The sequence below is a fragment of the Pholis gunnellus genome (assembly GCF_910591455.1).
Source record: "Pholis gunnellus genome assembly, chromosome: 19".
Classification (NCBI taxonomy): Eukaryota; Metazoa; Chordata; class Actinopteri; order Perciformes; family Pholidae; genus Pholis; species Pholis gunnellus.
The window spans coordinates 5,925,376-6,047,271 of record NC_136546.1 but is presented as its reverse complement, the minus strand read 5'-3'; the positions used below and the strand labels follow the sequence as shown (position 1 = coordinate 6,047,271).

Genomic DNA, 121,896 nt, shown 5'->3' with positions numbered 1-121,896 from the left:
TGCTATGCGCTGCCAATGGAACCAGAGTCCCTGTAATTATTCGTACACGGAGTGCAGAGGTGAATTTAGAAGAGGCTTTTTATGGATAAACATCAATTATTTTGACTGGATAAACATGGATTATATGTACTGTATGAGCCACTTACATGGTCCTGTATGATTCAATCGGTGGAGGGGACCCACTGTTATTGTTAATGGCTGATTCCCAACGGGGACCAGATGAACCCGGTCACGGTATTCCAACATGTTTTCACTAAAACAACTAAATCCACCGTCTCCATACAGAGGAATGCAGTTATAACTGTGTATTTCCATTTTGGCAGACATGTTGGTGTTATTCTATATTTTTCTTTTTGTCATCACGTCTTATGACGAAGACCAAAAGCAGCAACGTGTTAGTCTCTCAATACTCCCTGACTGACATTCAGTCAATTAACTGATTGTATGACGATGTTTGCTGTAACGATATGACTGCACTGTGGTGAAACGCGTCAATGCTGGTGTTGTTAATATAGACTTTTTTTCAAATGTATAGAAATCTGCATTTCATGAGGACTTCTATTTGCCCTGAAAATGTATCTAAAATTAGAACTCCCACTGAGGAACTCTGTCTCACACATCCATCCCCCTCTCAGCTTCTTTCCCACTTTTGTCGGAGCGTTTTCTCAAAACGATGAGGCGGAGACTCGGACCTGGAGGTGAAGTTATACTTTCATCATTGTTTGCTGAAAATCTTTGTATCAGTTAATAGAGGAAATAATAGACACATAAATCAATACTTATAACACAAAAACAGTTCCTTTTCTTTTCCATTGTTTCGCTCAATGACATGCGGACGGTAGGAACTGCATTGAACTATCCGAGTCAAATTGTCTGTAGTCTAAAGGGACCGGTGTGGTTTAACTTTTGAATCAATGTGTGTGTTTTTTATTGGTATGAATCATACTGAGAGTAGGTGGCTCTGTTTTTGAATATCTCCTTTTAGAAAGAAATTCCTCATTTGACACTTTCTCACTTGCCAAACCCAGAGGCCTCGGTGGAAAACAGAGACGCATAAAGAAAGAAGAAGAAGAATCCGGACTCTGCGAGGAGATGCTTGTTTCCATGGCGATGGGGGAGGGGGACCGTGTGCTCGCGTGTTTGATGACCTCACGCGTGCACGTTCTCCTCACCAGTCGTTTGTTCTGCCAGGATGCAGACGTTTCTGCCTCTGCATGGCACATGGTGCAGTCACATGCAAGGGTGTTATTTACATGGGTAAACACAGGGGACATGTCTCTCCCCACACACACGCACACACTTTTTCAGAAGGCATTATTGAACCCCTCGAATAATGGTTCAAACTCCCAGTCCCCTTCTGCCCCCTCCCCCTCCTGTGCTGTCATTGTAACTGAGTCAAACAGCCAGCCCAGCAGAAACGCTGCGTCAGCAATGTCCAAAGCCACCCCAAATGTTAGTTATGTTTTCAGTACAGTCAGTCCACCACTGAGCCTCTTCACTCAACACATTCTTTCATTTTCCTGCATAATCTCGTGTTCCACCCTCCAGTCCAGTTAGTCCAGTAATCCGACAGTAATCCATACAACATGCTATGGAAAAAGGACTCAATGCGTATAATGGTACAACTGGGTGTCTGATTTCCTGGTTTCAAGGACAATAGAAGTTAAAGTGGAATCCCACCCTGTCAGATTCCACAGGCAAATATTCAATAATATACTTTGATTATTGTTCCAGATTTGTTTTATTAAAGGTATTTATCTGGCATTTTGAGCGATAAGCTCCCGTCATTTCTAGAATGAATCTCAAATGCAGAAATGAGAAGCGATATCTCAAATGAACCTCAATCACACATCTTACTACATGTCTATTGCAACGTCTTCTTTCTTGCAAAATGTTCTAGTTTCGACATACGACTGACTTTCCAAAACTTTTTTCGACTTAATATACTAGGACATTTTTTTTTTACCTTTTTTGACATACTATGCTATGACTTTTTTCGACATACTATTAATTTTTTGAAACTTTTTTCGACATGCTGTAAGACATGACTTCTTATAAACTTTTGCAACATGATATACTATGACTTTTTTTGACACGCTATTCTGTGACTTTCTTCGACATGCTGTAGTATGACTTTTCTTTACTCCATGATTTACGGAAAACCGTTATGGAATTGTCAGCGCAAGATGTTTGCCATAAAAAAGCCTTGTCAACCGTTTATTGTCAGGATCCTTCAGGTCATGGTTGAACAGATGGATGCAATGAAGAAACAACCTCTTAAATATGACCAATGTTTGTTTACATGTCGGTCCACGATACAAAACACAAGAGTTGATAATAAACATTTCAATGCACATTTTTATCAACGCCTACTCCTAAGGGACACACGTTTAGCAGAAGTCAAACGGTATGGATGGAAGATCAGCAGATATGAGTCTTTAAACCACAAACGTGGGTTACACTGGGGCCTTCATCGGGGTCCATCACCCCCACAGGTGGGACGTGAGATGTAATACTGTTCTCCTCTCCAAGGCACATGTTTGAGTTCCTTTGAATGTCCTTCATGACCGCACCAACATGCTACCGTTAGCTCGTGAAGTTAGGAGGGGGTTCTGTTAAAAACACAATCCAACAACTGTCCTGTGTCAGCTCTGCCGCCTTTTTTTTTTTCATATTGAAGATGAACGATTCAATGACCTTTTTTAACACCGACTACAACATCCACACAAACATGATTTCAGGTCTATAGTACAAGGGGGACAGAGGTATTTACCGACTCTTCACTGAGGTGTTTCACAAGAAAGGGAATCACATTTTTGTTTCATCATTTCATTTCAGACGTGCAAGTTAAAGCAATCCTCGTTACATTATAAAAGAAACGGAGGATTCCCCTGATAAAGACAAAACAGCAAAGGTTGCTATCAAACTCTACTCAATTCTACAGTAAAGATAAGAAAATAAAGGCACATGTACAGCGGCAAATCCGTCTTTTTTTTTCTTTTGAGTCCTTTGTTGAGTTGTGGCTGAGAGGCTGGCAGCTGAGTGGCAATTGTGCAGTTGGTTGCTGCCCACTTCTCCCTTTCCCTGTTAAAAGATGGCTTCTCATTGGTCTACTGGTCGGCTGCGGTGACAAGTTCAAACCACTGTCGGAGCGCGTCGCTCAGGGTCTCCGGCAGGGCGTTGACGTCTCGCAGGATGACGTAGAAGGGGAAGGGGAACTCGTCCATGTAGGAGCGGATCTCTGGCAGCTCTCCCGGCCCTTTGAATATGGGCACCTTGATGTCCAGGATGGAGTCCTGCAGCACAGCACCATGGTTAAGTCACACTTAAGAAAATTAAATTTAAAAAAAAAAAGGTCAAATTCTTCCTTCACTTACCCGAGAGTTGGGGTTGTCGAGCACCACGAAAATGATGAACACGTTTGCGCTGCGTGCGGCCCGCACGGCCGCCGACACGCGCTCCTTCCCTTCCAGGAACAAGCCCCTGCCGTCGGATACGATGACCAGCAGCTGGGCCGTCTCTGTGGAGCGAGGTGACAGAGGAACAGCGGATGGTGACGTGACACAATGCGGCTAGTCATGCAGTTACAAAAGGTTCGTTCGCGTGAGCCAACTATTTCCCCAACACAGGTCGGGAAGAACACTTTACATGAGCGGACCCCTGATTAATGAAGTCCTATATTCACTCTTCTTTTGGTTCTGGTTTGGTCTCCACCGGCCCTTGACAAAAGAAGGTCTTGAACCACTAAATGTTCCACTTTCTTCACCAGCTGGTTGCTAACTTTCTTGTCTGTACAGTGCCGGACAGGTAGCGGACAGTTTTCTGTTGTTGTTGCTGGTGACATGGTTGATGGAGAGATGTATTTCAGGGCAAGAAAACCAAAACAACCAGCTTAAAGAGGCTAAAAGGCTGACGAAGTCAGAAGAATATTTCTCTGTGGCGTCCTCACTATATGCATCCCCTTTCACATTAAACATAATCATTTGATCCACACAAACATTGATAAGAGCAGCTTTAAAGCTGAACAAAGTCTACGTTATATCTATATCTATATCTATATATATATATATAAATAATCTAAGGTTCCATCTAAACCCGACTTCCTGTCTTTCACGGTGCAGAAAGTTTATATAAGTGTGTGTGCACTGTGTCTGGAGCTGCAGATCCAGAAATAACTATCAGCTCTTTGTCACAGCGGTGCACACTCAGGAGCAGCTCTGCATGGCAGAGACAGTCCTGTAGATCAGGCTCATTCTGTGTTTACACGCCTTGTGCTGGCTGAGCCGCTCCATGAAAACGACACGTCGGCTCCACTACGGGTACTGAAAGTACTAAAACCTTCATCAGTCCGCCAGATATATTTGCTACGGAACTCGTTCTCTTTGTAATTGGGCCGGGTTGTTGATCGTCGATGCTTTTATGAACGCTGAATGCTTTTGGTGGTTGAACTAAACCAACAGTCTGACGCACGACGTGTCATTAAATATGCAGGTCGAGTCCTTACCGGAGTTTAGAGATCCAGGAATCTGCTGTCGTGCCGCCAGAAACATTTTTGTCGAGGTGTCCAAAAACTACAGAGGAGAGGCATGAAGAGGTGACAGGAGGAGAGGCACACGAGTCAGTCGCATCATACGTTTGATGACAAGCATTAGAGCATCACATTCAAATCAAGACCAAGAGAAACAACTACATGTTTAATGAGAATATGAGAAAAAAAACATGTATCTATTTGCTCTAAACAATTCATCCCGACTATACGGAAGCACTAAGAGGCAAGTGTGAAAAACTAAATAATCAGGTGATCCATTTTCTAAATTGTCGGTGAAAAAAAGGTTTTCCCAGGATAACTTTTCTAATTTCCTTCGTTAGTTTTCTTTTTTAATCTGTGCAAACAAACGTTGACAACTTGTTTTGACAGCCGGAGAAAGAAAAGTAGAGGCAGGTGAATTTATGTTTGTGCTCGTGTTTGTTGTTGGAATACTCATTGTGTGCACGAGAGTGCACCACTATGTTCTCAATAAGACTAAAAGTATTCATGTTTCCTTGCAGGCGAGTTTGTGTTTTAGCAAGTTATGGAGTATAACTTGTCACGTCTTTCTTCTGGATAGAAGCGCTAAACCGCCTTTAGGGAAAACCTGAACGCTGGTTCACTTCACCCTCTTGTGGCAACAAACACAAACAAATGAATTTCACCTGAAAAACCTTGTTTTCCCATAACCTGTTCCACAGATGAAAAACATTAAAGGAACTTCATTTTTTTCTTTTTTAACCATAACCATAGAGGGAAAACCATTCAGATCAGACTTAGAAAATGAATCACCAGACTTCTTTTTCTTACTTGCCTCTCAGTGCTTCATTACTGTAAAAAACAAAAAAATCAAACACTATATATTTAATAATTCACAGTTGATGGAGGAGCAGTACAAAGGAAACGCCCACCTGTGCTATCCGGGTCTTCTTCTGCTGGAACTGACAGAGTCGGAGAATCCGAGCGCCCGAGTCATCGTTGAACTGCTGCTGGAAGGGGTGCAGCAGCTGCACCTGCTCGCCAAAACTGGACGCACGAGCAGCCGTTACAAAGGTTAGCTTCACATTAAAACGCATGATTTCTGTTCTGCAGGTCTGACTGTTTTGTTAACCTGGTTCCATAATATCATCCGCACAATATGTTGTTCCATTTCTAAACCCATTGTGTGTCACTATACATGCAGAACCTTACCTGCACACTGACACCTGTCCCACCTCCAGCAGAGTGAGAGCGTTGACGATCACTGAGAGGGATTCAAACGCCAGCTGCACCACACACACACACACACACACACACATATAAACACATTATTATTATTATTATTATTATTATTATAATAAGTACAATCATTATGGTCCAGGCAAAGCGATTACCACTGTAAGAAAGAGTCAAAGTCATCGTTATTTTGTTTAATTCAGCCACTTTCTGACTGTGCACATGTTGTTATTAGGAGGTTCTGTACAGGCAGCATGAGGGCCGTCTCTCACCTGTTTGGAGTGGTTGTCCACCATGCTGGAGGAGTCGTCCACAGCCAGACAGATCTGGTACTCCCTCTTGCTGGGCTTGGTCCTCCTCAGCCAGATCTTGTCCTTGCGGAACTGACTGGCGATGTAAGGGATGACCTTCCTCATGTTCAGACGCTTCCCCGTGCGGTAGTCGCCTCTGTGGAGCAGTGGAACAATGAACGTGTGAGTGCATCTCTTATTGGCGCTGGTAAACAACGAGGCCTTCGAAGTGTCATTACAGAAGGAAAAAATTATAATTCAGGGTGAAAACCAGTAAGTAAGACCAGCAACTTGGCGACCACAAGGTTCATGGGAACAACAAGCCTTTGAGCGCATCGTTGGAAACGCCCACTGTAACACGTGAGGTGGTGAGTGTGCGCTGCTCCTCACTTGAGTTTGGCGGCCTGCGTGGGCTCCAGGATGAGGCGGAGCTGCTCACACAGCTGCTGGGACAGAGCTGAGGTCAGAGTCTGGTACTGGTGCCACATGGAGGCTGCAGCGCTCTCCTGGGAACACAGACAAGAACACATTAGGGACCAGTTACAACCTGGGCCTCATACGATCACAATCATATAGTTCGTGGATAGGTCTCATTAGGAAGACACTTATGTGACATATTGTAGAGCGTTGATCTTTTGTTAAAATGTCCTTGTATTTAGACTAATGTAAAGATCTTTTTAAGAAGCATACTCAGACCTGGACCCTATTTCCTCATGTTTTTGTGTCCAAGTGACTATCGGGGAAAACTATTTCTCAGATTGTTAGAGATGTTTGACATTAGTCTAGTTCTGAAATCTTGCAAGGTGACGTGTTGCCGACAGACAACAGTGGACGGCGACAGCAGAAACAGCTGATCGATCGTGCGAGTTCAACGTTCGCTACGTCGGAATTTATTCAGAATTCAGATTTAGATTTCCAAAATCCATCTGACGCATCAACTCTTTTTCAATGAAGGCAAAAACCACCATCCAACCATCAAGCATCTGAGGAAGTTTCATCAAATTGCTGTTTCCTTTCAGTCTTTCCAATGTAATACTTCAAAATGCGCATAAATATATGTGAATGGAAACACAGCTCATGACAGTAGTGAGATGCCCCTGGATCCATGTTTGATATGTAGAATGTTTGACCGCTAAAAGAAGTAGGAGCAGGCAAGTCAAATATTTTTTTTTTACCGGTTGTTATTTTGCAGGCAAAGTTACGTTAGAACTTGTTACGCGTGTTTAATAACAGAAAGAGAGTCAAAAGAGTCATTTGGTCAGCCTCACCTCCTCCTGAGTTCCCCGAGCCTGTTTGTGCCAGGCCTCCAGCTGCAGCTCCATCTGCCTCCTGATCTCCTCTGGGTCGCTCTCTGCTTTCTGCAAACACACACACACACCATTCAATGCAACGTTGATTTGATTATTTTACTGTTACAACTCAGTCCTGTTTGTGTAAAAACAGAGAAGAAGAAAGAAAGAGTAGTTCTCTACCTGCGTGGTGTCCAGCAGCAGCTCAGGAACTGTGTGGATTGTGGATTCGCCGCGTCTGGCTGCTCGCTCTTCTCTGGTATTTTGTCGGTCCTTCCACCTCTCCTCTTCCTCTTCCTCCCCCTGCCTCTGCACCTCCATCTCCCCACTGTCTACACCTGCACGTGAAGAAGAGGAGGTAGTGGGTGATGTCAGGGGATGAGCACGTTTCACAAATAAACAAGTTCCTAGAATACTAAAGAATCAAAGTACAAATGTGTCACCTTTCTGGGAGGCCTTAGTGGAGTCCAGCTGCTCAGGCTTCAGCTCTTGGACCTCAGCGGCCTGGAGGTCCTCTTCCTGCTTCTCTGTCTCCATGGCGACATCCTCATCATTCTGATCGTCCTGGTCCTGGTGAGGTCCCGCTGCTTTCTGCTGGTCTGCGCTGGCAACATCTGGAAACGGCAAAACAACGACGTCAATTCACCCACTTAAAAACGTGATCTGATGGCCACTAATGTGAAATGTTGACCACCGACCGTATGTCTGGGCGTCGTAGGCCGTCTCTCCCTGTCTGATGTGTTCGTACAGGTCTGACTCCTGCTGGGCGTCGCTCTGCTTGCTGTCCTCGGCGCGATCCGTGCTTCTCTCCACTGTACGCAGGCGCTTGTTAACGCGCTCATTGTAGTCGCCCGTCGACCGCTCGTTGTCCGCTTGGCCAGGTTTTCTCTTGAAGCTCTGGAACGGCACAGTGAATCAACCGTAAATGAACGCCGTAAACGGACGGACTGAAACACAAAAGGGCTGTAGAAGTGGAGGTTCCTCTCTCGTACCTGAGTCTGGCTCTGCGTCTGCGTCTGAGAAGCCATCCTCGCCGTCAGCTTCGACTGGTGGCCCTCTGATTGGCTGGCATCGGCGGCTCCGCTCCCGTGCTCCTAACAGACCAGAAAAAAACCCCCGGAAATCCCAGATTAACTTTGCAGGATTAGACGACGAGCCAACAGCGTGCAGAACACCAGAAAGTCACGCTGGGACATATATACATATACACATAAGCACATATACAGTATATAATTACTGTACATATTGTTTATAAGGTAAAGGTGAGATACTTTATACAGCGCATTCGATTGACAATGGTCTGTGTGATGGCTTTCGTTGGTCGCAGCCAATATATTTTAGAGACAAATTCATCCATAGCCATGAATGTATACAGACAAAAAGAACTTCTGCTCCAAATACTTATGTCTAAATATACATAGTCTATCTATATAATATATTATCTCTTTAACCATCTCTAGCTGATAACAGTTTTCTAATGTGTCACAAATTGTCATAATATTTTCTTCTAGAGGAACTCTTGCCAGGACCTTGAATTGGCCGGACTTTACCAGAATAAGGCCACAAATCTTCCCGGCTGATTCTCTCTCTCTCTCGCTCTCTCACATCCTTTTCGTTAAGACATTTTGGAAAATGTCTCCATCCTCCTTGTTTGATTTCTTTACCACATTCTATATATTTCCATGGTTATACTGTATATGTGAAGTTACAGTGCAGGGTGCTGTCACGCTGCTCTGTAATGGCGAAAACCACATATCGAGACCAGAGGGCTCAAACATGCCCCCCCCCCCCCCCTTGTGAGTTGCCTTTTCGTGATTCTCGAGGTGAAACCTCTGCAGGCCTGAGGCCCCGTCCCGAGGTGGAGCGTACCTCTTTGGCTTGGTCTCTCTCCGACGCCTCTCCTGCCAGCTCCACAGCTGTGTCGCTCTGAACGCTCTGCTCTCCGGTCTGACCGTCTGTGTTGTGCTCCTTCCTCTCGGCTGCCTCGGGCTGCTCCTCGTCCTCGCCTGCGCCTTCCTCCTCCTCCTCCTGTAAGCATTAGAAAGTCCCAACAGTGACACACAGAACGAAACCGTGTGTGTGGGCAGCTTCCGTGTTCATCAAAAGGGTACAGCAGTTCATTGACACACACACACACACACACACACACACACACACACACACACACACACACACACACACACACACACACACACACACACACCTTTGGGTTGGGTCCTTTGTCATTTGGAATAGTCAGATTTTCGTCTTTTCCTGCCTCCTGTCCTCTCTCCTCCTCTTCGTCTTTCTCAGCACACTCCTCGTCTCCCTCTGCTTTCTCTCCGCCTCCCTCCCCCTCCTCCTCCTCCTTTTCCTTCTCTCCCTCTTCAGTCTTGGGCTCCTGGTCGTTCTCCTCTCCTGGATGGTCCGCCTGGTCCTCCTCCATCTTCTCTCCTCCCTCCTCCGCCTCCTCGCCTCCGTCTTTCAGTCCGTCCTCCTTCTCGTCCTGGGCCATGGCTTTCTCGTCAATGTCGAACGGATTCTCCTCTGAAGAAAGGGGGGGGGAGACAACAAGAGGGTTCTGACACCAGCGGTGGAAGAAGTAGGCAACCAAGGCCTTTAACATTAGTAAAAGTACTCCTATCACAAGATAAAACTGTTAGAAGTAAAAGACAGAACTGTGGTCGTATGCGCTTTATACAGTGCAGAGCGGTGCTACTGTTTCACCCGGCCTTGTGTGCGGCTCTCACCGTCGCCCTCGCCCTCGTCTCCAGCCTCATCCTCCTGGTCCAGGTTGAGATCCTCGGGCAGATCCATGGCCTCGGGCTCCGGCCTCTTGTCCTGCTGACCGTGGTAGGGGTCCACTTCGTTCTCATCAAAGTCCCGCTGGGAAACAGCAAGAGCACGGATCAGAAAGCAGCAAAGCCGTGAAATAAGAGATGCGTGTTGGAAATAGTTCAGCGATTGGGTGAATTTCTTCACTTCTTAATAAAAACGTTACCTCATCGCCTTGTTCATTGATCTTCTCCTTCTCCTCCACGTCCATCTGTTCGTCTTTGTCCTGGTGTTTCTTGTCTTTGCTGGGGTCTGCAGCGTCCAAGTTGTCGTCTTTAGCAACCAGCTCAGATTCACCCTAACGATCCAGTGTTGACAGTAAGATTAGAGCACATTGACAAAGAAAGACATCTATCTGGCTTCAATACAGATTCACTTCAAATCAGCAGGTTTTTTTTCAACCTTTTCAAACAGCTGCTCTATAAATTCAAATGTTTCAAACTGTGTGTCGTGTACCTCGTCCATGCCCTGGCCGGACTCTTCCTCCTTGTCACTTCCTTCCTCCCCGTCATCGTCCTCATCATCATCCCCCCACATTCTCTCATCCAGAGTGTCCGTCTGTCCTTCACCCAAGTCACCCATCTTTTTATCCAGCTCCTCCTCCTCCTCTTTAGCCGAGTCATCATCTTCACCTGCGCACCATTCAAAAAGAAGTAAAATACACTCAGTGGCGATTCTGGGAGACGTTTCCACGTTCATTTACAAATAATCTTAGGTTTTCACAGTCTTGTTTGTGAAACAAACCCAAAAATGAGGGAGGAGCCCCATAAGGTCAGTGGATAAGTTACCTGCTTCATTCTCATCCCCATCTTGCACTTTGCCTTCAAAGTCCTCTGACATCTCGATGGCGTTGTCCTCCGCCTTGATCTTCCCTTTATCCTCCTCCTCTTCCTTTTCCTGACCCTCCTGTAAAGTGTCCTCCACCTGCAAGAAGAAGAAGAACGCGTGGACAGCTTTATGAGAAATGTTGTTCAAATGATCCAGACATTTGATAGGCTGCTCATACATTCAGCATTTTCTCAGCTAATTACTAGCTTCCCCCAGCGCTTTAAACCACATCTCACAGCCTTCAGCAGCTGATGGAGATCGCTCTTTCTTCATTACAAACCCAGCTAATGAAGCTCATAAGATGCAGTTGAAAGCTGAAAAAACAACAACCAGTAAGCAGACCTTGAGCTGATCAGTTATGTGAAGTAAAATTACCTGATCTTCATTCTCAATCTTGTCACTGACGTCTTTGTTGCCCTCGCCCTCTCCTATACCTCCGCCCTCATAGTCGTGGAACTCAGTGGCACCTTCTCCGTCTCCACCGGCCATCAGGTCCTGAGGCAGGCAGAACCCCTGTGGAGGGGGCCACAACAAACATTTAGTCACTGCTTTCAGTTGAACTTCATAACAGATATAAAACAACGCCCGTACGGAAGCCCTGAGAGGCAACTGAGGGGAAAAAAGGAATCGGAGATGCATTTTGTCTGATTTAAATTGTTTTTAAATTAAGATTTCTGCCTTTAATAGACACCACCTTCCAGCTACTGCAGCAGACATTTTTAGCTTCCAAATTGTATAAATATTCTATTTTCTTCATTTGTGACACTTTTTGTGGGCTGCTGTCTCACAGCAACAGCAGAAACTTCACCATGCTGCTTTTAAAAGGTGCTGTGTGTCAGTTCTCTTACAACATCTTACAACATTTAAACATCATCAAATCCCTTTGGGGGAAGACTGGCAGGAAGAACTGGGTACTGAAGCTATAGATCAAGGGTGGGAAACCTGTATTGAAAATATTCACAGCAGTTGATAGATTGCACTTCTCTCCCACTAGATTACATCACGCTTCTGTGTGAAATGTTCAAAAAACCCGGGAACCCTGTGATTCTTACCAGATTGCAGACTTTTTGGGTTCATTTGTTTGATTTTCTTGCTGAGCCTTTTAATAAAGAGTTCTTTAAAAAATAAAGTGTATTTTTTTTAGTTTGATTGGCTGTATTTCTATACCACTTTTCAAAATCAATGCAAATTCAAGATTATTCTGGCGAAACCTTTTTTCCATCTGTTCTTAAGTCATAAACACAGGAGATCTCTTAGGGTATATACCCATTTATATATATCTGAAATACTTCCTCTTTCTTTTTTTCGGATGAGAACGAGTAACGTTTGTCGTGTCCGTACCTTCTGGGCGAGCTCAGTGAAGATGCTGGCCAGCACAGACAGCAGTTTGCCTGTGCTCCTGTGTGCTGCCAGTGACACGGCCACGTAGTAACGCACCACGTCAGTGTAGATCCCCAGCAGAGGCTCCAGATGCACCAGCATCCTGCACGCTCTGTTCACCTCCTGAACACACACACACACAAACACAAACAGACGTTGATGGCACCGCATGATGGCACTCAGCTAAGACGCCCCATACTGAATCAAAAATGGAAATGAGTTTAATGCCCAAACATGACAAAACTGTAAAGTGAAATCAAATCGCTGCACTCGGACGGATTTATTCACATCGAAATCATTTGGCTGTTATCAATGGTACTAATGGCAGCACTGGTCGTTTAACATTTCAATGTAAAATGTAAACGATGTACTTGCATCGCAGGTTTGAATTCTATACAGTCTGATTAGAATAATACATTTAGATAAATTTGACTTTTTATAAATTATGGGTGATTTTATCCCGACTCGCGTTGCTTTTATTTCAAAATAAGGGCGCACTGTTATTCAAGACTTCGAGGATTACCAAATGAATTCTGTAGGTGTGTCTGGAGAAGCAAGTTAGAACTAACTGGATCACTTTACCTGGCTCACATCATATGAGCTTTAATTAGCTAAATCCCTTTAAAAATACCATAGCTGTGTGCATTAGTTAAGATAAGAATGAATATAAAGAATGGGCTCCCTGAATCACACCATAGTCACTGGCTCATCAAAGGCAAGTCCACTTTAAATGCGGCTGGACAGTAAAGTATTCTAGACGTCACGTGAGCAGCTGTTCTTGGTACCTGGAGCTGTGGTGGCTGACACGAGTCTCTGTGTGTCCTCAGGCGGCTCAGCAGCCTCTCCAGCCCGCCGCTAACATCTCCCACACACAGAGCCTCCACCTCGGCTGCCAGCTCCTCCTCCAGGAGTCGAGTCAGGTGGCCGGGCTTCAGCAGGTCCTCCACGGGCTCTTCTTCCTCCTCCTCCCCCTCCTTCTCAGCACCCTCTGAAACATCAAAAACATCACAATCTAATATACATATTAAGAACATTTGTATTCACAATGAGTCATCAACAATGTTGGGTAAGCTAGTTGGAAAGTGCAGTGAGCTAAGCTTCCAGTTACTTAAATGAAGCTTTACATTGAACCAACCATATACACTTTTATATAAATGTATATAAGCCTAATATAAATCATATAATAAATGAATGATAATATTATTCATAATATAGAGATTGCGTAGGCATCAGTCCAGGGATTGGTACGTGGTCTCACCATTGCACAGAAATGCTTCTGTCGGCCACACATATCCGTCTATTGTCAAGCCAATGTTCAGACAGCCTCATTTTTTTTGGAAAGCTAAAATTGATACATTTATCAAGACTTTATGCTAAGTGGGCTACAGATGTAACAGCCAATGACCATGTCTCTAGTAAACACAGAAGCATCAAAACGGTTCCTTTCCCATCATGCTGACTGAAAGGTCAGAATTCGGTGCAAGAAAAAGTCCATGCAGCCATCCTGTCCTGGTGTCAACAGTACAGGTCAAACCTCTGGCAGTAAGATGATGTGGGGAACGTTTGGCTGGCACACATCCCTGACAGATGAACTTCTAAAACAGCCTGCGATAACTGTTGCTCCCAGACTGCATCATTCTCACCTCTCTCCCCACGCTGCGCTCTCTGTCTTTGCTGCTCATTCTCCCTCCTCTTCACAAGCGTCTGGACCGCACACAGCACCGTGTTGATGTTCGTCTCCAGCTCAGCAGAGAACTCGGTACAGAAGGCAGGCTGCTGATCTGTTAGGAGAGGTAGATAAGCAGAGGGACAGTGGATTCATGGTGCTAAATGTAGTTTTTTGTCTTACTGTACAGTCCAATTTTGTCATGTCTGTGAGCAAGACGTCGGGTTATTAATAACCAAAGGAATGATAGCATATGGCTCGTCCCATTCACCTGAGTACTGGTGTCCCAGGGAGAGCAGCTGGGTCTTCCAGGTGGTGAACTCGGTGATGCTAGCCTCCACCTGTCCTCTGACATACTGCAGGCTCTGGGTGATGCCCGGCTGGTTGTCTGCGCCGCCGACGCACACGGCCGGGGTGAAAAGCTGCTCCATGCCGGGCATCTGAGCCGCTGCAGCTGCCAGCTGGTCGAAGGCCGAACAGCACGTGACAAAATGGTTCCTGTGGAAACAGACTGTGTCATTGGGGACGCTTTTTTTTTTTTGTCTTACCGCTGCGCCAGATTTCAGATAAACCCTTGGTGTTTTACCATGTGTGGAGTGCTCTCTCGGAGCTCTCCTGCGCCACATTGTCCAGCTCCGCCTTCAGGCTCTGAGTCTGCTTCAACATTGCATTCATGCGCTGGTTTAGCTGGCACCAGGCGGCGTCTCCCCTCCGCATGAGGCAGCCGGGGGGTTGGCGCTGCGCCGCCAGCGGGGACGGACACCTCAGGGTGTGCTGCCTGCAGCTGCTGGTCTCCTCCTTCTGCTGGAGGTCCTCCGGGCAGCACTGCAGCAGCCAGGCCAGCTGCTGCAGGAGGGTGGTGCACTGGGCAGCCAGCGCCTGGCCTCTGCTGACCCAAGCCTGGAGAGAGGCCTGGGGCGGGAGGGCGCAGCCCGCATCCTCACTGGGGCTCTGGAGGTTGGCCTTGATGCCCTTGACGCTGTCTGTTAGCCTCCTAAGAGCGGTAAGACGAGAGGTCAGGCTCCGGGATTTAACGACACAGCAACACATTGTGGATCATTTTCATTTACAGTCAATATTTTTTCTAAAAAGATGCTGATTAAGGGTATGACCGAAAAGGACATCGCTCCTTGTAGAAAAAAAAAATGGTCACACAATCGTAATACAGCCACTTCTGAAACCAAACCTACACCCTTGCTCCATACGGTGTCTTGTAAACATAGTCGTGTGGCGGCAGACTGACCTGAGATGGACCCACTGCTCAGTGAGCTTGGCCAGTCGTTGCCTCTGCTTGAGGAGCAGCCTGAAAAGGTGAGAGGAGAATCCTCTGCAGCGCTCTATGTTCCCCAGACCCAGCTCCTACAACCAAACAGTAACACACACACACACAATTCAAACTACAGAGACGACATACGCGGATGCACAAACATAGACTGAGGAACTGCAGCAGAAGTGAACTACGGAAGGCCCGAGAGACGAGTGAGAAAAAAATAGATCTGTTGATTAATTTTCGAAGTCTGATCTAAATAGCTTTCTCTCCTGTGTTTATGACTTAAAGGGTGCTTTGTATGAGATTGGGAACATTTCGATTGCCACTCAACGGCTCTCAACATGGCGACGGATGAGCAGGTGGCTCGCGGTGTTAACACAGTGCAGACTATGGCAAAAGGGTTGATAGCGCTAACAGTGTTTACCTGAAGAGGAACCGAAGGGTGTGTACCATGCCTCTTGTGGCCAAAATGAGTATTACGACAACGAACACTTCGAAAAATGACCCTCTCAAAAAAGAAACTTATTGGGGCAAAAACAATTCTCCTGTTCTGAAGTCATTAACACGGGAGAGAAAAAATTTAGATCAGACTTAGAAAAGCTGATTTTTTTTTCCTTCTCACTTCAACGTCATAACTTTCAGACCGAGAGCGGTAAGAGCGGTGAATGCAACTAAAGTAGTTATGTTGTGGACCACCAGACCATCAGTATCTGACCTTGGCAGCCTGCTGAAGAGATGTCTGCAGGACGTTTCTCCTCGCCCATGAACGGTAGAAGTACTTCTGACATCCGTCCCATGCTGTCAGCAACTCTGTGAACAACCTGCAACACCAAGAAAGCAGAGAAAATGTCTTTCAGAGAGCACAGAATACACAATCGAGAGTTGTGCACTACTTACATAAGCATGGTTTGTCAGTAATATTGAGGATTAAAAAATTCAATACAGTCTCCCATAGACTCAGGTTTTTCACTTTAGCTTACATTAACAACCATAATGGCCATAATAGACCAAGGCTGTAGTACCGAAACCCTTGAGTGTATATAATATTTGGGAATGGCACAAGTAGAAAAGTGTCATGAGGTCATTAAGCTAAGTCTGTATTATCAGCTTAAGTTTGCTAACTGTAGCTTAAACCAAAATAACCAGCTGTTAGTGCATCTATGAACACGTTGTATTTACATGCTCTCGGCCTGCTCCTGGTTCCTGACCGCAGAAAGAGCGGTGCTCATCTCCAGCGGCTGCATACAGAGGGTTTGCTCTGGGTCGACTGTCCTGTTCCACGTCAGGCCTTTACGGTACGACAGACCTAAATGGGACCATGATACAAATAGATGTTTGAATTTTCTGAGTCTTAAATTACTATGCAACACTTTTGAATCAGTGGAGGGAAACCTCACCTATTTCTGTGAGCATCTTGAACAGATCGGACAGAGCTCTCTGCTTCTGCTGCAGGATGTGCTTGACCTCAGATTTCTGCTTATCTTTCTCTGCTGACGCGTCAATGGTGAGGTTCTGCAGGTCCCGCAGGTTGCTGATGACCTCGCCTGGAAAGGAGGGGAGAAAAGAGCACTGCGTTAACACCGAGGGCTTTGCAGCAAATTGAGCAGCTTTGTGATGTAATGAAAAATGCCTGATGTCCTTCGGTGGTAAAAAACACACACACAAATAAACAACAAACAAATATCTTCCTCGCATCATCCTAAAAGGTATAATAGAGAGAAAAGTATGTATTGACTTGATATATTACCTCAGTAAACATGAGTTTAGAGTCTCAATCTCTCGTTTCAAGTCTTCAATACAGCATGATGTTCATTTAGTAAATTATGGTCCCATTTAGAGTCAAATAGATGATAAAGTCCGTTAGACTTTGGTATTTATTGTTTACAAGTGGGATTCTTACCAGTGAAGCAGTCCAGGTCTTCGGCCAGCTCGGGCACTGGGTTTTTCTTCAGCAGCTGGACGCACAGTTTCTTCATCTTCCTGGAGAGAACGGGCAGACGCCCCTGTAGAGATGAAGCATCGACTCCTTCTTCTGGGCCCTCCAGCTGAAATGACCAGTTCAGCTTCGGTTATTCACTCATTACCCATCACCATAAACAACACGACAATAGCTTGAGCATGTGATGATGGCTTACTAAAAGGAAAAATGATTTCACAATAATGAATAACAACGAAAACACTTGTACCTGCAGATCTCTGCCCTTCCCAGGCAGGCTGCTCTTCAGCGCCTTATGAACCCGATGGATGGGCGTGTCCTCCGGGTTGGCGTCCACGCTGTCCAAGCTGGCGCTGCTTCCCTGTTCCACCATAGAGGGAACGCTCGGACCATTCAGGGCCGCCTCCAACTTCCTGACAAACTTGAAGAGAGTCCTGGGAGAAAGGGAGTACAGGCAGAACAACGTCGGTGGGCAGGGCGGCCATCTGTCCCGCCAAAGCAAGTCCTAACAAAACAAACACGCGGCATCGCACAAACCAATCGTGGTGATAATAACTTACCGATGCGTCCTATCCACCGACTGTCTGATGGACCAGAAACTGACGTCGTTCCACTTGGAGATCTTGACGAAGTCCTGAAGGCAACAATTGATATCACGGTTGAAACTGTGCTGCTCTAAAATGTATGGACACAAGGTTTCAGAGTATGGATATGTAAACGGACGCCGATACGAACCTTGAGCTCCTTCTCGATGGGCTGTCTGAGCTTCCCGATCTTGGTCTGGATGCAGTCGGAGAACTGGCTGTAGTATTTGTGCAGGTTCCACAACAGGCTGGACAATGACTCTGTAAGGCAAGGAAAGAGTTAACAGGTCATCTCCCCCCCACGGCAATAGTGCAGCCTCTCTCACAGCCGAAAAGCAACAAATACGAGACTGTGTTTTGACCTTTATCTATAGGGTTAATTTGGCTGTACATAGGTCAAATACATTTTTGAAATGACTAAAGCTGGTAATTTCCATCGCGCTGTTGAGTTTAGTCGAACTCCAATCAGCGAGGCGCTGTCGGGTCAACGGATCGATACAATTGTCAATATCCGCGCGACCAAGCAGGATATGATTAGTTGACAAATTGCTGTTCTTTCATACAAGCAAATGTCCGACACTGTGGAGGCCTGTTTGTATACGATGTTTGCATTATGAGGCGCTTCACCACTGACCCTCACCGTTGCATCCTTTTGCCGGCTGCTTGTCATGTAGGCGAAACACAGGTTGTAGGTTGCCTATTATTACTTCACGGCCAGTATGGAGAACAGTGAAGGATAACTCTTTCACTCAGAGAGTATGTGAGTATTGAATCAAGATAGACTTGTATAGAGTGGGGGAGGCTGACCTTGTCCTGGCTGGTTGGGGATCAGCAGGAGGTGGCAGTGGAAGCTCATCAGCATGCCTAGGCGGGTGTGGAACTCCCCCAGGCTGGAGCCCTCCATGTAGGCCTGGAGGGTGGAGGACACCGAGGACAGGGAGAGGCGCTCCACCTCCTCACCTGGAGAGGACGGTAACGGGGAGACAAAACATTGCAATGGTGGAATCATTTTTCGGGGTTATACACTCGTTTGACTGTGGAAGGGAGTTTATATTTGTCCCTGTTTTTGCTAATTTTGTGTCTGTAGAAACATGCTGTTTGTTATAGCCGTGAGCTATTTATATTCTATTAGTTTCCACTTACAGAGGTATAGAGATTGTCCAGCAGGTAAAAAGCACAGAGCTTCTTTTTCGCTTCAAATAAATAACAAACATCAACACCAACCCAGAGCCATTGTGCACGTACCTGCAATAGCATCCGTCCTATCTTCTTCCAGATACCTCTCTACTAGCTGGTAGATGGAGAACCAGTGTTTGGTTGATTTCTCGGTGTTCCGCTTCATCACGTTGTCCAGACTGCTCGACCAGCAACTAACACACGAGAGAGACAAGGAGAGGGCACATTCACATACTTGTCACGGTCTTGTATCGAGGACTCCAGTTCCAGTTTTACTCTCTCTCTCATCTAGTATCTAAAAGCAAACGTAACAGAGGATGCTGGCTGCATTCAAGCCCTTTGTGTCCTTACTTGAGCTCCAGTTTGCGCCACTGGATAATGAGCTGGGTGACGGGTTCCAGCTCCTTCCGCAGAGAGACTGAGCGGCTGGCGTTATTCTCCCAGTCCTGACAGGAACAGCGGAGAACGGACGAGCAAAAACAGTCACCGATTTATTTTCTTGTTAATTAAACGTGTCAACACTAGGGGGGAGAGCTCACTAATGCAATCCATGCTAACGAAGCTCACCTGTGCTTTATTGAGCAGGATCTCCAGCCCATTGAGGAACTTGGCCAGCGGGCTGGCCAGACTGAAAGCCATGATCCTCTCCACGACCGCAGTCAGCTGGAAAACAACACACAGAGACGGAGAACACATTATAGCAAGACAGATCGTCCACTTCTACAGCAGGACATCACCTACGTTGACCACAGGACCAGACCGGTCACATGGAACGCTGTGCACTGACTTTTTAATCTGTGTAGAGATCATGTGGATTTGCACTTCTAGATGGACATTGTGGGTTATGGTTACTGATTTGAGCTTGTCATCAATAATCTCTAACACAACAAAGTAAATTAATTTAGTCATTAAAAGATGTAAGATACCACAGTTGTTTTTAATCAATATCCAAGAACCATCTGTCCTGCTTTATGTGGATATCTAAAATGTAAAAACATTACATTTCTTGCATTAAGATATTGAATCCTTATGTGCTAACGTACCGCGAGCCTTGATGTAAAAAAAGGGTTACTGACCTGTACGAGAGCTGGGTGCTCTGGCCAGTCGTCTAGTCTCTGCTTCACGGCCACACTCAGCTGCTCCAGGACAGGAAGACAGAAGCGGGCCTCGCTCATGTTGGGCTGCTGGTAGAAGTCATACGGTCCTTCTGAGGCGACAGACAGACCATCGGGGCCCCCCGAGCCCTGCACGGTGTTCTGCAGGAGGGCGGAGAGCAGCAGTTCACTGCCTGTGAGCTGCTGGTCCAGTTCAGCGTCTGAGGGGGAAACGCACGGGTCATGGGCCAGTTATACTCCGTTCACAAGAGTACATTTCTGCTTTGCCGGTGAAAAATGATGAAAACTTGTTCCTGCTGAATAATGACAAGACAGCAAACACTGACCAATGAGATGATAGAAGCGCGACATCACAGGGGAAGCAATCTGATAGGAGGAGACCAGAGCTTTGATGTGTTCTCTGCTGTGATTGTCTGGTATTGTGCTCTGGTACCACAGCGATTGGGCGTATCCCAGGCAGAGGCGCTGATGAACCTGGACCACTGTGTTCATGGCAAACGGAGACAGGAAGCTGCCCTCATTGGACTCCTCCTGGAATTTGTCCTCCTCCTCCTTAAGACCCAAGTCCGCCGGGCCCTCTAGACTTGGCTCGGCCACGATGTCTGCGAAGTCCTAATGACGTATGAACAGAGACCCATCAATGACCGCACATCTATAAATATCAGCCTAAATTGTAAAAAAAACATGCAGATTTCTACAATTGGGGAAATAGAATTAAACGTTCTATTTAAATAATTTAAAAAGCATGTAGGCTAAGACCGTGTCTGTCTGTCTGTCTATTTCCTACTCACAGTTCAGGGAAACAAGAGGTCACAATGCCTCTCACCATCTAATGATAAAACCTGACATACAGTTTTCATTCATCCTCAAAATGTGTTGTTTCTGAGTATTAAACATTTCGGATAAATGTTAAGATTGATTTTCGCACTGCAACTACGTCTGTTGAAGCTTCAGCAAGATCTGAGCAGAGAGTCTATGCGAATACCTGGTTGAACTGAGGGAACTGGCGTCTGAAGTCCCTCTCCTCCTGCTCGTCCTCAGTCAGTCCTGAGCCGTGCTGTCGACTGCGGTTGCGGTACAGACTGGCCTCCATCTGCTCTCGCTCTCTCTTTCGTCTCTCCTGCTCGTCCCACTCGTTCACCAGAGCCTGAGGATTCAGCAACAGCAAGCATTTCATTTGGAAAGTCGGACAAAAGTTGAAATCCCTCAAACGTTAACCCAGAAATCAATCTCTATTGGGTGTGAACTGAAGCTCCGACCTGACAGATGTGTCGGAAGAGGCTGCGTGACTCGAGGCTGAACTCTCCTGCGGACAGGGTGTGACACTGCACGTACAGCAGAGAGTTCAGGAGCAGCGTGGAGGACTGGGGGACCACGTGCTCGGGGTCCTGCTGCTGGGGCAGGAGCTTCGCCAGGCAGCGCAGAATGTCCATGCAAGCTCTGGAGCAGAGGAAGTCTGCTCGGGCCAGGTAGGACGGCAGGCTGGGGGTCAGGGAGGGGAAGGCCAGCAGGCAGGACACCAGCTTGGGCAGACCGGGTACAGGCGTGAGCGAGGCGGCCACCTGGGAGGCCACCAGCCGCATCCCGTGCCGGAGCTGGAGGATGCCGGTCCGCACCGGCCCAACCACGTCGGGGTACAGTGGGTAGTCCTCCAGCAGCCTCTGGCAGAAGCGCTGCTGGGAGTTCTGCCACACAGCCTCCTCCTTCAGCAGGCTCTGGACGGCTGACCTAGACTTGGAGGAGGAGGAGCCCTGCAGGGCCTTCAGCAGGTGGGACAACAGGTCTTCCACAACTGATGCCTGGCCGATGCTGCACAGGTAGTGCTGCAGCTCCTGGAAGAGGCGGCCGTACTGGGGTTCATGAGGGCGGCAGGCCTGCTTCCTGGAGAGCTCAGCTATCTGATCCTTCACCTGCTGCATACGGATCCACAGGTACCTGCAACAACAAGTCGGAAAAAACATGTGGTTAAAGGATTTTTCACAAGTCACTCTTAGTGCATCACTTCCATGCCAAATTAATATTAATAGTAATATTAATTATCCGTACTTTACTGAAGCAAATAAACTCTACAATAGCCAAATGATTTTGTCAGCAAGCTAATAATGCTTACAGAGTTAGCTATGACGAAAGCTAGCTAATGAGAGTTAGCTGCTGCTAGCTAAAAAGGCTGGTGTTCAGTGTTTAGCTACCAGTGTTTTCAGCTAAGCTAGCCACACGGTCCTCTTGTTTTGTTCACCACCGATATTAACCCCCCCCCTTTATTTTTCTTTGGCACTGCACGTTGTAAGAGTTTCGACTTATCGAATAAACCTTCCCTGCCTTTTGTAGGTTTCAAGACTCCACAGTGTCCAGTCAGATGTCATTCTGTAGTTTTTAGACATCAATACGATTAATTTGGCGTGTTGAAGATAAATGGTTCTCATGAATAGTTTCATTTGGAATAAATTAATAATTTTCATCCCCAGTCGTGAATGTGCATGAGCAAGTCTGACCTTCCCTGGTCACACAGAGACTTGGATTATGGTAATGTTTTAGTTGTATTCTGCAAAAAGTCCTTATTATAATATCACACGGTGAGAACTTGGTGCTGGTTCTGACCTGATTCGAGGATGCTGGAAGCCGTCAGTGGTGCTGCTCTCCTCCAGCTCTGCTCCGGTCACCAGCTGAGACGACAGGCTGCGTCCTCTCCACTCCTCCTGCAGCAGAGCCAGCTGTAATACAGACACAGAGGGACATGCCCGTCCCATCATCAGGCCAGAGTATTTCGGCGCTTCAACCACCTTCTAGTGAACACGTCCTCAAAAAAAATCCCAAAGAAATATTTAATGCTAGAGTTCACAGTTTCTAAAGACAGAATTGGACATTGTTTTTGACTTTCGACAGTCACAGTTTAACTTCTAAATCCAAGACAGATCAGGTAAGAAAAATATGATCAAATCAAACAAGCAAGTACACCCTGATGGGTACACAGTAAAAAAGAATGTGTTAGAATACAGGTGCATCTCAATGAATGTCATCGAAAAGTTAATTTATTTTAGTAATTCAATTCAAAAAGTGAAACTCTTATATCATATAGATTCATTACACACAGGGTGATATATTTCAAGCGTTTATTTCTTTTAATTTTGATGACTATGGCTTACAGCTAATGAAAACCCAAAATTCAGTATCTCAGAAGATGCACCTGTGTGTGACAAAATGAGGTGAAAACTGACCTCCTGCTGTAAGTAGTTGAGTTTGTAGGCCCTCTTCACAGCTGGATCAAAGATCGTCTGTGGCGTCCACACTTTGATCTGCAGCAGGCCCATGTTGACCCAGAACACTCCGGATCGGGCCAGTGGGTTGGAGCCCTGGACTTTGCTTTGGACGTACTGCTGCAGGCAGGTGACGCAGGCCTCAACCAGGCCGTTAGGGAGCAGATTGGGTGGCATGAAGTCCCTGAAGACGGTCTGGATCTCCTGGGAAGCTATAAGAGGGTCAGAGTCCTCCACCAGGCTCTCACAGCTCTCCATGTAGCCCTCCTGCAGACTGGGAGGCAGCAGGTCAGCCATGCTCTGAAGCTGGCGACGCAGGACTGCGCCCTGGAGCCTAAAGTCTGTGCCCCTGGGGAGGTATGGCGGTGATTAGTAAACCCCAAAAAATGATGCTTGTGAGGAACATTATATATATTTTTCATGTTTTAATTTACCGGAACTCAGCCAGCGCAGGGAGGGCCATATTATCCCACAACACAGCAGACACATCCTGCAGCTGCTGGATCCTCTCCTTCCACTCCCCCAGGGTGACATGGGAGAGGGAGAGGAGGGCCACCCCCGACGGTTCCCATCGACCTCCGGTCTCACTGCTGCAGAGCACTCCCAGCATGCAACACGACCACACTGCTTTACTCAGCAAGGCGGGGCCCTAAATACAACATGGACATGTATTAAACCGGCAGGAAATCCCTTCGATGAAAACAGTGACATCAAACAAGAGGCGTTAAAAGGTCGGTACCACGTTGTTTGCTCCTTGGTGCAGCTTTGGAGACGGCTGGGTCTTGGCACTCAGTGGGTCCCATTTCAGCCACAGGTTGGGATCTGAGGTCACACTGCTGGTCCACAGGGCGGCCAGAGCCTCTGATAGCAGCTCACACCACACAAACTGCAGCTCCTCAGCCGGCTAAAGAAAAAGAGTCATGGGGAATCATGAGCAACATTCTTTACGTTTGAAGCATTTGATCTGATAGTTCACAGTGGAGAGCTGGGAGGAAACAAAGACAATTACATAGTTAGCATCTTAGACTCAGACTTAATCTCTTGGGTCCACCAGGACACTCTTGAATAATTGGTTTGATGTGTTTTTTTAACAAATAATTACATAATTAAAAAGGGTTCCACATCACACTTGTGCAAGTTACATAGTGGACCACAAACTCTACACATACATCACTCTGCACAGTGAAGGTCAGTGAAGTAACAACAAGAAAAAAAACATATTAAAGTACAGGGAATTATTAAATTGTAACTGAAACCTTAACTACTGACCCTGTCACTGCTGAGCAGGAACCACAGCGGCTGCAGCTGACTGACGTTCATCGGTGTGGACTGGAGGCAGTAGCGCAGGTGTCTGGAGAGTTCTCGGCGCATGCTGTCCTCGGCCTCCTGGTCGCTGCAAGTCAACGGGAAGAATTCACTACACAGCCCATCACATGTTTCAACCTCAGTCCGCATGAATATTTGTGCCGTGCAGAGGAAGACATTGGACTTTTACCCCGGAGAGAGAGCCAGGTGCAGCAGGTCAGTGCTGAGTCGCAGCTGGTTGAGCACGGCCAGTTCCTCCATCAGAGGCCAGAGCTGAGCCCTGCGGCTGAGCTGCTGCAGCTCCTCTCTGGCCAGGTGGACTCCTTCCCCCGGCTCCTCGCCCTCGGGCAGGGAGCACATCTCCAGCAGCCCTCTGGAGGTCATCTGACGCTGCTGCTGCTCCACGCTCGACACCAGCCTCTCCAACACTCCTGATGGTATAACATTCACACGGAGACCCTTTCATTTCACACTGGAGTTTTCTCTTAGAGATGGAACAGGACAAAACGTTCAACGCCCCGTTAGTGTCCCATGCAATGTTTAGGACACCCCCACAATATGAACGTGCTGGTCGACAAATTACATAATGATGATTTAGGTATTTTTAGAACCTGAACAGCAGATGTAAAGATATGTAAGAGGGTTTATCCTGATGGGAGCATGAAAGGCACATTTCATTCAGCTATCACATAAAAGCAGTGGGAATGGGCCTCATGCAGGAACCACTTGTGATTTGTTTTAAAAGGGCCAGTGTGCAGGATTTAGTGACATCTCTGCTCACCCGTACACAAGAAATCTAACAATCCCTATAAGGCCACAGTGTGTGGCGAAATACCAGCAACTGTTGAGGATATCTTGTACTGTAACCAACCCACTGACCAACATCGCCATTCAAACAGAGCAACAGCTCACCAGACTTCTGTGGATCCAGCTGGTTGTTTGCCAGCAGAACGAGGCCCCAGGCCTCGAGCAGACTCTCTTTGATGTCCAGCCCGAGCCCGGCGCCCTGAAGTCGGACCAGCTCCTGCCTCCAAGGACCCGTGGTGCCGTCCAGCCTTAGGTCGCTGACATCCAGGGCTTTGCTCAAGAGGCGCAGCCGAGACGCACACTCGGCCACCGACTCCAACTGGAGAAGAAGATGGAAATGGTTTAGTTTGTAAAAAAGGAATTCAGATGCAGAGATTACACTAAAGTGGCTGTTAAGTACTTAAAAAGCACAGGAAAAACAACTACTGATGATGAGTAAATATCTGCAAATCAGTTAAGTAGTAACTGTAGTAAAAGTAGAGCTGATGAAGGGTCTCCTGACCTTGAATGGCAGAGCTTTGCCGAGGGTTTTCTGCATGCCCTTCAGGGCTGTGGCCACAGACACCGGGGTGGACAGAACAGTCTGGATGGCTGCTGAGACCGCCTGCAGCTCCTGGTGACCTCTGGAGCACAGCACAGTCATAAGTGTTAGTCAGTCAAATACATTAACTGTAGACATTGGAAAAAAAAGATCTCGTAACACAATTGTAGCATATTAGTAATATATAAAATACAAATACATGTAAGATAGAAAGTCCTATTGCAATCTTATAGGCATACTCTCTCCGTAATGTTGGAGCAAATGTAAATAAATAAAGCAAGTACTAATAGACCGACTTCAATTTCAAGTTATAATAGGCAGTGTAGAGAAAAAGAGCTTACTCAGATGTGGTGTCGGTGTCTCCCAGCAGCAGCTGGGGCAGGCGGAGGATGAGGTGCTTCTGCACCCACTGCCAGTGCAGAGACAGCACAGAGATGCCCTGCGAGTCAGCCGGCAGTGTGCTGCACACATCCCAGAATCGATCAAGCCACTGCAGCAGCTGCAGGATCTAAAAACACACACACGACAGGTAAGAGGTGCCATGAGTGAGGTCGACCGAGGGCGTTGAAATTTCATGAGAATTGGAAGACTTCTGATTTAATTTATGCTTTTGCCCAGGAGGCGGAGTTATGTATTATCTTATTATCTAAAAAATACAAGCTGTAGAAATGCTTTTAAATACTGTTGGAGTAGAAGTAAAGGAGGTAGTATGGAACAGGTAGCAACTGAAGAAGTAGAGGTATAGATACTATTAGTTTTGCTGTTTTAGTAGTAGTGTAAGTAGTAGCAGTAACGATATTATGGAAAGCCTTTGGACAAACAAGCGAACAGTGTTCTGTAAAGTGACGGAGTTTCAGGAATCTGAGGAATTGAGCATGTCGTCCACAGCAGGGCTTTACAGGCTCATTGACTGCAATTCATTTTTAATAATAGTAGCAGTTGTTGTAGCAGTAAAAGTAGCATTTGTAGTAGCAGCAGATATAGTTGTACACACAACCCAGGAAAAGAGGTTACTGGAAGAACTGCAAGTGAAGATTTTCCAACAAAGATGGACTCCACTTATGTTGTACAGCACTAAATGTACTTAAGTCTAAATGTAAAGTGACACAGTAATAAAGCTAGTGGGTGCTGACCTCAAACATGATGTGGTCGGAGATGTAGGGCTGTCCGCTCTGCACGGCCTGCAGGGTGAACGAGTCCCACAGGTCAAAGAAGGTCCGCAGGTGCATCAGCACTGGGTGGGGCAGGTGACCAATATCCACAGTCCCTGTGTGGGGAGGAACACACGTATTGCACAAACTGAGTTACATATTATGCTGCATGTGGTGGAGTTAAGACATTTTGAAACTGTAACTCAGTTGTACAAGCGGGTGTCAGGTACTGAGAATGTTGCTTCTATCAGTTCATATAATCCAAAGGGTGCTGAAGGCTGTGCGTACCTTTGCTGAAGGCCGTGGCTATTCTCAGGGCACAGTTCTGAGCAGACAGGTTGATGGCACAGGTGCAGATGACAGACCTCTCCTCTCTGTCCGTCATCAGAACGATCCTAACGAACACACAAACAAAAGTCAACATTATTTTATACATTTCGAGACTTTTTAGAACAAAACTCTGCATCGCACTTCTAATTCTTAGCGCCGTTTTGTGTGTCGCACTCGATTCGTTATCCTTCCATTTACAAATGTATATATGCTGACTTTGCTACTGTAGCGATCTTTAAAGACTTGTGTGAGCAAGCCAAAATTCAAACGGGATAAAGTTGACAGGAAAACCTCCCAGCGTACCTGTTTGCAACTGCGTTCAGGGCCTCCAGAAACTCCATGTATCTTTCCTCGTCCTCAAAGTTGCACTTGTTAGCCAAAATATCCAAGTACTGTTTGTTCCATCGCATGTCCACCAGAATCCTGTATTCATCTGGCAAAGTAACAGAGAGTGGTTAATACTCCATGAAGATGGCAGCAGTATGTGGACTCATACATGGATGGATTACTTAACGGGCCGACGGGGCAGGCCAAAGTGTCAAGGCCCCCCGTGGCCTTCACCTACAAAATGTAACTTAAAGGGTCACATACCAACCAAGAAGAGACTCAAAGTAACTACAAAGAAACATAAAGTGACTACAAAGAGACACAGAAGGACTACAAAGAGACCTAAACAACAACAAAGAGATGCAAAACAGCAGCAAAGAGACATAAAAGACACCAAAAAGACTCACATTGACTACGAAAAACAACCACAGAGACATAAATGGCAACAAAGGAACACAAAGCCACTACAAAGAGACACTAAACAATGAGTTAATGGCAGCTGACAGAGAGCCCAGCCACTCATCCACCCAACCAGTCTTCCATTTCAGTTCATTAGGCCTTATTGGCATGACATTTCACTTGATTTGCCAATGCACAATCACCATGGTGAAAGGGAATTAATTAAATGTATTTAAATAAATAAATAGATAAATAGATACATGAATAAAACATTTTTAAAAAGAGGCTTAGCAACTATAAAGTCTGTGAATTGCTCCTATGTAGGTGAGGGCATGTCTGTGCCTCGGGGCCTATTGTCTCATATTCCTGTCATGGTAACTTAAGTCAAATGCCTGATAGAAAGGCAAATCGTTTACAGCAGTGAAGTCTGCTTTACTGTGAATTGTGGAATAAAAAACTGGACAGAAAACACTTGGTATTCTCAACTATTTTGTTAATGTCTTAAATTGCATTTCATTTATTTTTTTGATCTATCACAGTGAATCCATTAACTCCATATTGTGAACTAAATCATATGAACATAACAGCTAATTCACTGAATACCTGCACTTGCAATGAGCAACCCTAAAACTAGCATAGTTATGAACAATGCTTTACCTTGATGACCTGTACTACCGTAGAATTCTAAATTTACATAAAACATATTTATATTTGCAGGTTGTGCATTCAATGTTCTGGTCAGGTATTGCAGACGCTGTGTGTGTGTGTGTGTGCGTGTGTGTGTGTTTTTTTGTTTTAACAGAAGAACAAGACAACCAAAGCGTTTACCTATGCTGTGAGGCTGGAGCAACTCTGCCAGGGACTTGCCCTTGGCAGCAAGTTTGCCACCAAACACAGCCTTCAGAGCTCTGTTTCCTGCCTCCACCTGGACCAGAGCCGGATCTGGAAGAGTCCAAAGAACCACACTGTTTCAGGATCCAAGGTGCTGGATTGTACTGGACACTCATAAATAAATAAAACATCACATACTATGCACTAAACACTCAATATGTTTTGTTCAACATACTTTTGTGTGAATAAACAGGAGTATATAACCCTCAGGTATAATGTTGAGAACCAAACATTTTCTTCTATGGGGACAAGCTAATGAAACCTATATGGTTCTAGTTAGCGCCTATATTTCTAAAATTATAGAACACAAGGACAGATAACTCTGTACAGACAATATTTATAATTTCACAAAATCATGTACCTTGAATCTAGGTAGGAAATCTATCATTGCACACCAATATCATATTTTGGAAGAGAATGAAATCGCTGCACTTCTCAGTGTAAAGTGTCGGGGTGCTGGGTGTGTCTGTGCGTGCCGAGTCACAAACCTGGGGCATATTTGTAGCTCTTCCCCAGGTGTGAGAGCCAGCTGCTGCGGAGGATCCAGTCTCCGTGAGAGGCTCTCTCTGTGAGCAGCCGGACTGCCGTGGGGATCAGCCTCAGAGTGTCTCCGTCCGCCAGATCCACCACTCCTCCGGTGAACATCAGCCCTTCGTGGACGCCGCTGCTCTGCAGCGCCCTCTGCAGGTCACTCAGACTCAGCGGACGATTGCTGTGGACGACACCATCAGTCATTTTTTTTCCTTAAGCGTCAAACTTTACAGCTGGCACGTCAACTGTTCCGTTCCTTCACTTTAACTGCTTTCAACACTTGCACATAAACTGACACTAAAACTATTACTTTTATCTTTTTAATTTAGAGTGCATGTGCTTTGAGTAATTACACTTAAACGGACACGTCAACTCCTTTCGATGTTCACAGTTAAACTGACAAAGTCTCAAGTCTCATCTCCTGTTTTCATGCACTTACACTTCAGCTGATATTACAAGGAAAGTTATCCCCGACACTTCAACTCCTTTCAGTGTTTGCATTTTAACTCCTTTTAGTGCTTTGACTGAATATTCAGCTTTTTCACATGGACTGATAATTCATCAACTTCCCTCAGCACTTTTCTTTTTGAAACAGTAATTGGGTTTCAACTGCCACTTTAGGTGCTTTCACTATATCAAATTCAGGCACATCTTTCTTTGAATACCTTGTTCTATAATGTGTCGGCCCTTCCAGGGTACATTCACACAGGTAGGCCTGTATTGCACTTTTCCGTTACAGGCGCATGCGATTGTGTTGCCACTATTCTCACCGTTTGCCCTGCAGGCTGAGGGTGTTCAGGCAAAAGGAGAGGACCTGTCCGTCTCTGAGGACAGCGGAGAAGCAGGAATCCTCCGTGGAGAGGAGGGCAGACGGGAAGCCGTCAGGCCAAACTCCAGCACACAGCAGCCCGCTGCCCCAGTCCTCTGTGTCCAGGATGGCCAAGTGCTGCTCGATCACCTGTTGTGCTTGCTGGAGGGGAAACAGGACACTAATGTTTATTCATCCCCTGGGGAGCATGATTGTGCTAATTGGATGTCTTTGAGCTGGAGGAAAGCTGAAAAGCATTTAGATTTATGATTTGACAGACAGGGTGTGAGCTATTCATTCAGGTTTTATGAGCAGTTCCAGTCAGGAAGCTCGTATTACAAAGCAGGATAAAGAGACAAATTCTGAATTTCTAAAGTGAATAAAAGATACGTTTGGGGGTCCTCCCTCAAGTTTCAAAATATGCAATTTTACATCATTTTGGACCATTATTATCACTATAGATAACTGCCAATAAGCTGAAAGACATAAATTGCTAGATTTAAATGCCAGAACAAACAATCCCAGCATTGTTTGCCCTGTAAAATCATATTCTGAAGCAGATTCACAAAACTTTTAAATAATGTTTCATTAATTCTATTTGTTCACAAATTTAAAAAGTCATGACGAACAGTTGACTAATAATTTCGCAAAAAAAGACATGAGCTCTGCACCAATAAATTACAGCACCCTCACTCTCACTCTCATGGTACGCCAAATACCCAACCCTCGCTGAGCCGGGAGGGGAGGGGCCAACTTTGAATGTTGTGTTTACAATCCGGAACTGACAAATCCTACTCATAGTGGTGAGACAGTGGAAATATTACAGTTGGGGAAGCATCGATAAGGGCGTGTTGATACCTTCTGGCTGGCGGTGGTGCGTTGGCAGAGCGAGTAGGCCTCTCCACAGGCGTGCTGCAGGGCGCTGGGTAAGTCGACGCCTCGCTGCAGCTGGCAGGACAGCAGGGTGGCGGCATGGAGCAGGGAGGCCACTGACGAGGCCGGGGAATCTGAGAGATAGAGGCCAGTCGTTGTTTTTCTTCTAAATTCTGCAGATTGACTAGTTAGCACATGTATTTCTTATCGTCATTCAGCTGCTTACCCCAAATGGCAGATTTGATGCTCTTATGTATTTCAATCAGCAGATCACACACACAGTCCCCGGTCACCCCGGCAGTGTGAAGCAGGGTCTTCAGGTCCAGTGTGTCCCAGCAGGACCCCTCATGTTCCCCCGGGATGTACACCTCCACCCCTCTGTTCCTCATGGCTCGGGAGAGCTCCCCATGCGCCGGGTCCATGGTCAGGAACAACCTGCACAGCCACACACGCACAGCTGAGCACACACTTCTTCAAAAGGCTCCAACAAGAAGTGAACAGGCTCTAATATTGCGTACTACCTGAAGTTGGGATGCGGGGTGATTTTGGGGGTCTTCCCGTCTATGACGCCGCGTTCGTTGATGGTGAGTGACCCACCAGGCTCCAGCAGAGCGTTGAGGCGATCCAGGACAGAGGCGCTAAGAAAATAATACTTGATCAGTGACATTTGCATCAATATTTTTGACCTCCAAAAGTGTGACGATTAAGACGATTACAGCTCTCATAATTTCTCTTTTCAAAATGCCATCTCAAACAGTTTCGAAACTATGATTTCTTAACTTTTCAGACGTGCATTCGTTCTGTAAATATCTGTATAACCAAGCTTAAATTCCAAAAAGTGGTCTTATTTCACATAAGATATTTCACATTTCCCTGCAAATGATTTCTGAATGGTTTCAATAGATCTCTGCATAGCGTTCTGGCCCTGAGTTCTTATGATGCGTGTGATCTTTGATGCCTTTCGAACAATGATTAAAACCCCAGCCGTGATTTCTCACCTGCAGAAGTTGACATTGTCCATGAGCAGCCAGTCCCCGGCCTGCAGGGCCTGGACCAGCATACCGTCCAGCCACTCGAAGCCTCCGTTTGTCCAGCCGTCCTCCAGCTGAGCCAGACGCTCCTTCAGCAGCGTGAAGTCCATCTGCAGTTTGGACATGTCTGGAGGACGCGAACGCAAGCGAGTTACAGCACCGGCAACACATTCTTATACTTACAAGACAACCAAACTTTTCAGACGCTACTTGTCCGTTACCAGTGAACACTTTGAGCTTGGTGTTGAGCTTCTGCAGGAGGAGGATGATGACCTCCAGCTTGTTCAGCGCCTCGGAGTTGATGGTCCCCCCGGTTCTCTGCAGTCCTTCCTCCTTCAGCCAGTGGCAGAACAGACCCCACGTCTGCAGCAGGAACTCCGTGTCCTGGATGCCGAGATCCAGCGACATCAGGCCACGCCTTATTACCATGGCGACTATGTAGTCCACGCTCTCCAGCACTAGTTGCCACGGCCGCATGATATCCACCTGGAAAGAGGAAAATAGTGGGGAGTGATGCAATCGGACGCTTCGAGACAATGGAAGAGGCTACGCAAGCTAGACACGCGAGGTCCCGGTTACCTGTTCGAAGCCTCCCAGCAGCTCGGTGGTGTCCATGGCGCTGTTCATGGCCATGACCCTGAGGCGGTGTCCGGTCAGCAGAGAGAGCAGTCTCGCCAGGCTGGTCTTTGCGCTGGCCGTGGGGCCGACCAGTATGGTCATCCAGCCCATCTCCACGCACTTCATCAGGGACTCCAGGGGCCGCAGCGCCTGGTGTGTGATGGACAGCGGGGGGTCGAGGGTGACGGGGGCTCCGCCGCTGCGCTGCAGGACGGAGAACCCCACCTACAGGAGGGCAATCCACGAGAGAAGAAATACGTTTTGTCTGTACAATACAAAAAACTTGCTTCAAAACAAACAGGAAGAGGTTTTGTTTGTTTTGACAAACCTGCAGGTTGAGTGGAGTGATGTGGAACTGCCTGGAGCCGCTGTAAGGCTCAAAGTCCTCGCCGAACACCTTCCTGAACACGGACAGAACCTGTGTGGAAGAAGAGGAGCTTCACAGACTGAACAGTGGAGAAACAGACTATCCATGCGGGTCAGTCACAACACAAAGAAAGGTGAGGGTGGTCACTGGATGCAGAAAAGTGAGGGAATTTATTATGCTCAAATACCAGAAAAAGGCTTTTTCCCTTTTTCCTTTTTGTGTGAATCCACCAATGACAGTTTGCATAAAAAAGCAATTACATAATATTACACTGTATTTATTCATTTATAAATGTACCTGTTGATCCAAACGATAGAAGTCAATCCTTTGAATAGGATTTCTTGAAAACCAACTTAAACCAGTGATATACTGATAAGGCGTCTTGTACCTGAGCCTTGTCAGCCTCCGCTCTCATCCTGTCGGCGTACACCAAGGCTACGTGCTGGCCTGGGTTGAAGAATCCCGGGGACTGGTCGGCCTGCATCAGCTGACACCAGCGGAACATGTCCCGCAGGTTGAACTCCCAGGGACTTCCTTTCTGACCCCACTGCCGCTCCACACACACCTCCTGGACAAGCTGTTGGGAGGCAGGAAAAAAAGAAAGAAAGAAGCTCTTAAGCGTTTTAAACATGCTCGACTAGCAGGTTGTATCTCAGCTGGCACAGCAGAGTCAAGTCTCTAATTCAGCGGTCATACAAGAAACGCTTACCTTTTTATTGAACTCCACCATTTTAGCGATGATTTCCTTGTCAATGCTGGTGAAAATGGCGTCTCCAATGAACTCCATGTCTTTGCTCGTGAGTTGGTCCACGAACACCTGAGAACACAGGGGTAAGTCAGATTTCCCTTTGAGTGGTACGATTCTGGCTTTTTGTCTTTTGAGTTCTCTTTTCAAGGAGTCCAGGAGGTCGACAGCAGCCACGGTACATGTGGAAAAAAACACTCGGGAAACGATATTCAGAAATACTTTTTACACATAAAAAAATGTCAGAATTTGAATTTCAACAGTCGAACGCTGCGTAGCATGTCTATTCATTGTATATACATGAATAACAAACTTTAAAAGTGGCGAAGTATATAAAAAGTTTGTGCAATCCTCTCGACTGTTCCTTACCTGAGTGAATCTGTTGAGGAAGGATTTGGGCAGTCCTTTACGCCCACCGCCTTGAGTGAAGGGGTTCTGGCAGCCAAAGATCTTGGTCTTCTCCTGCTGGACCTGGAAGCTCATCCCCAGCTCAGGGATGTAGATCTCTGCCCGGTGATCAAAGCAGGCGTTCAGACCCTCCAACACCGACTGAGAGGCCAGGTTCAGCTGTCAAGCGCGAGGAACGAGTCAAGTGAGTTTAACATCGCAGGTTTCATCAACATCGTCTGATTACAATTTGTCTTCTCCGGGCTCCAAGCAGTCAAAATTAGTGCACAAAACTGTAAAAAAAACTAAAACTGAACGGCGGTCCTTACCTCGTCCAGGACAACCCAGTGTCCTGCCTTCAGAGCAGCTAGAAGGGGGCCATCGCGCCACGCAAACTCTCCTCCCTTTCCTCCCTCCACAGGGAGGTCAGTTCCAAACAAATCGGTGACATCCTGCCAGAGAGCACACGTCATCAGCATCAGTTCATCCAGGAGCACAATGGGGGACCTTTTGAGCATCATTCATATGAAAAAGCTTTACCGTTTGCTCCGACAGGTTGATTCTGACCAGATGGTTCCCAGAAGCCTTTGCCAGCGCTGTCACCAGACTGGTTTTCCCCACGCCGGGGGAGCCCTCCAGCAGAACGGGCCTCTGCAGCTTCAGCGCCCGCAGGAGCCTCTGGGCGTTCACGGCGGTCGTGCCCGCTGCGATGGCGTAGTCCGACAGGTCGCGGCTCTCAGTCCGAGGCCCTGGGTGGACATTTAAGTAACAGTTTGTAAACATTACGAAAGAAGTATTTAGTAACCAAGGCTTTACCAAATTTGACGTAATTTCGAGGAGATAAAGCTGCAATACTTTCAATAAATATTCCAAAATGTGTGACAATGCCAACAAATTTGGGGATATTTGAACAATGTAATCCTGAGATAACAGGTGGAAAAAAGAGTTGGAAATTTGGCACGCTAGATCTGGATCCCATCAAGGGTTAGTGAACCATATTTGGTGAAATGTGGGGAATTAATACCATAAAAAAGTACATAAATTCAATAATAAAAATCTGTAACTGATTTTCAACAACCAGGTCCCACAGAATGTTTTGACAACAATCTAGTCTCTCGGAGACCAAAAAACAACAAAAAAGGGTTGCAACACTGCGATTAGCATTTGTCGTAACATTACGTAAACAACTTATGAGCCGAGGTAGGCGGGGCATAATTATGACACCCGTAGATGCAGCGTATTCTTAGTACCTAAAGCAATGTAGAAGGGGTCAATGCCGAAGAAGTCTTCGCCCCACTGGGGTTCCCGCGGCAGGCTGCTGTCGTAGACTCTCAGGGCGTCCAGCATCTCCTGATCCAGCTTAGTCATCTTGCTCAGCCGCTGCTGCAGGTAGCCCAGGCACAGCCGGCGCGCCAGGAGGGCGCTGTCTGCACAGGACGCTGTGGTCCCTGCAAGAAGAGGGAGTCTCAGAACACATTTCTTAAAACGCTTTCTTTGGGAGACAGATTCCCAGTGGAACTAAAAAACTAAAAACAAGCCGTCGGCTCACCGGAGCCAATGCCGTCGACATAGACCAGACACGCGGCGTGGATGAAGGCGGTGACGGTGTCCAGCCTGAGGTCCCACTCTGCCTCCTCGTCGTCCTCCAGGGCCCCCATGGTCATGAAGCCGTCCTCGTCCCGTTCGCACACGACGTTCAGGAAGTAGACCCACGACAGGATGTCTCGGACGCTCAGGATGCAGCGGCGGCCGAAGTCCTGCTGGGTCAGCCACTCGATGAAGTCCAGCATCAGCTCCGCGATGTCGCCGCCTGCGTTTGAGACCAAAGGGAAACGCATCAGTAACACGATGTGGTTAACAAGACTAAAGCCCTCTCGTCTAAACCGTCCATCATGATACATATATTTAGAGAGACGGCAAAGACTTTGAACTTTACGGCAGTGCTGCCTCGCTTGTTGCGCATTGCTCAGATTTTGTGCCTTGCTATTGTGCTTGAAATTCAATCAATATCAACTTTGACCTTGTTGGGTAGCTTAATGTGAAATCAATGAGACGATCACTGTCAGTGTTCGGTATACTATCACCGTACGAAGTTGTTATGGTGGAGGTGTAAGCAAACAGTTGTCTATTAACACATCGAGGAGACACAGAGAAACATTGGAATCCACTTGATGAATCAATATTTACTCTGATTTTTAACTCGGGTTCCCAACTCTTGGGAAAAATATCCTCCACTTTAGCTCCTAAATGCTCCTCTGTGCTCATCATCTGCTAATCTCTGTCTGCTGTTAGCTGCGGAGCAGGATTCTATTTTTGGATCATAAAGCTTTCCTGGTAGTTATGTAAACCTCGGCGGAGCCATGCCGCTAGCTTAAATAAAAAAAATGTTTTTGAAAAAGAACAGATCAAAGTGTCTTTTTATCTTTACTACAAAAGCAATGAAGACCAACTAGGTGTCCCTGCATTAGTGCAAGAGGTGTGACTGTTGCCTCTGACTGGTTAACAACGTAACTAGCAGACATATTCAACTGACAACTGACTTAGTATTTAAAATCTAAAACCATTTTGTTTATTATGAGGAATTACTGTTCAGTCTCATGTCGCTTACCTACCATTATTTTTGCATGAACTAATTCAGACCCTACAATATCTATAATTATGATGCAACGATGATGTAATAATGGTTGTGTTTGTGGACTGCTTAAGTTGCAATCAGGAGATGCAAGTGAATGACTGGATCTATTTCTCTGAGTTAGTTTACCATCGAGTGAGAGGCCTGAGCGCAGGTTGTGCTGGATGATCTGAACCAGGTCGCTGCGGCCGTTGCTCTGCGGACACCAGATCTCTGTGAAACGGTTCCTGAGGGCAGGAGAGAGCTGTGGGGAAACAGACAAGCAAGTTGGTTACTCTTAAAGCACACGCATTTTAAAAAAAAAGCATGTTAAACCATAAAGGACAAACATTCTACCTTCAGCAGTTCTGCAGCTATTGTTTTTTTTTTATTATTTTGTATCTACCTCCTTCTTGCCAAAGTCTCCTCCGGGATTCATGGTGGCAACCAGACGGAAACTTGCGGCCGCACCGATCAGCTCCACGTCGTCGTTGTCCCCGCTGCCCTTCTCTGCCAGCACGAGGGACTTCTCCGTCTCCAGAACACTGAGAGGAAACACGACAACACGGTCTGTCATTCACCTGCATGTGGCCGTAAACGGGCCATGACACGGCCGGTCCTGTTGGATTCTGTGGCTCAAAATGCTAAATATGCCATATGAAATGTCACACCAGGTGTAACAAAAGTACAATATGTGGCACGAAAATGTGCACTCTGTTGCATATACGTCTTCATAGCTATCATTAAGGGGTTTACTAAAAGCTTGAAAGGGGTCAGAAAAGGGTAGAGTCTGGCAAGTGATACCAACTAAGTACCAACTACAGAGCAGCTTCTTTCTTCAGGCTGTAAGACTCCACCTCCCTTTTATTGACAAAGCGGGTACCACAAGGTTCCGGGCTTATAATAGAAAAAAACTATTACTCCAATACAGACTCGTAAAATCCACCTCTATGCCGATGATGTGATGGAAATCTCTGAGCTGGTGAACGGATGTGATGACAGGAGACGACTAAGATGCTCAGATGTCTTAAGCAGAAATATTTATTGCGTATATATTTACCGTTACTGGTGTTTGTTGCTTGTGAGTAGCTGTGTATATTGTGTTGTGTGTGTGTGCGTCTACCTGTTGAGTCTCTCAAGCACCGAGTCGTCTGCCAGGGAGATCTCATCCATGAGAAAGACTCCTCCCTCCTTCATGGCCAGCACCAAGGGGCCGTCATGCCACTGAAAAAGCCTGCAGTCCTCACCATCCGTCTACACAAACACAGAGAGAGAGAAGAGTCAATTTTATAGAGCATCCGATGAGACAAAGATGCAATATGGAATGAAACTGGAATGTGAATTAGGTTTAAACTTGAGTTATTCTATACGATCAATGATACTGTGTTTCTACTGACATGAAAATAAGTTTCAGGAATAACAACATGTCATCTATGATTGTGTCCTGTATCTTGGCTCACTCACAGCCTTTTACATTTCTATTTCTACCCACTGCCGACTCGTCCGTACCTGATGCGTGTGCCTGACGGGTCGCAGGCCTCCCAGGAAGTCAGACGTCTCCATGTGTTGGTGACAGTTGACTGCGAAAAACTTCTGTCCAGCCAGAGCAGCAAACAGCTGGCAGATTGTAGTCTTTCCACATCTGGTGAAGGAGCAGGGAAAAAAAAGTTATCCGGTAACAGGCGGCGCTAGAGGAAAGGTCAGTCGATGACAAAAGAACTCATATTTTTTTCAGTCTGGACCAAAGTGGCGGAACCAACCATTACTGCCGTCCCTGGAGCCACGGGCTAAAAGTCGCAGTGTCCATTTTACTCTAATCCTCTCAAAGACCGAACGTATTGGGCCTGGCGGATTTCAATCTTACCCAGTGTCTCCTACAAGCAGGATAGACTCGCCGAATCGAAGCGCCCGTCCTACCAGCACAGCTAGTCGTCTCATGCTGTGCGTCCACACCACGTGGCGAAACTCCTCTGGGACTCCGGCGATGCTGTCGATGAAGGGACCTGCCAATCAGAGCGACGAGCCAACATCATACTGAGTTCATCGGACAAGCTAGATGGTTAGATGGCTAGTTGAATAGTTTACTGTAAGTCTATAGTGTCCATATTTGAAAAAGTTTAAAAGCAACTTAAAGAAATATGGAGTTTGTAATAAAAGCACTAGCAACAGCAGTAGCACGAGTAGCAAAGAGTCATACAATCAGTGAACTGACTCAGTAATGTCCGCTACACAGCTACACAAAACAATCTATTTAAAGTTTGCCAACATTAGCAACCTTAAGCTACTTGTCATACCACATCATATAAGTCGGCAGCAGCAAAACCCAAACATGTATTGCTCTGAGAAAGGGTGCTTTTTATTTCTTATGAATTTAACAGTTTTCTTTTACAAAGTTAGGGAAAGAAATGTTGAAGTCAAGCCTGATGTTGCCTGACACATAAAAGATAGTATAACTCAGTACAAGCCGATACACAAAGCCCGGGTATTGTTATTAGTCACATCTGTGCATCCCTAGTGAAGTGTTCTTATGTTCCACTTACTGAACTGGCTGGTGACCTGTTTCTGAGAGAACAGGGTCTCGGGGTTCACCGTCCTCTTGAAGTGCTTCTCCAGGATGGACAGGATGATGGCCTCTTCCTCCGGCTTCCTCACGCGCCCCGCCAGCAGCATGTACCCTGATGAAGACAACGCCGACAACAACTTTATCAAAGGTTTCCGACCGGGACACTGGTGTCGGTCGGCATTTTTAGACGCACGTCTGTCAAGCCTCACCGTCATCGGCCAAATGCTGCAGCCAGTCCTGACAGGCGTCCGTCTGCTCCTCTAGCCTGTAGCGATCTGCCCAGCGGAACAGATCTCTGAGGGTGATGAAGCCATGTTTCCCCGCAAACACAGAAGATCCCCTGCGTAAGGACTGATGGGGGAGGAAGACACATTTCATACGCGAGGTTAGGATCACCAGGTACAGAAACGGGATAAGTAACAGGTACGTAATACGAATCGATACAACTAACAACATACAAGAGTGCACAGTTACCTGAAGGTCTTGCATGACCTTGACCAGCTTGGTGCAGTAGGATGGAGGCAGGCTGCACCTCTGGTGGAGGATGGTCTCCAGCTCTCCACTGGGCAGCTCATCAAAGTGCAGCTCCACGAAGCGGTTCCTGAAAGCCCTGGAGAGCACCTGGAGATCAGACGGTAAAAGATTACCCAATGGAAGTGGACTGAGTTCATTAGATAGGACGCAATCCCTCTCAGACTGAACGAATGGTATACCTTTCTGCCACCGTAGAGACCAGGTGGATTCTGGGTAGAAAACAGCAGGAATCTGGGGTGAGCCTTGATGACTTCCTGTGTCTCGGCCACAAAGAGCTCCCGGTTGTCGTCGAGTAGCCTGTTGAGAGCCTCCAGGACGTCAGTGGGGGCGAGGTTCAGCTCATCCAGGATGATCCAGTAGCCTTTCCTCATGGCGTCGATCAGAACACCTGGAGCAGATAGACAAGCAATTGACATAAGTCTGCGGGGAACGCCATGGGAGACAGATTCTCTATGTTATGGTAAAAACTAGAGATAAAACAAACACGTTTTAAAATCACATCTCTCCTAGACATAGAAGTCTCAGATACTGTACAATGTCCTAACAAAGGTGAACCTTGCTCTTTTCCCAAGACAGGTTAGCGTGAGTATTCGTACCTTCTTTGAACACCAGCTTGCCCTTGTCGTCGGATGAGTAGCAGCCTATGTACTCCTGGATGTCGGTGTGCTCGTGGTTGTTGATTCTCACGCACTGGTTCCCCGTGGCTGCAGCCAGCCAGCGGATCAGGCTGGTCTTCCCCACTGAGGTCTCTCCCTGGATCAGCACCGGGTGAGTCCTGCGAGGTCCAAACATGAAGAGAGAGAGAGAGAGAGAGAGCGAGAGAGAGGCTCGTCAATGGGCACAACGTAGAGGGATGTTGTGGAGCAAATGTAGACCTAAAGGGCTATTGAGTGGTGAGGAGGGACCGCTGAGTCACACAGCAGCCATTGCTCGCAATAATAAAAACACACGTCGCCTATCATCTTCATACATGACGGACGACGGGTGTTTTCACATTCCATATTTCTCCTACATCTTGTTTATGACAAGAGAATTACATATAATGATTAAATAATTCATGGCTTAAAGCTGCGCTACCAATGTTGTATTATTAACACCTCATATTAACAACAAAATCAAGTAATGCAGCTTTGACTGAAGAGAATACTGTTTTGAAGGATATTTGTTCAGTTATTTTTGTGTTTAGTCATTATGAATACTGCAATCCAAAACCTCTCCACTTTCCTCAAATTAAATGTAGTTATTTTGTATGTCACATTGTGAACTTAATTGCACTCTATGGCAAAAAGTATATCAACATATTTGTGTGTACATTTGGTCTCAGATTGGTTTGCATGATAAAGTAATGGTTCTCCTAGTTTGCCCTGACGTCCGCCCCCCCCCCCCCCCACCACACCTCTGGGATGAACTGGAACCCTGACTGTGAGCGCAACGTCAATGTTGACCCTCACTAATGCTTCATCTGAGAACTCTATACCAATATTTAGTTCTGGAGATTGGCTGTCTTTAACACAAGCCATACAAGAGGCATAAAAAGCTTATGGCTTCCTGCCCGGCCGATCACCGACCACAGGTTTGTCCTGATGCATCTTTTCCTAAAGGGCCAGAATTAGCTGTGAGAAAATGAACATCTGGATATTTATAGATGAACCAATTGATTTGGGGGAAATCATGGGCTAAAGGTAATGCTGGCTAACAGTTTTCCTACCCTGCAGATACCACTCTGGCGAGGTCGCGGAGGTTGAGTTTGACTGAGGCGGTGAGGATGTAACCGGGGTCCAAGGCCGGCTCCATCTCCCCCTGGGACACCCAGTAGCCCTCCACATCCACGCAGGGCCGGCCTGAGGGCGACGGGATGGGCTGCAGGAAACCAAACAAAATCGGTTTACATAAAAGGTGACATTTAAAAACAACTATTTAGTTGTACTGAAATGCCATATTAGACAAACCCTAAATAGCAACATCCTAAACCCTTTAGTCAAGTACATTGGTTATATAATATAGTACATTGGTCTTATAGTTATCATCTAAACCTTGATTTGGAAAAGGAAAAAGTCCACTAAAAATGCTATTACCAAAAAAAGCATGTATACATAAATAGACATACATTTTAAAGAGCACACAACAGAAAACCTGCTGTTCATCCCACTTTGAGTACAGACACAACACTCAGAGAAACATTTGTCACCCTCCAGTGTCGCTGAAACGTCCATCGATTAACTTCTATTTTCTTTTAAATAGAAGGTTGATATTTCCAAAGCTCAAATGGCACAAATACAACATCTACCATAAAACAAATCTCAGAAGTCCTTACATGTTTGAGACACTTGGTGTTCCCCATCAGGATGTGCTGACACACCAGCTTCTGGACCACAGGGTGGGAACTTCTGTCCAGCTGAGTCAGGAAGCTCAGGCAGAAACCCTGCCAACATGAATCAGGGAGACCGTCAACTTGGAATACATGCAGGTGATGGAAACAACTAGCTCCATCATATTGAAATGACCTCAACCTCCTTTAGCAATGTCTCAATATCACTCGCAGTAAATGAGAGAATGTCTTCCTAGCCTCCTACCTCGTAGAGCGAGCGCTGCACACTGTTGCAGGGGTTCGCTGCCACAAACTTCAGCGCCCTGCACAGAGTACGCAGGCTGTAGTGGGGCCTGTGGCCCGTCCCGTCCACCAGATGCGAGTTGGCCTCCTTTCGTACTGACAGGTAGAAACTGCACACAAACACAAATGAGGAGTTAATCAGTTTGAGCCTACTGCGGGATTCTGACCAAAAAAAAAAAAAAGAAGCAACAAAGTAGACATAAGAGTAAGGAAGGAGTGAGGTTTAGGTTTGACCTGGAGTTTGTTACGATGAGGCCTGGAATGTGCTTTTTTGACTAACTGTCCTCACAAACCTAAACCCTCGGCTGTGGATAGTACAATAACAAAGAAAACAGAGAAGCTGCGCAAAAATAAATTGCTAATAATGTTAAGTTACCTTAAAAGAAGCCTGATATCTTATGACAGATAATGCATTTACATCTTTATTACAAAGATGGAAATGCATTTACTTCTGTGTCTTGATTTTCACGTCAACTCAATGATTCAATTCTATTAAAATAAAATATGAATAGAAATTCATAAAGCCATGGAGCCAAAACAAGCTGTACAAATAGGGTTTTTAGAATATCAGTCGAGGCTAAATGAAATGTTCTCCTAACAAGCTGCCTTATAAATACTTTTGGTCTCAAACAGCGGTTACTTGATTGATGCTGTGACAGTACGTAAAGGCTAACCTTATGATGCCACTGGTGACACTCCTGTGTGGGTTCAAGCACTTGAGGTAGTCGGAGACCAGAATCCGCAGGTCTCCCTCGTTCTCCAGCTCCTCCACATACAGCTCAGTAAACCTGGGAGAGAGACACACACACACACATGAAACATATATACGAGTCATATCACCGTTAGATAGCCTGTGACAGCAACACCTATGGCAATCACTGCTCTAATGATCCTTAATAAGTACATTTTAGGATTTGTACAGCGAGTGTCAGGTTCGGGGACCTCAGAATTGCTTCTCTGCTCTTTTTGCCACGGTCCTCAGCCAGAAAACGGTGGATTAAACCCTCCGGTTTGGGACCGAGTCGCTTTCCCAAGCGAGGGAGGTCAAGTATATCGGGTCTTGTTCACGAGTGAGGGTAAAATGGAGCATGAGACAGCCAGTCCGTCCCCCTCAGGGAGAGCTGTAAAAAGCTGCTGGGGAGACTGACGCCTGGATAACCCTGCTAAGCTTTATGTTCTACAAACTAAAACAAAATAATACTTCAGTCTAGCGTGGAGCTAATGAGACAGAGACATTCACTTTGCCGTCACCTCTTCACACTCTCACCTGTTCCTGAGGCCCAGAGGCAGGTTTCTCTTCCCCACATCAGTCGCTGGGTTCATGCAGGCAAAGAGCCGGAAGTCTGGGTGGCGGACCAGAGGCTCTGTGATAGAAAATAATAAATACAACAATATTAGCAACAATCCCAGGAATATGATGTACTTATGACTTCTGGTGACTAGTAGTTCTCCTGAATACCTGTGTTGAATACACTTATTGTAAGTCGCTTTGGATAAAAGCGTCTGCTAAATGACTGTAATGTAATGTAATGAATATGAGAAAAATAGTGTGATCAGTGTGATCTTTTGAATGTCACATGTGGGAACGTCAACATCAAGTGTCAAGTCCAAAAAGTTAGCCACGTTAGAAGTTTAGCAGACCTATTGGATGATTGATTAATGAATAACGTAGTGCTTAAAGGCTGTTATGTGTTTTCATGCACTGATCAATTTTGAGATTTTTGACTGTTTTGCTTTCATAACATGTCTTCTTTCAGACTAGAGGAGAGAAAACATCCAAAACATACATCGAGTTGTGTATTTTACTACTTTGTCCATTTGCATCGGTATATTTCACCTAAATTCACCAAAAGTTGGGATGAGATAATGCCTCATTTGCATATAAAAAATAAATAAATCAGAAATCTTGTAATACAAAAAAGAATTGTAGTAATCAACTGGGGATGATACTGGCTACACTCAGCAATAAAAACCTTCCTGGTTTCCTCTCTTCCATGTATGTTTGGGAAATGCAGTGTCCATACATTCTTTTGGTATGATTAAAAACATAATTGCACATGTAATTAGCATGTTGGCATGAGCTCGCAGCTCTTCATTTTACAGCTGCCGCCGACTTTTGCTTCCACTGAGTTAACAACGAACGTTGAAAGATGAATCTAAATGTATTCAATCAGGGATTTGGATTTGATGAACAGATTTGAAACTGGGTTCAGATATGACAGCAGTCCTCACCGGTGTCTCCACGGTCCAGCAGCACCAGAGACCCGGCGCTGCCCTCCAGCAGTCCGCTCAAACACTCCAGGGTCTCGGCTGCTGCCAGGTTGATCTCATCCAGCAGGATCCAGTTGCCCTTCTTTACCGCAATAGCTAAAGTCCCCTACGGAAGAACACAAAGAGGTCAGAGCTGCTCCGCCGAGGCTCTACACCCCTGTACATCAAGTGTCGACCGTCATCTACTGTTAGCTCACACGCTGACTATAGATAAGCACCTCATACAAACCCAGTTAAAAAGATACAAGCTATCTCTTTAACAAATATCTTGGAACACCAGAACTACCCCTTTAAGGTCTTTACCTCCACAAAGGCGAAGACCATGGCCGCCTCGCAGGCTCGGATCTGCTGCTGGGTCTGGTTCAGCTTGGCAGCCAATGCCTCCCAATGCTCCTGCAGCAAGGCAGCTGCACAAAAACACACAGGGAACATCAGTCTCTCGCTGCGCTACAGAAGCCAATATGCTCGCTGTTATCACTGTGTGTCCTTTTGAGCGCGCTACCGTTTGATTTGTCCTGCAGCTCCTTGGTGAGAGCCGACTTGCAGACGTGGTCCATGAGTTTGAGCAGATCCTGCCAGCGCTTCCCCCTGAAGCAGGTCTGCACGTGACCCAGGAAGGTCAGGTTCTGCTTCCTCGAGTAGGTCTGGGAGAACAGGTCCTCGAAGGCCTCCCGCAGAGGGAGCAGAATCTGCTTGTGGTCTACTGGCTTGTACCTGCATCGGACAGAAAATAACATAAAATGCCACCTGGAGTTTTGCTCCAAAGCAAAATGACACAGAACTAGTAGTCTGTAATTCAGAGGATGCTCCGAGTGAGAATGTTTCGAGTTGGGAGATCCATTTATGCATCTATTGAATCGGACGCCTGTTTGTTAGATTTTGCCCTTTTGTAAAAAGGTAAGAACTGTTATTATCCATCAAAATGACAAGACTTTTCATTTTTATTTCACCAAGACATGAAATCTCTGTGATGGAAAATGTTATCTTCGTGATATTAAAGTAAGATCTGTGTGCCACTCACCCTCCGAGCAGGTCGGCAGTGTCGCTCTGCTGGTTCATGTTCACAACCCGCAGCCTGTGTCCTGCATTGAACACACAACGGGGAATATTTGAATCGGGGGGGGGGGGTGTCGAACCACGTGAAGTCATTGACGGGCCGCTGCTTTTTCAAAAACAACAGATGTTTATACATAGAGACCTGTGACTCTGGCCAGGTGCTGTACAGTCGAGGTCTTGCCAGTTCCCGTCTCTCCCACCAGGAGAACGGGCTCCGCTTTGGCGACGCACACAGCCAGCTGTTCCAGCAGCACAGCAGAGGGCCGTGTGGCAGCAAACGTCTGGTAGTCCCTGTTCATGGCAATAAAGAACACGCATTCAGTGGTGAGCTTTTGTATGCAGATACTGGTGTCACAGTCAAGCCCCCCTCACTCATAAAATACAGACTACTTGAACAGGCTTGAAGGGAAAAATACCTTTTTAAAAATCCTCAAACATTACATCTCCAGCGTCAAACTAACAATTAACTGAAAGTAGATAAATATCTAGAGAATATATATATATATATATATATATATATATATATTAGTGATTATTGTGCTATCAATTGTAATGCGTTTCCTTTGGATCATTTTGTAAAGATTTCTATGGAAGCCGAGGGAGGCCAGTGTTTCTATTATTGTCTTAATCCTTTCATCTCAAGATCACAGGTTACATATTGACTATTAAATAATGAATGAATTAAGTTGTTGGCATGACATTGATGTCAAAAATTATATCAAAAAAACTATCAAAACACCTGACTATGAAGAGGTTAATACTTGAAAGAAATAGAATAAATAGGGAAGAGAAATAGAATTTGGATAAGGAATCACATCTGACATTTGTTTTTAAGAGTTGCAACCACGATATGTCCTGAGCAGAACATTAACATTTGGAAAATGTTGTCAGCGTTCTGGGATGGATGTGCTATAGAGGAACCGTTTATAAATTACCTTATACATACAGGATAATTCGTCATTTCTTGCTAATTATTGACAGACATATTTGTCAGTAGCATTATACCTGCGAGAAACTAATTAAACTATTAACAACTATTGGTCAGAATGTGCAATTTGTCAACGTACGTGAAATAGTTTTGGTGTGGAGGTAGACCTGTCAGACAAAGAGGAGCAAAACTGTCCTCGTGGCTTAATACCACTAAAGGTATATGTGTTGCTGGTGATGTGGGAGAACAGACAGCGTTGACTATAGTTTAAAGTGGAAGTTATCGGAGACTGGTAAATGCTTAAACACACTGGAGCACAAGTAGAGTAGAGCAGTATTTACCAAAAGCGAGCTAAAAAATAGCTAGCATTAGCCACCATACAGTGCATGGCAAAAGTATTTTTTTTTTTTAAACTATTTTTTCTGCATAACAACCTACAAAAATAAGGCAACTTGTTTTCAAAAACTCTAAAACATTAAAAGTGGTGTGTGCATGTGTATTCACCTCTTTTATGAAGGTTCCTTTTACTGCGACAGGAAACAAACCAGCGCACAGTTGCAATGTTTGCGTTTACAACGGTGAAATGGTCTCTAAAGTCACACGCTGTTTGTTTTCAGCCGGAGCCCATTCATATTAGCTTTATGGAAAAGTCAATGCGAATATCTGGGCACGATCTGATGCTATTAGATGGATCTGTTTACCATAATCAATTCCATGTTTATTCAATTTGCCAGCAGGGGGTCTGTTTGGTTCTATAAGTAGGTGAAGGCTGGCACAGTGACCAGCTGCTGCGCTGTAAACAAGGGTCAAAGGGGGCGCCGGGCAGGATGTCCCACTTACACGCTCAGCTGCACCGCTTCGGTCTGCTTTCGACCCAGGGTCACCCGGCCCACCGAGGCCTCCAGCTCAGTCACGGAGATGCCGGGCTGGTACATCTGGCAGAAGTGCTGGGCCTGGAATTACAATGTAGGTAGTAAAACAAAGAAGGGACACAGCAAGGTACTGGATTTTTCTTTTTCCTTCAGCTATGGGAAATGGCCCCCCCCCCCCAAAATCAGTTTTCTGTCAAAGTAGGCCGGTCACCTTCTCTTTGGAGATGTTGAGCTTGCTTCCGATGATCTCGGCCATTCGCAGTCGACTTTCAGGCCGAGACAGCATGGCTGTGAAGCAGTCAAGAGCCTGGCAAAGAGGGGCACCAACCAACAAGGCATCCGTCAGTGAAGACAATACATCCTGAATCACCCACCACTGAATTAAAAACAACTAAAATGCTGTTCTCTGGCAGCTGTGCGGGAAAGTTATTTGTCTCTTTATGTGCTTACATTGTCAAGAGATCGAACCCACTAACCTCTTGGAAGACGTGTTGTGCCGTGGCCGATGAGGTGCCGTCAAAGTTGACGCTGATCCGCTCGCACCATTTCAGCAGGTCCCTGTGGAATCACAACGAAGAAAAATAAAAGCGTCGCTGTGGCCCGAGCTATGCGGCTAATTACATTGATCCTTGAAAAGCATACATGTGCTATTGAAGTGCAGAGCATGGAAACTGCAGACACATTGATTTCATGTGTGATGTCTCTGATGCCGAGTTCCCCTCAAGGCAGCGGCCACATCAAACCGGGGTCACGCCGTTCGTCAACGCGACAGAAACACAGGCGGGTTTTGCGCAGGATGTCCTGTGAGGACTTGTTTACAAACCGGTTACCGGCATGAGAATGCCCCGGTTTGACCTGTAGAATCTGGGATTCCAGCTCGTCGTACGGAGGACGGTCCAATCGATAATCCATCGAGCACAGCAGCCGCTCGTGGAAAGCTAATTAAAGACTGCTGCTGCGGACCGCCTGGTAGTCGGGATAAAGCGCTGCTATTTGGGTGTTATAGTGCAGAGAGGCCAGACACTCTGTAACATGGGGTTGTGTACGGCACGTGGTCCTTTATGTCCTGTGTGTGTGTGTATATATATATAAAGATTTTAGGAAAGCCTATAGAAAAGCACGGATGAGCTGCATTATGAGAAATTAAGGATCAAGTGTACGAAGGACTTAAATTAGATTTTTACCATGTTTTTTAATATCTGTGTCCGACAAGAGCGCCAGCTTTATGAAAGTGCAATGCTAAATGGCTGGAGAACACCTTTAAAGGGGAGGCACACAATTGTGGCAGCTGTACAGGTTGTTGTGAGGCGTTTTACAGAAATAATACATTTGCATATTTCTTCGACTGTTGAGAAAAACATCACAGTGAACTGCTCCGATCGGATACCCGAAGAAACCGACGACAGGATGGATAGGTCACTCGCTACCGATTGGTTAGTGCGAGATAACAAACAAATAACTCTCCTCTCCGAAACAAGGCTCAATGAATAAAGTCAACTGAAATGTCCGATAACTAGGTTTCTGTTTATCGTTACAAAGTTATTTGGGTAGTTTGCGTCTCAGAATAATATATGATTCAGCAAAGACCAGCAGAGTGTGGCGTGTTCGGCGTGACGTCTCTTCCTGAAATCACTATCTCAGGATAAGACGTCACGTTATTTCACCCGAAACAGCCGACGAAGGAGAGCAAAGGGCGAGCAGAGCGAGTGGTGAGCGTGGGGGCCTCACCTCAGCGACAGGGCTCTGCCCTCCAGAGCCGTGCTTTTGTCCTGTTGCTGCTGGCCGTCGTCGGGGGTTTGGAGGCTGCTCGCGTCCGGGTCAGAGTGTCTCTCCCCGGTCAGCTGGCAGTAGATATCCAGGAGACGGTCCGCCACCACCGTCAGCCTCGCATACCTGCTGATGAGCACCTAAACACAGAGAGAGAGGGAGGGAGGGGGGGTAAGGTTGTCTCCTCGCTCCTCAATCCGTAACTGATAAATACACAGATATAAATGTATTGAATTGTTTTTCATGATTATGAATCGTACGCCAGCCAATAAAAAATATTTTCAAAATTAACAGGAATTACAATTCAAGCATAAATCTTTTTAATGCAGCAACAAATTGGTCCAAACTTAAAACAGGAATTACATTTCCAGTATATAATGTATATATAAACAGAGAATAGGATACCCAATCCAGCTATTTGAGTCCGTATCGGTCCGATATGAAATACTGGTGCATTCCTAATACTTTACGGATGTCTTTTTGGCCCCCGCGACGAATAAAAGAAGCGTGGCGCACAGCCGGAATGATCTCAAAATCATGCCGGGACTCTACAAATAAAACTGTTCCTTCTGTTTTCGCAACTTGTGGTTATTTAAGATGATCAACCTTTAACGCTAACAGCTGTACCAAAAAAGAAGACTTTGTGTGCCAAAGTGCAAAACCACCCGCTTGAAGACACCGTAAAGCCGCTGAACTCCGATAAATCTTATAAAATAAAACACACAAGTCCTTTAATCTGCCGTTTTGTCAATGTCAAACGCCTCTTACTGTTACTGTAGCGTTTCTATTTAAAGCAACAGACAGTAGCACTGTGCCTGAGACAGACTTCCCCCTCTGGGACAATACGGTTGATCCAACGCTCACCTTCTTCAGCTCCTCTCGCGTCATGTTGCCCATTTGCAGCTTGGTCCAGTACTTGTCCAGCAGCGCCGCGTGAGAGTTCTGTGGTTTGTGCCAACCGCCACCGCTGAGGTACATCCTGCAACACGCGAGCATACTCACGTCACATCACGCCCGCTTCATGCGGCGATTGGCCACCGGATCGTTACAATGGAGGCGTCAAAAGTCAGCTGGGTTTGAACTTTACCAAATCGTCTCTCTCTAACTTATTTTAGACACCTAAAAAAGATCACTATCAGTTAAAGTGTACGCAGAATTTAAACAAGTCGTTGTACGACCTACATTGTTTGAAGCTTACTGAGACGTTAACAATGCAAACAGATCAGAGAGGCCGACTGGAGGAAATCCTAGAGAAGGATTTTTGTTTTCATAGGAAATTGACGTGTTCAGACAGTGAGACACATCCAAAAAGTGAAAGATAATCAGGTTACCAGCAAAGAATCATATCACTGCAAGCTGCTGTTCCATAAGCACATTTGAAATGTAATGACATTCTTACCTCCTTGTTGCAAAGAACTGAAATCCAGGAGCAACATCGATGCAGTCCTCCCGCCCTGGAATCATCAGCTTTTTATTCTCCATCAAAGGCAGGAGCACCGATATCTAAAAAAAAGATTTCCGTCCAGTTGTGGGTTGTTGCAATGATGTATCCACAACATATTAGTCTCACATTAAGCTGTTTATTAAGGATCTACTCAGAGGATGTGTTGGTGGAAGCCCATTCTCAACTCACCACATCCAGAGGTGCGTGGTCAATGTCTTCCAATAGGATCCACTGGCCTTTGGATACGGCCTGTGTCAATGTTCCTGGCTGCCACACAAACTTCCCTGGTATATCGGTACAACGGTACATCCCGAGCAGCATCTGTGAATCCAACAAAACATTCACAAAAGCTCAGCACTGGATCCTACAATTCCCATAATGCAACTCCATACTAGGGCTGGGTATTGTTTAAAACATTACGATACCAGTATCAATGCCAGTACCCTTAAAGTGACACTGGCACTGTTGCCGTCGCTAGCCCTGTTCGCACTGTTAGCACCGTTAGCTTCTAGCCGCCAGGCTCAAACATCACCGTGTACAGAGACGGCTGTATGGGTTGTAGCTACTGCGGTAGTGGACCAATCACACGTCGCATTAAATCGAAGAGATCAGGGTACAAAAAGGATTGATTGCAGGTATCGTTTGACTGGCGAGGTTTCAATAATAAGTAGTATTATACTACTTAGTACTGGGCTATCTTGGCCCTTCAAAACTCCACATTTCCAGGTTGTATTGCAGGCTTTCTGTTAAAATTGTTCAGCCAAAGTAAACTGAATTCTATGTGTAAAATTGGCAGAGTCAGACTGATTCCATTCACTCTCACCTTGCTGTCAGTTTGATCGCCAAGCTGGACCTTCAGGATGTCTGTAGTTTTTGTATGTCCCGTGACAGCAGCCATAAACTCAACCAGGGCGGTTTTGCCACATCCAATAGGGCCCTCAAGCAGCACTGGCTTCTGGGAAGCCACAGCCAATGCCAGTCTTCTCAGATTACGGCAGGTCGAGTCCACCAGCACCAGATCTTTTGGGTTCCTCTGCAAGAATAAAATCAACATGAGGACCAAAAAAGGTCGACAGCAGACTATTTTATCTGAGAAATCAAAGGGCGCGTACCTGTTCAGTCTGTCTCGGAACTATCCTGGGTAGCACAACACCACAGACTGCCACAACATTCTGGGACAGGTCCTCTGATACCACCTGGCCCCTGGTGAACTTATTAGCCTTCTCCTGGCGCCACATCACAGAGCCCTGATTGGCTAACACCAGGGCTTTTTCTACCTCCAGCTGCTGAGTCTCTTCCAAAGCTCTAATGGAGGATAAAATGAGTACTTTTACTTAAGTTATGGAATCAGATCACTTCTTCCACAAGCTGATTGAAACTTTTCCATATTCTGCCCGACATGCGACAAGAGATAAAAACAAGGAAAAGCAAAAAGGTACGTACTTCATTTTCATGTGCAGGATTTCATCGCTCGACAGCACCTTTCTCAGAAAGATGGTTTTCTGATTATCAGTCATGTGAGAGACCATCGCCAAACAATGGGCAGTGTACCTGTTGGAGACAATGAGAAAATACCGGATGTTTAATGTGTTGGGCAAACAAGTGAAATAATGCAAAAATAGTGTGCCTTATACTTGCATTCTCTCTAATGGCATTTAGGGGACGCTAAAAGAAGTCCGATTGTATAGAAGACTAAATGACTCTACTTCTCACTTGCTTTATTACCGCAGTAAACATTGTAAACATGAGTTTATGGTCTCAATCTCTAGCTTCAAGTCTTCTTTAATACAGCATGATGTTTGTTTCGTAAATGATGGTCCCATTTAGAGTGTATAACAGCTTGTACCAATCAATTTGTTACATTGCACGGCCCACGAAGCCTCTCTGGGTCTAAAGAGGAAGCGGCTACATACCCTCGAACCATGACATCGCTGGTGAGCAGCTGGGATACGCAGGGACTCCAGTCCCAGAGCATTCGAAACTTGGCACAGTCACTCTGGAGGAAACGCAGGGTGGCCCCCATGAGGTCCCGCATCTTCATCCTCCTGGGGCCGTACTGAACGGCTGATGACTCTTCACTGGTGAAGAAGAGCCGCTGAAAGACCGGGGGGGCATCGTTGAAGTACCTCGCAGCAAACCTTGCGGAGGGGAAGTATAAGAGTTGGTCAGAGTGGATGCAGCCTGCAGAAATGCTAGCTAAGCTTCACGTATCAGTGTGTGTGTGTGTGTGTGTGTGTGTGTGTGTGTGTGTGAGAGTGCCAGAGAGCCCAGCTTTCCACTTACGCCTGCGCATCCGGACTGATGCCGAGGAGTTTGCTGAGGGCCACGCACAGGCGCTCGTGGAGGTCATGGTTGATCCTGCCACCAGCTTTGACCCTCTCTGCATTGCGCTCCAACAGGTCCAACACCAGCGGCCGCAGGTGTCGAGCAATCAGCGAAGTGTAATCCTTCTCCAACAGCAGCTGGGCCACACACTCCAGAATGCACTGCCTGTCCTGCTGGCTCCATATCTGAGGAGAGATCATATGGGACGGGTCCCAATTGAAATACTGATTGGCTAACATAAAAAAAAAAATACACACAGAAATCAATATTTCTTGGAAAATATTTACACCCTAGGGATTAAAAAGGCAGCAGAATGGACTCCAAGTGTGTTATTAGAGGAGTGACTACTGACATGTGAAGGGAAGGTAACAGCATGCTGCCCGCAGGACACGTTTTGAGTCAGCGCGAAAAGAAAACACTATATACATTATTTTATTCCGTACAAGCCAGGAATGAAAATGTCTTACCTGCTTTGACAGATATTGGCTCAGTTCGTTGTGACTTTTGGCAACATGTCGGGATATGGTGCCCAGTGATGAAAGGCTCAATTCTAAATTTTCCATCGTATCATTGGTCGCTTCTGGAGCTGGCAATCTAGAGCGAAAACAAGCTCGCGCGTTCAATGAACAGGTATCCCGATTTACTGATTATTAAACCAAACTGCGAGGTTCATCACGCGCTTGTCTGTCTGGGCTTGTATCACAACACACATGCATGTTCGCGTCTCTGGCGTTAAGATCCTGTCCACATGTGAGCGAAGCGCAAATCCTTCCGGGTCAGGGTCGGGGTTGGATTCCACTTGCCGCGTCGCGCTGTGATGACGTGCCGGATAGCGACGCGAGCACAGCGCAACTCCGCGGGCGGAACAACTTTCGCTCGAGCGAACTGCCAAATCTGCTGCTTTTTTAAATGCTTTCGTCTATGTCAGCTGGCTGTAGGGAGATGTGAACCCCTGGAGAAGACCGCGAGACGCCGTACAACTGGTCTCCTTGAGGGTTTCACTCCCTGTTTTAGGAATATTTTCTGTAACCGAAGAGCTGTGAGAACACACCCACGGCAGTGACATACCGCGGGAAATGTCGCTACTTCCTGTGCAATGAAGTCTTGGCGCGACATTACAGTTGTAAACAACAGGAGGACACGTAACAATACGCAAAACGAGTAAGTCAACCAATTCATAGCTAGCTAACTGTAATATGATTTGTATTAGTGTCTGGCCGGTACATATGTTTCACATCAGCGTCCCAAACTTACTCACCGAGCACTTTCTCCGGTTGTACCTTCAGTTCCTAACCCATTGGTAGCACGGGGATTGAATAAAGCAAGCAGTGGTCTAACTGACCCAAGCCTGTTTATTAATAAGGATAACATAAACAGTAACGTAAAAAAACGCCCTCCATTCTGTCTTATGTATCGTCCGATTCAGGTGTAACATTTCAGGAGAACTTTAAGTCGTGTGTGGTTAAAGAGTTGAGAACGGGACTATGGTAACGTTAGCTATAGTCCTGTTAATGTTAGCTTTAGCCTGAGCGCAGCGTATCACATTAAGGCCAGGGGCAGAAAGTAAAAAAAAAGTGAAGCGATATTCACACATAAGATGCAACTCAGCAGTATACTTCCTCTGCTTTTCTCTCTGCTTTGCTCTGTTGTTGGGAGGCTTTGTCCTTGCTGTGGTCTTTGTTAAGGCAGAGTTAGAAATGAACAAAAGAGCTCGAGCGTTAGCTAACACAGTGACAGGCCTTAGTTTGCCCACCACAGAGAGCAGCATGTTTACGTCATGTCGCACGTTTTGTGGGTAAATCTATTAGGAAGTTGCTTCGTGATAGAACAACCGAACTGCCATTTACATTTGTGGCAAATCAAATACAAAATCAAGGTACTAGTTTTTGTAGAATCCAAATAAAATGGCCATAAAGTAGTTCTGCTCATTGTTTTACAACATTGCCTACATTTACCTAATTCACCTAATTCAACTAGAGGTAATAAAGAGATGACTACCAGGGTATAAACACTATGCGATATTAACAAATGTATATATTTAGTATATCTTGTCATATTGCCCAACCCTAATCATCTGTAACCAGGTGATTTAGTATTTTACTTTCATTGAGTTGGGTGACAAACAAGACAGATTACCATAACTCTGGTATGTAGCCCAAGCCATGTGTTCAAAATGTATTGTAGCTTAGTAACAGCTGAGATTACTCATATGACATCATCCGGGTCACTTTCAAAGCTTCTCCAGAGCCACTGAAGAAATTCCAGGCTGAGTTGAACAGCTAGTACACGGACATTTATACGTAAGATTGGTGGAGTGCCCCTTTAAGATTGGTATATCAACACTATAATCAACGGTGGGTTGATTAAATGTGGTCTTGTTTAATTGTGGTCTTGTCTCTGCTTTCTGTTCTATGCTTTATTCGTAGACTGGTAATAACTATTGGTTTTCCTTTGGCATCGCTGTCAGGAGCTCCTTAAGAATCTGAGCCACAGAGACGCTGGGAAGAATGGACGACATCGACACAGACGATACCTCTGGGCGTAAGTAAAAAAAAACACATTTACATTTGTTTTATTTAGTGGTATTTGTGTATTATAAGGAATTTTGGCCTATAATAAGGCTATTTTAGCATATAATATATAGGCATAGTGCCACAGGAGTGGTTTCACTCCAATTCAGTGTCATAAGATTATTGCATATATAAAATTCAAATTGTAAAATCTTCGAAGGTGCGTGCCCAAAATATACGGTGTACATTTTTCCCACAGAAAAAAAAAATCATTCAATGTTTTTAATATAGGGAGTAGAGATGTAAATGTAGATACATATGTTGCACCCAAAATAAATACTAATTCCCACAGTTTTTTTGTGTATTAATTCTAATAAAATGAATGCCCTATATAGTGCCTTTTTAAACAGGGAATGAAAAATGTAGCATTGGGGGATTCATGTTGCGAGTGATTGTGGACGGGACACAGCCATCGTTTTGGGTTAAGTCTTATAATGGAGGAAAAGGGATCGATTGTAGCTGTACATAACCGACGACACACATTAATAACACGTGTATATTACATTTCACAGTCTTTGTACCTGATGCCAATGAGGATTCTGTGGATATCTATGATGGCATGGATATCCCTTTTAGCAGCAATGCAGGTAAAAGTCCTTTCTGAACGTTTCGCAGCTGTGGCACAATGTTATCACTCCAAATAATATTCTAACGCCGGGCAAACAGTCCAGCACAGATTCCTTCGTCCAGCATTTGATTTGTCTTATTGTGGTGTGTCACAGAGAAGTCACCCCCGAAGGCGTCTCAGCTGAAAGACTCGATGGATCTTTATGAAGAGATTGTCACAGAGGAACAGCAGAGCAGAGAGACGTCATACTCTGAGGTGATTTGTGCTCCGTGCTTCCTTTCTCTCCGTTGACCTGATTTTATCAATGAACATGTGTGTTGCTGAAGTCGCAGCATTGTTTGGTTCAGAAGGGATGTGTGAGGACTTGGGTCTGGAGTGGAAAAGCAGCGACAACAGATTCCCTTCTGGCCAACAGCCTGGTGTTAATTGTCAAGTACGGCGTTAACCCTTTGTTCATTATCCGGCGTCATACACAACAAATGTTAAAGGGAGTATAACAACGCTCTGATGCTCGGAGAGTACTGCTGTCAGCTGGCCAACTGTCTCACAATCCTTTTGTTGTTGCTTTGTGTGCAGTTGAAGTCCAGATATCTAGCCGCTCAAAACCAAATCAATGAGTTGCGCCGGAGAGTGGAGCAGATGCAGATCCAGGTTTGTCTTATTTTCCTTCACCTTCAAATGGGTGCATCATTGCTGAAATGTGATTTTAAGTTTCAGGTGGAAGTCGGAAAAATGTAAAAGCAGATGATTACATATTTTTTGATTTTCATTTCCGACATTTGTTTTGAATGTATTTCATGAAGAATCGTAATCCTCAGCTGTATAAAGGTTTTTGCAGATATCTTGACCAACCACGACCCTCCAAAACAGTTTTGTAATTTCAAAACATATCAAATGCTGAAATGGAAGATGAGTAACCAGGTCCTAAAAGAGCATATTTTCCTTAATTTTATTTAGCAGATGTAATATATGCCCTGCCATTCACCGTAATACAGCGATAGCTATGCAAACACATAACTTAGACTGATTTATCAACACATATCTGGAGCTTCACCGCTTCAGTCATCAGCCCCTTTCACACAAAGACTGCCGTAAAGAAGAACCGCCGTTACGCAGGCTTTGCTTTTTTCACACTGAACGAAACAGCATCGGCTTAATGCCGCCGCTGAGTGTTATTTCAGGTTGCACGCCGGCATTATGGAAGGTGTTAAAGAGGTGTTATGGTTAACTCGACAGCAGCGTCGTCTAATGTGACACAGAACACATTGTTTTGCTCGGAGAGCTCACAGATCTCTTTGTCTCCCCCAACTCACTGCCGTTCTTAGTTGCTGTAGTTTAGCTGCCGACAGGGCAAAGGTCAAATTTTGGTAGTTGTTCATAATTGATAGTGTTCAATTTTAATCTTCTAAAATTTAGTTTTTTTTGCGAGAAAAAATAGTTATTTAAAAATGTTTTCACAGCAATATCAAATAGATATCAGAGAGGGAGTTATGAGGGAACCTGGGTATTCCAGTGAAAATGGTTGTCAAAACCCACCTGCTCTAAAGATTCTGCAGCGCTAACGTGTTTTGTTTCGGCCTCTTTCTCTTTTGAAACAGAATACAGGGTTGAACACTGAGAACTGCTGTCTCAAAAAGAACATCTCTGCACTTTTACAAACGGCCCGACAGGAGGTGATACGAAAAGATGCTGAGATTCAGAGGCTGAACCAACAGTAAGTGTTTGTTTTGAATCAACTGGTCGACTCACGAGTCGGCCTCTAAAACGTCTCGCTCAACGGGAGACGTAAGACAGTCTCACTGATTTAGTTGCTAAAAATGTGGGGAAACAATTATTGAGTTAAAAAAAAAAACCCCTGCATAGAGCTAGATGACGTCAACCAATAACCACACGCTATTCCCATGTCAATGTAATGTATGAAATACTCCATAATAAGATAATGTAATTCCATGTAGGATTTGTAAAAGAATTTGTTGGCAGGTAAATTAGGACAAATAGCGTATTATTCTCTATGAGCTGTCTCTACTGATTGTATTTACGTTAAGTGATTAATCCATTTTAAAACTTTGTTTTCTTTAGGTCAGACGAATGTTACCATCATCCCCGATCTCACATTAATCATCTGCGGGATCAAAAATCGTCCAGTCAGCGCTCCATGATAAGGCCGCCTTCTCCTCCGCCAGCCTCCTCTCGTCTGCCGGCCTCCTCTCGTCCGCCAGCCTCTCGTCCGCCAACCTCTCGTCCGCCAACCTCCTCTCGTCCGCCAGCCTCTCCTCCGCCAGCCTCCTCTCGTCTGCCGGCCTCCTCTCGTCTGCCGGCCTCCTCTCGTCCGCCAGCCTCCTCTCGTCCGCCACCTTCCTGTCCTCCGCCACCCTCCTGTCCTCCGCCACCCTCCTGTCCTCCTCCTCCACCGCCGCCGCCTCCTCCTCCTCCTCCTCCATCGTGTCCTCTTCCACCTCTAGCAGCTTTACCTCCTAGTGAGGGTCGTCCTCCAAGCGATCCCCCTCAACGCCCCAGGAAAGAAAGTGATCCGCCCAGCAGGAAATCCAGCAGCAGCAGCTCATCAACCCGACACAGTGAATCAGAGAAGCGCAAGTCCAAGCACCGAGAGGAAAAATGTCAAAAACGATCTGAGTCGACGGATAGGAGACACGGAAGTGGTTCAGATCCCAACAAGGACAGTTCTGCCACCGCCAGAAAGAGGTCTCACAAAGCAGACAAAGACTCGGGACGACATTATGACTCCAGATCATGTAGAAGCAGGAACCGATCAGACCGGTCTAAAAGCCCTCCACCAGAGAGTGCCGTTTCTTCTGACGACAAGAAAGGGAGCCGAAGTCGGGAACGGAGGCGAGATGCAGCCAAAATGTCCCCATCAGACTCCGAACACAGTGCAGCTCACAGCTCTAAAGAGGGCCACGGCCGAGATCATCGGAAAATCAAGATCAGTGACGGACATGTCAGAAGTTCAGACTCGAAGGACCGTAAAAAGTCCTCTTCAAATCAACACGCTGAGCGCGGCGGCGGTGAGTTCACCAAAGAAAGGGGAGGGGACAGACCGCCAAAGGAGTATGAAAGGAAGGAGGACAGACGACATGAAGATAAAGTCAGCAGAAAGCATAAGAGAAGCACAAGCAGGGAACGCGAGAAAGCGAGATCAAAAGAAGGCGACCAGGGCAAAGTGGACGTCGGTAGTAAGGAAAGACGGGAAAAGACACACAAGGCCATAAAAAGATCATCCGAAGAACCGAGTATCACCGAGAAGAGCTCTGTGGAGGAAAATAGTCCCAACAGGAAGTTGTGTTTCATGGAAACATTGAACCTCACCCTTTCACCGATTAAGAAGCCACTGTTGCCCTTCGATGCCAGCCAGGGCGACCTCGCACCAGCGGACAAGCTAGTTGGAGACGAACCAGACGATGAGGGCTTACAGCCGAACATCGAGGACATGTGTGTCATCGATGAAGTGAACAGCAGTGAATTAGAAGCGGGGTTGGGAGATTCGGCAGAAGAGTCCTCGCGCACTCCGAAGAGTTCCAAAAAGACGCACGAGAGACGCGAGGATGCGAAAGCTGTCCAGGAGAAGGACAAAAGCCAGAGCGACGCTCTTGCTGCTGACGAGCAACTTAAAGACGGTTCAGCCCAAGCTACCTCAGCTCGTAGCCGACACCAAGATGCTCCAGCGAAACGGAGGACATCGCATCTCGCACCAACGTCAACGCAGATTAGCTCTCTGAAAGCATCGGGTATCTCAAGAAACCATGAGGGCAAGCTGGCCTCAGACAACCAGGTAAAGGATTGTGGACCTCTGGAGGCTGCCGGTGGTGACAGGGACACATCTGGAAGCACTTATGAACAACACAAGGGCAATTCTTCACAAAAAGTAAATGCTGGAAATGTTACGGATCAATCTGTCGCCGTTAAAGACCCCGTCGTGTTTGATCCAAGTGTTGAACTGAAGTGCAGTACTCCTAAAGCCGCAGGACAGAAGAGCCGCTCTGTGGATTCAGTGAACGTAGATTCAGCCTTACGGGAAAATCCTGCAGCTGAAGACGCTCCTGACAAGGCCAACCGCAAAAGCAAGCAAGTTTCTCCCACTCTTCTACCTCAGGACTGTCGGCAAGGGCCGCGTCCTCCTGCTTCCGTCTCCACTCGCAAGAAAGAAGCCGGTCGCGTGCAAGATGGCCCTAAGGATGCAGACGCCGTGTCCAGCACAATAAGCCTCGACTCCCTTCCACAAGAAGGGCTGAGTCTGCCCGAGGCCATTTACGTTTTGACACGGACAAACGAAGACAGCAACGACGGCGGCGGCGGCGGCGCAGCCGAGCCGAGCTCTTCTGCCGGCTGCATCGGCGTGTCCAAAGTGAGCAGTACGACGGGGGAGACGGCGCCGAAGCACGCCGGCCTCGTTTTCACGCCGAAAAAGAGCTTCGCTCCGAGAAAGGGTCGCGAGGACAACATCGCGCCTTCCAGCTCTGTGCCGCTGCTTCACGACGAGGACTCCATGATGAGCACACTGAGCAGTCTGAGGAGCATCCCCGATGTCATCAGCCCTCTGAGGAGCCCGACACGGATAACCAAGAGAATTCAGCTCCAGCTTCACGGCAAGCCAAGTCATGTCAAGAGCCTTCAGAAAGGTAACGTATCAAAAAAATAAATGTTTGATTCTGATTATGAGATGCTGAATGTCTCTATGAACGTCTTTGCTTTCTCTCTTCTGTGCAGATTTCTCCGGTACTCCTGTCGATGCCAACTCAAAGAAGTTGGACGTAAACAAAGAAAACAAGTATCCGGGTTCTCCTGCAAACCATGACGCCCAAAACCCGGTGGACAAGGTGTCCGACCCGCCTTCAAGTGTCTCCGACACCGACCTGGAGGAAGGGGAAGTTTTAAGCGGAAGCGACGAGGCGGCCGCGGGTTCTCCTGTTCCCGCAACCAAGAGGGCGAAGTTGGCGCAACCGGCCGGAAACAAGCCAAGTCCTAAGACTCTGTTGAAGAGGAAATCTGAAGCAAAGTGTGTTGCGATGAAAGAAACAGCCGGTGTATCAACACGAAGCCCGAAGAGCCGCTTTAAAACGGTTTGTCCGGCAGCAAGCAAAGCCTCTTTTTCCACCATGGAGGAGGTAATGGAGACATTCAAGGCTGTCCGTGCCGAGATCCGAAAAAAGTACATGAAGCTCCACAAAACCTTTCCCAAGAAGAGCTTCTACGGTGTGATGGATAATTTCCAGGAGTCTTTTTTAGAGTTTGTTGATGGCGCTCATTTCGGTCAAATATGCAGTCAGGCAGAGGAGCTGAAATCCAGCCTGAAGAAACTGATCGCGTCCGTGTTCGGCAAATTATCAAATAACGGTATCGTGAAGCGCATCTTTGAACAGCAGGCGGTCGACCTGAAGCAAAGGTTGTGGGACTTCGTCGACGTCCAAGTCGACTACTTGTTTAAGGACATTCACACGAGCCTGAAGAGCCTTTGCAAACCAGCCAGGGCTCACGCTGAGGACAGCCGGCCCAGAGGAAAGGAGAAGGCGTCTAGAGGGCCTCCTGCGAAGAAGCCGCAGCGTCAACAAATGGAGGCACACTCGGCTCCGACCAGCCTGCATCGAATCAGGCCGTGTGCTGTCGCGCCGTACAAAACCGGCCTTGGAAGCCGAGGAAAAGATATCAGGATCACGCACGCGGAAAGAAACGAAAACGCTGACCCACGTCCCTCAAATAACCCAAATATACAAACTGTGGCCGTCTTCCACCCATCGCAACATAATCCTTCAACTCCAGAGAAAAAGAGCAGCGCATCGTCTTTGGTCGTCACTCAAACGGGCTCTGTGCTCGACAAAACCGACTTCGAGCTTCTCACGGAGCAGCAAGCCTCCAGTTTAACGTTCAACCTGGTGAGGGACACTCAAATGGGAGAAATCTTCAAGTGTCTCCTGCAAGGATCCGACCTGCTAGAGGCCGGCGGAGGCGGCGACAGCACGGCCTGGCCCCTCGGTACGCCGAGGAAGGACGGCGAGAGGCTCATCACCATCACCACGCCGACTAGATTTGACTCTCCGTCCAAGCTGCTGTCCCCGATGAAATTCGACACGCCCTCCAAACTCATCGCGTCGTGGTCCAGCATCTCCCCCCGCAAGCTGGCGTCCCCGCGGTCCAGAGGTCCGATCCACCTGAATCCGGCTCTGTTCGACGAAAGCTGCATGCTGGAAGTGCCGTCGGCCTCGCACAGGACGTATTCCATACTCGCCGAAGACCTGGCGGTCTCGCTCACCATTCCGTCGCCGCTCAAGTCCGACAGCCACCTCAGCTTCCTGCAGCCGTCGAGCACGCGCCTCATGTCCACCCCGGACAGCGTCCTCAGCGCTCACATAAGCGAGGACGCTCTGCTGGACGGGGAGGACGCGTCGGAGCAGGACATCCACCTGGCCCTCGACACCGACAACTCCAGCTGCTGCTCCAGCAGCAGCAGCAGGTGCAGCAGCAGCGACGAGGTGCTCGCCACACCTTTCGTGTTCAAGCCCGACCTGCCCATGCAGGCGCTGGTGATGGAGAAGTCCAACGATCACTTCATCGTGAAGATCCGTCAGGCGGCCACCGGCGTCGATACCACGCTCACCGCTGACGACAGCTTAAGTCGAACACTAATAGAAGAAGACGAGCGACGCGGAGGAGACCACGCGGAAACCAAAGACGGTCACGCAAGAGAGGTTTTGTGGGACGAATCAGAGAACAGTTTGTCTGCCACCTCTCAAGATGAGGGCTCGACACAAGCGAAGGATTCAACTCAACAAAAAACCTCAGAAGTTTGTTTTTCTGGGGATTCACAGAAGCGGAAAAGTCTGCTCAAAACTACTTCAGACAACAATTTACACAACGGAGTCCAAATCACGGTCGCTGCCGATGAGAACGCGAGTCACGGAGAAGAAGTGTCGACTCAACAAAGTCCCTCAAAAGCTCTTTTGAAGTGTTGGGAGAGGATCGTCCGCTCCAAAAATGCGTCAGATTACAGTCCGCGTCGACCAGCTGGAAGCTTTGAAACAAATCGAGCGGTCCAGATGTCGGCGTCGCATGCCTCAGACTCCGAGAGAGACGAAGCGACGGTGAGGGAGAGAGGCGTCGCCGTTGCATGGGACACGAGCGGCACACCGGAGAAGGACCGCGGGGATCGCAACAAAGGTAGAAAGCGGGCGAAGCGCCAAAAGAGCCCAAAAGCCAAGCGGTTCAGGGAGGAGGAAGAGGAGGAGAGCGCCGAGGGGGGACGCGAGTCCGACTGCAAGAGAGATGACGACGACGACGGATCCAAATCCTCCCCGGCACCGCTGTCCCCCAACAGTCTCTCTGCCAAGAACGTCGTCAGGAAGAAGGGCGAGGTGGTGATGGCGTGGACCAGGTCAGTAGCCGGTTGTTCCTCATTCCTCAGGAATTTGTGGATAAGAGATTCAGTTTACATTTAACGGACACTTTGCGATGGCAATCCTCGCAATATTTCAGAAAATAAATTGTCATGTTTGGAAATTATAGAAAAGTACATGGATTGAAGTACTGTAAGTGCAATTGTATTTCCATTTAAATGTTTACTTTCAGAGGGATATGTTGTGCCTTTGATGGAAACTCTGAAATGGGACATTTTGCATAACAAGTACATTTACTTTTGTTGATAAAATTCAAAATACGAGAATGTCGGTGAACGCGGCACGCTCTCCTAAATCACTCGCACTCGCACACTTAAGAACGACTCTGTTCGTACCAGTGGTTCTTTTGTGAGGCCCAGTGTCCCTAAAAAGGATTAACGCTCATCACCCGTATTCTGCTCCCCCCCCCCCTCCAGAGATGAAGACCGATCCATTCTCATCGAGCTGAAGAAAAAAGGTGCCTCGCGTGAAACTTTCTCTGGCTTGTCGGAGAAACTCAATAAGCCTTCGGAGCAGGTGAGTTCGTCTCTTTATTCATTTTGTCGTAGTTATGCGACGCGTATGACCGCACACAGCCTGTGATGAAGGCGCATGCAATAACTTTTCTTTCTTTCTTTCCACCAGATCGCTCACAGATTCAACCAGCTCATGAAGCTTTTTAAGAAACAGGAGAAGATGGAACCTTGATCCCTTTTGACCTGCGTCATCGCAACAGTCCTCGTATCGCAGCGTTCGCACCGACGCGGGCACGTTGGCTGCTGTTCATGTGACGCGGCGCTGGAAGAAGTGAACGTGTCAGGGGGAGGGGGGGGGCTCTGAGTCGTCACAGGATCGATCCCCACGTAGGCCACTCCTGTCCAGATCTAGAGCCCTGCATCGTCCCACCAGTACAAACACGAGCAGACGATTTAGCCCAGCTTTTGTTTTTCAAACAAAAGTCGCAAATCTGACACAAAAAAAAGGATTCAACAATACGGACCGTTACTCAGCACAACTGACAAGATAGGTTGATGTGAACGGTCATCAGTATTACTGTTTTTCATGCACTTTGGGGTTTTTTAGGAATCTACACTGCTGTCACTACAAAAGTATCGGGTCCGGATATGATGTCACTTTGTCCTCAGTGGGCGCAGCATCTTAAAGACGCCGACCGTGCGGATGCGATGCATCGCAACAACGGGAGTCTCAACAAGTCCTACACTCGTGTTCTTCTCAGTACAGTTGGGGAAAAACTGCCTTCGGACTACGATACCTCCAGGTTCAAGTATGCTCAAATGTTCCTAAAATCAAGTGACACTCTTTTTTTTTTTTTTTTTTTCCTAAAAGTAGTGGACGCTCACCGGAAACCACTCGAAGCGTCGCCCATCAGTAGAGCTCGAGCTGTGGGACTGACATAGAATGATTGACAGAATTCTGCTTTGTATCTTATTTTACTGGATCTATTTGTATACGGGGGGGGGGGTTGAATTATTTGAAGGTTGTTAAAGTGTTTACATGTCCAATTCATATACAGGACGGTACCTTTAATCTGTTAATACAAATGAAACCTTTTATCTGTGGGCCCCGAGTGGCTTTTTGTTTGATTCACCGTATTGCTTGTGAACTGAATGGAATGCAATATTGTGAATATTGTGTGTTGTTCTTGGCTGAAAATAAAGTTTTATTTATTTAATGCCGCTGTCAGTTTTTGTATTCATTGGAATTGAATTAACAACACTTTGTGTGACATCATCTTTATAAATTGGTGGAGTAAAAAAAAATCTCTCCGCCAGTGGAGGGAGCAGCGTATACTGTAACGCCGTGACACAAATATTCATGAAGTGGGCCACGAAGTGTGGAAAATCGAGGCCAGTGCTTCGGGGGGGTTATGTCACTGGCAGACCAGCCAGTGACATGAATTTGAGGACTGCAGCGAACAGAGATGGCTGCTGGATTTTATTGCGCCAGATTTCGGGCAGATGTCTCCTGTTTCACTTCCACACTAAAACACACGGTCTAAAACACACGCGAAGCTGTCGGTGTTATTGATTACACAAATAAAATCCAAGCCAATCTCAACAGCAACATATGAATATGGGACCTTTTCATCGGCGGTAAATGAAGTTCAAGTTCTTCCACACCAAACCGGGGAAAACCGGTTCTCTATGGAACTACTTTGCGCGGGTTGAAAACGGGGACAAAACCCTGTTGACCCGAGGGTCGAGAGCATACTGTTGTGCCTCACAAAGCATGAGCGTAGAACACATTGCACATGGCTGTGTATTGACATCTCATTTGGTGCTATTTTCAGTGTTCTGTCCTGTTAAAAGTGTCAGGGTGAAACTGCCCTCGGGGGATTAACTGGGCCATGTACCGGATCGATTGGTTTATACTGGAGCCCTAGATCGTAACGGGATTGAAAGAGAGTCAGCTACATTTGCACAGTGGGGTCTCTCCCAGTGAGCCCGTGATGTGTCCACAGATGAGTCCGCGGCTCCACGCTGAGACGAGGACCCGAGAAAACGTGTAAGTAAAAGCAGGTTTATTGAATTATTTTTTGCTTTCCGTTGGATGAAAAGCCTACAAAACCGTTTCTTTATCCACTGACAGATAATAAGAACAATTATGTGACAGAAGATGGGGGATTGGAACTTATTAGGGAGTATTTTAGAAGAGGTCCACATCCACTCCACCATCGTGGGGAAGATCTGGCTCACCATCCTCTTCATTTTCCGCATGCTCGTGCTCGGCGTGGCGGCCGAGGACGTGTGGGACGACGAGCAGAGCGAGTTCGTCTGCAACACGGAGCAGCCCGGCTGCAAGAACGTCTGCTACGACCAGGCTTTCCCCATCTCCCTCATCCGCTACTGGGTGCTGCAGGTCATCTTCGTGTCCTCCCCGTCCCTGGTCTACATGGGGCACGCGTTGTACCGGCTGAGGACCCTCGAGAAGGAGAGGCACAGGAAGAAAGCCTCCCTGAAAGCCGAGCTGGAGGGGACCAACCCCGTCCAGGAGGACCACAAGAGGATCGAGCGGGAGCTCAGGAAGCTGGACGAGCAGAAGAAAGTGAGGAAGGCCCCCCTCAGGGGCTCCTTGCTGCGCACGTACGTGTTCCATATCTTAACCAGGTCAGTGGTGGAGGTGGGTTTCATCATAGGCCAGTGCGCCCTGTACGGCATTGGACTGTCTCCTCTGTACAAATGCGAGAGGCTGCCCTGCCCCAACAGCGTGGATTGTTTTGTGTCGCGGCCAACCGAGAAGAACATCTTCATGGTTTTCATGCTGGTCATTGCCGGAGTCTCTTTGTTCCTCAACCTCCTGGAGATCTTCCACCTGGGGGTGAAGAAGATCAAGCAGAGCTTGTACGGATACGGATACAAATACGGAGACGACGACAGCGTGTACAGGTCAAAGAAGAACTCCATGGCGCAGCAGGTCTCCATGCTCACCAACTCCTCGCCGCAGAGGTTGATGCAGCTCACGCAGATGACCTACCCCTTAGCGTCTGACGCTCACAGGGAGCCTTTGGATCTGGCCCGCGCGGCCCCCCAGAACAAGGAGGCCTCGTGCAGCAGCGACGAGTCGAACGGACCTCACGCCCCGGGCCGGCCGCAGTACGCGGGGCCCCGGCCCACGCTGATGGGCGGCCACATGGAGATCCCGGCCACCCTGAGGATCCCGCAGAGGAAGCAGAGCAGGGTGAGCGTTTGCAAGGAGCTCAGCGACATGAGCGATTCGCCGGAGAGCGACTACCACCCGACGGCCAGGAAGTGCAGCTTCATGTCCCGGGGGCTGTCGGAGAGCAAGCTGGACTCCACGTCCGACAGCAGAGGCTCTCAGAGCGGAACGGACGTCGAGGCCCAGCACTCCCAGGGGGAGAGTCCAGCGGTGACCCCGCCGCCTCCATCAAGCGGGAGGAGGATGTCCATGGTGAGAGCCCAAAATGGTCATCCAGTCATGTTCTGTCTGGTGGCCCTAAAGCAGGGATACTCAACTTGTTTTTAACGGGGGCCAATTTGCTTAATGATGGTAGGCCAGGGGCCAGCTAATATATGTATGTTATTTATCAGAAATCTTAAAAATTATTATTATAATTTTTTTAATGACTTATTATTACTAACCCTCCCTTGGCACTTTTTTTCGAAAACTTTTATAAGCTCTATAAGTCTGTTTTGGTGCTTTTTTAGTGCACTTTGGTACCTTACGTTTTTTATGCACTGATACATTTTGAGATTTTGGACTTTAATTCTTCTTCTATTACATCTCTTCTTTCAGACCAGTGGAAAGAAAACATAAAAAATACACATTTGGGTGTTTATTTTAATGCTCTTTGTCTATTTGCGTCCACATTATATAATGGCTCATCTGCATTGTAATACAAAACGTAATTGTCAGTACAGCACATATCGTTAAAAGCCGTTTTCTCAAAATGAGCCAGAGCTCCACTTCAGCAGCACTCACACACACCAAACTGTCCAGTTTCATTCCTATCTATATCTTCCAAAGGTTTTTACACAGGGGTTTGTTCATGTTTCATTCCTAGCCTGATTTATAGAATATTTTAAACCTAAAAACATGGCAAAATTAGATTTGTCGTGGCTGTCGACAGTGTTTTCTGATTCATGTTGTGATACAAAGAGATATCCAAAATTCCCTCTGTAAAAACTTTGACTCTAATATGTCGGCAAAATGAAACAAGAATTTTGTACCTGGCTTTATCCAATGTTAATATTTCTCTTCTTGAAATTAATGCAAATTAGCATATATTTAATAAAACAAGGCCTCATTTGCATATTGATCATATAATTTCAGAAAAATGTTCACGCTAAAAATAATTGTCTTAATGTTAGTTATCAACTTTGGAATTTTATGGTGACATCTATTAGTTTGGTATATAAGTACAAAAAAATTCCATTGTGAATAAATGTATTTTCATTGTGAATTAGGAAATGTTCAGTTCAGTTCTTACTGCCCTAGAGCAACAACTGTCTGATAGTATAGTATAGTAACTTAACACCAGGCTGAAATGCAATGTCTCACTTATGGAAGGTTCAAAAGGCCTAAATAAAAACAAATTAAACAAAGAACGTTCCATTTTATGTATGTCTGCCATCAGCTCATAATAAGGGAACGAAGCAGTGTCAGTCGATTGTTTTCATGATATGGGCGTCTCCATTTCAAACAGAGATAAATCTCCCTTGTAAAAACTAAGGACAGTGCTTTGCATTTAGTGGTGGCAGGTCTTCGTTTCCCTCTGCTGGGCCCCACTGATTACTGCATTCAGTGGTTGAAGACAGAGGCCCCTGTAACATGTTTTTCATTTCATTACAACACAGTAAAGTCATACAACAAAAAAGCAAATATACTTTATTGTACTTTAGTTTCTTTGATGTATCTTTATTTAGACGTAGAAAAGCGTTTTCTCTGTATGAATGCTGTGGTCTTGTAACCTGTAGACTCCCCAACAGGTCCAGATATTTAGCCTGCGTGGAACCCCGCCTCCGTCAAAGAAGTGAGATGAGCTCAGATGAAACAAAAATACTAAAATCTACCACGCGAAATCTCCAAAACTGCTGTACTTTCGAGTTCATGTCAAACCCCAAAATTTGATTGTGTTTTTGTCTTTTCTATCTTGTTGAAATGTTTCGCCACCCCTCCGATTAACCCCCTGAACCCTTATTAGCTTGAAGATGTGGAAGTGTAAGGAATATGGGAAATATCTTAAATGTCAGTTCAGGTCCAGACATTGTTCCCTTTCACACATGTCCTTAAATCCTTGGCGTCTTTTTTTTGTAAATTACTCTTCTTCTTTGGTAGAAGACGGGTAGCAACACACCTCTGGTGTGGTCAGAAGTGTGCCCTGTTGCACCTGTAACCACACCCACCAGTGATGTCACAAGGTCCTGACACACCCAGGAGTACACGTCCACATCACCGTAGCGAGGCGAAAACGTTTCTCCACTGGGGGTCAGAGAGAAGACAAGTTTTTTCTGCGGCTGCCGCAGAAATGCGTTCGTGTCTGCGATTTCAATACTAACCGTGTGTTGTCCACACATCTTTCTTTCTTTCAGAGCATGATTCTGGAGCTGTCCTCCATCATGAAGAAATAAATTGACCAAGTTTTGGGACCAAGCGAGAGGAAAACGGGAGTTCAAAAGGGACCGACGGACCCGGATCGCAAAGGGAGCCTCATCCTGTCTCTCAACTGTAACTCTGTGTTTTCACAGCACGTGCCTACAGTTGGGATGAGAGCGCGTTTGTGAACACAGTTCATATGTATTGTGCCTGAACAAGAGCTTCAGTAACATGTAAACTAGCACATTCCTGCAGAGAGAAGAAGAAAAAAAAAAAAGACGCTTAATACTTTTTTTCATGTTCTAATACAAATGATATCTCCAGCACCTGATTACTTTTGTATTGGTAGTTTGCAAGCCACTTGCTGAATGAAATCAAGATTATTATATTTGGCTCAAAGCATTATGTGACTGCTCATATAATGAGACCAAAGGCCTGCTGCAAAGATATTTGACTTGAGGATTGAAATGAAAGATTGTGGAATTGGCAACCACAAAAAAAAGATGAGGGAACTTTCTTATGGTTTATCATACAGGATGAACTGGAGGAAAAAGAGCTCTTCAAATTCAGCACTTTGAGAGTAGCCTGATATTGTTCATGAATACATCTCATAAATGTAATCTTTTATTGGGGAACATTTCTGTTGTCCCGTTTTTTCTTCTTCTATTAAACATGTTTCCCCTCTTCAGCAGGACCACACTGTTTTGTCTGACTGCTGTGTGGTTTAGTCTATAAATGACTCTAATGAAGCATACAGTGGGCTCTTTACTAAGCTATTGCTGCGGCAGGATGTGGTGATGTCAGCCAATCGGTCGCCCTCCGGCCAAAACTTTGTCCAAAAGATGTCTCTCTCCGAGCACAAGAGGAAAATTGCGGTTCTCTGCAGACAATTAATGAGTAAAATAAACAACTTCCGGTACACAAAACACTGGCTTGCCTCCATTTTTCCTAGAGTGGAAAAACTCAGACAGACCTTCTGGTTGGTCCTTTCGTACCCTGTCAGCTGCTGTCTGCGGCCAATCAGGGAGGAGCTCTGGAATCAGTGCCCCTTTAACCAGGTGCTGTCAATCTCCCATCATTTGGAGCCAATTGATAGCGATAAACTTTGATAGTAAACTAGTGTATCCTTTCAAGTTAGTTAGTGTAGTAGAGAAACGAGTAAACATTCCCCTCTTTGGAGCTGACTTACAGCAGGAAAAACTACACACATAGACATTTTAAAGGGAATTAAAGTCTCCCTATAGAAAACCTGTGTGAGCAGAAAGACTGTACACAAGTGAACAAGCATTTCTCAAATGTCACAAGTTCACCGCTCATATAAAAAGAAGGCGGAGCGTTCGGCAGCTAAAGAGACGGACGTCTCGCTCAACATTTTGTCGCGTCTTTGCAAAAACAGCCACAAAACACAGGAGGTGATATGCATGTTTCTTTATTTCATAAAGAGAAATGGTGTCTAGACAAAAGAGTCATTTATATAACACTAGCAATTGAAATGAATGAAAATGGGGTTTGCACAATACCGTATTTACAATGGTTATTAAGTCATTTTAATTAATTAGGGTCATGTAGCATTTCAAAATGATAAAAGGTAAGAACTCTTAGTAGAGAATAAGCAAATAACAGCTATTTCAAATTGACAATATTAACACAAAACAGTCATCTAGAAAAGTGAAAGAAAAAAAAACGACAACTTGAACTACGAGCTTTTAAGAGCTATTACATTAAAAATTGATGCACCAAAATCTACTAATACAATAATCCATATAATCTGTGTAAAAAGCATGTAGAAAAAACACCTGATGCAGTTTGCTGATACAGTCATTGACCAGTTATGAGAGGTATGAAGGATTTCACAGGTAGATAAGTGTGAGAAAGTCCGCACTGGTGACTCAGGGATGGGGGCCCGGGCCCCTGCATACACTCACTTCACTTGAATGTGAACTATGGCCTCTGCAAGTTCTAAGGCAAATATCGGAGGTGCACTTGTATCCATGTAATGCTGACCCATCCCCAAGAGCTTGTCTGTCTCTTTACACAAAAACCGAGAACCAGTCCAATTAAACCGAGCGATTTTTACATGGCAAAAAAAAAAATGTATCAAACATGACATGACACCTATTTGTAAACAGTTTCCTTTTTTTTTTTTTTTTTTTTATAGTTTAATGATCTCAGGCTGCGCATTCGACCAGGATACCAGATTTTTTTCTTTTCTTTTTTTCAATACAGTTGAGCAATCTGTGAGAAAGGCATGTTTTTGTTCATATTCTTTTATAGAACAACCTTTGGAGTTGAAAAGCCAGTGTTTGTTTCAGAGAAGCAGCAGCAACAAAAAAGAAAATAGTTTAACCAAACAAGACAAATACACGGCAACAAAAAAGAAAGAAAGAAGGTACGAGCGTTCAATTACAGCAGCCGCAATCTGCTGTAACGGCCATAACCAAAAATAAAGGAACCTTGAGGATCAAATTTGAGGTGTTCATGATTATTATGACTGGTACATCATTTTAAAGCTGCACTAATCAATATCTGTATATGAATGGACGTGTAATGTGAAAAGGGTTGCCCGTAGCTACGAACCAGCAGAACTTTTCAGCCTCTTTTAGCTCCATTTTTCTTCCAACCGGCATCGACATTTTTTTCAGGAGTTGGTGGAGACCAAAACAGAGCTGAAAGAAGAGCGAATACTGGCCTTACATTCATCAGGTGGACACCAACACAACATCAGATGAATGATAATGTTGCTCTGGTGTCTGCCCCATGTGAAAGTAGGCAACCCTTTGCTAAGTTTTTAGCCGTTAAAGCTTAATAAGGTGATAATATGTCAATGTGGTGTTTACAGCTTGTTCTGCTGCCCCCAAGTGGCCAAACAAAATAAAAATAAAGTAATGCATCATTTTTTTTTAAGGGATGTTTAGCTTGACTCAAACAAAGCAAGTCCAAAATAAATCAGCTCAAGAGTGACACCAAACGGTCGGCTCACCCGAAATACTTCACTTTGACCAAACAGTCGGTGTTGGAGCATGCAAGCAAGACTCGGGGAGCTTAGAGGTCTAGACGAAAAGCTTTTCTGACTAAAGAGAGCGCTTCAAGAGCCTCCGTTTATACATCATCATAGCTCTACAGGGATCGGAGGGGTTTGTTAAGGTGAATTATCAACATTCCACAGGTATCAAAGAAAATTCTGCTATATGGAAAAACAAGAACGTGGTCTTGGTGGTGTTGTTAGGACATCTGAGGAGACACCCGGAGGCAATAGTTTTGCTACAACACACATTCTTTTTCTCCTGACAGAAAGAGGGCTTCCTCAATTTCAAGATCAATGAAAAATCTTGCGCATAGAAAATGAGTTGCATAACGTTTGCAGAAAAGAAGCTTCTGTGATGTAGATGGTGCCACGAAAAAAAACACACCGGTCGATGAAGAACAACTACTGCTCCGCGCTATGTACTGTGTGCGTGTGTGTTGTATGAATACCTGCGCATGTGTGTGTGTGTGTGTGTGTGTGTGTGTGTCTGTGCATATATGGGTCTCTGTACCAGTCCTTTAAGAATTTAAAGACAGGTTTATAAAATACACTTACTCTGATCGGCTGCATAACAGAAACAGTCTCACACGAGACATCAAATTTTTAAACTTTTAAAATTTACATCAGTTAAAGTCAGGGGGAAAACATTTCCAAACATTTCATCGACACTTTAAAGCCCCAATCCCAGATTTATTTGGCCGATTAAAATACATTTTTGTTTTAGGAATTAGCTTTAGAATAATCTTTAAGAGTAATACACACCGGGGGCATTTTTTTTTCTTCTACTTCTTGCGGTTAATTTGCACGTCAATATATTTTTTTAAACGTTTGTTGTTGTTACTTGCACACATTATCTGCCGGCATACGTTTTTTTCCCGATCTTTCTTAGCTTTCGCACCGCGAATGAAGGCTTCAACCAATCAGGTTGCGCGGAACGGATATACTCTAAACGTCCATTCCGGTGTACAACAACATGGCGGCTCCGTAGTCCGAATCAAGACGGCAACCTTTGTCACTCCTTTCAATCTTGACAAAGGTAGCGGCAGACCAGATCCACTCCTTCTGTTCTTACCTTTCACAATAAAAGCCCTAGACATATACTCAAATTAGCATTTTGCTAAAAGAAAACTTAATAAAACAGCTTACAGTAGCTTCGGCTAATCATCAATTTAGTTTAGACGCTCCATTCGAACCTTTTATTAAAATGGTATGAAAAGTTTTGATGCGTAACTTTCACAGGCGAGTATAATTCCGTGCCATATATTCGTCACGCCCCCGGTGTGTATCGTAAAGTAAAGCATAGCGAAGATACTAAACTTCAGGATCACGTCTCTCTTTTTCCAGAAAGAGAGCAGAGAAAGAAAGAGATGACGCCGATGTACAGAAGCTAGGGGAACAGCGGCTAGCCAACAGGTTAGCCACATTAGCTTCAGTTCTCAATTGAGCGAACGGGGCGGTCGCCATTTTGGATTGGGGCTTTAAAAAAAAAAAAAGAGCGATGAATAAAGCTTCACATTCCAATTGAATCCAACCACATTGTGCTAGAGCACGGCCCCTGCTAGAAGCCTGGTTGAGATATTTCAGCTCGTCTTGCCTGTTTATACATAGAAATTCAACAAAATAAAATATCATTTTTAAAAGCTCCGGAGGGAACTTACGAACATAAGCTAGACAAACTAACTAGGCCTACGGCTATAGGCGGCATGCATGCACATCACAAAGGAGGATGCTCAAACGAATGCACAGTTTAGGGCAAAAACGTGTTACTATCTTAATATGATTGTTACTCAATCACTCGGACGACACGTACACTGCTTTCACGTCAAAATGAAATCCGAGTTAGCTTATTCAATTCCTTATACTGAAACATTAGCTTCTTTTGACGTTTAGGGTTTCTTCATAGAGATACTTTTTGAATTGTGTAATTATTTAATCACATCAAGGAGATGTTTTCATCTTGAAGTGCCAATCTAAGTGCTCCAGTCTGAGACTTTTTAAAAGGGGTCCGACACAAAGACGAAGACCCCCCCTTCGTTGAAGTGCTAAATGGCTCTGAGCGCTCGGGGGCCGGAAACAAAGTGCCTGATTTAAGTCAATATTTTGTGTTCTTTTTTTTCCAGACAGTACCCGTCACTTCTATGTTGGCTGCGCTTTTTGCATTTTTAACACCGCAGCACGTCTGTCGAGAGTGTAAACACGAATAGCGTCTTCAAATACTGACAAGAAATGAGATTTCCTCCGAACGACACAAGGCAGAACTCTGTTTTTTTTTGTTTTTTTTCACATTTAAAGAGGAGTTTTGAATGTCTAACTTTTAAACATGCATGGGGGCTCCAGAATTTCACACGTGTGTTGACGCGTGTGTCTGTGTGTGCTGCACGTGTGTGTCTGCATGTGTATCGAGCCGATTTCCTGAGTATAAGAACGCTCACCTTGAAGGGTGGGGGTGGGGCGTTCGTTAGGCAGGACAGGAAACAGCAAAAAAGCAAAGAGTTTCCCTCAGCAAAAAAAAAAAAAGAAAAGAAAAAGGTGCTTGATATAACCCCGTGTGACAAAAAGAAAGAAAAAAAGGAACATCTAAGCCTCTACCTGTACAAAACCACTGTTACAGTCATCATGCTCCATACTATGTACATTTCTGCCAAACAAGCACTTGAAAGTCACCGGTACAACATCTAAATACAATGGTATTGCTGATGAGTGGGAAATAAAAAATAGCCATTTAACCGCCTGCAAAAAAAAATAAAAAATAACGTTTTCCTTTCAATTCAGTGCTGAGGAAGGCAAAGGAGGAATGTTTTCAGGTTACAGCCTGGACAAAGTTCTCCCGCACGGAAGTACAAACGCCAGACGCGTGGAGACATTTTTTATTTTTTTTTGTTTGTTTCTTTTTTTTTTTTGCATATGAACATTTTACCGTCTGGCTGCGTCCCGACTTCCACCGTGTGTGCAGAAGCTGTGTTCTCATTTTTCATGAATTAGGTTGAACATTCAGAGGATTTCTTTCATTTTTTTTTTTTTTGTTGTTGTTGTTTTTCCTGAGTTTGAATTGCTGTGACGAAAAGGGCCACTGAGATATAGTGATAGTAGAACCGAGAGAGAGAGAGAGAGAGAGAGAGAAAAAAAGAGAGAGAGAGAGAGAGAGAGAGAGAGAGGTAGAGAAGATCGATAGAGAGAGAGAAAGAGTGGGTGAAAAAAAAGAGCTGAAAGAGAAAAGGCAGGAACAGAGATACTGTCGGTACACAAGAGAAAGACAAAGAGAGCTGCTGTTTAGGTCCGATGAGGTTTAACTTTGAGTTGTGACTCGAGGAGAACAGAGTCTCCTCCGCAGAGGTTGCTGTCGGGGCGAGTATAGCACCATTGTACGTGTTTTGGTGAGAAGTTCCCACTCTGTCATGGTAAGAGGAGAATACCTGGAGAACAGTATTGCTGCTGTTAAGACAACTTTAGTGTCGACCGTTCAAAAAAAAAAAAAAAAAGACAGCACAAAAAGACATAAATACAAACAAAGCTTGTTTTTCAGTGAACACTGGCAGAGGCTGACCGTCTCAGCGACCCCCGAGAGAGAGGGAGGTTTGTCAGAAGAGTAAAATTAAATAAAAAGTACGACAGAGAACCGCCCGCTACTTAGTCCGTCCTTGGCTGCTCGTCAGTCGTACATTTGTCAGTCATTTCCTGGCAAAAATCCACCGTCACCGCCTGGTTGGACTTTTCCACGGACAGCCCCGACTTTGTGTACAAGCCGGCGTCCTGGCCGTCCATGTCCCCGTCCTCCGCCCCGTTCCTGACGGCCGAGTCGGGCTCGCTCTCCGAGGGGCCGCCGGGCGACCCCTGGAGGCTGGGCTCCGGCGTGGCCGAGGCCGAGCGGCCAGTGAGGTCGATGCTGGTGGTGTCGGTGTTATTGTTGGCGGTGGCGGGCTTGGGCTCGGGCTCGTGGGGGTCGTTCGCGGGCCGCAGCACCGGGCAGTAGTGGTGCAGAGACTGGACCTGCTCGGGGCTCAGCTGGACGTCCCGGCACACCTCCTGCGACAGGCAGGAGAAGTTCTCCCACAGCTCGCCCATGCACGCCTTCAGCTGGTTCCTCTCCGTCAGCAGCTTCTCCTTCTCGCACACCTGCGCACACACACAGAAGATGACTTAGGCCTACTATGCAGTCCAGGTGAAGCGGACGTTAGAGGTGCCTTTAGCTTCTGTCGCGGTTTCAAATGATTTACAGAAGAAAACAATCATCCAATCAAATGAGACTTTGGGCGACTAGCTCGCCACACCGGACACATCCTAGTAGCTAACAGTGAAGAGAGAAACAGGAAGTGGTGTGTTTGGACATAAATCGGCAAAAACGTAGTTTTTATTTTTCAAAACAATGAGGTCTGATTCATTCAAGGCAACGCCCGCTCTGCGGTGGCACGTGGCCGGTTGAAAATCTGCAAAGCTTCCCTTCCGTCTCTCCCTCGTCCTCCTCCCACTCTAACAACAGGTGAGAAATGTGTGTGTGTGTGTCGGTGTGTGTGTGTGTGCATGTGTATGTGTGGAGACAACAGTCCTCTTTAGCTCCATATTGCGCTAAACTCTAAGCCCGCCCACTTTTTCTCTCTTAAATCACCCCTAGTATTAGCCATTAACTTAAGTTTGTAGGTCTTCTCTACCTTTAGTTTACTTTTATGAACTTTGTGATATAATTTTCACAATATCCTGTAAACGATACGGATATTCTGTGAACTAATCGGGTTCCTCTGCCTCCTTTTAGTGCGCCTAATGGCCTTTGCAAGATTAGCCCAAAGACTAACAACCAATCAGAGCCGAGGAGGAGAACGCAGTTCTGCTTCAGGGGGTAAAGGGCATTGTTCGTGGGGCCAAAAAAATGCAAATGAAAGCAATATTATGATCGTTTTGTCACTGGTCTGTGAGGCTGTTGTAAATAGACGGGACTGGAGGACAAATGGGATGTTGTTGCAGTTCCTACTTCATGCCAGCAGAGGTAGACAAAGCCCATGTTCTTATAGACATCCATGTTTGCACAGAACAAAGACTGTGTTTTATCCCCCATCATTGACATTGGGATTATTTAAAGGGCAACATTGGTATTTTACAACCATATTTTTTTGTCTAAGTGACTAATGGCAGATACAATTTTTTGAAATTGGTCAAAGTAGCCTATTGAGGGAGAACACCGCAGACGGCAGCCGCTTAACGGACTGCAACGTAACCGCTCTGGGTAATTCCTCGCCGTCAATGTGCGTCCGCTAAAACCGCTTGTTTTTGTGCCACTGAAATGCTCAGATTGTTATTAAGTGTCTGGCATTGTGTAAAGGACATAGAAAAAAGGTTTTTATTTCTCTACAGGGTCCTTTCCATGATGTCGTCAGACACTTATAGGAGCAAGTATCACTGCTTTGTTTCCTTTGCTTTGCTCAAGGTGGCAGTTGAGGTAAATGCTGTTTCCCGGCATGTTTGGTGAATGAGAGGAGAGGCCCAGCGAACAGGTGGGCGACAGCTAGCGCTCGGGACAGAAGCGGTCGACTCACCAGTTTCCTGATCTCGCACTCCAGGTTCATGATGCAGTCGAGCTTCCTCTTGCGGCAGCGCTGCGCCGCGATGCGGTTCTTGCTCCGCCGCCGCACGTCGTGGATGAACTCGAGCTGCTCCGAGGTCAGTTTGTGCATTTTCACCAACATTTGGAAGTCGTTCCGTGGAAGATTGGTGATTTGATCGACGGGGAAAGGCAGCTTCACCTGTGAAAGAAAGAGAGAAAAGAGACCAGACGACAACATTTCATCAGATTTGAGGGTTCTCGGATACACAGAGTTTGTTGAGTCCGCTTATACGGAATTATTTCACCAAAAACTGTACTTTGTCATCATCTGGTGAAAAACAACAACATTTTCGCCCATGTAAATGTCAAAGCAGGAAACACTTGAATTGTGAGATAGAGCCGGACACACGATTACATGAAAAACGGAAAAAGACAACGGAAAACCAGTTTGGCTTTTTTTTGGCTTTTTTTTTTTTTTTATATTTCCGAAACGTTTTCGGTTATTCTGGCTGATTAGATCTCTGCTCAGGTCGAAATAAGAACTATAGGGTGATGAGGGGTGTAAGTTGCTGCTCCGAAACGGGTGCAACAAAGCCAACGAGAGAGTGGAGGTGATGTCAGTCAAACGTCTGTCTGTCCACGCTGAATAAGTGTAATCTGTGTGGGTTTGCATTTGATCTTTTATTGTTACTTATAAAACTCACAGTTTGAAGAGAAACTTAACACACCATCTGCCGCTGAGCCGCCCCTTCACATCACCCAGGTTGTTTACTTGGTTGCGTTTTTTGGGACTGTTTCAGGCTTAATGCACAGACAGCGCACGACGGATTGTGATATTTTCTGAGACCCAGTATTTTTAAATTTGCCTAAAATACAGAACATTTCGTTACAGGGTTATGTAACTGGAAGTGTGGAGAGGATTTTACGAACTGCAGCTTTTGGCACCGGTTTTTCTCTTTTTCAAAGAATGTTGCCTGCTGTTACGTTAACACTACAGATTTGGAACAAAATCATTTTTATGGTATAATAAAGTGACTGTGCATACGATTAACAATGTCAAAAGAGTGGATTTAGTCTCAAGATGCTCTTTAATTAATCTGTTTAGACTTTTTTAATTCAATTTATCAATTGATTTTTATTACATACTTTTGGAGCCGCAGTCACTTTTACATGATTCGCAACTCAAAACAAACAAACTAATAGATCTCACTATGATATAATGTAATATATATTTTCTGATTATAATTTATTAAGTATATTTTTCGTAAATCCAGGTTCAAAACTCATTTTGTTGACATATTGGACCCAAAGGGAATTTTTTATATCTCTTGTTATCACTCACTTTTTGCTAAATGTAGGGATAACATGTTTTGTGTGCCCACATTTCAACTAATAGATATCCTCATGAAACGTCCCCCAGTTTATTACTTACATTGATAATCATTTTTTTGTATTACAAGTTTTCTAAAATGTTATGTTTAATTAATTATGCAAATGAGGCATTTTCTAACGCTAACTTCAGGTGAATTTAGGAGAAATCCACAGATACAAATACAAAACACCTAAATGTGCATTTCTGGTGTTTTCTTCCCTCTAGTCTGAAAGATGATACGGAAGTAAATCTCAATTGACCAGTGCATGAAAGGCAATGTATTTTGCCCTGGCGGCGTCTCGCCTCAATAAACCTCTCCTGTGTAGATTAGGCTAATGAAGGGTTACGGCTAAAGTCAGCAGGTGCGTAGAGGAGAACGTCCAAGGTGAGTCGAGGCATCACCGTGCACCGCTTACTGCGAGGGCAGCCCCTCCGCCCGGCCACAAGGTGGCAAGAGAGCGCCGCTTCGCACGCCTCCCTGAGCGGGACTTGGTGAGCCTCGGCTCCCTCCGCCTTACATTTCACATGTAGCGCATTCCCAAGCAGAGGGGAAAAGGTGATCCAAGAAAAGAGTCCCTCTCCATCTGTCCCTAAAGCAGCTGGAAAGGTGCCAGTGTGACAGATTGAGAGGGGCGGAGTGACTCGTCAACCTGATTGAAATCGGTGTCAGGTGATTTCTGGGGGCATGAATATCTACACCGGCATCCTTCTGCGGAACAAAAGAATTAGCGGGAATGAACGCAGCAGAGATTTGGAGACCCTAAATAAAAACGAAAAGCCGCGTGGTTCCCTTTCACTGATATGACACCACATCAAGTGTTTATTACACCGTTTTGGAGAGCGACAATGAGCCGGGCCTCCCTCCCTCAGGTGATGGCAAACCTTGTGATAAGCACATCACAGGCAGATCCACCACCAGCGGTATCTGCGTGCACCAGGGACCCTGCAGCTTTAGGCGCAGAGCGAAAGCGGTGGAGGCACAACAAAGGGCCAGAGGAAGACAGCCGGCGAGAGCTTGGCAGAGATGAGAGGAGCCGCGGCTCCCTTTTCCCCTTCCCCCCCTCCCCTCCCCTCCCCTCCTCCACCCCTTCCCCGTGGCTGCCTCTGAGGAGCGCAGGAAGTCAAACAAAGGAGAAAGAGGAGCGCGACTCCACGCTCCCGCTTGTACCTGGCTGCTCAAGGCCAGGGGGGGGGGGGCAGATGCTCCCCCGTAGATCCTCAAACCGCTCAGATGACCGCAGGCGGCGGCAGCTCGGTTTCATTTTTATTTTTCCCGCCAAGCGGTACACAGCGGTGGCCGTGGCGTAACCTGGTGTAAGCGGCGCTCTCGGTGGAAGGGCGGGTGGGGGGGAGGGGGGGTGAAGCAAGGTGCCTACTCATGACAGAATGCAAATGACTCCTCAGTGAGGAGCAAATCTAGATGTCAACCCCCCCCCCCCCCCCCGAGCGGGTAAAACGGCTCGAGTTTCCTCATTAGAAGTGCAGCCCCGCGAGCCGCCAGGAGCCCCCGTTTCTCATCTCAGCTCGACATCTGCATGCAGACGCATGAATAAATAACGACCCGAGCTTTCAAGGCCACGCTCGGCTCCGCGCCGCTCTGCCAGGGCATGACAGCTCCAGCCTCAAACAGAGGAGGCGAGGGGGGGGGGGGAGGGTCAGAAAGCTGTAAAACATCAGCACGGGCTGCCAGCTTCATCTAAAGCAGAGGGGGGGGGGGGGGATGACTCTGTTTGTGATCAGGTAGCCTACATGGGTCTGATGGGATCTTTAGCCAAAGCCCCGGGGCTGGGAAAAGAAACAAGGGGGAAGGGGACGCTGCGACCTTGTGATGGTTTCTCCCCCCCCCCCCCCTCATCATCTCATCATCCACCAGCCGACGGTACACAGGGGACGGCTATATTTAACCGCTTCACCGAGACCCAGTTCAGCAGCGAGGCTGGGGGATGACAGAGTGTGCCTCAGCGGCGGTCGCAAATTCACGGCCAAATTCACAGATTTGCATTTCTTTCTCGGCTCTCCTCTTTCTCTGGGTCATCATGGAAATGTAAAGTAGGGCTCATCCGACATCAGGACCAGCGCTGTGCTGGACCTCAGCCCCCCCCGACACTGTGCGCTGTTAGAAAATGTAGGGTGGAAAACACTATTTCTGTGGGTCAAGTGGAAGATTCAGTCGAAGGGGTGAGATGATATTGACTCTACTTCTATACACGTTCTGGTTCATTACAACGTTATAATATCTTAGGAGTAAAAACGCAAAGTTATCTTTAATAAAATGGAGCAGCCGGATGTTTTGAACGTGGTTTTTTTGTGTGTGCATCCAGTACAGAGTCGTGTACGGCTCCGCTACCAGAGCCGTACGTCTCTACTTCACAAAATATCGTAACTTCTGTTCATTGGTTGCGGAAAAAACATGGCGATGGCGCAATTGCCGAACTCGAGGCTTCAAAAACGGCAGTCCACAAACCAATGGGGGAAGTCCCGATGACTCCGATCACTACTTCTATACAGTCTGTGGTTTACACTAGCTTGCTACGCAAACATGTTGACCTCTTCCTTTTTAGGAAAAGGTGGGTCAACTGCTTTCTTTCCGAGAGATATCAACTCAACATCGTCTCTTGTCTGCGCCAATACAGAGTTGGACGTGGTGAGCCTAGCTTGGCGTGAAGGCTGGAAGGAGAGTGAAACGGCTAGATTTTTTTGCTGAATGCTAGTAAAACGATCTAATCCAACCCTGTCAGATTTGCTCACTTTTAAACATTGTTTAAGCTTTTTTATTGTAACTGAAGGTATTTTACTAAAACGATCGCTGCTTAGCTTAAAATAAAATAAGATGAGATCTCATCGTGCGTTTCATGCCATCTCTGTAATTCACCCTGTTGCACCTCACATGCTTGTTAATGGGATTATAAAGAAGCATCGCCGCTGTTATCCGGAGTCAGGTCTTAATGAAGATAATGTGGGGAGGAGGTTCAGCAGCAACTGTGTATGTCCGGGGGGGGTTAAAGCAATAATCTGCAGCACGATCAGTTAAATAAATGACTGTTTGGCTGCTCTCTTCAGAAGGAATCATTAATAACCTGTACTACGTTCCTAAGTAGCAGCACTCAGCGTCGTGGACAAAGCATCTGACGCTTGTTACTTCACTGGCAGCAGCAGCAGCTGCAGTTTGTTTGGACTAAACGCGAGAAGAAATGAGTAATTTATTTAGAAAAGAAAAGGTGCCAAAAAACAAACAAAACACAACACCAAACTTGCAGCAGTGGACTCTCTGTTTGAGTGCCAATTTATTTCTTCGAGTGCAAAAAAAAACGAAACACCACAGCACTGGCCGCCAAGCTGCAACAACGTGGCCAAAATCAACACAAGACTTGCCGCTGTAAAGTATAGCTTGAAGCTAATTGGACTTCTCGGTTCTTCCAGGACTACCGGCTGGAGTTGTCGCTCTGCCCCAGCCGGCCCTGAGGGCCCACGTACTGTACAGTACGTTGCAACTCAGCATCCCGGGGATCTCCACTCCATCCCGATCGCACACTACACACACACACACACACACACACACCATCCTCTCCTCCGCACACGAGACAAATCAGAAGCATGAAAAAACATCTCCTCCGTTTGGTGTCTATATTTGTCCCTCACCGCCGAGCGCTCCAGAGCGGCGCGGCGGAGCGGGACAAATATATAGTACGCTCCGGGGCCGATTTGGGGGGTAATGAAGAGGCACTGTGTCTCCTTTCTTTGAAACTAGTTTTCTTTTTTTTTTCGGTAAATGCATCAAGCTAGATAAATATAGATTTCAAAGTAAAACGCTTGGGTAAACAGCACTCCTCTTGCTCAAGAAGAACAAGCCTCCCTCTGCGTACACCGCAGGACAAAGTCAGGCGTCCTGTACTACAAGAGGTACATTTTCAATATGCAACGCCCTTGTGGATGAAATGGATTGAATTTATCAAATAACCGCAGTGCAAAAGTCACCAGTTATCTTATGCATATTATTAGCACTATTGCAGCCCCACAGCTAACGTTATGAGCGGCAAATTGGACCACAGCCACAACATATCTAGAGTACAGCAAAGGTTCTCTGGCGTTGTGCACGGGTAGCAGAACTGATATTGAGGCCCGTGCACTTCCTGTCACGCGTTCATTCTTTTGCCTGATACGAAAAAAACAAAAAAAAAGAAGACAATGTGCTGATGTATCAGGACTACTTCCTCATTCCTTCCTCCCACTCGCTCTGAGATCAATATTTTCACCGCTGTGGTCAGACGATACGCTAGAATGAGCTCAACGCCTACACTGCAACCGGGGAGCTGGAGCTCTGAGAGACACAGAGAGAGAGACAGAGAGAGAGAGAGACAGAGAGAGAGAGAGACACACAGAGAGAGAGAGAGAGAGAGAGACAGAGAGAGAGAGGGAGACAGAGAGAGAGAGAGAGACACAGAGAGAGAGAGAGAGACACAGAGAGACAGAGGGAGGCAGACTGAAGTGCAAAGTGAGCTGTGTAGAGATGCAGAACACTGGTTGCAGTGGCCACTTTCAGATGTGTGCGCTAAGCACTTGAAAAGTGTGAAAGCGACATAGTGAGAGTAATGAAGTCAGTGAACTGACTCAGTGATGTCAGTGACGCAACAATATTTACTCAATGCTTGCTCGGATTTCCCACCTGGTAGGAGCTCGAATATTTCCAAAACATTTCTGTATCTCCGTCACGCTATGCATGACTTTCTTTGACTACAATAACAGTAAATTCCATCATTGCTGTTGCAGCAGTATACATTACCGCTGTCAGAGCAAGTAAGACCATATCCAGTCACATCTAAACCACAAGTGGGACGATGCATCCATCAAACCCCCCCGAGGAGCCACACTGGGGTCAAACTTTTCATTTGTAACAGAGGAACGTGGTAATCCTCTTTCAACAGCGGCTCGCCTCTCTTTTTAAGGTCTGAGTCTGTGCTGCAGTCTATGCTGCAGTCTGCTGCGTGAAGCTGCTGATAGTTCTCAGATGTGGCTCATATAGATGCAACTGCCCGTAAACCACAGAGCAGGAGCTGCCCAGAGACCTCAAGTGACTCTGGCTACCTTGAATGACTAGGCTTCGGTCAGACCGCCCCGGCACTTTTAACAACTTCCTTCCTCGTCGGGATCCACTGTGTCCAGTCCGCAGTCCGGGGGCTGCAGCTATTTTTACCGAAGCTGCTGCCATTTGCCCTATAAACACGGCGAGGCCCCAGCCTCCCCGCCCCCCCCCCCCCGTGTTTGTTTGTACGGCCAAATTACAGAGAGGGGCGGTAGGAAAACGGCTGGCCCGGGAAGCATGAGGTAGCACTTCTTCACCACATAAAGGCCAAGGGAGAGCAACCTAACACCGGGCTTCACTTTGTCGGTACCTCTCCGTTACCTCCGCTTTGAAAGCCGGCGCAACAAGCCGTAGTGCAGGCGGATCTGGGGAACGTTCATTCATGAAGGAGCTTATCAACGGCCCGCGATAGCGAGTGGAAAGCTGGCAGACAACCCCGCGTGAGTCAATAGAGATTTGACAAGAGGATATTGTGTGGAGTAATGGAGCGCCGTCAATGGCTGACACATACATAAACACAGTCATACCCACACAAAGAAATGACAAAGGGGACTGAAATGTCTCCTCGTCATTTTTTTTTGGGGCTGCTCTCCCGGGTTAATAGCTCAGCGCCGTGAATCAATCCAACATAATTTACAGTAGCGCACTCAGCAGGCCCTTGGAAAGCCCATAAATCTAATGGCGGAGGGTGTTGTGCGCCACGCTCTGAGGGTAATAATTACACATTACTGCTGAGCCTCTTTATCTCGCAGCTCTGTTTGAGCAGTGGAACTGAATTCTTTCCAACGGGAAAGCAAAATCCTGTCATGTAGCTCCAAACCCTTGCAACACACCGACTTGCACTTTGAATCTGATCACCATGGCAACGCACCACTTTCTCTCTCTCTCTCTCTCGCCCTCCCTTTCTGCCCCCCCCGCCTCCCCCACTGAACACTTAGATCAGTCCTCTCCACAAAGCTCATCGACCGTTATCCTGCGTGCACCTCGAACACACGTCGCTCTATGTGATGTCACGAGAGTTAAGGTGGCCTCGCGGTAACTCGGGAGCCAAAAGGTCGGAAGTTCAAGCTCTGCGACAGCCGACATGCGACGTCGCAGTCTAGAGAGAGACATATGACAATGCCAGTGTCGTGTGTGAAAAGCTGAGTGGAGTGATGTATAATTTATTGTAAAAGCATTTGAAATTCCAAACGGGGAAACTTCCTTTTTCCAAGCTCCTAATAGCATTTGAGAGACATTTTGGAGATACCAGGTTTTCACCCGTCACCGACGGCACGTGTCAGTGAAAGGCCTGAGCCGCGGATGGAAAGTTTAATCATTGACGCGGGTAAACAGCAGCGCTACGAGGAAGCAAAGCAATTCAGTGTAAATTGATTCTAATGCCTTTCACCGTCCCTCAGGTGGGAGATCTGCTCATTTTGATAATATTACACCGGCGCTGCGCTCCTTCTGTGAATTAGAGGGTCCCTCACTGATATTTACCTGGTAAACAACAACAACAGTCGTCTAGTCTGCAGCTTGGAGGACGTCTGCCCAGGTGGATTAGGGGGAGGCTGATTAGAGGATTGGCTATTCATCCTTGTCAGCACTGTCGAGCTACGCTACAGTACCGCCGCGAGACCGAGCTCAACCTCTCGCCCACTGACTGCAGCCTGCCGGCCATTAAAAAGTAATGGCCGTAGTACACCGCCGCTGTAATGTATCGGTTCTAATCGCTTTGCGACGCAACCGCACACCTTCACTGCGGCTGGGTGTCACCGCTAATTGCCGATATAGATCAGAAATGTCAGAAGTCGGCTATAGGCTTCATTGAGATGTAGCATATGCATATTTATAGGGGCGGATTATAGATGCCGGTGTTTCTGCTGGGATAAGATGAGCTAGTTAGGGTAGTTGGCACTGGCAGGGAGACGGATAGAGCCAGAGGGAATCACTTCAGAGGGCAGTTCTACCCGGGGAGGATCCTGAGCCTTCAATGGCCTGCAGTGCACGCTGATCTCAGCTACGGTGATGAACCAATCACGGTCTTAAAAGACAGCGCCACAGCCTCCTGCATTTAGGCTTGTCCTGGTGCATTTGGGCTCACATATTCAAACTCATTACACAGATCTCCAGCAGTGCATAAAGCAGATTAATAATATCAAAGCACATCTGTGCCCTTTGGTGATGCTGTAAATCTTGTACTGAACACTCCCGCTTCAATTACATGATGATTTAATGACTGCTAATGCAGACCTGGAGAGCAGGGCACTGAGATATAATTAGCCTGGGTGGAATTAAAGTGGAATGGCTACGTTGTGCAGCTACATGTGAGAGACAGTGTTTTACACTCACCTCTGGCCCTCGATCCTGTACGTGGCAGGACTCGCTGTCTCCCTCTGAGAAGGAGCCCGACTCGTCGCTGGAGTTGGTGCCGTAGGACTGCTCACATTTGATCTTGGGCCGCACCTGGTTAAAAAGGGCATCCCCGCCCACGCTTTGCTCCTGCTGGTCCACATTGAGGCAGCGTGCCACGTTGGAGCACGGCGAGGAGGAGAACTCGAACTGGGGCAGGCTGCAGGGGGAGCCTCCGCTGCCGTCCTCCGCGTAGGAGTACGAAGAGCAGGAGCTGGAAGTCCTGGTGCGTGTCTCACAAGGTGGCGAGCGCGGGCACACTTTGATTGGCACTGGGCAGCTGGTGTTGGGTCGTGGGCGGCACAGGAGTGGGGGCTCGGTGGAGGTGGCGTTGGGAGAATAGGACTGGGAGGTGGGGAGGGACTGGCTGGCTCCCGCCCACAGGCTCTTTGGCATGTGCTCAGAAAGCTCCATCTCCAAAGAGTTCCCACCAGGGTAGGAATGTGCTGGGGTTCCCAGGCGGTTGCAGGCCCCTGAGGAAAATATGACACTACGGCGATCTAGCTCAGCTTCCTGTTTGCAGACCCCATCGCAGGAGGCGGACTTGAGGGACAACCCTGCAGGGAAACCGTCCACATCCTTTGGGGATGTAACAGACAGACACAGCTCCCCAGTGAAAGGCCTGAAGTCTTTTTTATGATCTCCCTGAGAGTTTCCTTTGTCCTGGGGGCAGGCAAGTCTGTTGGCGAATAGCTGCTGTGATGTGTCGGGCAGACTGGGGAGGTCCACCCCTTTCTTGAAGAAGGCTCGGAGGCAGGGAGGGGACTTGGTTCTCTTGGTTCTTTCCACCGATATGGGGGTGTCCATCTCCATGGCTGTCTCGCTGTCCTTATCCCTGACTTCCTGCTCGTCCCCTGACAGGCACAATGAGACGGCCTCTTCCTCTGCCTGCGGTTCAACTTTGATCTCTGCCAAAGGCAGCCTACCCTGACCCGGAGCTGCCCCGCTAACACTGCTCTCCTTTAATGTGCTTGGAAAACCTGAGGTACTGGTGTGTGAGGAGGTGTCATTATTGTGCTTGTTGCAAGCCCACTGGTATTTCCTGTACTTTGGGCATCGCGGCAGGTCTGACGCTCCGTGCCGATCAAAGTCCAGCCGGCCATCTGCGAAGTTACTGGGAATGGCAATTGCTAGCCGATCGTCGTCAGTGTGTCCGAAGGAGGCGAGGGCGTCGGCACACCTTCGCGCCTTGGGGGAGGCGGGCTTTTCCACCTCCGACTGCATGCTCTCATCCTTCGAGTTGTTAACCTCCGCCGCCACCTTGTGGCAGAGCAGCAAGCCATCCTCCTCGCTGCGCAGCTGAGCTTCCAGGAAGCGAAAGCAGGAGTCCTCGAGGTTGTGCATGCGCAGGAATTCGGCACAGCGGATGACCTCCTGGATGTTTTCTCTGCTGAGTAACAGCTTAGCAGTGTAGGCAAACTGCAACAATGGAGCGAATCCCCTGGCAGTGACCTGCGAAAAAATAGGGAAATTGCCAGCATTAGCATCAGCACAGCCATTGTTCAGAGCACTTGGAGTGTGGTGAGACAACCCGACAGCTCCAACGACCATAAACAAACACTATAAAGTACCGGTTAATCTTTTCATCAGGTCAGCACTGAACTCCCGATACAGCAGTAAATAAGATCTGGTGTTCTGCGAGTGCTGGCAGGTTGTGTGTCCAGCCTCATGGTCATAACAACAACTTGTGGGACATTCCAGTAGTCTACCACTGTCTGCTCCGTGGTCATATCATTGGTTTCGCCTACACCCACTCCCGTCACTGCTTTGCATTTGCAAAACCCTCACTTACTTGAGGTAAGATGTCTAGGCACAAGTGCTGCTTTATATTCATGCACTTACATGTATTCACTGTAGAGGAATCTATGTAGAAAATGTGGTCTTAACTGAAGGGCCATGTGATGGTTATTCTTCTAAAAGAATCGGCAAAGATCTTTATTACTTGTTGACTGAATTATACCAAGGCCGAGTTTTGAGTTCTAGCTCGAGGTTTTGTGTCCGTTCCGAGAGTCTGACGCCCACACAAAGCTAATACTTTTTCAATACTTGATTTATTAATGCTTACTTGATATGAGAAACCTTTTAATTTAACAAAGGAAGCCAAAGTTCTTTTTTTTCTTTTTTTTTAATAAACTGATTTAATTCAGGGACTATTTAATCAAAATGATGAACCTGACCACACATTCGATGTCAGCTTTTGGAACTTGAGAGTAAACCGCTGGAGGTATAAATAAAATATTGAGGTTTGACACTATTATACGTGGCACCTTTATTTAATACCGCTTTGCTTAACCTTTGGAGATCTGCCACTGATTTGAGTGTGACCAGCAGTGCACTGTACTGTAAGTGCCCCGATGAGAGCACGGCCCCACAGCCTCACTTTCTGTGCGAGTGCCCTGCGTCGTCAGGTCAAGTGCCTGTAAAGCCTAATGGTTTGTAAGACTAGAGCTTATCCCCGTCGCGGCCATGTGGCGTGGGATGACAGAGGGAAGCCTTCCATTTAGACTTAATGCCACATAATTAGGTAAACTCCTGAGCCTGCAGAAGTCCAGGCCGCCCTCTGCTGCTGTTGTCGCTGAGCACACAGACCGGAGAAAGGAGCCAGAGGAGCCGGCTTTAATACGAGTCTTGTCTGCAGTTTGGAGATCAGCGTGAGGTTCACACTAGGTTGCATTCACCACTTTACTCGGGCTCTAGCAACCAATCCCCGCAGCTTTATCCCGGCTCACTCTCTGGTGACAAACACATTAGTGTTAGGCGCTCGGGGGGATGCAATCATCCCGCATGCAGGGGAAAAAGGTGCGCTCGCAAACACTATTGCAGCAGGTTCACTTTGAATCTGAGACGGGCATTGTTTGCTTTACAAGGCACCTTTTCAGAGGCTGAGCGAAGTTTTCCTTACAAGACTTAACGGAGGCCTCGCAGATGTAGGGGATGCGCAGCACAATGTGGTTTTAATGAGCCCACTGTTTACTGATTGTTTTGTTGTCCTTTAGGTGGGGGGGGGGGGGGGGGGGGGCAAGAAGACAAATTACCCTAGGTGTAATGGTATACACTGTTCCAGCGGCCTCCAACAGACACACTGGTAAAACAGGATTTTCCCTCTTTAGTAAAAGAGCTTCAAAAACCACAGAATCTGTGCTGTGGATTTTTCCGCCTGGAAAAACAACTTAGCAGTATGCATGAGGAAGCACAAATATGTCAGTAAAAAATAGCTTGAGGTCATCGGAGTGGGTCTTAGAATGTGTTTAATCATCTGGCTTGGTGGATTTTCAGGAAGATGAATACAAATGTGCAATAGGTTGCTGCTTCTGTTTTTTTTTGTTAAATGTTTAAACCATATTTCATCGACTGCTTTTACTTGTTCACTTCCAGACGTTGCGTGTGAAATCAGAGGTAATACATGCTCGAGGCTCAGAACTTAACAACCAAATGGAGGATCTGCCTGTGCCAATTCGAATGGAACATGACCCCGAAAAAATACAGACGGGGATTATGTGATTAAAGCGCAGATATGAGAATTAGAGATTTGAATTGTAAAACACACAACTTGACTTTCGGCTAAACTCCATGATCTGCGAGGTAATGTGTCAGAACAACTGTACTGAACTGCCTCTGGCTGTCAACTGTGGCCGTACGATACTGCCTACGATTGTACTGAGCACACGCTGACAGTCACGCTGCACTTGTTTATAATGGACTTTATGCAGCGTACACGTTGTCAGAAGTCAGCATCTAAGAAACACTGAGGTCAACGACCTTCTATACAATCTTTACAACCGTTAGAAAGAATGCAAGTTCAAAGCACTTCCGCGTTGGCGTCACTTTTCAGAACCGGAGGTCGCCGCCTGGTCTGTAACTTCCACCGTTTTTTTATTGTGTTGCGCCCCCCCCTCCCCCATTACACATCCCTCTTTTCCACGAACCACTGTTGCTTATTAGCAGACTGCCTCTTGAAAAGCTATAAATAGATGTGTTTCTTATTACAGTCTACTGTGAAGTGAGGCGCTTCTTCTTGACGGCAGCAGCTGTCAAATCTTTCAGTGTGCGTCTTTCAACCAGCCCGCGACAGCTTGGAGTATTTCCCAGATGGGTTTAGAAGTCGCTGCTTGTGACCTTATCGTCTACATTGCCAATGTAGCGGTGACCACATTTAATCAAACATGCTGCAAAGAGAAAGGTAAATTCACAATAGAACAATTAGATCTAAATCTTAATTCTCATGTTCATTTTGAGTTTCGCATCCACTGAATTGCTTTGTTGCCGTGACGTGGGAACAGACAAATGGTTAACAAATCGTAAAACATCATACCAGCACCGGCCTTAACAGATGGGTGATACATTAAATACACATACAGTGTGTAATGTGTGACGGGGACCACTGTGAACGCTTAAAATAAGATATTTCTGCATTTTTGGTTCTGCCTCCTTCTTGCGTTAACCCAGTGCATCCACAGGCTGCCGCCTCCCAGCATGCCCCTGGTCTAAAGACAACGGTGCGGTGAGCTCCGGCTAACAGACAGTCCAACAGCACCAGCCACATCAGTCATTGTTAAGAGGAAGATGCTGACTCCATATCTGTGAGGGGGGGGGGGGGTGTGGGGGTGTGGGTGGGTGGGTGGGTGGGGGGGGGGGGGGGGGGGGGGGATTGGTGTGTACGTGCGTATGCTAGGGTAAGTGAGTGTGTGTGTGTGTCTGACTGTGAGGGATTGGGGGAGGGGGGAGGGAAGAGGCTTTGAGTGGACTATCCGCTCTGCTGATGAGCGCAGCACATCCACTGCACTATCACTGCAGCACTGCTCAGGAACACACACACACACACACACGTAGACTCACATTTCTGAATCCATTGAATCTGAATAGCGTGCTCTTTTTCACTGTAAATGATATGACTATAAAATGTATGTGCCCTTTAGTATTACACATTCTTTTCTCAGACTTGACAAAGTCTCCTCCAGAAGCCACAGAAGACATTACTCTGGGCATTCCACTCTGAACGTTCTAAAAAACAAAAGGTGGAAGCCGAAATATGCAAATTTGCTCCAGGTGGTGCACCTCAGAGTGTGGTCTGAGCGATCGGATCTCAATGCATCCTCGTGGCATCTTATGTGCATTCACTCATGTACTTAGAGCTGTCCACTTGTGATGGGATCACCCAAGACTTACGTCAATGCCGGGTGTAAACAGGGGCCATAGACACGCTTGATGAGCAGACTGCACAAACAGTCCAGCAGCAAGTTGGAGCAAATAACAGGAGGTGAAAATTTGCATGTCTGAACACTCCTTCATAGTGCAATAAAAAAAATTATTGAAAAAAAGGACTCTTAATTGAGTGAAAACCTATTGCCTTGCTTTATTGCTGTAGGAGCCATAAAAGAAACAGACATCTTTGTAAATAATACAAAATAATACAAATTTTGTAATATTTACTAATGAATACTAAATATTCTATATGCAGCAACCGTTTCAGAGCAACAGGTGTTTCAGTTTAACGAGTGACCGCGTTAACTGTGACTTTCAGCCAAATGCATCCGTGGCGTGGAAAATAAACCCTGATGAGTGTGTATTCAAAATTGATTGACACCTACATATTCTGTCAGTGCTGTTTAACAGCTGTCGTCACGACGAGCAACTTCGACCACGTTCGGCCGAGAGTCACCGGTTAACACGACCATAATTGCTCATGGTTGCAGCGTCCATTTTTAAAACTGTGAGCCAGATGTCCTGGTATTTGACGTTCTGTACATCACCAAAGATGATGTTTTCATATTACGTGATTTGTGCGTTGGGGATTGACATACAAATTAAGATCTCTTCTATTCACATATACAGCACACACACACAAAGAACTACACACAATCCTTCTGGCAGCCTGTCGAAGTCCACGCTCTTCTCTGTACACGCACGCGCACAGTTAGTTGCTTTAGATCTGGCCACGCCAACTGTCACGGCGAGGCAGCCGTGGCTTAAATGAGGCTGGCCGGCTGCATCCATCCAGGGCTGCTGATAAACAGCAAAGCTGCAGGAGGAAAAGTGCTGAGCGTACCAGGGATCTATTTTCAGCCAGTATCAGCAGCTGCTGCCTGCGGGAGCGCATCTTTATGTGTGCCCTGCACCATATGTGATTACTCCACTGTTACAACCGGCACAGCGGCCTAATGAAGGAAAGCGTAAAGTGAGCGACAAAGGATGGGTAAATGTGAGGGAGGATGGACGGAGCACGGAGTGAAATGAGAGGGGTTAGGGGAGACAAAATCACAGCGTAGGAAGCTGTCGAAGGAGGAAGAGGACGATACACACGGCGTTTCTTGGTCATTAGCCATGGCCGCCATGACGTTTGAAGCATTTCAGCTGTTAGCGGCACTTCACGTACGAGTTAAGACAAAGAGACAAATTCATCAACGGGACAGATTGGGGCCGTTTTAGGCCCCTGCTGTGCGTCTGGAGTGGACAGACGATACCATTACAGGGCAGGAAATTATAGGCAGCGGCCAATCGTAGACCCCGGACTGTTCGCAGGACTTTTCTCAGGAAGCCTGCCAACGACCCTTTCATAAACAAGCTGAGCAATACTACACCACCCTCCCCTGTCCTCCCCAAGTCACTCTCCCTCCTCCCCTCACCCAGCCGGTGCTCCTCTCTCTCTTACATCGGCCTTTTCGCCTCCGCGGAGGAGAGGGCTAATTTATGCAAATGTGCTCCAGCGAATTCCTGCATGTCATGCATGCTAATGAGGACATAGCATGGCACGACAATGGAGCGCGAGGGACAAAACACTCCATCTTCATTGGAAGGAGCGGCCGACGCTTCGACATCAGATCTGCTGAGTAACCTGACATCGACCTCTGTGTTTGCAGACAAAACAGTAAGGGGCCCGCGTCACGGGCCCTGGTGGAGACGAAACAGGCGCTGTACTGTACGCTGTCATGATGCCATTGTGGGTTAAGCTGTCGTGCTGCAGGAGATGACAGGAAATGTGTGGGGACAAAGGGCCTGCTGCAGAACAGAAAAGCACGCGGGCCGGAGGAAAGTCTTTTGTAAAGACAGCTGGCAGCAGACATACAGTAACCTTTCTAACCTATCAGACAGCTTCTAGCCATCCTACAGCTTGCATTATAAATTATACTGAGAAATACATACGGTTAAAAAAAAAAACAGTCAGGTGTAATCTGATGTGACGAGCTACCTGCATTGGAAATGTACTGCAGGTAGTAAGAATAGTGTCTTTTTATACAAAAAAAAAGTTGGCAATTAACGTTTCCGAAAGATACTTTGAATGTCGTCGTTTGTGAATTAAAAATACGCGGAGTAAATACGTTTCACATCAGCCTCGTATCACGCTTGTAGAAATGCACAATGCCACCTGGGCTTGGTTAGGTTTCGGCAACGAAACTTCATGGCTCAATAAATAAATATAAGACGAACATGTTTTTGACACAAACACTACGTAAAATGTCTTGCCCCTCAGTACAGCTGAATTATTACATTTACTATATAAAAATGAATTTTCAACAGTCTCAACTCCAATTGTAACTTCTCAACCTGATACTAATATACTGAATAGAAAAAGTCAAAATACATTACATGCAGCCTATCAACACGGTATAATTATACACTCGCCAACATTAACACATCGATATGCAGTTTATTTTGATATTGGCCTGCTGTTAAATGAGTGAGGCATCAGCGTTGCCAGTGAAAAGAGGTACTCGGCACGGTGATGTGGAGAGATTTGGAAACGTAAGGAAAGTGTCATCCTCGGTGACAAGCAGAAGCTCAGACGCTCCTGGTGTTGAGCTGCGGGTGAGTAAACCTCCCCCTGACAGTGGATTAAATCAGATAGTGAACGCCCTAATCCTCTACCAGTGCAGCTTACTGTACTGCCCAGACACTGGGGAGGACATGACCCCACCTCTACCCCGTTTAAGACACCAGTGTTTGGGCTGTTTGTGCCAGGCTACTCTCAGCCCTGGTGTCCAGCATTTGTTTTGTCCGCCATGCCTTATGTGTGGTAGGTTTCTTTTTTCAGCCCAGACTGATGAAAGTCTGTGTATTCCTTTCATTAAGAGGGACATTAGCTGCTCTCTGTATTTAACCTCCAAACGCCGGGTTTGGAGGTTAAATACAAAGAGCATAAACACGGCTCAAGGTGCTCCCGTACCCAGCGGCCCCTCACACTCAAACAAAGACCCGGCATTTTCTCTGTCAGCTTACGACACGAGATGTGCCCTTGCGTTGGCAGAGAAAGAGAGACCCCCCGCTGGACCGAGGGGGTTGGGTATTAGTGCTACCGACGCAGCGCATCGCTCCTCTCGCCACCGCCTCCTCTTCATCTTCCACCGCCCAACCCCCCCAACCAGAGCTCTCTGCCTGGTTCCCGGCTCTCACCATCTGTCTAATAGGCTGCATTTCTGAGATAGTGTTCCTGGCCAGGCACTCTGTGTAGGGGCCAGTCAGTGTGAGGCCCCCTCAGATAAGCCGGCATTGTGCAGGTCGAGCCTCAATCAACTGCTTGACCTGGGGTGGTGGATGGAGGTCACTCATCAACCCTACTAAACCACTACAAGAGCATTGCATTTGCCTGTCTCTGGTCTATATCAAACAACAAAATAGGTCTTTGGGCAGTGGCTACCATGACAAGTGTTTTGTTGACCTGCCATCTCTATGGCTCAGGTCTGGTTATATGTAGGTGGCTAGATCTACTGGGTTCAGGTTATGACAAGATCGGCCATTGTTAAAAAGAAACCAATGCAACCAGTGCTGTAAACTTTCCTGATGGAGACTTGTCTGGTGTCTCCAACACTTTGGCTCAAACCAATGTATCTCAACAACTACTGGCTAGATTGCCTTTGATCCATAATTAGATATTACCAGATCTACGGGTATATTTGCCTGGAATTTTTGGAGCAAGCTCATGGTCTCCAGTGGATTGTTTTTGCTGGGAAAACTCCTCGACTTTTTCCTTCAGTGACGTCACCACTGTCACATTTCCAAACGAGATATGTTGCAATCCAGGAGGCAACCTCCGGGTTCTGAAGTGCCTTAAACTTGCATTCTTTCTAATGGCCAGCAGGGGGCGGCGACTCTGGTTGCAAAAGGAAGTCCCATTGTACAGAAGTCTATGAGAATATGAACCCGTTTTCCTCTCTTGATTCATTATCCCAATCACTAGTCTCAAGTCTTCTTCAATACAGCATAATGATCATTTAGTAAATGATAGTTTAGAGTAAAATAGAAGATAAAGCAGGGTATGCTTTAGGGCGTGGCTACCTTCATTTACAGGTTGCTACCACAGCATTGTCCATGTTAATTGTGACATTTTGGTCATCTAATAAAAGTATTATTCAGCATTCGGTTGCACCACCCTCTTGTGTCACTTCTGGTTCCAAAAAACCAAGATGGCGACGGCCACGGTGACTACGTCCACTTCTTATAAACACTCTATAGTCATAATCTAATTGTCACACTGCAGAGTACATTCATGTAGTCAAAGGGATAACTGAATATCCTACCCTAAACCTTACCCGCCTCTCTGTTGACCTAACCCATCTATGTCTTGGAAATCTGCCCTGGTCTTTAATCCTTGCACCAGTCAGCTCAGACCCCAACCGTCTCAGCTTGGATGCGTAACCCCGGCTGTGCATCCCACTGTCTTCTGTATTCTGCTTCTCTCATCTTTCTCTTCCACTGACACTTAGTGGTTTGGGGGCTCCTCCTTGCTGAATGGGGTCCACATGCCGTATGGAGTCTTCAGTGTCATATCTTTTGGCTCCCGATTCCAAAGTGCCTCATCGATGGACTTCAGTGTGGAGAGCCATCGGAGATCTCTTACCCCTACACCTAACCCTGGCCCTAATACAATTGCTGCTAAGGCTACTTTTAAGTAATCCATTAAAAAAACAATGTCTTTAGTGTTCCATCCAACATTTCCGAAATGTGTGGTGTAAAGAACACAAGCAGCACTTCAGACTTTTACTCTTTTCAAAATAAATCACAGCTAATCCTTTGCGACACACTGCAGGTGGATACACTGAACTCAGATCTGTGTGTGTGTTTTCTTTTGAGATGAAAAATGTGCAGTGTTCCCTGGCTCATGACTAAGGAAAGAACTGACAAACAGGAGGTGGTTTGAGGTCTGTGGACCAGTGCTCTGCTGAATCACAGTGCTGCTTTCTCCTGATTTTTATTTTTATTTTTCCAGAATAAAACTCAAAGAGACCAGAAATGGTAGCACTGATGACCCGCCACCTTCTGGAGCCCTCCACCGCCCCCACAGTGGTCTGTATTTCATCATTCACAACCAAACTGGATGTCAGACGAGCAAAAAAGTGGCAGCAGCCGGTCATTGCAATGAAAACAATTATCTGCTTACGTAATTACTACATTAAATTAGGTTTCTGCTAGAATTTAGGAGAGCATCATCAGATTCTCAACAGCAGCCTCTTGTACAGGCGAACTAAGGCAACATGCTGCTCTAATAACTAGCTGACAGGCAGCAGTCTGCTGTGATCCTGGCAGTGAGGCTTGAGTCACAGCTTTGATTACAGTTCAACTATAAGGAGGTCATTTGTGTTTGTCACAGTGGTGACTGCTCCTCTCCAGTGGAGGGCTCTCTTTAGAAATAATCTTCTCCCTGGCTCGCATTTGTGGCACGCTGATTCTGATGAATCCCCCTTTGTTCTTACGCTCACAAGAAACATGATGTAGAGAAACACTGAATGTGTGTGTGTGTGTGTGTTTGTGTGAAGCCTCCGTCGCCCAACACGGACGCAGTGCTCCTCTGTTCCTTCCCCCCTGCCGGCCGGGTGGCCCGGACAACAGCAGCGCTGAGATAAAGCAGGATTGTTTTGTTCCCATGATGCGATGGCCAACAAAACCCCTTGATGAAACGGACTGGCCCTCCGCAAGCCCACAATCACATTAGATATAGATGATGTCACTCACCAGCGCCCGGCCCCGGCTATTCCGGAGGGCGGCGGGGACCACGAGAGAGGGGTGATGAAGGTTGTGGGGGAGGTGGTCTTTGTTTCACGTTTCATCTGCACCAACCCAACCTCCCCCAGTGGGGAGCCGAGGCCTTTTATTTAATTTTATTTTACACATAGGTGGCGGCCGTCAGTATAGCTGCTTGAAGGAATACCCTCCGTGACCCGAGCCACAGCTCAAGGCTGCTTCTCTGAGCCGACCCAGCCCACCCCCATCATCGGAGGGAAGACAGGAGGCAGGGATGCGTCATCCTGCTTCAGTCACTGCCCGTAAAAGCAGAGCGTGACCAGCACCGTAAAAAAAAAAACTTGACAGGCCTTCGTCAACGAAATGACATTTTTCTTCGTGATGTGACGGAGTCTAGACAGTCAGATAGAGATGTACCATCTGCCGAACAGGGCAGAAGAATGCTACTTGATGGGAAATTCCACCTTAAAAAGATAAATACAGTAAAAAAATAAATAAAAAAGAGCCATTGGTAAAGTTAATTTTGTTTCTAAGCCATTTTGTTATTTTTGTACTTGAGTATTCCCACGTGTTGCCACTTTATACTTCTACATCCCGACATATACTACATTTATTTCAAAGCTGTGCTGTACTTAGTCACTTTACATACAAAATATAAAGATATATAGAACAACATTAACAGTAATTGAAATGAGCTGCACTTCCAGCTGCTACAACAATCAAATGCTTCTTACATATGAACGCATCAGTAATAATAAACACATGTACCTTAACATACACTGTTACATTTGACGTTTTGCATTATGAGTACTTTTCGTTTTGGTATAGCACGTTATTTTAATACTTAGGCTTATATATATTTTTTAAATTGTGCTATTACTACTTTACTTAGACCCTTAATCATTTTTAAATGAACGATTGACAACCAATTAATCATTTTAAGGAGATCACCTTTGGTTCTGTGAAATTGCCTTATTCACAATTTCCTGACACTGACATTGATTACATTAGTCATAATTAGGACTGGGTGTCATTAAAAAAGGTTAAAACTCTTTTGTCGGCACAGTTGCCGTTGTCTGCGCTGTTAGCCTCCAGCCACCGGCTCAGACATCTCTGTGATTAGAGCCGGCTGTATGGGTTGTAGCTGCCGCGGTAGCGGGCCAATCACAAACCAAATTAAATCAATGTAACGATTGAGGTGATTGGCTACGAGCAAAACCATACAAATAGTATTTTTTTTCCGAGATCTGGCTTCAAAAAAGATAAAATGCAGGTATCGTTAACCCGGAGAAGTTTCGATACTACTACTTGGGTAATTTCGGTCGATACCTTATTGAGTACCTAATGGTACCATAGCACTAGTGATAGTGTATGGTACCATTAGCTGTGTATTGCCGGTTATGATGTAATTATTAAGTGTCCATTGTGACAGAATAAAGCCGATATATTCATTATTTTTTGCCCCTTTAGATAAAATGATAAAAACAATGTTCATGTGAAAGGTTGTCAAAAGGAACAGGGACGGACAAAGGGAAGACGGCTTAGTTAAAACCTCAAATGGAGTATCTCTCTCTCTCTCCGGCAAATTAAAGAGACAGTCATTGAAAGATGTTACTTTCCACACTCCATCTCACACCTGAAACACGCAGCAGCTCATGCATTATTCATGCAGGCAGTGAGTGAATGAAAAGAAATGCGGCTTTGAGCATCCAGGAGCCGTTTCCCAGCAGTCCCTTCTTTGAGTTAAGGAGGGGGAGAAGAAAAAAAAGCCCCAGATGCTCATTTCACATAAGACGACAATCTGACGCCGACTTCTTTTTCAATGAGCGCAGTGACAAAGTCGTTTGACAGCCGTTACTTTATTAATGTGCGCCGGCCCCAGCGAGGAGCCACAACTCCACAGCACATGCGGGACGTGCCCCAGTTTTCACGGCATACACATGTATGTAGGCCCATGTGAGTGTGTGCGACGGTGTGACATCAATACGTCAGTGGGGGCGCTTTCATCATGTGTTCAGTGGAGGAAGCTCTGAGGGGGGAGCGACTGTGTGAGAGCTGAGGTGAGCGAGAGCGAGGAGTGTTGCTAAACCTGACGAGCGCCGAGCCCGAGGTGGCGTTAATCTCGCCACGAAAACGCCGCCTCCTGCCACCGACAACGGCGGCGGAGGCAGCTGACAGGTGATAATTGGTAATCACAGCCTTATAGGCTCAATAATGCACTTTGTCACACCTTTCACCGAGTCTTTATTCCCCCTGCGAACGGCGCATCAAATTAAAACACTGTTTTGCCGACATCCTCTCTCATAGCAGACAAAAGGCAGTGACGCCAAAAGACACCGAAAATAACTCAACAAAGAAGTCATAATTCATCCAAAATGAAGCCGATGGAGTTAAAAGGTGCTTCATACGAAAGAACAGTTCTCAACATGGAGACTGCCAACCTATTAAATATCGACACATGGTCAGTGCCCCTCGGCGGCATCTGATACTGACGCACCGAGGCCGGGGCGAATGGTTGAGTCAAACAAACACAGGACTTTCACCTAGGAGACCAAGTTGAAAAAAAAAACATATTTTAACTAAAATCGAAATATTTTCCTTTGCCTAACCAAGTCCCTTTGTTGCGTAATTAAATGTAAAAAAGTACATAAGTAAAAAAGTAAAAAATGTTTGAAGCATAGGGCCACTATATTGAATTAATGCACTAACTGTACCAACGTTAGCAGGAGCTTGCCAAAAAAAGTTGGTAATTTTGGTCAACCAGAAAGAGAAAAGGAGTGAAAACAGAGGTGTGTTGTGTCCTGTACTGTGTTCTTACAGCAAGCAGTTAAAAAAAAAAAAAGAAGTGAAGGAAACAATCAAAACATGGCAACCCCCACCTATCACGACACAACATTTAGTTTGACGCTATTATTGCTGAAATAACCCGATTACCAATGCTCACTATCAGTCATTTCTGTGACACTACAGAGGAGAACTATTCTCATAAGACGCAACACAACTTGCTGTCAGTCAATTTGATTTCCCTGTGGGTTTAGCGCTCATGATGCAGGATGAAACCAAGACTGTCGGGTGAATGAGTTACCTGTCGGCCCGTATGACCTCATGTCATCTTGGTTCTTTTGTAAAAAGCCAGGGTTGAATATGAATCGGACCAGAATTAAAAAGGAAGCAATGTATTTGAAATTTCCCCTTGTTCCGGACCCAATAGGTGTGAATGCACCCCAAGAGATTTAAAAGGTTTTTTCCATCAACATAAAATGTGAAAAATACCAGTGGACAGGATTGCTGCAAGAGCAACGGACCTATTGCTGGGTGAAGTTGCCATGTAGCACAGAAAGGAGAGTGTTGTGGGTGTGAGATGGCCGCTCTGACCACGGAGTTTGACAAAGTCAATGCAATGGAATAACAATTCAGGGGGCACCAGATATGCCCCAGCTGTAGTCAGACTGAGCTGTGGCTGAGTGCGTGTTGATTCATGTAGTTTATAAGACAGCTGTTTTTTTACTTTGGACAAAAGTTAGCTGTTTTTTTGCTTTAGGTGGAGGGTTGATAGAGGGCCTTAGTCCAGTGGTCACACAACTCTGTGTGTGGCTATGGATATCTGGGGGGGGGGGGGGGGGTGTACGGAGAGCCCGGTTAGTATTGCTTTTGTCCTGGTGTCAGTGGGGAGTTTCAGGGTTGCATTGTCTCAAAGTCAATAGCACGTCCAAGCCCCTGCAAGAGTAAAAACCTGTCAGGGGAACGACGCGTTTGATGGACGTACCTCTTCCGGAAGGCTAACGACCAAGCCATTCTCCGCCTGGCCCACCAGCGCCTGGAGGAAGTACTCGCTACAGGCGGCCAGCACGGACCGGTGCCCGCGGAACTCCTTGCCCTCCACCAGGACAGTCACATCGCACAGGATATCCTGCTTCCGCTGGTCGTTGAGGCAGAGGAGGATATTGGTACAATGAACTGTCGACTCATACACATACATGGGGGCTTCAGGCTTCTCATCCACGGACATTCCGCTCACGCCCTGGAAATAGAAGCACAACAGAGGGGAGGGGGGGGGGTCAGTTTACAGCCGAGGCCAGTGAGCGCATACCGCAAGGGCTGACATCAGCCCCCGGCGGTCTTTGCTGCGAGTCAGCCTCATGATTCAAACACATGCAAGCCTGACTAACGGACGCTCTCTGCTTCTCACGCTCAGCGCCTCCTTTAACGTTTAAAAAAGCCGGCGAAAGCGTCGTCGTCAGTCTGACTTTGAGCGTAGTCCACACGTTTCCACTCACATGCTTCCCGCTGCACATTCAAATCGCACGCATGAGGAGGGTAATCCCGTCGACGAATGGAATCACAGAGAACACATGTTATTAAAAAAAAAGAAGCAAATTACATTTAAAGGGAACGGAGCCCAGTTTAAAAGTACATGTCTCGCTGCTTTTTGGCTCGAGAGATCCACATGTGTTTGTAATCTAAGGAGGACTCACTGTAAAGGTATGCTGAGCAGCTTGGACACACTCAGCAAGATAACATCAGCTGGAGAGGAATGGGAATAATAAGAACAGGGAGCAGCTTCATCACAGGATGGGAACTCCAATGACAGCGCAGAGGTTGTTTTGTGGGAACAATACAAGCATCCTCATCCTCGGCTTTTTTACAATTTGGTGTTTACACATATACTGATATACACAAGTATAGCCAAAATGTATGAATAAAACACTCAGTCTGACTGACAGTTTGTCAGAACTTGGAGCCTCTCAGCCCACAACTTTCCCCAAATGTGTGATTTTGTCTGAAGCCTAGAAGTTACTAAAATAAACCACACAAGATTTCTCCGCATTTAGTCCTCTGACCGCCACCGCAGACATATAGACCGCAGTTACCATATTATACATTATTACCACATAAGGTTATTGTTAAAACTCATGTTTGATGCGTTTGAGAGCCGACGCCTCTGATTGGTCGACAGACTCAACCCCAAGAAATTGCCAGTGGACGGCTATCAGCAACAAAGTGGGAACACAATCGTAGCCCTCATTGAAACAGCACAATGGTTAGCTTCTCACGTTGCCTGCAGCGCCTCAGAGATATTAAGTATGTTGTATACCACATACTTTGACCCCGAAGGAGTTATATATTAGTGTAGTTGTATTGTAAATCAAGGCGTGCGGCGGCAGTAAATAAATCAATGCGTTTATGATAAAACACAAACATTGTAAATCGGCACGGGACAACGAATAATATTCGTAATATTCGTGTTTTTTCCCCCCATCATTTCAGATTACTTCACAAACTTATTGATGTGCTTGTGAACAAAAACAATGTCTGTAGTCGGCTCCGCTCTCCAGGAACAGAGCAGCACGTCCCCCCCCCCCATACTTTCCACCCCGCTCGCCCTGCGATGACGAGCGCGGAGCTATCGTCCCCTCAGAGATCCCAACCAGAAACACACACACACACACACACACACACACACACACACACACACACACACACACACACACACACACACACACACACACACACACACACACACACACACACAGACACACACACACACAGACAAATAACTTCATCCAAGGGGCCTTTACATGAGGGTGCTGCTCGGCGCCAAGATGCCCCTCTGCTACAAGTTTGACATGAACTCTAACGCTCTCACAACACCGCACAGACTGAAGCTGCTCACACTCAAGGACCCTCAATGGCTTTTTTTTGTTGCTAAAATGAATGCCTTGACACGGGGTGACTTTTTTGTACTAGTTTCGCGCAGCGCTCCAAATTAGATTTCCTCAAAAAAATGTTTTTTTTTTTTGTGGATCTGCAAGCCTTCAGACAAATGTAGAAAACACGAGTACACGCAGAGAAATGTCCTCAATCATGGAATTGTTATAATTAAATTTCTCCTTGCTGTGATTTGAGGGAAAACAATCTGAAGTGCTTGATGTTTTCGTGTCGTATTACTTGCTGCATTATGGGCTTCTTATAAATAGAAATGGAATTTTTGCTCACTTTGTGTTTTTTAAAATACATTAAATTTATACTTCCCTTGGGTTGGCAATGAAGAAATAACCAAGTTTAAGCTCTCACTGACTCACACTGTGATGTTTGAAAAATGCTTAGCAAGAGTTCCTGAAAAAGAGGAAGCACAGCTACATCCCTTCATGAGAAGACGCAAACATTCAGCTGATCAGCTCAGATCACTGTCAGTGTCGGTTTTTCCTTCTAAAGGCAATTCATTTAGTGGAAAATTCTTATTTTCGGAAAAAGGATTTCTGAGAGAAGATGACAGAAAGGTCTAAAATATGTGTTTGAAGGATATGTCAAAGATTGTCAAACAGATTCAGCAGCATGTGTGTACATTCAGTATAGCGTAGCAAAGAAGTGCAAACGCTAGTTTATGATGCGCTAACGTACCCTGCTAATGTCAGCTCCACAGGTTGTTCACATAGACAATCTAACGTTTTAGAAACGTATATATATCTCTTTCCAACCTCTCCGGGATAACGAGTACCACTATTACACAACGTTTAACCACGACTAGCCCTAAATCCACGAAACCAGCCTCAAAATGAAGGACACCTGAAACAATTTAATGAGAGTCTATGGTGCACAGCCCAAAAGTGGTAGAAGCAAACTTTTTGATCAGTATGATTGATTGTGAAAGGTTTAAATGTGGAACCAACTACAGTGGGAAGGGTTCAAGTTGATGAAGTAACTTGTCACCTTTTAAAACTCTCAAATGTCACGACCATATATATATATATATATATAGGCCAGGCATTGTGCAATATGCAAATGACTCAGGGACTGCGTGACCTATTTCTGACCTGAGGTTTATGAAGAAACTGATTTTGGGCGACAGTTGAGAGCATTTTTGAGAACGATAAGCATCTTTGGAAAGACAGCGGTGCTTGTCCAATCGGGTGCAAGAAGAGGTCATGTTTGATGTCTCATCAACATCGGAGAGCACCTTTCAATCATCTGCTATCTGCTGTGCGGCCCAGAAATGACGTCTGACACAAGCAAATGCGTACTGAGCCTAGCCCACAAAGGGGGGAAGTGAAAATTGTGGGCTGGCTTTTGCGAGGCTACACTGCGCCACTGATTTCATCACAACCAGGCCATTTGTAGAATCAGATGTTTACCTGGGACAGGGTTGTAGCAAGGATTTGACTGGAGCGGTCCACTGCTACGGCAGACTAAGTCTGGTGTGGGGGCTGTTGTGGAACAACTATGTCAGGCCAGACTTTCCTGTGGTTCTGGCTGGTCCAAACTGTTGTATAGTTTGCTTATTTCCACCAAACATTTCTCCGTAAGGCTTTCTATGATAATGACCCATCTTCCAAGAATAATGTTTCCAGATGCGGTTGCGAGGTTCGGAGCAATCCAAACATGCTATTTCTACCCTGGAATGCACATTGGCTTTGGACACTTGGACTTTAGATGGGTTTGTTGCAGTGGGAGGAAAATGCAAGGATGACACAAACACAAGGCACACACACATGCATACATACAGTGCAAGCATAGCCGTACACACACACGCACTCATACAGACAGACACATACCCAGACAAACGCACCACAAAATAGCCGGTTGTGGCAGAATTGTGATTGCTGATGGATGCAAAAGATTTTTTATATTTTTTTTTGGACTTCCTGGGACAGTTGTTGACGGCAGCTCTTTCTGCCACACTAATACCGCCGCCGCAAACCTTCTCGGTGAGTTGCTCGCATCCCTGTGCAGATCAAAAAGCACAGCGTGGCGGTGATGAGGACCCTCCAGCAGCGGCCAGAGCCGACTTCAGGGCTTACCGCTGGCTGCTCCTGGATCACGCCCGCTGATCTGAGGGAGGCTGATGGGAGACTAATGTGGCTAGAGTCCCGCTAGCTCTACAGCAATTATGTTTGTGGAGGTATGGTGCACCGCATTTTGCAAATAGTCCCACACACACAGTACCTCTGTGCAGAAGAGGGAGCTAAAGGTAGCCTCCTGTACTTAACAATGCTTTCATTATGGCCTGGGTTACACTCGTCTGTTCAACGCGATTTTGACTGCCAGGTCTTATTGGCATCCGATCAGCCGGACCAAATGCCGAGGTGGCCTGGCTCGAGTTGAGTTCGGATCTTAGTGAGGCGTAGACAACATTTTGGGCACAATCAGGTGCAGTTTTGACATATTCTTGGTGTTAAAACGTGGCCCCCGTTTACCTCAATTCAAGGAAACTTCTAAAAATAAAATATTTTCAGAATTTTAAAATTTTGATACAGGCTTCCTGTCACATTAGTTCATCTGCGACACACACCGCAAACTGTGAGCCATGTTTAATCTGCAGGTCACAGGTGTCGCTTAATATAACCATGGAAACACAGCTGAGATATGCATCAATACATTAGAGGAGCTGAATTAAGACTACAATGGAAAACTCATTTACACAGCCAATCGGTGAGCTGGAACAGCACAACCAGCAGGATGCTTGAGTCAGCTTTGGGCTGACTGTCTCATCTCACGCGCTCTTAGTTTGGGGACTTAAAGTGGGAGGGGTGGGTGGTAATGTCTGACAGTGTGTCATGATGTGCTCTGTGATGTGTGTCCTCTCTCTGGGCCTCAGAAGAATAGTTTGCAGGGTGTGAGGAAGGAAGAGGTCATGACGGAGCGGAATATATAAAGTAGCGAGGGCGGACACTGACAAGACTTCGGGGGCTGAACTGAGCCCCCGACGGCAGAGTCATGATTGCTCCTATCATAAAGAAAAAGAAAAAACATTCACCGTTTCGGAAGCTTTGAGAAACTTCTGCAAAATCAACATTGCAAGTTCTTTTCAGGTTGTTTTCTTTCCCCACCGTTTAAATACTACTTACTTACTTACTACTAGGTCTTGCTCGGTTGTCATGCTACTGTAGACCAGTTCAAATATGAGTTTTAACCATCTAACTACCATTAAACTGTGATGTCAGCAAAAGCTCAAGAGCCAGTAAAGTCAGCGGACCATGAGTAGGAATAGTTTTGTCAATGACATGGGTCTTTTGTCCATCATTTCTATCAGTCACGATGACGTTGTACTCATCAAAGTCATTGCTGAGATCTGGGAATGCAGCAACATAAAAAAAGGCAACTATGGCGAGTCCATTCTCTTTCCAAGTAAGTTTGATTTGATTTTCTAAGTACTTGCCTCTTTGGAATTTCTTGTAGCAATGTTCCCAGATCTCAGCGATAACTTTGGTGAGTCTAACTTCACTGTTTTCAATCGAAGCGGTAGTCAAGACTACAATAAGAACAGTGTTGCAATACCAGGGGCTATCCTTTAATATAAAGTAGAAGCTGCTCCATTTATGAGAAACGCTGTTGTGTAAATGATCAGATTGCATTTTCAGAATGCGAGCGGACACATATTCTTTTCGCTTGAATATCATAACATATTGGTAGTGTTTTCTATATTTTCCTGACAGATGAAGTGCCTCAGACAGGGGGACAATGAATCAGCACGGAGCAGAATGACGCCCACAGGCACATTCATAAACACCAGCTGCAAGTGATGAGTTGTTGCAAACAACTGAAATCACAGACAGGAGGAGTAATACACAGCTTACTGTGGGACAGTCATTGGAACATCTCTTGAGTTATTGGGATGATTTAGTCAAGTGGAACATCTACTTGGCCTGGTCGTGACAAAACACAAACGCTCCCTGTGGCTGCTTGTAATAAACAACATTAGTCTCAACCGCTGCTGCTGCTGCTGCAGTCTAATAACATTATCCAATGAGCCAGTACAGTCGGAGGCAGACCAACATGAACACTGTGTCACTGTGCACAATTAAGGGGGAAAGACTCCCACCAGGTGACTGCAATTACACTGAGGATGAACATGGTTTTAATTGGAATTATCAAATTAGGCCACGGCAACGATTGCCCTTGGAGCAGTGCAAGGTGTTATGGGGCAGCTAAATGGAAGCCTTAATCCAGAGTTTATTACCATGTTAAGTTCAAATGAAAATCACTTACAGGTCTGCCTTACGACGGTGTTTGCAAGCAAAACAGAATTCATCATGCAATGCAATGTAATGTATGTCTTTGAATGTAACATGCAGGTGATATTTTTGGAGGGGTTTCATTTCCTCAAATGAAACTATCTGCTTCCCCATACCCTCAGATTGGTTTTTGAGGCAGCGTTGGTCAGAGTGATAGATAGTACAGTTTTTAATACTTTGGTCCAAGATATTGACATTCTACTATGGAATTTGTGGTAAAGCGCAAAAGATAGCAAGACACGAGAGAAAAGGCCTTGCACTAGCCTGGCAAGCTAATAGCCACCAGTGGATGAAATAAAGCAAATAGGCAGTTAGCTAGCTATGTAGCTAAATGTAGTAAGCAAACTGACTTTGATGTAGCTGAAATGGTTACATTAAATCTTTGCATTTCTTTCTCATGTTGTTGTGCTCACGTTAACGTTAATTGCTATCGACATTGACATAGCTAGCTAACGTTAGCTAAAATTAGCAAACTCATTAGGTTAGTACAAGTTATTTGCTGGTTAACGTTACGTTAAGTTACAGTTATATCGAAATATTACGGCAGTATTGTTTACCTCTGTGTTATTGTTGGAGGCTGTGTGACGTGGACTATAGAGAATGTAATAAATATATGCTCAGTAGGCTACTTTATTTATAAACCATATGCTCGAAAAAACTATACACTGCGCAATATAATACAGTGGCCTGTAAACATTATTTATCGATAAGGAAGCGGAATAAACATTTTCCACCATGGGTCCCAGCACTTGAGGTGGGCTCAGTATAGGTTGAGCTCCAAAAACACTACCTTTCTCATAATGCGTCCATCTTTTCTGATACCCAGCCTGTCTGGTAAATGCAAATGTATTTCAAATTCCAAAGCAACCAGCTTGTATTGCAGGCTGTCTGTTTATAAATGTGTAGTCACCGGGATAAAGTAGCACATTGACGTGCCGTGAAATGACTTCTAAACACTGCATTTGAAATTCACGACATTTTTAGTTTACAAGGTTGGAACAACATTTCAGATCATGTTTGTGCATGTCTAGGCATACATTACATCATACATTTAATGCACCATAGGTGGTCTCCTCTAATATTTATCAAGAGCCTAGGTGGTGCTGCTAATCATACCCAGAATAGTGCTTCGCTGCAAGATGAACTGCAGAGATCATCAAAAAAAAAACGTGTTGATGAGTCATTACAACATCAATAGGGATACCAGGCACGGGGATTGATTAAACTGCGATTGGTCTATCTGGGCCATAATAGAGAATGTTAATGAGTACGGAGCTCCTCACTTTCATCAAATGTCTCCCTGGCCGTTCTGCTATTACACCCCCTTCTCTGGTTCTTTCATTCTATTACTTTACACTCATTGTAGAAGATTCTGGTCATAGTATAATTCAAATAAATGTAATTATCTAAGATTGGTTGTGTAAAAACTCAACTTCAAACCTGCTACAAGAGTTTATCACTGTTATGTTGTAACTTCAGTAGGATTCCGTGGTTGTCCTCGGGTTGACACAACTTTCTGACCTCTGTGGCTTATGACACCGTTGCAAAACCCATTGAGTACCAATAAATGTGCACTGTCATCACTTAAAACAAGGCTGTTGTTAGTTCCTGAAAAAACGACATTTTCTCATTTCTCAATGTGGGTTTTCATCTGCAACTGTTGGCAGACAAAAAGCATGCTGTTCATCGCAATTCTTCTAAGGTCATTCTCGGTGCGAGGAAGGAAGCCTGATGTGTCTCTGCATTGCAACAAGCAAACTATGACTTAGGAAGTAAGTAATGAATTCAACATCTGAAACTTAAAAAAGAGAACTAATCTGCCAGGGGGCGAGATTTTTCCATGAGTTTTGGCAAACTTCAGCCTTCAACAAGTTTCTTCACACCTTGAAGTAAGAACGATTGGAAAGGAACGTAGAATCTTGGTGTTTTGCAATCACACAAGCAAAAAAACATCATCCCTGAAGTAATCTCCTTCGTTTAAGATTGTGAGACAAGATTGAAGGCGAGCAGTTTTTTGGGGCTTTCCACTCCGGCCACACAAAGTTCACTGACATTCATGGCAGAGGCTCCTCATTCTCCTCTCTGCTGATAAGGCAAACATCCCTTCAGAAGGTCACTGGGTTGCTGATATTGATCCTGAGATAACATATGCAAGACAAACACGTCTGAGACACACTGCTGATGCTCGGCGGACGAATGTGGAAGCGTAATGAGAGTTTTTCAATTATTTGACATATGCAATTAAACAAAAATGACGTTCCCATACAACTAAACTACATTCTCAATTATGTTTCACGGGATGATAGCAGTTATAAACATGTGGTTAACGTTATAAATTGAATATAATGAATTTGTTTGGTTAGATTTAGTAAAATATCGTTTTGCCTTAAAATAAGATCTTCACCCTACACAGATTCCGCAGACTAGATTAGAAACATACGTAATCTTAATTTACATAATTTAATGAGAGAAAATACGTTTCCCTCCAGCCGCAGTTGATAATACAGTTCTGTGGAATGGGAATGTGATTTTAAGGAGACCGTGGTGTCTCAGCAAAAGATCCCTCACACTTCGTGTCTGCAAGATGTGACAGGTGCAGTTTTTACAATAGGCAGTGTTCAAGAAAGTTCAAGGTAAAACCTTACATCGAGGGCACAGTAATCTCACGCTACGGCTGGATCTATAAATGGATCAGGTGCTTCTCGCTCCGGATAGAAATCAATACGGTCTCCCTGTGCTTCGATCTGTGAGCTGAGCAAAGACACTACAGCATCAATTCCTGAACAAAGAAAGCTCCGCCCGGACGAGGTATTGATGCAGAAGATTCAACTGGACTCGAAATTCTTAGGCCCTTCATGGAACGTCTTTAGCATAACCCAGTTATAGTGTGGTCAGATGACTGGGGTTACCCAGGTTAGGCTGAGCCGCCAGCCCCCCCCCCCCCGGGTGCCGCCGAGTTGCGGACCAGTCGTGCGGTGCTCCTGCTGCTGACACTGATGAATAGGGCCGGCTGTGAGAGCGAGCGAGAGTCCGCCTGCACAAACCTGCATTTATCAGCAATCGGCCCAATTAACACCAGAGCTACTTCATCTCCCAGCGATAGAAAGGTCCAGGCAGTGACCTCGAACCACGTGAATCAATACTCAAACCACCGCAGAGATTTACCTTTTAAATGAAACAATTAGCGAGGAGCACAAGCGGCACAGAAACCATCGAAGACAGCTGGATTACGTACTAAAAAAACTCATTATCAGAGATGACCAACATCTGCATTAAAAATGCGTCGAGGCTTATGTCTTTGACATCAGAGAAAGAATAAAACAAGGGTGAAAGCTTGAGTGAAGCGTCTTAGACCGTTTTGATCCCTGTGATCAACAGAAAGACAACTAAAGTGCAGGATGTGGAAACAGGTGGTTAGCACTCCAAGCCAGGTGTTTGAGGACAACTTTATAAACTTGCCGTCATCGTGGTGTCTGCAGCTATCACGACAGCACTCAAAAAGCTATTAATAGATGTACTCTGCTGACTAAGACTAACAGCAAAGAACTTAATCAATTTTCCTTTAAGCAGATGCCATCGAGGTATTATTTGCATGGCTGAAACGCTATGAAATCAGTTTCACTAAAACCAGACTTGACTTAGGAGATCTCAAGGATCATCTTTACCATCAATTCAAAGTCACAGAAATAGACAAACAATTGAACTGTCAGCTGCTAGCGTACGTTTGGCATTACCTCAAAAAGGCATCAGCACAGATCCAGTCATCTTGTTATTCCAGTCTTTGCTCTGACAACTTTCTAATGTCTCTCACCGTGTGTTACCGACAGCATCTGAGCCTATCGGTGTCTGTGGGTGGTGAGTATGACTGAGCAAGTGAGGTATGTGCGAGTGTGTGTTTGCGATAGTTGTGTATGTGTTTGTGTGATGGCATGCCAGAGTATTTTTGGGCCCTGCCTGCTCAAATGCAGCTTGCATGAATCATGACTTCCCACATAGTAGGTCAGTTAGCGGGGTGAGTCATATTGCTGTCTTATATGGTAACACGCTGCACATGTGATAGAAACACTGGGGTTATCTATAGACTGGTGGGCTTGCTGTCTCAAACGTCTCCAGCTCCGTCTTGGTCGTCAGATAATCTTCAAGCTCATTTCTCTTTGTTTAATCTCCTCTTTGATATGTCTGACAACAAATGTCTTTGATATTTTGTGATTCAGCTATGATTCTGTTATGATTCAGTCTGCCCAACATTTTGGTGTGACTCAACGAAGAACCAACTTTGGTTTCCATTTGACCCAACGCCAGCCGTACATTACTGCACAACAGTTAGGTTGCCTAAAAACGCAGTAAAATGCTTCTCGCAGTCTCGCAAAGGTACTACATATAACATTGGGAGCAGTAATGTAGCATCAAAAAACTATTTGCAATGTAAAGATATAGTGAAATAATGTCTACCCGAGCAGAAAACGCTCCTGAACGCCCCCCCCCCCCAGGTTAACACTGCCAATCCTGTCGGCACTGCTGGCGTTGTAGCTGCCGCTATTTTGGCTCAGCCACCTCCATGTTTGCTTGTGACTTCAGAGCTGAGACGGCCTGGACTCTGAATGTCCTATACACCACCCTATAAAAGGAAGTGAACAATAATGCGTGTATCCGCTACGCGATTCGGATCCGCCCCCAAAATTGAATGGGTTCGTTCTTGACCCACGCTACACCCTTCCACCAACTTTCACGACAATCGAGCCAGTGGTTTTTCCAGAATCCTACTAACAAACAAGACAAACGGAGCAAACTGAAAACATTACCTCCTTGGTGGAGGAAAACATAGACTAAGTCTTTGACAGAATCTAGAAAGCAGATGCTTCATGCATTTCCTGCCCCCGTGCTTGATATTTGCACTGACAATGACAAGGTACACCTGCACTGTCTAAACCTCTTCCTGTGCGATTGGCTGAATCAACAAGGAAACAAGCGGGGTGTCTGCAGGCAACTCAGTCAGCAAGTACGGAAAACCACCTCACGAAGGAAACGGAAAACGGCCAGAAACCATCGCTGCCGAGAGGGAAAGTGGCCTTTGAGGGTTTCGGATTAGGATATGTAGTCTGTTTTTCCAGCAGCAGCCAGGGAAGGAGCCGATCTTGTGCTAATTAGGCCAGTGATTGGCAGGCCAAGAGGCTGCAAGCATGAGTGTGCCCGAGACTGGATTATGTGCTGCATTATTAATGGGGCCCGGGTGGAAAAAAGCGGATGGCGCGCCGAGTGGGGGGCAGGGTTTGAGGTGGAAGCCTTTTATTCCAAACAATAAATTCAGCGCGCGCAAGGAAGTTGAAAATCAGCCGTCAACTGTGACAAAAAAGCTCACGCTCAGAGGACACATGGAAAAAAGACAAGTGGAAAGTCTCCCCACAGGAAAGAGTTGACACAGAGGCATCGCCCACGTCAAAAAAAACCTTCAAAAGCCACGTCTGTACGCATGTATGTGTGTGTGGGTGTGTGTTTTGTGTGCAAAGCCAAGTGTGTGTGTGTGTGTGTGTGCGCACGTGTGTGTGATCATACGTGTGAGTGGGCTGCAGGGTACAATGGTGTTGATAAGGCAAAGAAAAAGCACGTTGTTTTTTCTCACATTGCTCTTGCAAGTTTTTTTTGAGACTACATGCAAGAGCTCTTGTTGTTGTAGAAACATGCAGAAATGTGCAACACCGGCGCAATGGTACTAAAATATCCCGCTGAGATCAAAAAGGGCCGCAAAGACGGGCGGCGAGGAAGATGAAAGACAACATCCACCGATGTGACTGATTGTAACGCACCGTTGACAAGCACAAAGAGACGCGCAACGTCTGAGAATACCAGGCTTCTAGCCGGACGCCATGCTGGAACCTTTTCACATCAAATTCTTCCTTGTTTATTTCGCTGCTGCCTTGTTCTGTTCTTCTTCTAGATGCCGTGAAAGACCACACACACACACACACACACACACACACACACACACACACACACAAAAGACCGGAAGGCCACGTGAGTGGTTCCTTTCTTTTCAGTCATTCACAAACAAGCTTGTTTAACAGTTCTTGTCTTCCTCCTTCACAAAGTCCAAAAAAGGTGACTATGCTTAAAGCTGTCATTCATACTGTGCAGTAGCATTTCTTCTTCTGACTAAATTTGGAACATTTGGAAATTTGAGGAACGCGTGGCACGCCAGTGGATGAGGCCAGCTCGTTCTCATTCCCAAGTTGACGCTTGGTGGCCAGGACCCTTGGGTAGCCATGCCCGTCAACCTATGGCGCTCCGCTACAGTCACAGTGGGTTAAATGTACTGCTTGTAAAGTGAAAGTGAAACTTTTCGAACACAAAGACAAAGATCACGTCGCTGGTTTAACGCGGGACACGGACAGCTGTCTCCTGGGTGAAAGTCCTGTGTTTGTTTGTCATCCATCCATCCACTCCCACCAGCCCTGTGTGGGTTTTATCTGTCTTTATAAAACCATCATCACCACACTCCCGGAGCACTTGCTCTGAGCGTCTAATGATGATGCGGCTGATGAGGCACACAGTGCACCGGAGCTGATAAACAAAAATTTGCACTCAACCCGAAACAGTGGTAAAACTTCATCCGACACCCAATTTCACTGAAACACCGACACTGGCAGCAGCTTCATGTGCCACCATATAAAAAGCAGCTGTGGTGACACTAAACGTGACTAAAAGACGATATACATTCTTCTCTACACATAGACCTGAGACCTGAGGCAGTACAACAGGGCTCTGCCAGAACCCAATTAGGCTGACCCAGGCCGACTCCTGTCCCTGGTCGGGTCAGGTCAGGACCTGTACCTGACAGTCCCTCTTCTTATTGCTTCAGGAACAGTATAGTGTAAAGTATTTGCCGATCCGTATTTGTTGCACAACTCTGTACCGTGATTCCCAGTCTGAAGGAAGTCTTTTTTTCTTCTTCCCTGTCTGGTTTGCGTACTCTAAGGTAACATGAAAACCTACATGTCTACGGATCTGGCGGGGCAGCCGTCGCTGTCAGTGTGAGGGGCACAAGGAGGGGCTGCAACACATTCACATGTTCCAGCGCTTGAAGCCGAGCTTCGTGCTCACTCACATTACCCGGCCAGGGAATGGCCATACCGGGTTAGATGACCCACTGGCAGCAGCGGCCATCCTGAGAAAGCTAATTTAGGAAGTGATGTGAGGGTGAAAATATATGCACACACACACACACACACACACACAAACACACACACACACTCTCACACACATGGGAATGGGGACCGAACTGTGTGACCAGTTGGTGGACTACAGAGACAAGCGTACCTACACATACATATTGCAACATCGTCTCTTGAAGTAACAAGAGCTCTGACGCGCAGTCTCTCTGCTGTGTGAACAACAGGTCAATCAAACATGAAAAGAATCACGTGACAACAGCTATCGTGCAATCGTCATGTGAAGCGGTTTGTTTTTAAGGCTTGGCGGCACACGTTTGGGTTTAAGTTAGAGAAGCGACCATACATCCCTTTCGCCTACAAATGTCATATACAACACTTCTTCAATTCAGCGTTTTATCAACCAAACAAAGAAACATAAACTCAGTGACATCATCATTCAGTAGCCGTGTTTCAATTCAATTGTCCAGTACATTTTAAGTAAACTTTTGAAATGTTACAAAAAAAGAAATTGGGAGTTAAGACGTGTTACCATCAACTGGTCTGGAGCGTATAAACTCGGTGGTCACCTCGGCTGTCTAACCAGTTATGAGAGAAAATGAGGACGTTTTAATTGTTCATTCATGTCAGCTCGTGTTGGCCGTGTTTCATGTTGTCTAGAGATGATGACAATGACATCAATGCATCAATTCTTTTTTAACAAAGGCGAAAACCACATCAAGCGAGCATTTGTATTTATTTTTTTGTCGCAATTGACGAAGTTTTGCCAACTTTTGCATTCCCATACCGCTTTTCTAATGCAATACATCAAAATATGTGAAGGTAAAATGCTAAATGGTCAAAACCTTCACTATCAACCAACTATTTTTTATTTTTCTCTAAAGTGTTAGAAAGGTGTGAAAGGATGATAACGGTGAGCACGTTTGTCACTATTATTATTTAGTACTAGCCTAAACTATGCAGCAACATCCACTCTCACCTCCCCCTCACAAAGTCTCTGCTGCATAGGAATGTCACACGTTTTGGATTGGAAAAAACGTCGGCAGTGAAAGTAATCCGTGTTTTCTCATATTTACAAGGAGATACTGTTAAACCACCAAGCATCAAGGGGTTGGCACCGAATGCTTGGGCAGATTATCGCTCCGGTTTCTTTTAATCTTTGATCAAATATTTCCTCATGGTTCAGTCTCAACACAATGGGCTGAAAGGTTGTTGTTTTTTAATGAAAAAAAGGAAGTTCCGAAACACATGTTTACATTCGTCAAAGTAAGATAATGACAAGAGAACCATTTGGTATTGTATCGGTGCCAAAACTCAGGTATCAAATAGCCACCTGTATCAGGGAATTGAAAGAATAACTCATTGTTAACACGACTTCAGGAGCTGCTTCTACTCGTCTCTGTGTATTCTGTAATCTCAGTGGTTTCTGTAACCGCTGTGCTCACTTCACAGCATCTGGTGTGAAGCGCAGCCGCCTGAATCATGTGCAAGAAGTCTGCAACTTTCATACGAAACAATCGTTACTCAGCTGATTTCACTGATTCGAGAGATGGCTCGACCGAAAAAAATAACATGACAAAACTGAGTCACAAATCCAACAAAGTGTGTCATTTTAAACGCGTGCTCTGACAGACATTAATTCATAATATACACCATGTGACATTCATCCACTGTACGGCATCAGGGTGCATCATGGGTGTGCGAAACACACGCCGACACAAGCCCTCGTGGCTGCATCAGATCAAGTGCGAGGGCAACAGAATGAAAAGGTCATAGTTTCGAGTGTGCGCAGATTGCGGTTTCGCGGCTTCGGTATTTGATGATTCAACCCGAGAAGAGAAAGCGGCACTCGCGTATCGGACGCCCCCCCCCTTCGCACGCCCAGGCAATCACAAGTCACAGTGGAAATATATTCACAAGGAGGAGGAACTGACATCACTAGCACTGGTTTTGATCATTGGGTTCCAAATGTAAAAGAAAGAAAAAAAAAAAGGGGTCATAAATACATTAAAAGGTGAAACAATTCCTTCAAATTCCCTGAAAACTCGGAGGCAGCTTGTGTCAGCCCCGCGGCGATGCTGTCCATCTGTTCGCATTAAAGTAATTCCACAACCTGTGACATCAACGTTTTGTTTTTTTCTCGAGCCACTCAGTCGTTAAGCCCTCCTGATCCCAACGCCCGGATCCGGCCTGTGATTTATGTACACTGGGGAGGGCCGGCTGTGTCATGCAGCCATTAGAGCGATCTGTTAAACACAAGTGTTGCGATGTGACTTTCGCCGTTATGACAGCAGTTCTGGGTGAAGAGAGGGCGCTGACTGCTGCATCCGCACGCGTTTCAACGCAGACGCGCGAAAGCGGGAAAAAAAAAAAAGGCCGCCGCTCCGATAACTCAGTCGCAGTCTTTTTCACAGTCGGTCGATGCTTGGAGATCAATATTTATCTATGGGGTTATTGATTTCTCTTCTTGATTAAAACACTGACTTGTAACAGGTTCAAGGAGAAAGCGCTCAGCGCAGCACAGACACCGACGGTATATGTACGTATGGATGAATGGCATTTCTCTGAGCGATTGATTTTTCCATCACGGCTGGAAATGACTAATCCAATAATCAGTTGAAAGCACCACGTCTATAGGCGACACACAGCCAGTCGGTTTTCACACATCGATCCTCTTCTGATGGGATTTTGTGTGTTTTTCTTTCTCATACTTCGAAACGGAGCGAACCGAAACGCTCAAAACAAAGTCTTTGTTGGGTATCTGATTCATCATCCAGAGAGCCTGTGTTCTGCCATTTCTTTTTTGTGCCATCATAGTCGCGTTCCTGGGTAATTCTATTAACCGGGACTACTTTTTAAAGGAACTAAAAGGTTTCCTTTCATCAGCTCATTGTTGTCTGCGTTGCCATAGAGGTCGACAGACCAACGCAGGTTAGGGAAATTAGTCTGCTGGCGTTTAAAAAAAAAAATCCTGAGAGCAGCAAGGCTGACTGATACAACATGGTGCCAAACTGAACGTCCATATCTCCGTGCAGCCACCTCCTTAAAAAGATAACTACACAAACATACAAAGGAATGCCAGAAAGCATTTAGTCCTCTCCTGCATGTCAAAATCCCCTTTCAGAGCAAACATGAAAAGAGTGACTGAGGGAAATGTTCATGCTCTGTTTTATTCACGAGTCAATCAAAGTGGAATTGGTGTTACTCATGTGCAAATGTTGTTTTTAGAGTAAGTGGTTCAGATTTCCATCCCAGTCAAGAGAGGTGTTCTGTTATTCTCTTCCTTTAAAGCTGCACCAAACAATATGTCTCGTATTAACGTTGGATCAAATGACTGTGTGGCGACGATCGTACAGAACAACATTTAGGTCATATCGTTCAGACTGTAACTGTGTGCGAGTGGGAAAAGCTGAGTCAGAGATTTGGAGAATTTCCAACAGCTCCAAAATGGCAAAATCACCGACTAGCGAAAAAAAACGTCAGAAACATTCAGGTTAGTAGGTAATGTTGATTACTTACTTAAAGACAAATATTTTTTTGTATTACAAGTTTTCTGAAAATGCATGTTTCAATATGCAAATTAGGCATTATTAAATGTGTGCTGGTGCGCATACATTTCCAGAGCAGAAATCTTAACAACAATTGTTGTTTCATTTAGTTCACATTTTAGAGTAAAAGCCTTTTACCGAGTGATTAAATATCTCTTTGTATCACTCCATCAATCATAAATACAAAGACTGTCAACAGTCAAAACAAATCCACTGTGGCCATATCTTTAGGAATAAAATGTTATCTTAAACCCCCGCTCTAAAAACCATAAGAGTTTGATGTGTGCGAGTGCTACTGAATCAACCTCTGGCAGAAAAAAATAAAAGAATAAAATGCAGACGCAAGCTGCTGCTGCTGCTGCTATTTGTAGACGAGAGACAGCGTTGGCTGAAGTGACACGTTGGACGGCGGTCTGTGGGAGGACATTTGGCTCTTTTTCTAGTGGGCACACTTTTCTAGGAAGCCATGATGGATGCACATCACCGCTCGAGCGTCCTAAGCGCTTCGGCTGGTCTGTGGCCGCGGCGAGCGAAGGATGCCACTGTGAAGCTCCCGAACAGGGCTAAAAGGGCCCGTCTTTATCCTGCCGCCGTTTCCTGACCGGGGTCAGCCTCTCTGCGCACCACAAATTGCTCCCTGAAACGCTGGCAGCGGCAGACAGGGCCGCGGAGAAATTTGCCATTTGTTTGTTTATGGTTCAGACCGTGCACTATCGCAAAGAGGCTATTTTTAGCTGCCTAATCCTTCAATGGATTCATAATGACCCTTAACGTGCCAGATGACAAAAATAAACATAAAAAAGCTTCACGTTAAAGAGTGTACTAGGTTTATGTCTCATCTGTCATTATTTTTGCTCTTTAAATTTCCATTATGAAAAAAAAAACATCAAACAGTTGTGGCAACGGAAATGTCTGTGTATATATACAGTATATATATGAGAGCATATCTAGAACCACAATCAAGATGATTATGTATGATGAATCTGAGCTACTAGGAGGAGGATTTAAGTGTTAAAAACTACTTCTTCATGGAGAGCGGGCCGATTCATTTCTTTCAGAAGTGCCTTATGCCCGGCTAAGCATTAGCTGTGCAGCTAATCTGCTGAGGTGGGTGGGGACAAACATGACCACACACAGACTGGATGAACTCCCCCCTCAGGCTTTTATTTGGATCAAACTCTCCTAACTGTCTAGAATCTTGGAGACATTAACACAAAGTGGCTGGGAACTCCACAGCAAAAATAAATGATGCACGTTGTTTGACATATTTAAACGTGGTACAATCATTTTTTTGGCCTCTAAATTCATGTTTTTCTTTCGTTTTATGTAGTTTTATGTATTAAGAACATATTCACAGGTGCTCACATGTATTGTAATGGGTAACCAGACAGCAACCTACGGGTCTGAAAGGTGAAGCCAAGGCAGAAGTGCCTAACACTTGCATTCTTTCTAATGGCCATCGGGGGGCGACTACTTTAGTGTCAAAAAGTCTGATTCTACAGAAATCTATGAGAGAAATGACTTCTCACTTGATTTATTACCTCAGTAAACATTGTAAACATGAGTCGAGGGTCTCAATCACTAGTTTCAAGTCTTTTTTAATACAATAGGTTTTTTATTTAGTATTTATTATGGTAAAATAGAGATTAAAATAAACTTTAACCCTTTCATAGTGTGTTTTTAGTTAATGAAAGTTAATAGCCTAAACATTTTAGCATTCGGTTGTAAAACCAAGATGGCAACGACCAAAAACCAAGATGCCTATACAGCTAAAAACCAAGATGGCGACGGCCAAAAACTAGAGCAAAAACGTGAGGCTTCGAAAACGTGGGTGACGTCACGGTGACTATGTCCACTTCTTGTATACAGTATATGGTATTAACGTAATCACAAAATATCAATAAGGTAAATTTACTGATTACTCTTGCTGGATAATTCTGGTTTATTACAACTTGTAGTTTTTGATATGAACTGCTGATACCTGGAAACACAGCAACCTCGCTGCACACAGGTCAAACTAAAAGTGAGCGCACCAGAAAGGTCAGTAATTGTCCTTCATTGCGCGGGAAACACCAACAGTAAGTGCAGTGAGTCAAACCCTGTTTTTAGTGATGTCATCAGATCTCAGCAATTAACTTGGGCAAAATGTTATTATTACAGATAGTTCTCTTTGGTAATCACTCCTAACACCAGAATTGTCCTTTAATGGTTGGAGATCGGCCACGGTGTCCTTTCTTTCCTCTCCTCTACATATTTAAGTAATCATCCCATTTAGCAATTTATTTAAAAATACAGGTGTGTTCACATCGTCAATGACATAATATTCTTTCTTTCTTTCTTTCTTTTGTCCCCTCATCATTTTGAGTGTCCATTGTGTCTGTAAGACACTTTGCCAGGCAAACGAGGTGTAAATAACTTCACAGGGAAGCAAATAGTGAAGATCTTCTTGTGCAAAAAGGAATAGTCAAGAGATTGCAACAACTCCCACAATTACAGCTAAGGCCGGGCAGATGAACGAGCGGACGTGGCAGAATAAGAGGCACACAATGGAACCTCTTCACGCTACAATGAGATAAGAGCACGCACTTAGGGATGATGTGATAGCAGGCGATTCATTTTCCGGGAGTTGATGAATGGGTGCTGTTCCACATGTCAGAGGCAGGTACTCAGCCCCAACCAGCTGCTCTCTCTCTCTGCCCTGCTCAATATGTTCCAATGTAAAGCCAGCCATCGACACGCAGCCAACACAAGCTCAATGACTCCGTCGACACACACG

General features: G+C 45.9%; 4 protein-coding genes across 5 annotated transcripts; 2 read left to right on the top strand and 2 right to left on the bottom strand.

Annotated features, from left to right (window-relative positions):
- Positions 1-2,210: 2,210 nt before the first annotated feature.
- mdn1 (midasin AAA ATPase 1) lies at positions 2,211-54,126 on the bottom strand. The gene is made up of 102 exons (XM_079180230.1): positions 53,906-54,126; positions 53,397-53,623; positions 53,027-53,251; positions 52,557-52,664; positions 52,226-52,418; positions 51,937-52,146; positions 51,303-51,434; positions 51,069-51,172; positions 50,534-50,648; positions 49,631-49,809; positions 48,379-48,460; positions 48,114-48,209; positions 47,871-47,983; positions 46,245-46,393; positions 46,068-46,128; positions 45,549-45,760; positions 45,350-45,453; positions 45,008-45,152; positions 44,043-44,139; positions 43,450-43,563; positions 42,738-42,885; positions 42,479-42,586; positions 41,873-42,024; positions 40,761-40,939; positions 40,344-40,552; positions 40,105-40,251; positions 39,840-39,981; positions 39,608-39,742; positions 38,932-39,070; positions 38,577-38,709; positions 38,191-38,321; positions 37,474-37,612; positions 37,218-37,332; positions 36,006-36,266; positions 35,707-35,904; positions 34,997-35,205; positions 34,786-34,908; positions 34,439-34,636; positions 34,034-34,141; positions 33,713-33,901; positions 33,286-33,375; positions 32,919-33,182; positions 32,561-32,825; positions 32,307-32,466; positions 31,830-31,946; positions 31,535-31,743; positions 31,294-31,442; positions 30,398-30,597; positions 29,585-29,808; positions 29,034-29,147; positions 27,783-27,912; positions 27,438-27,544; positions 27,132-27,265; positions 26,340-26,506; positions 25,960-26,080; positions 25,563-25,776; positions 24,841-25,081; positions 24,615-24,738; positions 24,085-24,249; positions 23,780-23,994; positions 23,307-23,694; positions 22,690-22,802; positions 21,351-22,026; positions 21,077-21,238; positions 20,418-20,703; positions 20,053-20,291; positions 19,544-19,639; positions 19,328-19,422; positions 19,046-19,170; positions 18,608-18,760; positions 17,952-18,061; positions 17,777-17,850; positions 17,467-17,650; positions 17,181-17,325; positions 16,678-16,824; positions 16,460-16,586; positions 15,996-16,101; positions 15,254-15,369; positions 14,597-15,004; positions 14,282-14,508; positions 13,988-14,125; positions 13,130-13,332; positions 12,306-12,467; positions 11,340-11,477; positions 10,925-11,060; positions 10,593-10,768; positions 10,303-10,434; positions 10,052-10,187; positions 9,526-9,848; positions 9,192-9,350; positions 8,315-8,416; positions 8,021-8,219; positions 7,766-7,936; positions 7,506-7,660; positions 7,302-7,391; positions 6,424-6,539; positions 6,016-6,190; positions 5,720-5,793; positions 5,440-5,554; positions 4,505-4,571; positions 3,378-3,520; positions 2,211-3,296 (listed from the first exon to the last, which is right to left on the bottom strand). Exons 1-102 carry the CDS (start codon positions 53,999-54,001, stop codon positions 3,111-3,113), a joined length of 16,608 nt encoding a protein of 5,535 aa, XP_079036356.1. The 5' UTR covers positions 54,002-54,126; the 3' UTR covers positions 2,211-3,110.
- Positions 54,127-54,386: 260 nt separating this feature from the next.
- Positions 54,387-65,496, top strand: casp8ap2 (caspase 8 associated protein 2). 2 transcript variants are annotated; one of them, XM_079180898.1, is made up of 10 exons: positions 54,387-54,599; positions 55,906-55,979; positions 56,521-56,595; positions 56,731-56,831; positions 57,153-57,227; positions 58,175-58,290; positions 58,656-61,213; positions 61,302-63,960; positions 64,399-64,498; positions 64,607-65,496. In XM_079180898.1, exons 2-10 carry the CDS (start codon positions 55,946-55,948, stop codon positions 64,667-64,669), a joined length of 5,781 nt encoding a protein of 1,926 aa, XP_079037024.1. In that variant the 5' UTR covers positions 54,387-54,599; positions 55,906-55,945; the 3' UTR covers positions 64,670-65,496. The 2 variants fall into 2 exon arrangements, with proteins under 2 accessions (XP_079037024.1, XP_079037025.1); XM_079180899.1 differs by having other exon boundaries at positions 55,865-55,979.
- A 1,102-nt stretch (positions 65,497-66,598) lies between these two features.
- Positions 66,599-70,071, top strand: gja10b (gap junction protein alpha 10 b; the record flags this gene model as incomplete). Its single annotated transcript, XM_079180009.1, has 2 exons — positions 66,599-67,891; positions 70,033-70,071. 2 exons carry the CDS (start codon positions 66,599-66,601, stop codon positions 70,069-70,071), a joined length of 1,332 nt encoding a protein of 443 aa, XP_079036135.1.
- Positions 70,072-76,688: 6,617 nt separating this feature from the next.
- Positions 76,689-102,414, bottom strand: bach2b (BTB and CNC homology 1, basic leucine zipper transcription factor 2b; the record flags this gene model as incomplete). Its single annotated transcript, XM_079180914.1, has 4 exons — positions 102,160-102,414; positions 87,381-88,892; positions 78,587-78,793; positions 76,689-77,174 (listed from the first exon to the last, which is right to left on the bottom strand). The coding sequence occupies exons 1-4, from the start codon at positions 102,400-102,402 to the stop codon at positions 76,689-76,691; spliced, it is 2,448 nt and encodes an 815-aa protein (XP_079037040.1). The 5' UTR covers positions 102,403-102,414.
- Positions 102,415-121,896: the final 19,482 nt, after the last annotated feature.

Bases quoted from the DNA above. Each gene is read 5' to 3' on its own strand.
- mdn1 (XM_079180230.1), bottom strand. From the start codon at position 54,001: ATGGAAAATTTAGAATTGAGCCTTTCATCACTGGGCACCATATCCCGA. The intron at 34,142-34,438 runs GTAAGGAACAGT...CTGTGTTCTCAG, and splicing joins TCCTCAACAGATTCACTCAG to GTGTTCGTGGACCAACTCAC. The intron at 10,769-10,924 runs GTAACTTATCCA...AATGGTGCGCAG, and splicing joins TGGGGATGAGAATGAAGCAG to GTGAAGATGATGACTCGGCT.
- casp8ap2 (XM_079180898.1), top strand. From the start codon at position 55,946: ATGGACGACATCGACACAGACGATACCTCTGGGC. The intron at 57,228-58,174 runs GTTTGTCTTATT...CTTTTGAAACAG, and splicing joins TGGAGCAGATGCAGATCCAG to AATACAGGGTTGAACACTGA. The intron at 61,214-61,301 runs GTAACGTATCAA...TCTTCTGTGCAG, and splicing joins TGTCAAGAGCCTTCAGAAAG to ATTTCTCCGGTACTCCTGTC.